Genomic DNA, 144179 nt, shown 5'->3' on the forward strand with positions numbered 1-144179 from the left:
CTTACTCTCATCACATTTGGCTTAAGCAGGGAATAACATACACACTCGATTTGGTATGAAAATCTATCTTGCACTACAGGAAAGTAGGGTAGAAGGGGATAACTGGGGAGTGGGAGAGATGGTAGAAAGAAGGACAAATGGGAAGAGGGAGTAATTAGAAGTAAACACTTTTGGGGAGGGACAAGGACAAAAGAGAATAGAATAAACGGGGGCAGGATAGGATGAAGGGAAATATATTCTTTCAGAATATGACTATTATGGAAGTCTTTTGCAAAACTATATATATGCTATATTGAATTGCTTGCCTTCTCAGTGGAGATGGGTGGGGAGGGAGGAAGGGAGAGAAATTGGAACTCAAAGTTTTAGGAACGAATGTTGAGAATTGTTTTTTCATGCTTATGGGAAATAAGAAATACAAGTAATGGGGTATAGAAATCTATCTTGCCCTACAAGAAAAGAGAGAAGATTGGGATAAGGGAAGGGAGGGGTATGATAGATGGGAGGGCAGATTGGGGGAAGAGGTAATAAGAATGCATGATGTTTTGAGGTGGGGGAGTGGAGAGATGGGCAGAAAATTTGGAACTCAAAATGTTGTGGAAATGAATGTTGAAAACTAAAAATAAATAAATTAGTTTAAAAAATGGAAATACAAATCATACAAGATCCTTTTCTCTTGGTTAGCATTAACCTGTTTCCACTCCTCTGTTTCTTCCTATTAGACTATAGTTACCACAGAAACCACCCTATCAGTTACTCTGCATCCTCCCTAGAAATCTGCTATTTGACTTTGAGTTATTTTGCATATAATACTCATTAACTCACCTGGTGTCCATAATCTGCAGTTCTTTAAAACCCCAACATGCTTTATTATTTTTTCTTTAAAGGAACCATTCCTATTTCCTTGCTCTGATGACTTTTTGAAATTATTTGAACATAAGGAAACAGACAATGAGCACAATTGCATGGTTCATTATTTTGCTGTCTTATTTTCCCTTTTCTTTGCCACAATTCAATTGATTTTTCCACATTCTGACTTTGTTTTCTATAGTCTCCTGACAGCATCTTCTATCCTTTTGCTCATCTGTGCCCTGATGCTGACCTGGAGATCCCAGGAAGCTGGGAACTATTGCTTCAGAAAAAGTAATTTGGAGTGTGTGTGTGTATGTGTGTGTGTGTGTAAGGAGTAAGGGAGGAAGGGTGTATAGAGGATAGAAGTGGGCCTCTTACTCCATTTTAACCATTATTTAAAACAAAGGAAGAACTGATCACCCACATCAGTCCTGGTCTTAATCCCTAGGCTACTCAACACCTATGCGTACTTTGAAGAGCCATATACAGTGCCAGTCATAAAAAAGCCACCTCTGGTAAAGGGAAATGAGACTGAAATTTTGTGTCTTGCTATTTGGCTCCTACCTCTATGCATAATATTCTCCATTTTCTATGACTCCTGCTGTCTATGGGACTTTCAAATGCTCTCTTGGCACCACTACTCTGAAACAATGTATAATTAACCCACAGTGTTCCCCTGTACCTTGTTATAACAGAGGCACTTTCATAAGATTGTAAATGTAGAATTGAATGGGACCATAGAAGATGTCTAATCCAACCTTTTGCAGATGAGGAAACTGAGGACCAGTGAGGAAATATAACTTGCTCAGGGTCACATAGGGAGGGCAGAAATGGGATTTGACTTTAAATCTAGCCCTCTGTCCATTGTTATACCATGCTGTTTTCTCTGCCAGATTTCTATTTGATTTTTCATAGCTATAGTGAGGGTCAAGGGATACCTCGGTTTCCAGCCAGGGATCCTGAGCAAAACAAGACCTACCCTTTTATAGGTTTTGGGGAGTGCTGAACAAAGAACAGAACCATGGAGTTGAGGGAAATATAACTGGTCACATAGCTGAGGCTTGGGGAACAATATGATTGGCTGCAAGTTGGGAATGAAGGTGATTAACAATCCCCCTCTTTCCCTCTTGTGACAAAGAAATGTCCATTGTTTGAGTCCACCCACAAGATATAGTGACCCAGACTTCTATGGTTAGCCAACCAGACATTCTTGAAGATAGCTTGGTGGTGTAAATATATATAAAGGGACCAACTACCTTTTGGCAAAGGTTGGTAAAATTCCTTGAGGCAAAAGCAGAACATTAATTAGCATGAGAGATGGATTTCTGAACTTAACTCATTACAGGACAACTGAATTCTGAACTAAGTTCATGACTTAAGCAATTATTGGACAAAATCAATTACAGGAAAAATCAATTAATTATAAATAGGATCAATAAAAATGATACAAAATCAATTTAAGCTTTTTGTCTTGAATCAGTTTTAAAATAACACTTCAAACTGACTTCTGGAGTGGCAGAGCCACTCACATATATTATAGTGAGACACTCTTGTGGCCCAATATAACTTAGGAGGTAAAAAAGAAAAATCTCTGATATGTAGGTGGAGGCTGGCCAGGAAGCCATGTGGATGGGACACCAGTGGTGGGATTAAGTGGTGGAGACTGAAGAGCAGCAGCTTTGAAGCTCTCAAGCAAGAGATGGTAAGGAATTCTGGTCAGAAATAGATCACGAGATACACCTGTCCTATCACTGCATACAGGACTAGATGCTGTTTGGCAAATGCATTACCTATTCCTACTTCTGAATCATAGTTCAAGGGCATAGTGGAGTACTTTCTGTGAAGAATAAGCAAGAGACCAGAGAAACAGTATTGCTTTTGGTCCCAATGGATCAAGGACCCTGAGGAACAGTTTTGTTTCCTGTCCCAAGGGTGCAAGGTAGGGTGGGACCTGAGGAGCAATATTGATTTTAATCCCAAGAGATTAGGGGCCCTTCCTTGGTAAGGACCAGAGAACACATTAGGAGACCAATGCTCATACTTCTCCCCAGATCACACCACCTTGGAAGCACTGAAAACTTCCAAACCCCCAGAACTAGCTTTGCAAAAAGCAGTGTGAAAAATACTTCCCTTCCCCTTATGCTGGGAACAGAATTCAAACTTAATATTAATGCAAAGTTTTTTTTAAATAGGGTAGAAAAATAAGCAAGCAAGAAGAAGAACCTGACTATAAAATGTTGCTATTGTGACAGGGAAGATGAAAGCAAAAAATAAGAAGACAATACAGTCAAAACAGCTATAAGCAAAGCCTTCAAAAGAAAAAAATATATTTGGACACAAGCACCAAGAATTCCTGTAAGACTTCATTTTTATTTCAAAGTCAAATAAGAGTAGTAGAGGAAAAATTGGGTAAAGAAATGAGAGTAATTCAAGGAAAATATGAAAATAAAATTAAAAGCTTAGTAAAAGAGGCACAAAAATACTGAAGAAAATAGCAGCTTAAAAGACAGAACTGACAAAGTGAAAAAAGATGTATCAAAGCTCACCAAAGAAAACAATTCCTTAAAACTATAATTGGGCAAATAGAAGCTATTGACTCCATGAGATGTCAAAAAACTATAAAACAAAGTCAACAGAACGGAAAATACAGAAGAACATACGAGATATCTCATCAGAAAAACAACTGACCTGGGCAATAGACGGTGGAGAACTAATTAAAAATTATTGGGCTACTTAAAAGCCACATTCAGAGAAAGAGCCTAGACATCATATTTCTTTTTGTTTTTATTGTTTTTTATTTTATTTTATTTTTAACACAGTTTATAGCAGATAAAGCAGTTCAAACTTTTGGTCAGGTGATACATCTTTTTAAAGCATTTACAATATGGACCACAAAAGAAATTTTTTTTTAAACATGAGCCAACTGAGACATAGATAATATTTATGTTGCTAACTTCACAATCTCTTGATCTAATTGTCTCCTCAGTATTACTAAGAATAAAAAGACCCTAACTTCATGTTGTTAGTCTAAAGTCCTATGCCTAATAACTTAGTTTTAGGCAGCCTCGGATGTTCCTCTATCCATAATCTATAAGTGAATAGATCTGGTTATTAAGCTTACAAACCTTTAGACTGTAGGGAATTGCCACCAAGAGTAGGGACATTGCAGGGAAATAATATCTCCCCAACTTCATGTCTATTCCAGGCAGGAATAGATTGTCCACTTGTATTCAGTCAGGCTTAAAGTCTGCCAGGTAGATATCATATTTCAAAGAATTATCAAGGAATACTGCCCAATAGCCTAGAACCAGAGGGTAAAATAGAAATGGAATGAATCCACCAATCACAACCTGCAAGAGATCCCAAAATGAAAATTCCCAATTATATCCTAATTCCAGAGTTCCCAAGTGAAAAAAAAAGAAAATCCTTCAAGTAGACTGAAGGAAACCATTCAAATATCATGAAGCCACAGTTACTGTCACACAAGATTTAACAGTGTCCATTTTAAAGAAGCAGAAGGCTTTGAATATGATTTTCCAGGAGGCAAAAGAGCTAGGATTACAACCAAGAATAACCTACCCAGCAAAACTGAATATAATTTTTCACTGGAAAATGGATAATCACTGAAATAGAGGACTTGCAAGCATTCCTGAGGAAAAGACAAAAGCTGAATAGAAAATTTTATTTTCAAATACAAGACTCAAGAGAGGTATAAAAGGTAAATATAAAAGGGAAATCAGAAGGGTCTCAAGATGAACATGTTTACATTTCTATATGGGAGATGCTATATGTACTTTTGAAGAACTTTATCATTATAAGAGCAGTTAGAAAGATTGTACAGAGAAAGAGGGCATGAGATGAGTCAGCTGTGTTGGGATGATGTAAAAAAAAAAAGAACTGATATGTAAGAAAGAAAGATGCCTTGGGAGAAGGAAAAAGGAAGGGCAGAACACACACACACACACACACACACACACACACACACACACAGACAGACATTCAATTGGCAATAGAAATCTATTTTCCCTTTAGGGAAGTAGGAGAGGAAAGGGGTAAAAGAAAGGAGGGCATGATAAAAGGGATGGTATATAAAAGAAGGCAATGATCAGAAGCAGAATAGACTTCAGCAGAGCAATATAATAAAAAGAGAGAAAGAAGGATAAACAGAAGAAAATAGAATGGAGGGAAATGCACAGTTAATAATCATAACTGTGAATATGAAAGGGATGAACTGACCCATAAAACAGAAGCAGATAACACAATGGATTAGAAACCAGAATCTAACAATATGTGGTTATTATGAAACAACTTTAAACAGAGAAATACAGAGTTAAAATAAGGGGCTTGGGTAAAAAGTATTATGCATCAGCTGAATTAAAAAAGGTAGGCAGGGGTAGCAATCAGACAAAACAAAAGCAAAAATAGACCTAATTAAATACCATAAGCAGAGAAACTACATCATTTTTAATGTTGATTTATTTATTTTCAGTTTTCAACATTCATTTCCACAGAATTTTGAGTTCCAAATTTTCTCCCTATCTCTCCCCTCCACCCACCCCATAATGATTTGCATTCTAATTACCCCCTCCCTCAATATGCCCTCCCTTCTATCACACCCCTCCCTTCCCTTATCCCCATCTCCTTTCTTTTCTTGTAGGGCAAGATAGATTTCTATATCCCATTACCTGTATGTCTTATTTCCCAGGTATATGCAAAAACAATTCTCAACATTTGATCCTAATACTTTGAGTTACAACTTCTCTCCCTTCCTCCCTCCCTACCCATCCCCACTGAGAAGGCAAGCAATTCAATATAGGTTATATATGTGCAGTTTTGCAAAAGACTTCCATGATAGTCATGTTGTATAAGACTAACTATATTTCCCTCCATCCTATCCTGTCCCCCATTTATTCTGTTCTCTCTTTTGATTTTGTCCCTCCCCAAAAGTGTTCTAATTACTCTCTCCTCCCATTTGCTCTCCCTTCTATCATCCTCCCCACCCCACTTGTCCCCTTCTCACCTGCTTTCATGTAGTGTAAGATAGATTTTCATATGAAATTGAGTGTGCATGTTATTCCCTCCTTAATCCAAATGGGATGAGAGTAAGTTTTACTTTTTCCCTCACTCCTCCTCACTTTCCCCCTTCATTAAAAAAAATGTTTTCTTGCCTCTTTTATGAGAGATAATTTGTCCCATTTCATTTCTCCTTTTCTCCTCCAAATATATTCCTCTCTCACCCCTTAATTTTATTTTTGATATACCATCCCTTCTTATTCAACTCACCCTGTGCTCTCTTTCTATATGTGTGTGTGTGTGTGTGTGTGTGTGTGTGCAATCTGTCCAACTACCCACATACTGAAAAAAGTCTCAAGAGTTACAAATATTACGTTACCATGTAGGAATGTAAACAGTTCAATTTAGAAGGTCCCTTATGATTTCTATTTCCTGTTTACCTTTTCCTTTTTTTCTTGATTTTGAAAGTCAAATTTTCTGTTCAGTTCTGATCTTTTCATCAAAAATGCTTGAAAGTCCTTATTTCATTGAATGATCATTTTTCCCCTGAAGTATTATACTCAGTTTTGCTGGGAAAGTAATTCTTGGTTTTATTCCTAATTCCTTTGATTTCTGAAATATCATATTCCAAGCCCTTCAGTCCCTTAATGTAGAAACTGCTAGATCTTGTGTTATCCTGATTGTATTTTCACAATACTTGAATTGTTTCTTTCTATCTGCTTGCAATATTTTCTCCTTGACCTGGGAGGTTTAGAATTTGACTACAATATTCCTAGGAGTTTCCCTTTTTGGATCTCTTTCAGGAGATGATTTGTGGATTTTTTCAATATTTCTTTTACCTCTGGTTCTATAATATCAGGGCAGTTTTCCTTGATAATTTCATGGAAGATGATGTCTAGGCTCTTCTTTTGATCATGGCTTTCAGACAGTCCCATACTTTTTAAATTGTCTCTCCTGGATCTATTTTCCAGGTCAGTTATTTTTCCAATTAAATATTTCACATTATCTTCTATTTTCCATTTTTGGTTTTGTTTTGTAATTTCTTGGTTTTTCATAAAGCCATTAGTTTCCATCTGCTCCCTTTTAATTTTTAAAGAACCATTGCCTTCAGTGAGCTTTTGAACCTCTTTTTCCATGTAGGCAATTCTGCTTTTTCAAGCATTCTTCTCATTGACTTTTTTGGACCTCTTTTTCCAGTTGAGTAGCCTGTTTTTAAAGGTGTTATTTTCCTTGGTATTTTTTGGGTCTCTGTTAGCAAGCTCTTGACTCATTTTTTTTTTAATTTTCTTGCATTGCTCTCATTTCTCTTCCCAATTTTTTCCTCCACTTCTCTTACTTGATTTTCAAAATACTTTCTGAGCTCTTCCATGACCTGAGACCACTGCATATTTATGTTAGAGGTTTTGGATGCAGAAGCCTTGGTTTCCTCTCATGGTATTCATTGTTCTTCCTCCTCTGAAAGGATGGAAGAAAATACTTGTTCACCAAGAAAGTAACCTTCTATAGTTTCATTTTTTCCCCTTTTTTCGGTATTTTCCTAGCCAGCTACTTGACTTTTGAGTCCTTTGTCAAGAGGAGGGTATGGTCCGGGGACCTATAAGTTCTCAGTTCCTCCATGGTAGCACAGGTGACCTACACACTGGTCTGGGAGCAACGAAAAACTTTTCTGCCCAGAATATGAGAGTAGAAGTCCCTCTCCACAACTGCCTGCAGCTCCACCATACCACAACTCCTCCTCACCCCAGCACCACAGTGCTCCTCAAAACTATATCTTGTTAAAAGGCACCTTAGACAATGAAGTAATATCAATACTAAACATATATGCACCAAACAGCATAGCATCCAAATTTTTAGAGGAAACAGTATTATAGGAGGAAATCATAAAACTATACTATTAGAGAACTTTAACTTTTCCCTCTGAGGGCTAAATAAATCTAACCATGAAATAAATAAGAAAGAAGCCAAGAACAGATCAAAGATAAGGGACTCACTAAAGACAGACTGCTTACTTTTTATATGAGGAAATGTCCAACCTATGTTTAAGATTGTTATTAGTAATTTGGCAGTTAGAAAGTAAGATTGGGAGAGAACTGAGTATGATGTGATTCTAAAAAGTAAAATCATTTAGAAAAAGGTAAAAAGAATAATTATCTTATACAAATGAGATGTGAGAGGAAGAACTGACACAGAGAACTTAGATGGGGGAGGAGGGCTGGTTGTTCTGGAACCCTGCTCTCATTGGGAATGGATTAAAATGGGAACAATAATTCTAGAAGGGTATAAAAGTCTTCTAAATTCAGAAAAAAAAAGGCTAAGAAGGAAGGAGGAGCAAATAAGGGAAGCGTTTTTTGAGGGAACCCTACTGACATCAGATCTGGGTTAAAGAGAGAACAATGTTTACATTTAGAAGAGAATAAAAGTCTCCGAAATTTGTGAAGAAATATGAGGGTAAAGGAGCAGGATAAGGTGGATATAGATGGGTGTCTAGATTAATGGTAATGGGACAAAGAGGGAATAACATATATATTTGGAAGAGTATAAATGTCTTCTAAATTCAGGTCAAAACAACAGCATAAGAAAGGGTAGTGGAGAAAGGATAAGGGAGGGATCTTTGGAGTGGATAGATTAAGTAATAGGAGGTTGTGGGAAGAAGTAAAGTAGAAGAATCAGAAGGAATGGGAAATAAGAGATATATAGACACAAGCATAAAATAAAGACCAGAAGTAGAATTTATTAGGGACAAAAAGCAGGAGTAGTAATCATGACCTCAGAAAAAATTAAAGCTAAAATAGATTTAATCAAAAGAGAAAAATAAGGGAACTATACTATATGTCGCCCATATTAATCAATAATGTGTCAGACTATTTAAAATAATTAGATAGTATAAGGTTGGAATATTGCTGTGGCATAGGAAGTGATAGACAGACTTGGATTTATGAAGGAAGATGTTATTCACCCTCACAGAAACAGAGGACAAACAAGTATACTATGGGCTTACACAGATGCATAGGAATGTATATATCTATATATGAGTATGATTATAGATATCTAAGTATGTGTATGTATGTATATATATTTGTGCGTATATTATATATGTATGTATATATGTGTATAGACACACATATATCTCCACGTTTAATTGTAGCCTTCTGAGGGTGGGGAGGGGGAAGGGGGAAACAGAACAAAGTAAAAAGTGCACAGTAGAGAACAAAAGAAAATATACAAGATAGCAAAGATAGAGAGCTCTGAACACAGTGTGTAGTATTTATTATATGGACTTCCTTGAAATGGAAATTTATTGCTGTGTATCTTGAATGCTCTTATGTTATGCTCTACACATGAAAATGCTTTCTTTTCTTATTTTGTATTTAAGTTTAAAAGAAGTTTTTTCTTTTCTTACTGTATATTTAAGTTTTAGCATTTAAGTTTAAAATAAATTAATAAAAAAGAAGTCAAGAAGAATAGAATCTTAGAACAGCCAGGTGTGATATCTCTCTGGAGAAAATTAAATGGTAATAGAAAGAAGCATACCTGTTTTCAGCTACACATCGCACCTTCACAAAAATTGACTATGTATTAAGGAATTAAAACCTCACAAAAAACAGAAATATAAAATGTCTTCCTTTTAGAACACAATTCAATAAAAACTACATTAAATAAAGAACATGGGAAGCATAGAATAAAAATTAGTTAGAAACTAAATAATCTAATCTTAAAGAGTAAGTAGGTCAAAGAACAAATCAGAAACAATAATTAAAAAGAATGACAACAATGAGACAACATTGCAAAATTTGTGGAATGAAGCTAAAGTAATACTTTGTGGAAAACTTATTTATTTAAGTTGTAATAAAAGAGAGAAAAATCAATGAATTAGGCATTCAACTAAAAAAACTACAGAAAGAACAAATTAAAAACCCCAAATTAAACACCAAACTAAAAATTCTGAAAATCAAATGGGAGATTAATAAAATGCAAAGTAAAAACAGAGAAACAAACAAGTAAAATAAGGAGTTGTGTTTTTTTTTGTTAATTTTAAACAAGAAGTTTATTTAAACAACAAGATGTTTTATTTGAAGGGAAAACTATGGTGATTTTATAGTAATTTATCCCTACTGAGAGACAGAGATTACTTGTAAGAGCAACATTAAAAAAAGTTATAAAATCATCCTTAGTTTTACAATGATAAAAGAACAACATTGAAATTATTCAATCAAAAACATTATGCAAGGATTAGTTTTTGTTTTTAAACAGTGAGAGCAAAGTAATTTACTGGAGTATAAAGATAAAAATTGAATGAGCATGCCATTAAAGAAGAAAAGGGATATTTTCACAGAACCAGTTTATTTTTCCCTTCACCGTATCCATTTGATATTGATTGAAACATACCATTGACCGTTTAATTAAAAAAAACAACACATTTTGCCTGTACTTATACATCAGTTACTTTGTGAACAATAAAGGAATAGTAGAAAGGAATCAAAGAAGAGAGAAAACCCTACTGCAGCACTCAGCATGAGGATGAACCAAATCTTGGTTTTCTAATTGTGAATGGATTGTTTTCCTTTTGAACACAGTTCTGTGCCTCCTATATGCTGTTGGAATACATCAATTCTATCTTCACTCCCCCCATACCTCATTTCCAGCTGTGCAGGTCTATCTGTTTCATTGATTGATTCAGAATCTGATCTGTCTCATTGACAAACCCTGTCGTTCACAATAGGCTTTCATTAGTTTACTAAGTGGTGTATGTTTCTTAATCTTAAATTGCACAACAAAACCATCTTACCCTGCTACCTTCAAATTAATGTCATTGTCTTCAGTCTTGACTCCTTCCTTTGTCTTTTCATCAGCCATGATGAGTCCAAGGGTCTCCTCAGCCACTGCTTTACAAAAGAGGCACCAGGATGGTCTGCTCCAAGGGAAGTGGATGGGGGTGGGAGGGAAAGAAGCAGCAGCAGCAGGAATTGGAGCTGGAGGAGGAGGAAGATAATGGTGGTGATGGTGAGGAGAAGGAGAAAAGAGGAAGGAGAAGTAGTAAGAGCTGGTAGTTGTTCTTTTATGAAAAATAAAATTAAAAAATTAAAATCATTTGTCAATTTAGTTTACAAAAAAGATGAAAACCAAATTACCAGTATCAAAATGAAAAAAAAAAAGGGTGAATGCACCTCCAATAAAGATTAATTTAAAGAAATTACTAGGAGTTCTTTTGCCCAATTATATGCCAGTAAAATTGGCAGTCTAAGTGAACTGGATGACTAATTACAAAAAACTATAAACTGCCCAGATTAATAGGAGTAGATTAGAAAAATAAATTGAACAAGCAATAATTGAGCTCTCTAAGAAAAAATCCCCAATACTAGATGGATTTACAAGTAAATTCTCCCAAACATTTATGAAGTAATCAATGCCAATGCTGCAGATAGTATTTGAAAAAAAGGGTTAGAAAAGGAATCCTGCCAAATTTTTTTATGGCACAAATATCGTTTTCATACCTAGACCAAGGAAAGCAAAAAGAAAAACAAGACTATACCAATTTTCTTATTGAATATTGATGCAAAAATTTAAAAGAAAATATCTACAAGAAAATTATAGCATTATATCACAAAGATCATACACTATGAGCAGGTGGAATTTATACTAGGAACACAGAGCTGGTTCAGTATTAGGAAATCTTTCAGCATAATTGATCATCAACAACAAAAAATAAAAATCAATAGCCAAACAGCAAAATCAAGAAAAATAAATGGGAGAATACAACAAATAACAATTAATAACAAAAATCATCGTATCATACTGTATGTCAAGGTAAGATCAAAATAGGTAAATGGCTAACCATAAAGAAGTGATACCATAAGTAAATTAGAGGAGCATGGAAAAATGTACCTCCCAGAACTATGGATAAGGGAAGAATTTATGGCCAAACTGCCTTCAGTGATAGGGAGAATCATGGCAAGTAAAATGGATGACTCTGATTACATGAAATTAAAAAGGTTCTGCACAAACAAAACTAATGTAGTCAAAATTAGAAGGAAAACAGGAAACTGGGAGGAAGTTTTTTTACAGCAAGTTCTCTGATAAAGGTCTCATTTCTCAATTATATAGACTGAGTCATATTTATAAAAATAAGAGCCATTCTCTAGTTGATGGATGGTCAAAGGATATGAACACACAATTTTCAGAAGATGAAATCAAAGTTATCAATAGTCACATAAAATGCTCTAAATCATTATTTATTAAAGAAACACAAATTTAAACAACTCTGAGTCATTACCTTGCACCTATCAGATCTGCTAACATGATAGAAAAGGAAAATGACAAATGCTGGAGTGGATATGGAAAAAATTAGAACACAAATGCATTGGTGGAGTTGTAAACTGGTCCAACTGTTATGGAGAACAATATGGAACTACACCTTTAGAGATATAAAATTTTATGTTCATTTTGACCCTGGAATACCTATAGTTCTATAATTGCAAAAAGAAAAGGGAAAAGGATCTATTTGTACAAAAAATAATTATAGTAGCTCTTTTTGTGATGGCAAAAAAAAATTAGAAATTCAGGGGATTCTCCTCCGTTGGAGAATGCCTGAGGAAGTTGTGGTATATGATTGTGATGGAATACTACTAGAGCATAAGAAATGATGAGGTGGGTGGTTTCAGAAAAACCTGGGAAGACTTATATGAACCCAAGTGAGGTGAACTGAGTAGAACCAGAACACTGTACATAGCAACATCAAGATTGTAAAATGATCAACTGTGAAAGACTTAGTTATTCTAATCAAAACAATCATTCAAGACAATCCCAAAGGACCCATGATGAAAAATGCTATCTCCTTTCAGAGAGAGAACTGATGAACCCTGAATACTGATTGAAATACTGATTTTCTTTTACCATGTGTTATGAAAATAAGTTTAGTATCACTTTGTCTCTATCACCTATATCAAATTTCTTTTTTAAGGATGGGGAGAATGATGGAAGGGAGGGGGAGAATCTGGAACTCAAAATTTAAAAAGATGAATATTAAAGATTTTTACATGTAATTAGAAATATCTAATGAAATAAAAATACAGTATATTAAAAATGGAAAAAAGAATCAATAAGCAAATGGAAGAGAAAAATAGCTATAGTGAATTTGTTCAGTTATTAATTCATTCGCTCATCAAATACTTGGCATGCTAAGTGAGGCACTGTGTTATGTGTTGAGCAGAATCAAAGACTGTAAGATGGAGACTCTGCCCTCAAAGTGTTTATACGCCAGTGGATAGGTTGTTTAGCCTATATTCAGGAAAGCCTCAGAAACTTACTAACTGTGTGACCCTGGGCAAGTTACTTAACCTTAACCTCTGACTGCCTTGTTTGCTCATCTGTGAATAAGGATAATAATAATACTTCCCTCTCAGGGATTGTGTAAAGATAAAAAGAAATATTTGCCAACTGTAAAATGCTATATAAATTCTTGCTATTATTATTATTATTGGTAGTAATAGTAGTAGTGGTAGTAGCAGTAGTGGTTGTGGTGGTAGTAGCAGTAGTAACAGAGATAAAAGAATGAAAAAAATGATCAAGGACCTATGATTTTGTCAACATGAGAAACAAAAACATATTTTAAGAGACAGGATTTGAATCCAGATCTTCCAGACTTTACTAGGCCACATCCTCTCACAGGATCATAAATTTACAGCTAGCAAAGACCTCAAGGGCCATCTAGTTTATCCCTGATTTTATAGATGAGGATGCTGAGGTTGAGGTTTGCATAAAGTCAAACAGTCAACAACAAAACTAGGTTTAGAACAGAGATCCTCTGTGTTCATTCTTTCTACTATTGCTGCACACTCAACTGGATTTCTATTTACTTTTTACTTTAATATCTATATTGAATTTGTTTAATCATTCACTCATTGATCACAGATTGAATGTATCAAGTAAGACACTCTATCAAATGCTCAGCAGAATCAAAGATGTAGTATAAAACCCTTGCCCTCTACGAGATAGGATGGGAATGACTATCTAACCTATGATTTTTGTCAATGTAGCCACAACAAAAGCACTTCATGAGGCAGGATTTGAACCTTTGACTTTCTGACAGACCTGAGAAACCAAAAGCAATGAATGTGGGATTTGAACCCACAACCTTTAAGTGATATGTAGGTAGAAAAGCATGGAACATGATTGAGGGACAGTTATTTATTTAACACAGATTTGGCACATTCCTTCAGAACTAGCCCATGTGCCTGCATACCAAAGAGAAAAGACAGGGCCTCTGCTTTTTTTTTACAACCTATTTCTATGAAGGGCTCTTCTCAAATGAACCCACCCACCAAGTGATATAGGTGCCCGTGAGAGTCTGAATGCTTATAGCCCTTTGGCACTTGGCTTTATGGTCCAGGATGTTGCCATGGCAACCAAAGTCACAAAAGCTCTGTTCACCACAGTTCACTGTGAGGCAGCTCCATAATGGATGATGAGTGAGCTTTGCATCATGAAGGGGAAGCATATTCCCCAATATCTGTTTTCAGGATTCCCAAATCATCAGAAAAGCAAAACCATCACTAGGAACCATTAACCAAATCCAATTTGCAGGGATTCTGTCCTACAGGGGCCAGGATGAGGCAATTCTGGGAGACAACCCTCTCTAGAAGATGCTGGGTAATATTCAAGATTTCCAAATCTGCAAACATTCTATGCCTACTGATGGCTTTCCTTCATTCTTTTGCCCATTTTTATACCAAAGAACCATAGATACAGTTAGTCAATCAAGAAGCAGTTATTGAGTACCTACTCTGTGCCATACCTACTGTGCTAAACCCTGGTGTGCTCTCCAGAAAGGGACAAATGTTTCCTTTATTAATAGAGAATGAACCACCCTTCTCTTCCTGTCCCTCACTCCTTTTCTTTCCAAATCCTTTGCAAGCAGTAGCCCAGGCTCAGTGGCACTTCTGGGACTTTATTCAGCCCCAACATCCTCCCACTGTGTCATCACTATAGGAACCACTCATGCACTATTAAAGAGAGATAATGGACTGTTTAGGGAATTTATGCAATGGACTGAGTTTTTAAGAGACTATAATGAAATTAATTAGGTTAAAATAGCATTGCATATTTCATTTCATGAATTAGTTTAAGTGAACTGCAAAGTGTTACCCAGAATGGAACAGAATATCTCTTTCTAAGGATTAGGTAACCATCTGCAAATAGAACAACAAATTATATACATTTGCTATATATATATATATATATATATATATATATATATATATATATATATATATATATATATATATATATGCATATATGTATAAGCTTTCTCTCTGAAGAATTCAGTTCTTTTGGAAGGTGATGATTTGAACACTGAGTATTTGGAACGATTCACATCCAGAGTCCTCTGGATATGAGGGTAAAACTGATGACCTTTTGCTCATTAAATTCATTCTCCTGTAAAGATTTGCACAGAAAATATGCAAGAGTACCCCTATTCGTGGAAGAAAGCCATCACAAGATGATGAACCAAGAACTGTACTAAGAAGTTACGAGAAATTGGTGATAGTCCAAAGTACCAGTGGCTAAGTTACTTTGTATCTCTGTAAAATGGGAGTGAAGGAGGAGGTTAGAGCAGATGAACTCAGTTGTCTTTTCTAGTTTTAATATTTTGTGATTTTGAGACATATCTTTGGAAAGGAAAGAGGTATTCATAAGAATGACAAAGAGACTTTGGGCCTCTTAGGAGTTCTCATGCTTTTATGGCCTGGGCTTTATTTAAATCTTAAGCTTCTTTAAACATGGATTTGGAATTCTTTTAGAATCCATTACCTCCTCACCCATGCCTCATACAATCCCTAATCTCCTTTATGGCTTAGCTTAGATGCCACATCCTGAACCTTCCTGTTGTTTGGGCTGACCAGCTTTTTGGTGTTTTGTTTTATCTAACATTCATTTTTTGAATTCCAGATCCTCTCTCACCCCTTCAGTCCCTCCCCTACCCGCTGAAAAGGCAAGCAACCATGTTACCCATCAGACACATGAGATGTGTTCTTGAAATTTATCTGTATTTCTTTGTATTTATGTTATGACACTAGCTGGGTGACATTGAGCAGGTCACTTAACTCCCATGAGCTTCAATTTTCTTTTCTGTGAAACGGGCTAGATGGTCCTTAAAGTATCTTCCAGTTTTAGAGCTATGATCTATTATAGAGTCAGCATCTAGCACAGTGTCCTAACATATCAGGAATTTAATAAATATTTATCAAATGAAATTAAATGTCAAATTATGCTGGCAATGTGCAAGGGTCAAATTAATATATACTCATTTAAATCCCAGGGATGGATCAGAGAGTATGGCCTCCTGGGTTTTCTATTTTCCTCTTCTTTTATACATGTCTTGAAAAAAAATTCCTCTGAAGGTCTCTTACCTCTTCTTCTAATGTGTCTTTGAGAACTAACAGAAGGGCATCAATCAAAAGCAAGTAGAGAGGCCAGAGATTCTAGAGCTTCAAGAAGAATGTTAACAAGCATTTATTTAGTTCTTTTTGTATGTCCGATATATGGAGAGAAGAGTATTGACTATTCCACAAAACAATAATGATAGTTGACATTTGTATGATACTTACAAAACACTTAACCTACATTATCTATTTGGACCTCACAACAACCCTGTGGGCAAGGCACTAAAATTATTATCATTTTTACAGCTGAAGAAACTGAGGCTCAGAGGCCACAACTATCTGTGGTGGGATTTGAACTCAGGTTTTCCTGACTTCAAATGACTACATTCCATCCAGTGCAACACTCTGTCTTTCCAGAGCAGTGAGTTGCCTGTCACTAGAAGTGTTTAACTATTAATCATCTGTCAGAGATGTTGTAGAGAAGATCCAGGGATAGGTGGCAGTTCCCTCTCAAAGGTCCCTTCGCTATCAGAGTCTATGAATCTAATTTTCACTTGGACAGTGAATGACTGACACAGGGCCCAGGAGGCAAAATTCCAAAAGTTCACAGCAATCTCACTGTAGGACAGCAGAGAGCAGTGTCACACACTTTTCAGTTACCTGTATGATCTGACTACATCTTTGGCTTATTTGAGCTGGGAGATCTAGAGGAGCTAGCAACTGCTATTGCTGCCCTTTGAAAATTTGACATGTTGATTAACCAGTCTTAATTAGGCAGTACTCTAAATGAATTCCCAATAGAAGGCAGTTTAGTAGCTGACCAAGGTGAATGTTATTCTGATGTGCAGGGAATAAGGGGGGCAGGTAGGTGGTGCAGTAGGCAGAATGATGGACCTGAAGTCAGAAAGATTCATCTTCTTAAATTCAAATCCAACCTAAGACATCTACTACCTGTGTGACCCTGGGCAAGTCGCTTCATCCATTTGCCTCACTTTCCTCATCTGTAAAATGAGAAGAAAATGGCAAATCACTCTGGCATGTTTGTGAAGAAAATTCTGAATGGAGTCACAAAGAGTCAGATACAACTGAAATGACAAGAATAAGCTCACAAACCAGAAGGGCAGGGATGAGACCTGATTAAGGAAGATTGTCAAACCCCTGTAGCCTTAGTCAAAAGGTACCTAACTAGCCACTGTGCTAGGCTTGCCTGTTATTAAGTATTTAATCTTGGTAAACCATTTACTAATGGGCTGACTCAGGCTCGGTTAGTGCAGCAGCTAGACAAAAAGTTGGCCAACTGAGATAGAATGAATCATACTCCTACATAAGAAAGTCTGGTGGGGGAGTGGTCCCATAACACAGTGGTAGTAGGCAGGGGATTGGCCTGACAGCTATCTAGTACATATGATCCTGGCTATTCGCAGAACACCATGCATTCGTTGTTACACACACACATACACATACACACATGCACTGACTTTTCTAGAGTGCAGTAGTTATAGCCAGGGCAACATCATCTCTCAGTCCAGAAGAAACCAGCATTGACTTAAATGGTCAAATATTTGTCCAACCCTTTAATTTCATTTACTCAGATAAGAAAAGAGATGGAAAGGTATTGATGTGAACAGAGTGAGTTGGGAGGCAACACAAAGAACCAAAGGAATGGGGACATTTAGAAAAGCAGAAGAGGTGTCCCGGGGTGGTGTCACAATCAATTAGAATTAGCTAGGCGAGGATCCTGACACTAATCTCTCTCAGTTCTCCTTTTACCTATCTGACTAATGCTTTTCCAAATCCTTTGCTGGCTCGTCATCCATATTACAACATGTTACAACTATGAGTGTTCCCTAAAGTTTTATTTTTGGTTCTCTAGTCTTCTCTCTCTCTCTCTCTCTCTCTCTCTCTCTCTCTCTCTCTCTCTCTCTCTCTCTCTCTCTCCACTGTCTCTCTGTCTCTCTCTCTCTTTTGGTAACTTGAATAATGTCCGTGGGTTTAACGTTTACCACAGCCAATATCACTGGAGACAAAAAAGAAAACAAATTGTGTCTTTACTGGGATGGGGAGTATGTTACTGAATACTTGTGTCAGAAGTGTGTCTGAAGCCAAGAATCAACCACCAGACAGTCACTTAGAGATGAATCCTTCTACCAGTAGAGATAGTGATGGTGAGGAGGGTGGGGATTAGTGTCTGACTTAGCAGGCTGATTCAAATATGCTGAACAGGAGCAAAAGCTGGGTTGTAGGCTCGGAACATTCTAAAGACCTTAGGAAAGGCTGGATGATAAAATCATATTATTCTATAGACTATTTCCTGTGCTCAGGTGCAACATTCCAATGAATTTGCACATGCCAAGCACACTGTGCTTTAATAGAGGCCAAAATGCTGGGGTACATGCTTGGGGATGGTGACAGAACACCTCAGCATCCTGTGGGCTTACAAAAAAAAAATAAGCAACAGCATTTTTAAGCAAGTAGCTTTGAATGAGGGTAATATTTCAATTATATTCCACATTTATTAAGTACCTACTGTGTGCAAAAAAAATTGTGCTTGGTACTGAGTCCTCCTATATGTGTTATCTCCCTGATCAGAACAGGTACTCCTTGAACAGTGACTGTTACCTTTTTCTATTTGTATCCACAGGACTTAGTGCAGAATAAGTACTTACATTCTTATTTATTCCTTCATAAGAAATTAGGAAGGTACTTGGAGTACAAAGACAAAAAATAAAAACAACCCCTGCCCTTGAAGAGTTTTCTTCCATTTTACTGGGAGATTGGTAGAATATTACAAATATAAAAAGAAATAAATGCAAATTAATTGAGAAAAAGGAAATGATTCACAGGGAAGGGGGTGGGGTGAGGTTAGAGAAGACTTCATGGAAAAGGTGGTCTTTGAATTGAGCCCCAAAGGAAAATAAGGATCCTAAGGGGAAGAAATGAGGAGACAGCATATTCTAGGAAATGGGCTGATAGTTTATGCAATCTGATAAAGGTGAGAAATGGATGGTGGAGTTCAGGTAACAGGAGTCCAGTCTGGCTGCAATATAGAATATGTGAAGGGAATTAATGTTAGATAAGACTGGAAAAGTAAGGTAGATTCAGCTTTGATTTTTTTATTATTGTTACTCTTTTTCATTTTTGTGGTTTATATTTTTCCTGGGTCTGCCTACTTCATTTTGCATCAGTTTTTACTCTATCTCATGTTTCTTCATATTCATTGCAGTCATTTTTTATATAACAATTATGGTCCATTGTCATCATATACCACAACACTATAACCATTCTCCAATTCATGAGAGAATCTACTATGTTTATAATTCCCTGTTGCTATAAAAACGTGTGACTACAAATATTTTGGTGAACATGGTGTCTCTTTTCCAGAACTGATTTTTTTTGGTGTATATGCTTAGCCCTGGATCATTGGATCAAAGGGTATAAACATTTTTGTCACTTTCCTTCCATAATTTCAAATTACTTTAGAAATGTCTGAGACAATCATAGTTGTATCAATAGTTTATTTTCTTTCTCTAGTTTCTCAGATACCCACTATTTTCATCTCTGGTAATCTTTGGAATTTTCTTTGGGGTAAAACCTTAGAGTTGTTTTGACTTGCATTTCTCTTATTATTAGTGATTCAGAATTATTCTTTCCGTTAATAGTTTCCAATTCCTCTTTTTCAATTCCAAATTCTTGTTCATATGTTTTGATCACTTAGATATTGAGAAATGACTTTTGCTCAGCAATATTTGTGTTAGTTAACATATAAGAATATAGAGATGTGAAGTCAAAGAAATAGAAGAGCTCATGGTGGATATGGCCAGTTGTCTGAATAAGTAAGAAGTGACAACATCTGGGAGACAGGGAATCAGGGAGGCATTCAGAGCTTGAGGAAGGAGAAAGTTTGAAACAGATTGTTTGGGAAGTATAATTGCTAATCAGGAAAGAATTGTTCTTCAGTAGTAAGGGCCCATTTGAAATTAGATAACATGTATTTATAGTGAACCTAGTCAGCATGGTTGCATAACTTCTAAAAATGTTTAGCGGCATGAGAGTGGAAACAAAAGAAAAGAGAGATGACGGTGGTGATAGAGGCTGAGGATTGTTAGGGTGTGAACAATGTTTGGACATATGGACAAAGAGATTCAAGAGTGGAGGACAGGCATAGCTGAACAGGTAACTAATAGTTTTACCAAGAAGAGACAAAAGCGGGAAAGTAATGGATTGAGAGAACAGAGAAGATTGGGAGATCATGACGATGATGAAGACTATATTTAACTAAGGGAAATGAGGCAGATAGAGCTAGAAGGATAGGAAGTTATTACCAGAAAAATCAGTTTGAGATCATGAAGCAGAGTAACTATAGGTGACCATAAAATACCTCCAGATTCTTGAGATAACTGAACACAACCAATCCCTGGGGATCTGGGAATAAAAACAGCTAGCACTTTCATAATAGTTTATTCTCAAAACACTTGACAAATAATTCATTTTAACCTTGTGTTATTATTATCTCCAGTTTACAGATTAGGAAATAAGCAGAGCTAGAGTTATTTGCCCAGGATAACACAGTTAGTAAGTGGTTGAGGCTGGATCTGAACTCAGGTCTTCCCGAAGTCTCTATCTATGGCACCACTTAGCTGCCCCCAAAAGATAGAAGCAACACTTCAAAGTGTCTGCAACAGCATAAACCTAATGTTAGATCAGTGAGGGTAGGGTTTACCTCACGCTAGTGTTAGCTCTGTAGTCTCATCACAAGATAAAGGGAGTTGACACACATCCAAATATTTTTGCTACTCAAGGTTCTAGATCTCTCATGAATCTATTATGCTTTCTTTGATGGGTGGGAGTCATCCCTTTTGATGCATGAGGTTCCATTCTTATTGTCTTCTCTAATTCTTGTCCTCCCTCTACATTTGTCAGAAATTGTGTTTCTCTCCCTGCCCCTACTTCTCTAATCTCTGCTTTTAATTCTTCCTTCTAGATCTAAACTCAAGGGCCACCTTCTCCATTCCCCATCTTAGCTGGATCCTTCCTTCTTCACATCTCATCTGCTTTTACTTCTCTTAGTTACTTTTTGGGGGGAGGTGGGGTGGAATGGGTTTTATTGGTGCAGGCAATTCCCAGTGATGAAATTCCTTCTATTAATGAAAATCAGCAACTGCTCTGCAATTTCCAGTCTTAGGGAACTGCCTGGGGCCTTGAGAGACTAAGGTGCTTGCTCAATATCTCACAGCCAGATGTTTCAAAGGAGGGGTTAGATCATAGACCTTCCTGACTCTGAGGCCAGCTTTTCCTCTACCACTCCACCGTGCTGCCTTTCAACAATTTGGCAATTGTTATTGCTTATGTTTTCTGTCCTTCCTACTAGATTAGAAGCTCCCTGGAGACAGGGTACACATCAGTGTTCTGAATATAGTAGCTATTTAATGAATTTTTGGTGAACTTAATTAACACAACCCCCCCCCCCCAAAATTATGTCATTAAAAAAAATCCTTATACTAGACCTCCATGACTTGGAATGTTTTTGGGTCTTTGAGTGATTGCCTCTTGGTAGGAGGCCTGCAGTGTAATTCAGATATTATAACAGCTTAATAATGTAAGAAGCCAATCTAATGACAGACTTCACAAACTAGACACATCCAAATCGGAGGTCATAGATGCTCCTACACTGGGGAATTCCTTATGTTTAGCACAGAAAAGCATCTGAAATAACAGCTAAGAGAGATGGGATGTTCCAAGATATTGGAGTGCTTCCTTTTCTGAGGAGGGGGTTGTATGAATGTACAACAAAAATATTTCGACTTGAAAAATACTTCATAATTATATGTCATAAAATAATTAGGTCATGGAAAATTAGCACAAATGTTTACAGCAAAATTGCCATGTAAAACATTATCTGTAATAATATGCTAATTGCTACAGAAGCAAAAGCTGATTATGTTTCAGTAGAATTAAAAGTTGCCAACTTGGCATTTCTTTCCTGTTTTACTTTCTTTCCATGTAGCAGCAAGTCGGTGACAAGTATAGCAAGTGACCACAAGATGCCCCCTGGGTCCTCCTTATAGTCCTACTTGACACCTTGGAAGAGATAGCACTATAGAACTCATCTAAAGAGAGAGAACTCAGCATAAGAGAAAATGGCAAAAACTGGTCTGATTGTCAAGTTAAATCTTTTGCATATGTGATATCGGGTTATCTGTGGTAGTATGATGTAATGGATAGATCATGAGCTGGGAATTGAGAAATTCATAATCCAATCAATCAATCAATCAATCAGCAAATCTATATTAGAAACTTAATATGTGCCAGGAACTTTGTACTAAGCCCTGGAATACAAAAAAGGCAAAAACACTGCCCCTGTTCTCAAGGAGTTCCCATACTAATGGAAGAGAGGACATGTAAATAACTGGATGGATGAATAGATGGATAGATAGGTAGACAGACAGACAGACATTTAGATAGATTGGGTTTTTTTGTTTGTTTTTTTGTGCGTGTCCTTTGTTTTCAAAGAAGATCATGACAGAGAAATGATATCATGACTTGCACTTGACTTTGAGTGAGGGAGGGCTGTGCAAGGTGACCAGTCTCTCTTTCTCCTCCTGAGTCATCTGGATCCAGTGACCATTCATCAAGATGACTGGAGATGACCCAGGATGCCCTGCCCCCTTTAGGCCAAGGTCTATGCAGGTAGTCACTTAGGGTGAGGTCATGCTTATTCCATTGAATAGGCCTGTTTAAGAAGTAGCCAGGGCGTGACCACTTTAATGAGGCAAAGAAAAAGAAAGACACCAGGCTGGGAGGGAAACAGCCACAGTTACTATTGATAATCACTTTTAAGCCAGAAATATCCAGAAAAGAGGCATTAAGCGGAGTTTGGGCAGGGACCTATTGGTGTGCAATCTATAAGTTTCAACGTGCTTTGGGTTTAAGGTTTTGGGAAAGATGGGGAGAAAGAGACAGACAGACAGACTGACAGACAGAAAGGAAGAAAGAAAGAAAGAAAGAAAGAAAGAAAGAAAGAAAGAAAGAAAGAAAGAAAGAAAGAAAGAAAGAAAGAAAAGGAAAGAAAGAAAGAAAGGAGGAAAGTAGGAAGGAAGGAAGGATGGAAGGAAGGAAGGAAAGAAAAAACAAAGACAGAAAGAAAGATCTAGCCAGTAAACCCCAAGTTAACTGGACACCCTATGGCCATTCAAATTTACCTTCCTTTGGAGAGGAAAAGGAAGGGAAGGGGACAGAAGGGAGAGGATGAGCTGAGTTACCCAGCTAGCTGGGTCTCCATTCAGGCAGCTCGGTTTATTCACAGGTTTGTGTTCATCCTTCGTTTTTGAAGAAGACCATGACATCAGACATATGATGACATGACTTGCACTTGACTTTGTTTTCAGTGAAGGAGGGCTGTGCAAGTTCACCAGCCTCACTTTCTTCAATAGAAAGATAGATAGATAGATAGATAGATAGATAGATAGATAGATAGATAGATAGATCTTTAGTCATTTCAGTCATGTCTCTTTGTGACCTCATCTGGGGTTTCCTTGGAAAATATTTTGGAATGGTTTGCCATTTCCTTCTCCAGCTCATTTTACAAATGAGGAAATTCAAGCAAACAGGGTTAAGTCATTTTCCCAGGGTCATATAGCTAGTAAGTGTCTGAGGCTGAATTTGAACTCATGGTGATAAGTCTTCCTGACTCCAGACCTGGTAATCTATCCACTGGGAGATACACACACAAATACACACACACATATATATGTGCATATATATAAATATAAATATGTATATGCATGTGTGTGTTCACATATATATGTATATATATACATACATATAGATAGATAGATAGATACATACATACATACATACATACAAAAACAGGAAGGTAATCTCAAAGGGATGTTGTTAGTGACAAGAGAGACTGAAGAAATCTCTTGCAGAAGATAGGATTTTGAGCTTAGTCATGAAAGAAGCTAGGGAAACTGGGAGGTAAATAGAAAGAACATCCTAGACTGCTCTGGAATGAGAGGCAAAGTCACACGGGTGGGAGATGGTGTTTTGGGGGCAAGTAATAGAAGGTAGGCTGGTATAGTTATATTGTAGAGTAGGTAGAGGGAAGTAAAGTGTAAGAATGCTAGAACAGCAGGAAGGCATCAGGTTGTGAAAAGCTTTAAATGCTAAACATAGAGACTTCATGTCTGATCCCGAGTTCAGTTTTGGCCCTGTCACTATTACGTTGTAACAAGTCATATTCTGTCTATGCCTCAATTTTTTCATCTCGAAATATAAGGATAAGATGTCTTAAAACCACGAAATGCTTTGGAAATAAAAAGTAACCTTATAGATAGAAGGCAATATTATTTCTTGGAGTTCATTTACCTTTTTCACATAGTCTGAAGCTATGGGGGGAAGCAGTACAACCAGGTCTTTCCTCCAAGGTGCTAAATTTATAGAGTGCTGACAGTTTTTACAGTCTTACTAAATTATAGAAAAGAAAAAAAAAACCACAACCCAGAGCTTAGCACCTAGTTAGAAAAAATAATTAGTTAAAATAAGAAACTACCAGATGGTAGACTGGACTGAGCTTCTCCCCTACTGTGTTTTATTCTCCTCCCTCCCTTTGTCACTTACTCTCAAGCTTATGATGGTTCCCAAGAGGTCACCTCTGACTCCCAAATGAAGCTATGATTCATGCCCCTATTCCTGGCATGGTGCTTACTCCAAGTGTAAAAATTTCTTGTTATGTCTTAGACTTCTAATCACCATTGTGTTTCAGCTGCTGAGGTTTTCCCAATGTAGTTCATACTAGGGTTTCTGACTTCCCTTCCTCCCAGTCTATCTGTGGACTATGTTATAATGTTGTTACTCCCCTTGTAAATACTTACTCTTGTAAATAACCAGCATTTATGAACTCTGCAGTCAATAAGCATTTATTAAGTGCCTACTATGTACCACTGTTCTAGTCACTGGGGATACAAAGGCAAAAATGAAGTAGCTTTGAACATTGTTTTCTTATTTGTAATTTAGACAAAATAATTCTAAGCTTTAAAACTCTCCCCCTCCTTCCATTTTTTTGCTCTCTCTACAGCAAAATATATATATTCTCTCTACTTGCTTGTTGAATTTTCTGGGATTTTGGTGGTCTTTAGCAACATTTTGCTCTCCACTGGGAGAATTTCTGTTTTGAAATTCATCATCCCTGCAGTGTCCCTAAGCCATGAGCCATGAAGTCCTGATTCAGTGTAAGCCTGTTGTTTCTAGATGAAGCACATTCCCTGCCCTCTTCCCTCCACAGCAGATGGGGATTTAGCTCATCACTGTCTCTCTCCTTTTGCCCTGTCACTTATTCCTTGGCCTCAGCCACTGTGTCTCATCCTTAGTGTCCACAGCTGTCAAAGTTTGAGCTGTTCCCACTTGCTGCCATTGTTCAACAATTCTCCTTCTTGTTAGGTTTCTTCTTCCTCCAGGGATGTAGAAAAGATATCTGGAAAAGGGCTTATCTTTCAAAGAAAAGAAGTATAGTTTCCAAAGAACTGCTTTCTCTCCCCAGTGAGAGGCTGTCAGTACCTTTCAAAATGGTCATCGGGCTTGTAGAGCAAGTCTCCCAATTACTACCTTCTCTGATTTTTGGGATATAGAACATGGGAATTACAATAGTCAGTCCTACTATTTCAATGTTACTCCCTGCTCAAAATCATAACCCTCTCGATTACATTATTATTTTTTATTATTTATTGTATGCCCTGAGGAATTTTCATTTTAACCAAGACATTGGCTAAATTGCAAAGTTGTACAGGCATGATTTGTGAGAAAATCAGTGTTAGGAGGCTTATTAAAATTGGGTTTGGGGGACGGGAAAGGGAAATCTCTTGGGTTAACAGGAGATGGAGGAGGTGGTATCCAAAGTAGAGAGGAGATCAAAGAAAGTAAAGAGGAGAAGGAAAGCAGATAGAGGGGGAGGAAGAATATTTAGCAAATATGATTAAAAGGAAAGAGAAGGAAGACATGTCAGAAGCAAAACTGGAATGAGATGAAATAAATGTGAAGAACCTGGGGGAGGTGAGACTGAAAAAAAAAGAAACTCTTAGAAGTGAGTGTGAGAGATGGAAATTAATAGGAAACGGGTTAGGTTCCCTTCCTTTCCCTTGACAATTCAGATTGGTTTAATACCTCAAGGGGAGGTCATTTTAATTTTTACTCTGTAAAGGTCCTTATGGAATTAAATAAGGGAGACATCACTCACTCTCATAGGATACTTATTTAGTTTACAGGCTCACAAGACTTTTAAAAGCATTGGAAAGATGTTAGAGGTTATCGAGGTCAAGAGCAATGGTAGAAGGGGGGCGGAGCACCAAGATGGCAAAGTAGAAGGATGGACCAGCTCTAGCTCTACCCCCTTAGCCGACAATATATGTGTAAAAAATGACTCTAAACAGATTCTAGAGCAGCAGAAGACACAAAACAACAGAGTGAAGGAGATTTCTAGCACAGGACAGCCTGAAAGGCTGTCAAGAAAGGGCTATTGCATCAGTCTCACAGTGGAGCACAGTCCAACATTGGCTGTGGCAGGGACAGGCCTGGAGCAGGCTTCAGGGCTTGGAATCATGGGCAGAAGCTGCAGTTCCCAGATTTCTTAACCCCAAAACACCAAAGACAGCTTCAAATGTCAGTGAGAAAATTCTTTCACCTGGGTGAGAAGGGATCAGGGTCCTACCCAAACCCAGCCCCAGGGCAGTGTCAGCCACTGAGGCAGTAGCACCCATTTTTGGAGCCATTGCCTAAAGACCCTGGGGGAATTGAACAACTGCCCTGGGTCACAGTTCTGAGTGGTGGTACTGGAGTGAGGAGTGCTGGCTTGGTGGAGGTGGTGGTGATGGTGGAGAGGGAATCCTACTTACAGATCCTGGGCAGAAAAACTTGTGGTTACCCCCAGACCAGAGTGCAGGCCAGGAGAGGAATAAACTCCTCTGCCTTGATTGCACAATCTTGGAGGAACTTAGAACTTACAGGTCCCTAAAGAATGCCTTCCACTTGAAAAAATGACACAAAAATCATGTAACTAGCTGGAAAAATGCCCCAAAGAGGGGAAAATTAAGGCTATAGAAGGTTACTTTCATGGTGAATAAATATTTCCTTCCATCCTTTCAGATGAGGAAGAACAAAATATGCCATCAGAAGAAGACATAAAAATCAAGGCTTCTACATCCAAAGTCTCCAAAAAAAGATGTTATTGTCTCAGGTCATGGAAGAGCTCAGAAAGGATTTTGAAAATCAAGTAAGATAGGTGAAGGAAAAATTGGGAAGAGAAATGAGATCAATGTAAGAAAATCATGAAAAGCAAGTCAGCAGCTTGCTAAAGGAGACCCCCAAAATGCTGAAGAAAATAGCACCTTTAAAAATACACTAACCCAAATGGCAAAAGAGGTCGAAAAACCAATGACGAGAAGAATGCTTTAAAAAAGTAGAATTAGTCAAATGGAAAAGGAGGTTCAAAAGCTCACTGAAGAAAATAGTTCCTTAAAAATTAGAATGGAGCAGATGAAAGCTAATGACTTTATGAGAAATCAAGAATTAAAAAACAAAATCAAAGGAATGAAAAAAATAGAAGACAATATGAAATTTCTCTTTGGAAAAACAACTGACCTGGAAAATAGATCCAGGAGAGACAATTTAAAAATTATGAGACTACCTGAAAGCCATGATCAAAAAATGAACATTGATATCATCTTTCATGAAATTATCAAAGAAAACTGCCCTGATATTCTAGAACCAGAGGTAAAATAAATGTTGAAAGAAATCACTGATTACCTCCTGAAAGAGATTCAAAAAGAAAAACTCCTAGGAATATTGCAGCCAAATTTCAGAGTTCCCAGATCAAGGAGAAAATATTGCAAGCAGTCAGAAAGAAACAATTTGAATTTTGTGGAAATACAATCAGGATCACACAAGATCTAGAAACTTCTACATTAAAGGATCAAAGGTCTTGGAACAGGATATTCTGGAAGTCAAAGGAACTAGGATTAAAAACAAGAATCACCTACCCAACAAAACAGTATAATACTTCAGGGGGAAAATGGTCATTCAATGAAATAGAGGACTTTCAAGCATTCCTCATGAGAAGACTAGAACTGAGTAGAAAATTGGACTTTCAAACACAAGAATCAAGAGAAGCATGAAAAGGTAAACAGGAAAGAGAAATAATAAGGGACTTTCTAAATTGAACTGTTTACATTCCTACATGGAAAGAAAATGTTTGTAACTCTTGAGACTTTTCCCAGTATTCAGGTAGTTGGAAGGATCATATACATATAGATAGAGGGCACAAGGTGAGTTGAATAGAAAGGGATAATATAAAAAAATAAAATTAAGGGGTGAGAGAGGAGCATATTTGGAGGAGAAAGGAAGAAATAGAATGAGGCAAATTATCTCTCATAAAAGAGGCAAGATAAAGCTTTTCAATGGAGGGGGAAAGTGGGGAGGTGAGAAGGAAGAAGTAAAACATACTCTCATCACATTTGGCTTAAGGAAGGAATAATGTGCACACTCAATTTGGTATGAAAACCTATCTTACACTACAGGAAAATAAGGGAGAAGGGGATATGTGAGGTATGAGGGGATGATGGATGGGAGAGCAAATGGGAGGAGAGAGTAATTAGAAGTAAACACTTTTGGGGAGAGATAAGGTCAAAAGAAAGAATAGAATAAATGGGGGACAGGATAGGATCGAGGGAAATATAGTTAGTCTTTCACAACATGACTATTATGGAAGTCTTTTGCATAACTACACATGTATATCTTATATTGAATTGCTTGCCTTCTCAGTGGAAATGGGTGGGGAGGGAGGAAGGGAGAGAAGTTGGAACTCAAAGTTTTAGGAACAAATGTTGAGATTTATTTTTGAATACAACTGGGGAATAAACAATACAGGCAATGTGGTATAAAAATCTATCTTGCCCTACAAAAAGGAGAGAAGAGGGGCATAAGGGAAGGGAGAGGTGTGATGGAAGGGAGGGCAGATTGGGGGAAGGGGTAATCAGAATTCCTGGTGTCTTAGGGTGGGGGAGGGGAAAGATGGGGAGAAAATTTGAAACTCAAAATCTTGTGGAAATGAATGTTGAAAACTAAAATTAAGTAAATTAATTATTTTAAAAAATGATAAAAAAAAGAATAACGGTAGAGACAAGAATTCATATTCAGGTCTTCTGATTTCAAATTCACTTGATGATAAAAGTAGGGATATAACAAGGCTCATGACATCTGCTTCCCACTTGTTCTGATCTGAGACATGCTGTAGCTTACACAAAATTCATTAAGGGCGTGGTCAGCCCTGCCAAGACTTCAGATTGACCAAGCTGTCTCCTGAATTTGGGGGTTTACACTGTTTTATAGTCAAGAGAACAAAGGAGGCTGGTGCTTTTTCCAAAAAAAACTAACAAACAAGGCACTGTGTTATACACAGGATATACAAGTAAAATGAATAAAATAATCCTTACATAGAAGAAGTTCACATTCTAGTGGGGAAAATGCACATTCATATGTGTATTTAATATGTATAGCATATCATATAAAGTGAATAATTACAACGTAGTTAAATACAAGGTAGTTTATGAAGGAGGACATTAGCAGTTGGGGAAGCAGCAATCAGAAAAGGAAGGCTTCTTGCAGGAGGTGGTCTTTTCATAAAAGGGATTATGAGGCAGAAATGAATGTATCCTAGCAGGAGTCTAGGGTAAACATTCAATTACTGAAGAAGCAATTGTCAAGTACATAATATGTGCTAGGCTCTGGGGGGCCCTGAAAATGTAAAGAAACCTTCTGCTTTCAAAGTGTGTGCATTCTAATGGGGAGGGGAGGACAAGATATAAATAATTAGGTACATAGAAGATCCATAGGGACAGCTAGATGGTACAGTGGATAGAGTGCAGAGCCTTGAATCAGAATGATGTAGGTTCAAATCTGACTTCAGACACTTATTTGTTGTGTGAACCTGGATGAGTCACTTTACCCTGTTTGCTTCAGTGTCCTCATCTTTAAAATGATCTGGAAAGGATCCTTTGCCAAGAAAACCCCAAATGGGGTCACAGAGAGTCAGTCAGACATGATGGAACATGACACAACAACAGCAACAAAATAAAGACTACACAGAATAATAAATGTAATATGAAAGGGAAGGACATTATCAGCTGATGGGGGGGGTGGAGAAGACTGGGAAAGGCTTCTGGTAGAGGGTAATATTTGAGCTTAGTCTTGAAGGAAGCTAGGGAAACTAAGGAACAGAGAGGAGAAGGGAAAGCATTTCATGCATGAGGAATAGCCCATGCAAAACATCTGAAGATTGTGGAGTGTTGTGTTCAAGGAATTTCCAGTAGGACAGTGAAACTGAATCTCAGAGTGCTTGGAGGGGTAATATTTAAGGAGGCTGTAAAAGCAGGAAAGGATTTGAAGAGTTACAAGTGACAAACAAAAGACTTCCTATCCAAACCTGAAAAGAAGAAGAAACCCCTGGAGTTCATTGAATCAAGGGTAGAGGGTTGGGGAGGGAAGACATGTTTAGACTTATGCTTTAGGAAAATCTCCTGGGCAGCAGAGTAAAGGATAAATTGGAGTAGAGACATTCTTGAGGCAGGGAGACCAAAAAGCTATTGCAGTTGTCCAACTGAGAGATGGTGAGGACCTGAAATAGGATCGTGGCTGTCTGATGGGGATATAAAAGAGAGATATTAAGAAAGGAGAAATGAAAAGAGTTTGCAGTGAACTAATGTACAGGGTGAGTGAGAGGATGATATAGGTTGTCAGCCTGGGTGACTGGGAAGATGATGGAAACTTCGACAGTAATAGGAGCATTTTGAAGTGAGGTAGGGTTTAGGAAGAAAGATAATGAGTTCCGTTTTGGACATAAGCACATACTATTTGAGATATTTAAAGGGCAATTGTAGATGAATAGATGTAGCTTAGCAGAGATGAATATATAGAACTGGGAGTCATCTGCATAGAGATGATAATTGAGTTGATGAGGCCACCAAATGAAAAAGTATAGAAAGAAAAGATGATGTGGCTTAGGACTGAGCCTTGGGGACACCCACAATTAGTGGGCATGGCATGAATAATGAAATGTGCTCAGATAAATAAGAAAGAGAATCAGGAGAGAGAACTGTCATTGAAGTTCAGAAAGAAGAGAGCTTCCAAGAGGAAAAATGATCAGCAACTGGTCTTGTCCATGAGACCATCTGGAACTGGAAAAGGCCACATCAGGGTCAAATGTAGGTAGCCACCTTCCTTCACATATTGGGGCAGGAGAAGGCCAGTGAAGCCAGCAAAGTAACAGGGAAAGGGGACACTTAAGACCACCCAGTGTGCTTATGAGCAGATGTTGGAAGTGTCTTTTAATACATGACTGCTCCCCTTTGCTATCTGTGTTATCTTAAGTAACTCACAAACATCCCTGAACTTCATATTCTCCACCCATAAAAAATAATGGATTGAATTGGGTGATCTTTGAGGTCCCTTCAGCTCTAGCTCTCTGATAAATCCCTTCCAACTCTTAATCTATGGTCCTGTGACTAATCATAAGTAAGTCAAACAAGGATTGCTTACTTACGAATTGATTAGTTCCTAGATGTTTCTGTTTATGTGTGTCCCTCTTCTCTCTCTGGGGAGAAAGAACTGAGTCAGAAAAGACTGTCTCTCAGTAAAACAAATGGGACTCACCTTCCTTAGGCAGTTCTCACACCTGATCATAATAATAATAAAAATAGCTAACATTTAAAAATAAATAATTAATTTTTAGTTTTCAACATTCTCTTCCATAAGATTTTCAGTTTTAAATTTTTTCCCCTCTTTCTCCTCCCCAATCCCCAAGATGGCATGTAATCTGATACAGCCTTGACTTATACATTGATATTAAACATATTGTCACATTAGTCATGATGTAAAGAAGAATTAGAACTAATGGGAGGAACCACAAGGAAGCAGAAACAAAACAAAACAACAAAAAGAAAAGGAGAGCAAATTGTATGTCTGCATTTGCATTCAGACTCCAGAGTTCTTTCTCTGGTTGTGGATTGCATTTTCCATCTTTATTCTTTATGTATGTATGTATATATGTTTGTATGTATATATATATATATATATATGCATATATATATGATTTATTTATTTTTCAGTTCTCAACATTCATTTCCACAAGAATTTGAATTCAAAATTTTCTCTCCATCTCTCCCCACTCTATCCACCCCTTTTTCCAGTCTGTCCTCCCTTCTATTACCTCCTTTTCTTCCATCCCTCTTCCCCTGTTTTCCTGTAGGGCAAAATAGATTTCCACACCACAGTGCCTGTATATCTTATTTTCAAATTCCATGTTGAAAAAAATTTTAACCTTCATTAAAGTTTTGAGTTCCATATTCTCTCATTTCCTCCCTCCCCACCCACCTTCATTGAGAAAACAAGCAATTTAATATAGATCAAACATGTGTGACAATGCAAAACGCTTCCATAATAGATATGTTGCAATGAACTAATCACATTTCCCTCTGTCCTATCCTGCCCTCCATTTATTCCATTCTCTCCCTTGACCTGTCCTCCCACAATAGTGTTTGCTTCTGATAATCCCTTTCCCCAATTTGCTGCCCCTTCTATTATCTTCGCTCCCCTATCCCCTTCCTTCTTTCCTTCCTGCAGAGTAATATAGATTTCCATATCCATTTGAGTGTGTTATTCCCTCCTTAAGCCAATCCCATGAGAATAAAGCTCACTTAATTTCTTTTATCTACCCCCTTTTCCTCTCCATTGTAAAAGCTATTTCTTGCCTCTTTTATGTGAGATGATTTGCTACATTCTACCTCTCCCTTTCTGTTACTCCTAGTACCTTCAATAGTAAATTTTATTTTTTAAGTATTCTCCCTTCATATTCAGCTCACACTGTACCTTCTGTCTATGTATATTTATATACATACACACATATACATACATACCTACATATATATATATATATTCATAATACACATATGGTTTTTCCAATGAGATATTTCATATTGTCTTCTAGTTTTTCATTCCTTTGGTTTTGTATTATAATTTCTTGGTTTCTCATAAAGTTGTTAGCTTTCATCTGCTCCATTCTAATTTTTAGAGAACTATTTTTTTCAGTGAGCTTTTGAACCTCCTTTTCCATTTGGCTAATTCTGCTTTTTAAAGCATTCTTCTTCTCACTGGTTTTTTGGACCTCTTTTGCCATTTGGGTAGTCTATTTTTTAAAGGTATTATTTTCTTCAGCATTTTTTGGGTGTTATTTAAGCAAGCTTTTGACTCGCTTTTCATGATTTTCTTGCATTGCTCTCATTTCTCTTCCCAGGTTTTCCTCCTCCTGTCTTGCTTGATATTTAAAGTCCTTTTTGAGCTCTTCCATGGCCTGAGACCACTGCAAATTATTTGGAGGTTTTGGATGCAGAAGCCTTTACCTTACTGTCTTCCTTTGATGGTATGCTTTGCTCTTCCTCATCTGAAGTGATGGGAGAAAATACATTTTCACCAAGGAAGTAACCTTCTATAGTCTTAATTTTTCCCCCTTTTGGGGCATTTTCCCAGTCAGTTACTTGACTTTTTAGTTCTTTTTCAAGTGGAGGGTATACTATTGTAGGCTTCAGGGGTTTTGTGCAGTTGTTCACTGAGATATCTCTAGGGACCTGTAAGTTCTCAGTTCTTCCAAGGTGGCACAATCAAGGGAGAGGAGTGCCATTCAGGACTGAGACCAAGATCAGTCACTCAGTTCCTGCAGATTCTTTAGGCTGAGTGCTCCAAAAGTAGAAATTACTGCTGCAGTGGTTTCCACTGCTTTGGGGCCAGGGCTGGGGTCATGCAAGTCTCCTCTCTCATCCAGGTGAAAGAGCTTTCTTACTGACCTTTGAATATGCCTTTGGCATTCGTGGTTTGAGAAATCTGGGAACCACAGCAACTGCCTGTGATTTGACACCTGAAGCCTGCTCCAGTCTTGTCTGTGCCATGTGGTCCAGGCTGGGCTGTGCTCCACTCCAAGCCCCATGTGATAGAACTTTCCTGTCAGTCTTCTACACTGTCTTGGGCTGAAAATTTGTTTCACTCTATTATTTTGTGACTTTTGCTGCTCTAAAATTTGTTTAGAGTAATTTTTTATAGGTATTGTATGGGCTACGGGGTGAGAGCTAGAGGAGGTCTGTCCTTCTATTCTGCCATCTTGGCTCTGTCCCTTCCCATCTTTATTCCTATGGAGTTGTCTTAGATCCTTGCATTGCTGAGAAGAGCTAAGTATTAAAGTCAGTCATCACACAATGAGGCTGCTACTATGCATAATATTGTCCTCTTTCTGCTCATTTCACTCAGCATCAGTTCATATAAGTTTTTCTAGGTTTTTCTGAAACTAGTCTCATGACAGTATTCCATTGTATTCATATTGCACAACTTGTTGAGCCATTCTCCAATTGATGGACATCCCCTCAATTTCCAATTTTTGGCCACCATAAGAAGAGCTACTATAAATATTTTTGTACATGTAGGTCTTTTTCCCATTTTTATTATCTTTTTGGGATGCAAATCTAGAAGTGGTATTATTGCTGGGGCAAAGGGTATGCATATTTTTGTGGCCCTTTGGGCATAGTTCTAAATTACTCTCCAGAATGGTTGAATCAGTTCACAACTCCACCAACAATGCATTAGTGTTCCAATTTTTCCACATCTTCTCCAATATTTTTTATTTCCCTGTTTTGTCATATGGTACCTCAGAGTAGTTTTGATTTTCTACTCCCATCCTAAGGAAATCAATCCTCTCAGTTTTGAATTCCACCTTGGCACTGCACTCTCCTATGCTTCATCTCACCTTCAATCATCTTCCAGGACTTGAGAGCCTATTTGTCATCTGTCTTGTATTCAGGGCAAGGGCAGCTAGGTGGTGCAGTGGATAGAGCACCAGTGCAGGAGTCAGGAGGATCTGAGTTCAAATTTCACTTCAGACACTTGAAATCACTAACTGTGTGACCTTGGGCAAGTCATTTAACCTCAATTGCCTCATTCTGGGTTATCTCCAGTCATTCTGATGGATATCTGGTCACTGGATTTAGATGGCTCTGGAGGAGAAGTGAGGCTGGTGACCTGCACAGCCCTCCCTCACTCAAAACAAAGTCAAGTGCAAGTCACATCATTATTTCTCTGATGGCATGGTCTTCTTCAGCAATGAAGGATGAACGCACACATCCAGGGCAAGTGCAGATCAACATCACTACTGGTTAATGACAATCTGCTACTCCACAGCTCCATTCAAAATTCCAATGACTAGTATACATCAAAACTCCTTTCCTTGGTCACCTCTCCTTCAGCATAAATTGTACCTCCCAGTTAGAATATAAGCTGCATGAGGGCAGGGACTATCTCCCCTTTTGTTTTTGTCTTCAGGTCCAAGCTTGCACATAGTAATGGCTTAATAAGTGCTTCTTGTTTGACTGGATAACAAAGCACAGAACTCAAGATTAGAAGGCTTGAGTTTGGATATTGGTTCTGAGGCCTCCTAGCTATGTGCATATGGGTGAACCTTGTTCTTAGCTTAAATTTACTTATCTGTCAAATGGGGATAAAAATACTTGAACTGAGAGGCAATATGGGATAGTAGATATAGTGTTCATCTAGGAGTCAGGAAGACAGGTTTAAGTTCATTCATGATATAGTGGTAATGTGACCCTGAGCAATTAACATAACTTTCCAGTATTCTAGGTAACTCTCTTTCCAGAATAAACATTGCAGAAAAAGTGCTAAATTGCATTAGTACAGGGAGCTTCTTACCTTGTTTTCCCTACGTGGATTACATCATGGCTTCCATTAAAAAAGGAAAAAAAAACACTCCAACTATTTCACAGAATTGGAGAATTATGTAGAATACCTTACAAATGTACAATATATGTCTTGATTTCAATGGTTCTATATTCTCATCAATGTGAGTTGTCTCTCTAATGCTAGAGATCCCAACTCATCCACATCTTGTCATCCTGAACATTCTTGTCCCTGTCCTTATCTCTTGCCATAACCCCTACTCCAGGGGTGTCCTAGAACTAGAGATGAAGTGTGCATGTGTGCCTGTATACATGTGCATGTGGGTGCATTCCTCTGTGTGTATGTGCGTGTGTGTGTACATGTGTGTGTGTGTGTGTGTGTGTAATTTTTTTCTGGAAAGCCTGATTGTTAAACATTTACCAGTACACATCTATTGTGTATTCCCCCTGCCTAATTCCCAGTGGAAGATCTATGCAAAGTGCTAGAGGACTTCCACATAGTGACATTACCTAGGGATTGTTTTGAAGATCAAATGAGTTAAGGTATGTAAGAAGGGAATGGGGGGAGTATTACTGATTAGCACAGGAACTCCCATTGTGGGGCCTCCTCAACCAATGCACATTAGAACTGTCTGATGGAGCAGGTATAGGCCAATGGACTTGCCCAGGGTCTCCCAACTAGTGGACTCAGAGGAAAGATTTGAACCTAAGTGATCCTGATTCCAAACCCAGCTCTCTACCCATTATCCCACACTGATTCAGAAATGAGTTCTTTGTAAATCTTAAAATGCCATCTCAATGTCCGCTATTGTCATAGTTATTATTTAGTCTCACCTGCAGGAGTAGGTGGTGTGTGATCTGGTTATAATGGAAAAAAGAGAGAAAATAAATACATGAAGTCTTCGGAGCTCTAGAAGGTATTATGCAAATTCCAGAGGGTCGGTGTTATGCTAATTTTTCCAATGATTCTACTGTCTCTTTTCCAGTACACTTGTGCACTACCTCGAATCCTGTTTCTTTTCCTCTTTGGTAGCTTTCTATAGACCAGTCCCCATTTAATTCAGTTTTCACCTCTCCCCTTAAAACATCCTTGGAAACTAATGGCTTCCTCTGGGAATCTTTATTGCGGTGATGTGGCTTGATTCTTCTTTGGCTTATTCAGATGCTAGCAGTTTAAGCAACTTACCCAAAGTCACAGAAGTAAGTTTGTGACAGGGCTGAGACCAAAACTCTCAGCCTAACCCTCTTCCTACCAAATTTGTTTTCCAAACTGATATTAAGAAGCATGATTTCAAAAAAGGGAGGGGAAGAGCATATTCAAAAATTCTCTGGGCAGTTTCAGGTATAATAAAACAAATACATATTCAGAGGTAGTGTGAAATGAAGTTCTGGGATTGAAGGCAGCCTCATCATCTTGGATGAGGTTAAAATCAGCCATCAAACAGGAGGAGACAGAATGCAATTGGGTTTCTTCAGATTATTGTTTCTGAAATGAGGAAGGCGTAAAATGCTTCAGCTTCGGCAGCACAGAAGTGGTTTGGGGTTTTAGACTGTGCATTTTATTAAGCCATTTGAAGAGAGAGGGGGCCACCAGGACAGTTGACTCCTTTTTTCTAGCTACCCCTGTGGTCTAATACTTTCTGCTCTTACTACCCTCAGCAGTGTGAGCCTCACTCAACATACGCACAAAAACAGAGGGTTATGCCTTCCAACCTGATTTCCATAGCTCTCTTGAATATATCAAAGTTGGGGCAAAGTTTATTTTTTCATTGTTGGCTGAGTTTGCTTTGACTGTCAAGCAGTTAGATGGTATCCCACTCCCACAGTCACATCACACTCATTCCTGTCTAGAATCAGTAGGTAAATGGCTATTTATTTATACAGCTAAATGAAGGGACTCACAGTATGCAAAACAGCAGGAAAATCTATGAGCCTATCACCAATACCAGAAAGTAGGAATTTTAAAGCTAAAAGAGACCTCTTAGAAACCATCTGGTCATTATTTTGTAAATGAAACAAACAAACAAACAAAAACAAAACTTTGAAATCCAAAGAGGTTAAATGATTTTATGAAAGGCATTCAGTCTCAAATAACTCTCTCCTAACTTTTCAGTCTTACATCTTACTACCTGAAACCTACTCTTCAACCCAGTAACACTGACCTCCTGGCTCTTCCACAACAAAGATGCTGCATCTTTTGGCTCTCTGCATTTTCTCTGGCTTTCTCCACATCTATAATGCTCTCCCTCCTCTGCCATACCTACTGATATCCCTGGCTTCCTTTAAGTCACTGCTCTCCCCTTCTATAGGAAGCCTTCCCAAACTTTTGACAATTCCAGTGCCTTCCCTCTATATTTCCTATGTATCCCATATATGTCTTGCTTCACATGTATTTGCTTGCATGTTTTCTCCCTCATTAGATTGTAAAGCTCCTTGAGAACAGGGACTGTTTTTTTGCCTCTTTTTGTGTCCCTGGCCCTTAGACAGTGCTCAGCACATAGTAGGTTTGCTAAATTATTGATTTGTCCAAAGTCACACATTGAAGCAGGCATTAGGTTCATTGATTCCCCTCTGATGTTCTTTCTGGTACACTACCATGTTTGCTAATCAGAAGACTTGAAGGTCGTGCTGGAGTTATTAGAGCCAGGACACTGTTTTCAAGAATTTCTAGAGACAAAAATACATGTGTATTTATGTATGAGAGAGGATGATTAAATATATATAGGATAGAGAAGGATGAAAACGTCTGTTACTGTATTTGAGGTTTTATTTTTCTTTTGTCAGACCTCTAACTTTTAGTGTAGAGAACTTTCAGTGAGGAATCTCCCTTTATCAATGCTAATTGGCAATCATTCTACAACTCATATTTTGAGAGATGCCTGGGCCACAGAGTACCTAAGTGGCTTGCTCAAAGTTGCACAGCCAGGGCCCATTAGAAATGGAACTTGAGTCCAAGTTATCCTAATCCAGAGACCAAACATCTATCCACTAAACCATTTAGCTTCTCTGATCTGAAGTTGCCTACTTAAAAGTCAATAGACACAAACCTCAGTTCAATTCAATTTATTCAATTCAACAGTTATTAAGCACATGCTCTATGCAACACACTATACCAGGTGCTAGCTACAAAACTATCAAGGTATATTATGCATAAGAATAAACTGAAGATGGGATCAGATGCATGTTGATGCTTTCTTATAAATACAACTACCTTATTTTCTCAATTGTAGTAAGTTTGAGCATGGATGCATATAAGTAAAATATGAGGTAGGGAGAAATAATGGCAAAAAATTCTGAAAATAAATGCTCTATGAACTTGATATGAAGAAGATAAGATCATATTAATGTGGGGATGGGGGATCAAGAAAGTCTTCCTAGAGGATGTAGCACATAAGCAGAGCCCTAACAGAAGAGGATTTCAACAGTGCCTAACACTCTCCTAGGAGGTATAAATTCCAAGCATGGACCCCCAATGGATGACAATTCATAAAGGTAAGAATTGGGTCAAGGACTCCAATTACATTGGAATGTAGAACTGTGAAAAGAGTATAGTGAAATAAAATTTCGCAGGCAGTTTAGGAAGCTTTAAATGTCATGCTAAGAATTTCATATTTTATACTAGAGGCAATAGAAAGCCACTGAAGATGTTTTGCCCTGGCTATGTCTTAAACAGGCCTATTCGATGAATGGGCATTACCTCACCCAAAGTTAGTACCTGCATAGACCTTGGCCTAAAGGGGCCAAGGTCTCTCAGTGCATCCTCAGTCATATAGGTTGATAGTTTGATAGGATGGTAGAGTTAAGGAAAAAGGTGTTTTTTCATATCGAATACCTGAGGATAAATAAATGTAAACAGTGGTAAAGAAACATGAGAGAGAGAGAGAGAGAGAGAGAGAGAGAGAGAGAGAGAGAGAGAGAGAGAGAGAGAGAGAGAGAGAGAGAGAGAGAGAGTTGGAGGGTGGGGAAGAAAGAGAGAGAGAGAGGAAAAAAAGGCAGACAGAGAGAGACAGAGAGAGAAAATGTTAGGTAGGATGAAGTTCTAAAAGAGACAGAAGGAGATAGGATCAAATTCATCAATATAGGAATTAGCCTTGAACTACAGAAGGACCACCTTATTTGAAACTGAAGTAAAGGAGAGGATCAGTAAATAATACATAGAGGGCTTGAAGTGTAGAGGAGAAAAGATGGGGAGCTCATAGCAAAGACTTCCCTTTTCTCCATTAATAATTTGGAGGCTAGAGCAGAGATTTGTAATAACTTAGGATAAGTGCAATAGATTCCATTAGAAACGAGTAAAAGAATTGCTATGTAGGAGTGAGGCCATAGCTGAGGTAAGCCTACATGAATTTGAAGTGGGATCCAGTTTCTTGAATTCTGGCAGTGTTCAGCAGCCCAGAAGTTGTAACAGTGGAAAAAAAGAAGTAGGTATGATCCAAGACTGAACATTATAAGGGTATCAAGAGTAGAAGCTTAAAAGATTCAAGTGCAAACGACAATGTTTTATTGAAATGGCTAATTAGGAAGTCAAGATAGGGTAGTGACACTAGAACAGGTATAATGGGAAGGAGCTAAGAGAAGCTGTGAGAGGAAAAAGAAATAAGTTCTGGTGAAATGAGAAACTGGAAAAAGGGTAGAGTATTGTGTTTAGAGAAGGAAGTTCAAGATCTTGAAGGTGAAACAATTTGGGATGACAGTGAAGGCTAAAGTTTGATTGTCCCTATGGATGGTTCAGTTAAACTGGAGATAAAAGCCATAGGACTTAAGGAAATTAATGAGATGGGAAGCCAGGGAATTAGAAAAATGAGCTATCAACTCTTCTTTGGGAGCAAAGTTCAGGTAATTGTTTCCTTCTCCATGCCAGATATTGACAATGCCAAAAAAAGAGGAGCAGCTGTGCACCCAAAGTTGTAGGATCACACTTATGGAGTCACCGAGTTGCCAGGTGTTCTCTCCCTGTTTCAGGACACCAAGAAATAACTTCATTGCTGGTGCTGTCCATTTTGGAGACTAGAATCTTGAGTGTGAATGAAGAATTGTGGATGAGAGCCATTATTTGTCCTGAATTCCTGGGTGTTTATAAATTGGCATGGAACAAGTTTTACATAGGAGTCAGTCTGCAAAGAAAGGAAAAGATTTCAGTGAGTGTATGTGGAAATACTCTGGATTGCATGAGGCAACACAAATGCTAGGACAAGTGTAATGAGTCTGACTCATGACCCAGGGAATGCTGTTAGTGTGACTGAGTATGACTGAGTAAGTGACAGCTTCATGATAGGGTTATGAGCCTTACCATGGAGGTTGCTCTCTTTCCCCTGTCACTTTGGATGGAATGGTGTGGATGGAATAATAGAGTGGCTCCCACAGCTCTAAATATATAGAGCCAAATTCTTGCAGCAAAAATAAATAAATGTTTTTTTAAAAAATAAATATATTTTTATTTATTTTGTGAAATATTTCCCAATTACATGTAATTTTTTAACATTCATTTTTAAAACTTTAAGTTCAAAATGATCTCCCTCCCTCATACCCTTCTCACATTCCTTGAAGATACAAGCAATATGCTATCAAATTATATATGTGTAGTTCTGAAAAACATCTTTTAATATTAGAAATGTTGCAAAAGAAAACATAAACATACAAGCACACATAAACAAGAAAAATAGAGAAAGTGAAAAAAGTATGCTTCAATTGCATTCAGAGTTCATTTTTTCTCTACCTGGAGATGGACAGCATTTTTCATCATGTGTCCTTTGGAATTCTCTTGGATCATTCTCGTAATCACAGTATCTAAGTCTTTCACTCTTGAGCATAGTTACAACATTATTGTTACCGTGCATGACGATCTCCTGGTTCTGTTCCTATCAATCTCCATCAATTCATACAGGTCTGCTCACTTTTTTTTTTATAAAACCTTCCCCTTTATCATTTCTTCTACCACAATAGTATTCCACAATCATATGCTACAACTTATTCAGCCATTCCCTAAATGTTGGGCATCCTCTCAATTTCCATTTTGTTCATCACAAAAAGAGCTCCTATGATAATTTTCATACAAAGAAGTCCTTTTCCTTGTTCTTTGATCTCTTTAGGATGCAGACCTAATACAGTGCTATTGTTGTGTCAAACAGTATGCACCATTTTATAGTCCTTTGGGCATAGTTCCAAATCATTTTCCACAATGGTTGGATCTGTTTTCAACTATACCAACAGTACATTAATGCCTCATTTTTCCCCCATTCCTCTAGCATTTGACATTTTCCTTTTCTGTCATGTTAGTCAGTCTGATAGGTGTGAAATGGTGTCTCAGAGTTGTTTAAATTTGCATTTCTTTAATCAACAGTGATTTAGAGCATTTAAAAAAATGTAACTCTTGAAAGCTTTGATTTCTTTATCTGAAAACTGCGTATTCCTATCCTTTGACCATTTACCAATTGGGGAATGACTCTTATTTTTATAAATTTTGCTCATTTCCCTATAAATTTGATAAATGAGGCCCTTATTAGAAACATTTTCTGTAACATTTTCCTTTGATTTCCTGCTTTCTTCTAATTTTGACTGTATTAGTTTTATTTGTGCAAAATCTTTTAAATTTCATGTTGCTGAAATTATTCATTTTATATCCCATAATCAAAACAAAACAAAATAAAAAAAAACTTTTCCCTTTTCCACAGATCTGACAAGTAAATTTTTCCATACTCCCTGATTTACTTATGGTATCACACTGTACTTCTAAATCAATTATCCAATTTGACCTTGTTTTGGTACATGGTATGACATGCTTGTCTTTGCCTAATTTCTGCCAAACTACTTTCTAGTTTTTCCAGAATTTTTTGTCAAATGATGAGTTCTAGTCCCATATCTTGGATCTGTCAGTTCATCAAACATTAAATTACTATGGTTATTTACTACTGTATATTATGTACCTAAGCTATTCTGCCGATCCTCCACTTTATTTTTTAGCTATTACCAGATTGTTTTGATGATTACACAACTACATATACATACATATATACATACACACACATATATATGTGCATTTCTAACTGCCCTAATACTGAGAAAAGTCTCAGGAGTTACAGAAAACATCTTTCCATGTAGGAATGTAAACAGTTCAACTTTAATAACTTGCTTAAGGCTTCTCTTTCCTGTTTACCTTTTCATGGTTTTCTTGATTCTTATATTTGAAAGTCAAATTTTCTATTCAGCTCTGGTATTTTCAGCAAGAATACTTGAAAGTCCTCTATTTCATTGAAATTCCCTTTTTTCCACTGAATTATTATAGTCAGTTTTGCTGAGTAGGTGATTTTTGGTTTTACTCCTATCTTCTTTGACCTCTGGAATATCATATTCCAAGCCCTTCAGTCCTTTAGAGTAGAACTTGTTAAATCCTGTGTTATCCTGATTGTATTTCCACAATACTTGAATTATTTCTTTCTGGCTGCTTGTAATATTTGTTCCTTGACATGGTAACTCTGGAATTTGGCTGCAAAATTCTTAGGAGTTTTCCTTTTGGGGTCTCTTTCAGGAGGTGATCAGTGAATCTTTCCATGTCTATTTTACCCTCTGATTCTAGAATATCAGAGCAGTTTTCTTTGATAATTCCTTGAAAGATTATGTCCAGGCTCTTTTTTTTGATCATGGTTTTCAGGTAGACCAATAATTTTGAAATTATCTCTCCCGGATCTATTTTCCAGCTTGGTTGTTTTTCCAATGAGATAGTTCACATTATCTTCTATTTTTTCATTCTTTTGGTTTTGTTTTATGATTTCTTGGTTTCTCACAAAGTCATTAGCTTCCATCTGTTCCATTCTAATTTTTGAAGAACCGTTTTCTTCAGTGAGCTTTTCAACCTCCTTTTTCATTTGATCCATTCTGCTTTTTAAAGCATTCTTCTCCTCATTGGCTTTTTGGACCTCTTTTGTCATTGGGTTAGTGTATTTCTGAAACTGTTATTTTCTTCAGCATTTTTTGGGGTCTCCTTTAGCAAGCTGTTGACTTGCTTTTAATGATTTTCTTGCATCACTCTCATTTCTCTTCCCAATTTTTCTTCTGCCTCTCTTACTTGATTTTCAAAATTTTTTGAGCTCTTTCATGGCCTGAGACCATTGCAAATTTTTTTGGAGGTTTTGAATATAGAAGCTTGACTTTAATGTCTTCTTCTGATGCTATGCTTTGCTCTTCCCTCATTCAAAAAGATGGAAGAAAATACCTTTTCACCAAAAATGTAAACTTCATAGCCTTATTTTTCCCTTTAGGCACTTTCCCAGTCAGTTACTTGACTTTTGAGTCTTTATCAAGTGGAGGTTATGCTACCCTAGGCTTCAGAGATTTTGTGCAGCTGTTCACTGAGATATCTCTAGGCTCCTGAAAGTTCTCAGTTCCTCCAAGGTGGCACAATCAAGGGAGAATAGTTTACTCCTCTCCTGGCCTGGGCTCTGGTCTGTGAGCAACCATAAGCACTCTTTTCCTTTTTTTTTTTTATTTAACTTTTAACATTTATTTTCACAAAGTTTTGGGTTACAAATTTTCTCCCCTTTTATCCCCTCCCTCCCCCAAACCCAAGCATTCTAATTGCCCCTGTGACCAATCTGCTCTCTCTTCTATCCTCCCTCTCTGCCCTTGTCTCCATCTTCTCTTTTGTCCTGTAGGGCCAGATAGCTTTCTTTACCCCTTAACCTGTATTTCTTATTTCCTAGTGGCAAGAACATTACTCGACAGTTGATCCTAACACTTTGAGTTCCAACTTCTTTAGCTCCCTCCCTCTCCACGCCTTCCCTTTGGAGGACAAGCAATTCAATATAGGCCAAATCTGTGTAGTTTTGCAAATGATTTCCATACTAGTTGTGTTGTATAGGACTAACTATATTTCCCTCCATCCTATCCTGTCCCCCATTACTTCTATTCTCTTATGATCCTGTCCCTCCCCATGAGTGTCGACCTCGGATTGCATTCTCTTCCCCATGCCCTCCCCTCTATCCTCCCCCCCACCCTGCTTGTGCCCTTGTCCCCCACTCTCCTGTATTGTGAGATAGATTTTCCTATCAAAATGAGTGTGCATTTTGTTCTTTCCTTTAGTGGAATGTGATGAGAGTAGACCTCATGATTTTCTCTTGCCTCCCCTCTTTATCCCTCCACTAATAAGTCTTTGCTTGCCTCTTTTATGAGAGATAATTTGCCCCATTCAATTTCTCCCTTTCTCCTCCCAATATTTCTCTCTCACTGCTTGATTTCATTTTTTTTTTAAGATATGATCCCATCCTCTTCAATTCACTCTGTGCACTCTGTCTCTATGTATGTGTGCGTGTATGTATGTGTGTGTGTGTACTCCCACCCAGTACCCAGATACTGAAATGTTTCAAGAGTTACAAATATTGTCTTTCCATGTAGGAATGTAAACAGTTCAACTTTAGTAAGTCCCTTATGGCTTTTCTTTGCTGTTCACCTTTTCATGGTTCTCTTCATTCTTGTGTTAGAAAGTCAAATTTTCTTTTCAGCTCTGGTCTTTTCATCAAGAAAATTTGAAAATCCTCTACTTCACTGAAAGACCATTTTTTCTCCTGAAGTATTATACTCAGTTTTGGTGGGTAGGTGATTCTTGGTTTTAGTCCTAGTTCCTTGGACTTCTGGAATATCCTATTCCATTCCCTTCGATCCCTTAATGTAGAGGGTGCTAGATCTTGTGTTATCCTGATTGTATTTCCACAATACTTGAATTGTTTCTTTCTAGCTGCTTGCAATATTTTCTCTTTGACCTGGGAATTCTGGAATTTGGCCACAATGTTCCTAGGAGTTTCTCTTTTTGGATCTCTTTCAGGCGGTGTTCTGTGGATTCCTTGAATATTTATTTTGCCCTCTGGTTCTAGAATCTCAGGGCAGTTTTCCTTGATAATTTCATGGAAGACGATGTCTAGGCTCTTCTTTTGATCGTGGTTTTCAGGTAGTCCCAGAATTTTTACATTGTCTCTCATGAATCTATTTTCCAGGTCAGTTGTTTTTCCAATAAGATATTTCACATTATCTTCCATTTTTCTAATCTTCTTGCTATGTTCTGTGATATCTGTCTTTCTCATAAAGTCCTTAGTGTCCATCTGTGCCGTTCTAATTTTGAAAGAACTATTTTTTTCAGTGAGCTTTTGAATCTCCTTTTCCATTTGGCTAATTCTGCTTTTGAAAGCATTCTTCTCCTCATTGGCTTTTTGAACCTCTTTTGCCAATTGAGTTAGGCTAGTTGTCAAGGTGTTAATTTCTTCAACATTTATTTGGTTCTCCTTTAGCAGGGAGCTGATCTGCTTTTCATGCTTCTCTTTCATCCTTCTCATTTCTCTTCCCAGTTTTTCCTCCACCTCTCTAACTTGATTTTCAAAATCCTTTTTGAGCTCTTCCAGGGCCTGAGCCCATTGGGTGGGCTGGGACACAGAATCCTTGATTTCTGTGTCTTTGTCTGATGGTAAGCATTGTTCTTCCTCATCAGAAAGGAAGGGAGGAAATGTCTGTTCTCCCAGAAAGTAGCCATCAATAGTTTTATTTCTTTTCCCTTTTCTGGGCATTCTCCCCCACCAGTGACTTGACCTCTGAATATTCTCCTCACACCCACCTCACCTCCTGGTCCTCCCAGCCAGCGTTTGGGGACTGAGATTCAAATGCTGCTTCCCGCCTTAGGGCTTTTGGCAGGGGCAGGGCTGCTATTCAGTATGAGAATTAAGTTCAGATGGTCAGGTCAGGGCAGGGCCGCCTCTCAGGCTCAGTTTCCTCATGGGGTTTATGCACAGACCTTCCACAATGGATCCAGGCTCCTGCCTGCTTGGGGAGCCCCTGTCTGCAACCGCCTCTCAGCTTCTATCTCCCGGGGGGGCCCGAGCCATGGGGGCACCCCACTCCCCTCTCGACCCGCCAAAGAGACTCTCTCACCGACCCCTGTCACCTGTGGGTGGAGGGGCTTGTGTGGCCGCTGGAGATCCCGTCCCTGAAGCCTGCTCGGATATGTACCTCTTGGTGCCGTGGCCGCGGCAGGTCTGGGCTGGGCTCCGCGTCTGCAGCGCAACGGACCTTTTGCGAGAGGTTTGCAGGTCCCTCTGTGGGTGGAGGGACCTGCGTGGCCGCTGGAGATCCCGTCCCCATAGCCTGCTCGGATCTTTTCCTCACAGTGTCGCAGCCGCTGCAGGGCTGCACTCAGCTCCCAGTCCCGGCACCCAGTCCGCAGTGCGAAGGACCCCCCGCGAGAGGTTTGCAGGTCTCTCCGGAACAGAAATCTCCCTCGCTCCAATATTCCGTGGCCTCTGGGTGCAGAATTCACCGTGAGTTGATCCCCTCTAGCCGTTCTGTGGGTTGTGGGTTCAGAGGTATGTGTATGTGCGTCTTTCTACTCCGCCATCTTGGCTCTGCCCCTCATAAGCACTCTTTTCTGCCCTGGAACTGAGTGTAGGGTTCTCTCTCCATAGTTACCCCCAGCTCTACCTTGCCAGAGTTCCTCTTCACCCCAGGACTCCCACTCAGGACTGAGACCCAGATCAGTTGCTTGATTCCCCTGGAGTCTTTAGGCTGAGGGCTCCAAAAGCGGATGCTGAGTTGCTGCCACAGTGATTGCTGCTGTCCTGGGACCAGAGCTGGAGTTGACCACGCTCCCCTCTCACCCAGGTGAAAGAGCTTTCTTACTGACCTTTGAAGCTGTCTTTGACATTTGTTGGTTGAGAAATCTGGGAACCACAGATGCTACCCATGATTCCATGCCCTGAAGCCTGTTTTGGTCCTGTCCATGCTGCGTGTCCCAGGCTGGGCAGCACTCTACTCTGATCTAGGTGCAATAGACCTTTCCTGTCAGTCTTCCAGGCTGTCTTGGGCTGGAAATATGTTTCACTCTGTCATTTTGGGGCTCCTACTCTTCTATAATTTGTTTAGAGTCATTTTTACAGGTATTTTATAGGCTATGGGGGGAGAGCTAGAGTAGGTCCATCCTTCTACAACACCATCTTGGCTCTACTCCTGATTCTAATTTTTAAGGAATCATTTTCTTCAGCAAGCCTCTGTATCTTTTATCCTCTCATTTGGCCATTTCTGCTTTTTAAGGAGTTGTTTTCTTTAGCATTTTTTTGTGACTCTTTTGCCACTCTGTTAATTATCTTTTTATAATTTTCTTGCATTGCAATATTTCTTTACCCAATTTTCCCTCCAACACTCTTATTTGACTTTGAAAATCACTGTTTAGCTCTTTCAGGAATTTTTGTTGAGCTTGTGTTCAATTCACTTTTTTCTCTTTGAGGCTTTGCTTGTAGCTATTTTGACTGTATTGTCTTTTTCTGAGTTTTTATCTTGATCTTTTATTCTGCTATAGTAGATTTTTATAGTCATGTTCTTTTTATGTTTCTTGCTCCTTCTCCCAGTCTATTTCTTGACCTTAAACTTTACATTACAGTTGAGTTCTGTTCCTGGTATGTGAGTTTGTGTGTATGTGCTTTTGTGTGTGTGTGTTTGTGTGTGTGTACGGACACTGTTCTAGGCTTCGAACATTTTTTGCACTGCTATTTTCAGAGCTAGTACTGAAGATTTGGAAATTTTCAGTACTTCCAAAATGGTGAGATGTAGGGAGAACTATGATCACTGATCATTTGGTCCTTACCCAGGAAGGGCTGAAAGTGATACTGTTCTTCAGGGCTCCTGCTTCCTCAAGGCTGAAAATGCTTCTCTCTACCTTTGAACTGTGACCTAAATGTGGTTATAGACAATGGAATTGACAAATAATGCCCTGTACTGTAGTCAATGCCAGCACAGAGGTCTCCTGTTATCTTTCTCATCATCTATTAAATTACCTTACCATCTCTTATTTAAGAGCTCCAAAAGCTGCTACTGCATCTGTGGTCACCCCAAGCCCCATTACTGGTGTTGTATCTATGTAGACTCTGAGCTAGCCTTCATTCCCATGTCAAAAATCTCTCTTCCCAACTTTCTCAGTTGTCTTAGGATAGAAGAATGTCTCTACCTGACCTTTTGTTGTTTACCACTCCAGAATTTGATTTGAGGTGTTATTTTTAAGTTGTTTGGAAGGAAATATTGGGAGAATGGTTGAGTGCTTCCTCTACCCTGGTGCCCCCAGAAGTCCTCAAAAATAAAAATAAAATTCTAGTTTTAGGTAACATTTCCTGTTTACCCAGTTCCCTAGGCTCTATAGCAACCAATGAACATTCCCTTGTCATCTAAAGAAGTAGGAGAACACACTGATATTTTCAGCACAATGCTAAATAGTATTTAGAATACTTTTTCAAATTAAATGTCAAAGTAGACTACTCATCAGTGACTTGGTTGGGCCTGCATTGGATTTGGTGATTTTTTGACAGAAAAATAAAGTCTTTTACCAGAAAAATAATGACATTTTTGGGGAAAAAAAATGTGGGAGTGTTCAAGTAGTGTCATAGGACATTGGTTGCTGTAGCATCAGAGCTAAAAATAGATGGGAGTAAAGTCCATCTGGTATATATAAATGAATTCAGGTGTCAGAAACATTTGAGAGCTATGAGAATGTTGTACTCAAATACTGAAATGTGTGCTGAGTCACAAACTCTAAGACAGCCTGGTCAGGCATCCTGCCCCCTGACAATCTGTCTGTTCTCATGCACATATTCGTTCACCTGGTTGACAGACAACAGACTACCAAAGACAAAGGTGAGCATATGACCCACAACATGGATGGAGATATCTAAGGACAGGCAACCAAGTATGAAGGCCATGAAGTTAGGGGTTGTCTACCTGGCACTGAGTCCCAGTTCATGAGGTAGGGCTAAGCCTGAGTTCAAATCATGCCTCAGATACTTACTTGCTATGTGACTATGGGTAAGTTACAGACAGTCTTTGTTTGAACATCTATAAAATGAGTCTAATAATTGTATCTACCATACAGAATTGATGTGAAGACTAAATGATATGTATGTATAATACATATGTATATATGTCCATATATACACATACATATGCACATATATACACATATGCATACACATATGTGTATATGTGTGTATATATATGTATATAACTATCTATATAACTTTTCAAACCTTAAAGTGCTATATAAATTTTAGATTTTGTTATTATTTTCATCTTAACAGTATAGGTTTGGGTTTTCAGTCTGAAATCCTTGGTCATCTAATATGTCAATGCTGTAGGTCCTGGGTTCAGCATGGGAAAGGGGAGCCTATGGAAAGCCAGGTCAGGAAACAGCTTCTAGGGGTCAAACAGAATCCTCAAGTTCCTAGGGGGTGACCAGCTAATGTGGGTAGCTACCATCATGTAGTCAGTTAATAATCATTTAAGTACCTTCTCTACGCCTGGCACTCTGTTAATGTTGGGCATAACAAATCGTCTCTGATCTCAAGGAGCTCACAGTGTAATGGGAGGGATAATATGCAAACAACTATATACAAGATGAGCTGGAAATAATCAGCAGAAGGAAGTCATTAGCATTAAGGGGAATTGGGAAAATCTTTCTTGTAGAAGGTGGGATTTTACCTGAAAGTTGAAGGAAGCCAGGGGGTCGAGACAAGGAGGGAGAACATTTCAGACATGGAGGACCAACAGTGAAATTTCAGAATTGGAAGACAGTGTATTTTGTGGGAGTCACGACAAAGATGCCAGTGTCATTGTGTTGTAGAATACATGGGAGGGAGAGTATAAGAAGACTGGAAAGTTAGGAGGGGGCCAGATTATAAAAGGTTTTGAATACAAGAATATTTTATATTTTATCCTGGAGGTGACAGAGAACCAGGAAGAATTATTGCACAGGGTGTGGGGTGACACTAGGAAAATCAATTTGAGAGCTGTTTGGAGAATGGACTGGAGTGGGGAGAAAATAACCAGCAGGCCATTGTAATAGTTCAAGTGTGAGGTGATAAGTGCTGAACCAGGGTTTTGGTAATGAAAGAAGAGAGAAGGGAGTATATATGAGAGATGCTGCAATGTTCAAATTGACAGGACTTGGCAACAGATTAGATATAGAGGGTGGTGAGAGAGAGTGGGGAGTCAAGGATAGCCTGTGAATTGAAAGCCTGGATGACTGGGAGGATGGTGGTATTCTCTACAGTAACAGGAAAGCTAGAAAGAAGAGAGAATTTTGGGTAAAGATAAAGAGTTCAATTTTGGTTCACACTGCCTAAGGGCCCCTGGGCCAAATGTCCATTTGTGCAGGGAAGACTTCCCCAGCCTTGATGAGAGATCTAGATAATGCCCTTCCTACACATTGGGTTCAAAGTAGTGAGGTTGAGATAAATCCCCACTGTGACCTCCCTATAATAATTAAAACCCAGTTCCACAGTCATCACAGGGGAGAGAATGTTAGAGTCCAAAAAGAGGAAACATTGCAGGAAGTAATGTGCCAACATCCTTCTGCTACTGAGGAGTAAAGACAGGGAAAGAATAAGCAATGTTAGATTGAGTAGAATTAGTAAGATATGGCATTTTATTGAATTCTGATTGTGGGAACTGATTGTATATAGTTTTCTACAACCTAGGTTTCCTTTCCCCTTATTCTCTTTACCTCTGCCTCTCCAACGATCCCTATATTGAAGGAGCCAGGTCAGATTATATAATAGCTAGATTTCACATATGTAAGCTCCAAGTTCTGAACTCAGATAATGACTGTGAAATGGATTAAAAATTAGTCTGAGTAGAAGTGACAAGACTTATTCTGGGTAGGGAAGAGAGAAAGAGCAGGTAGAACCAATAGATATAGGCCATAGGACCAGGAAACTGAGGCATAGGCCCATGATGAGGATGATGACAGAAGAAAATCTCTTAGAGAACTGGTTTCCAAATTATGTGCTTGAGATCTTGTGGCCTGGGGGGAATGGAGAAGAGAGGTTTAATAATTGTACAAGAGGGTTGGGATGATGGAGAAGTTTTTTGGTGGAGTGTAGTCAGAGATCATCAGACCAAGTATGGAGGTAGGGTAGTCCAGGGAGGTGAGTACCTGAGTATGCTTTGTGACACCCTAGGTGTGTCCATCCCTCAGGAGTCTTCTTTGCTCTTGTGCTCTGTGACTCTTCCTTTTCTACTGTCCTAGGTTCAATGGTTGGTCATTTTTAAAGCAAATAACCCCTGGATCTATGGGTCCAGTCCTAGGTTGTCTTCTGAGGCCAGTCCCTCATCAAAAAACATTCATGAATTTACAATCAGGCATTGGGTTAGATGCTGTAGATACAAACTAAAAAATGAGTCAACCCCTACCTTAAAGAAACTGATTTTCTACTGGGAGAATACAACATGTTGACAGATAAATAAAAACAGGATATATACAAGGTAAATACATAGTGATTTGGAGTAGGACATAAATAGTTGGAGCAATCAGGAAAGGTCTCTTGAAGGACGTGGTTTGTGAGCTAATTACACCTTACAAGGAGATGAGGTTTACAAGAAATAGAGGTGAGAAGGAAGAAGATTCTAGGCATGAAACTCTGGCCTAGAATATCTGTGGTATGAGTACAGAAAAAGGGACAAAATAGAAAGATATTAAAAAGAGAATCAATGAAACTTGGCAACTGATATAAACTATGAATAAAAGTGAGGAGTCAAGAAGAGTTCCTAGGCTATGAACCTCAGTGACCGGAAGAAATAGTCAGCTAGGTGGTGCAGTGGATAGAGTATGGGACTTGGAGTAAGGAAAACATGTCTCAGACCCTGCCTCAGACACTTCTGAGTCCTTTAATTCTGGACAAATCACTTAATCTATCAATATCTTAAGTTCCTCATTTGTAAAATGGGGATAATAGTACCTGTCTCACAAAAGTGCTTTACAAACCTTATAATTCTATACAAATGCTAGCTATCATTATCATTAGGTATCATTAACTTCCTAATGGATGTTTCCAACTGAATGTCCTATAGGACTCTTAAAATCAAAATGTTCAGAACATAATATATTACTCCTTCCCCCTTGTCCCCAAAACATCCCCTTTTCCTAACTTACCCATTTTTCTTAAGGATACCAACTTCCAGTCATCCACATTTACAATCTTTCAACTAATCCTCAACTCTTCTCTTTTTCTCACCTGCCATATCTCAGGTGACAAGTCTTATCAATTCTACCTCCACAACATCTCTTGTGACTATTGTTTATTTGTTTTTTATCCATTTCACAGCCATTGTCTAGATGCAAGTACAAGTTTCTGAATGCACCTCTACCTCCTTACAGGTCTTCATGACTCATATCCAAGGCATCCTCCATGCAGACAAAATGCAGTTCTTTAAAGTAGAGGTCTGACCATTTTCCAATCCCTTTTGACTCTAATGCCTTCCCCCTGCTAATTATTACCAATTTATTCTGCATAGCTTGCTTTGTAAATACATACACACATATATATGTATACATATACATTTATATGTATATGTATGTATGTGTGTGTGTGTGCTAACATATTGTCTTCCCCATCAGATTGGAAATTCCTTAAGGACAGGGACTGTCTTTTCCCTCTTTTGTATCTCTAGCACTTAGCATAAGTGCCCGACACATAGTAGGCCCTTAATAAATGTTTACTAATGAATTGATTGATCAGACCATGCCCCTGATCAAGAAATTCCAGAGGCTTCCAATTTCCTCTGTACAAAATGAGAATTCCTCAGCTTTGCCATTTAAAACCTTTCACAATCTTGACTCCAGCCTATCTTTCTAGATTTGTTTCACATTACTTTTTGTCATTTACTCTGTGTTCCTACTGAACTAACTTATTTGCTGTTCCAAGAACACAATTTTCCATCCCATGTCTGTATGCCTTTTCATAGGCTGTTCTCAGGTCCCTCTCTCCTTGCCAGTGCTTGGAAGAACCCTCACCTCCTACAAGGCTTATCTCAAGTCTTACCTCTTATATGAGGCTTTTCCTGCTCTCCCCACCCCACTTTGTGGCCTTCATTCCTCCTGTTCTCCACTTACTCTGACAATCACTTTGTATAGATTTTTCATTTACTTATCGGGGTTCATGTTACATGTCCCAAAAGTATGTAAACTCTTTGAGTACTGGGGCTATTCTTGTTTTGCCTTTGTATCTTCAGTCCTAGCACAGTGCTAGTATATAGGAACGGGTCTCCTGGCCCCATTCTTGATTTCCAGATTTCAAACCATGGTGTCTCATCTTAGCACTTCCTTCTGAGTCTGAAATCTCTTTACTCTGGAACATTAACTCACTCCTCCAGTCTTCCCAACCTAGAATGCATTATTCTCCTACTTGAGAGTTCCTTTTAGAGCCTCCATTTTGTAGAGGGGCCCAGACTGGCCCTCATTCCCATCCTCACCCTGTTTTTAACTTCCAGGCTCCAAAACAATGTGTCAGAAATCTTCATCTTCTTCCCTATTCTTTCCTGCTTTTCTGCTCCCTTTTGCATGTTGTCTTCCCCCATTAAATGTAAGTTTCTTCAAGACAGTGACTTTAATTTTTCTTATATTTGTATCCTTGGTGCTTAGCAATGTTCCTGGCATATAATAAGTGCTTAATAAATGCTTGTTTTCTTCCTTCTCCTCCTCCTTCTCTCTCTCCTCCATCCTTCCCTTCTTTTCTTTCTTTTTCCTTCCTCTCTCTCTCCCTCTGTTCCTTTCTTCTCTCCCTCTCTCTGTCTCCCTCCCTTTCTTCCACATGTTGAATGAATGAATGGATGTGTTCTAGAAATATGATAAAAAGAGAACTGAACCAACTCCTGGGTTAGATTAGGTCAGAGGGTCATACGATCATGGAGTTTAGAGCTAGATGATTTATCTCCAATATCTATTTTTTACTCCAAAATTATGTTATTATATGATTTTGTCCTAGGAAAAGAGAGGTACAAATGCTTACTTTGAGAACAAAAGTCTGAGTAACTAAGGGCAAGTGGTAAGTCTTGGTTCTGAGCTAGAAGAGGGTTCTTACTGCCCCAGGGAGAAATAGAATTCATGAAACAAAGGAGTAAAGATCAATGAGAGCCTAAGGTATTATGATTGAATTTTCTATGTATATAGATCTTGCAGTATGATTGGTCATCTCCTTAAGCTTGGCTCGATCTTTTGGCTTTGTCTGCATTTTGTATCACACCCACCACAGTTCTGGGCACATGTAACAATAAGTACCCTAGGACACCCAGGATGGCCTTCAAGCACAAGTCATTTGATCTGCTTTATAAAGGAAAGACAGTTTCAAAGAGTTTAACAATCCTTCTTTAATTAAACATATATAAGTCATGCACTAGTTTAGGGAAAGGGTTAACACCTTGAACATGGAGAATATACAAAGAAAATACAAGCAGAGAAATTAGAACAAAGATCAACACACAGGTCTCCAACTTGTCTGAACAAAGTAATGTAACCACCTACATGCCCCACCAGATGGGGGAACACCAACCACATCTGAGTAGTAGGGTAGGGGATCCTCTTACCAAAGGCTGCTCTGAGTCACATCCAGGGCATCAAAAGGTCCTTCTCACAAGTGAAACCCCCAAAGCAAAATGCTAACCTCCCAGAATATATAACAAAGACTCAACCCCTGATTGGATCAGAGATAGAAGACACAGGAACCTGCTTGACTCTGCACAGCTGTGAATTATCAGGGTGCAAAGGAGATCAACCCCTCAGATGCTCACAATTTAGCCTGAGCTGAGGAAACTGAACTCCAAAAAGAAAACAACAAAAATTCCACCTTGCTTGTGCTTACAGCACACTGCGGATAGCCATTCCTTTAGAGTCCAAAGGTTACAGGGATTTGAGTCTTCATTTAGAGTCCCATCTTTGCCAACAAGTCATTGTTGTAACCTTGAGGAAATCACTTAATGTACTGGTATGACAGTTACCTCATCTGTAAAATGAAGCAGTTAGGAAGATATAATCTCTAAAGATCTTTCTCTCACTAACATCTTGTTATTCTAAATGGCCAATAAATACTTATTGAATTCAATCTTGTTTTTAATGCTGGTTATGATAGAGATATTTACATAGCTCTTTAAATATATTACCTCATTTGATCTTCATAATAACCCCATGAGATACTATTATCCCCATTTTACAGATGAGAAAACTGAAACTCATAGAGTTATAGTGACTTGCCCAGTGTCACACAAATTTCAGATCTGAGGTTTGAAACCAAGTCCTTAATTACCCCAGGGCTAAACCTCTCTCTCCTATGTGGAGCTTCTCCTCTGAAGACAATATAAACACAATGTGTGGAGCCAAGATGGCAAAGTAAAAGCAGGAACTTGTTTGAGTTTTCCCCCAGACCCCTCCAAATACCTTAAAAATGACTTCAAACAAATTCTAGAGCAACAGAACCCAGAAAATGACAGAGTGAAACAGATCTCCAGCCCATGACAACCTGGAAGGTTGACAGGAATGGTATATCACACTGGGCTGGGAACAAAGTGCAGTTCAGAGTGGACTGTGCCAGCACAGATGGGGTCTGAGCAGGTCTCAGGGGACTGAATCACTGGCGGCTTTGACAGTTTCCAGACTTCTCAACCCACAAATCCTGAAGAAAGCATAGAAGATCAGTGGGAAAACTCTGGGACCTGAGTGAAAGAAGAGCCTGGTCTGGCTGTGGTCTGACCCCAGCCTTGGGGCAGGGGGATGATGGTGACTGCAGCAGCAGCAGCAACACTAGTGGCTGCTTTAGCAGCTCTGGGCCCACAGATGGTGGGGGATCATGTGGCTGATACAAAACCCCTGAAGCCTGGGACAGAGCACCCACTTCTACCTCCACCCCCACTAGAAACAGAGTTGAAAAGTGAACCTTGAACCCAGAGTTGTTCAATGAACATTGACAAAGAGTTGAAAAGACAAGCATTTGACTGGAAGTATGAGCAAATGGCATAAAAAACATTCAGACTACAGAATCTTACTTTGGTGACAAAGAAGATCAAAATATACAACTATAAGAAGACATCAATTCAAAGCATCCAAGAAAAATATGAATTGGTCTCAGGCCATGGAAGAGCTCAAAAAGGATTTTGAAAAACAAGTAAGAAAAGTAGAGGAAAAAAATGAGAATAGAAATGAGAGTGATGCAAGAAAATCATGAAAAAGAGTCAACAGCTTGCTAAAAAGGGACCCCCTCCCAAATACTGAAGAAAATGACTCCTTAAAAAATAGACTAACTTGAGGAGGTGGAGTCCAGATGGCAGAGTGGAAGGATGAATCTGTTGTAGCTCTCCCCACAAAGCCCATAAAATACCTGTAAAAATGACTCTAAACAAATTCTAGAGCAGCAGAAGCCATACAATGACAGAGAAAAAGAGATTTCCAAACCAAGGCAGCCTGGCAGGACAACAGGAATGGTCTATCACACCAGGTTCAAAGCAGAGTGCAGCCCAGTCTTGGCTGCACTGCAGACAGAACTGGAGCAGGCTTCAGGATGCAGAGTCACAGGTAGCAGCTGAGGTTCCCAGATCCTTCAACCCACAAACACCAAAGAAAGAATCAAAGAACAGTTAGGAAGCTCTTTCACCTGCATGACAGTTGAGCAGGGTCCTGCCATAACCCCTCACCTTCTCCTCCCAGGCAGCTGGAGCATCCATTTTTGTAGTCCTCAGCCTAAACACCCTGGAGCAATCAAGCTACTGACCTGAATCTCAGTCCTGAGTGGCAAATCTAAGGGGAGGAAAAGCACTGATGTGGTGGAGCTGGAGGCTGTTGTGGAAAGGAAACACTACTTACAGATCCTGGGGAGAAAAGCTTGTGGTTGTTCCTAGGTCAGAGCACAGGCCAGAAGAGGAGCAAACTCCTCTCCCTTGGTTGCACCACTTTGGAGGAACTGAGAACTTATAGGTCCCTAGAGTATATACTTCACTTGACAAAGGACTCAAAAGTCAAGTAACTGACTGGGAAAATGCCCCCAAAAGGGAAAAAGAATAAGACAATAGAAGGTTACTTTCTTGGTGAACAGGTATTTTCCCCTACCTTTTAGGTTAGGAAGAGGAAAACATTAAAGTCAAGGCTTCTTCATCCAAAACCTCCAAAATAAATTTGCAGTGGTCTCAGGCCTTGGAAAATCTCAAAAATATTTTGAAAATCAAGTAAGAGAGGTGGAGGAAAAATTGGGAAAAGAAATGAAAGACATGAAAGAAAATCATGAAAAGCAAGTCAACAGCTTGCTAAAATGCTGAAGAAAGTAACAGCTTTAAAAACAGACTAACCGGGGGGCAGAGCCAAGATGGCGGAGTAGAAAGACACACATATGCTAGCTCCGAACCCACAGCCCATGAAATATCTGTAAAAAAGAACTCCCAACAAATTCTGGAGCAGCAGAAGCCACAGAACAACAAAGCAGATGAGATTTCTGTTCCAGAGAGCCTGAAAACCTCTCGCAAAAGGTTCGTTGCACTGCGGACCCGGAGCCGAACCCAGCCCTGCCTTGGCCGCGTGGCACCGAGAGGAGCTGATCCGAGCGGGCTTCAGGGACAGAATCTCCAGTGGCCACGTGGGTCCCTCCACCCACAGGTGACAAGGGTTGGTGAGAGGGTCTCTTTGGTGGGTCGAGAGGGGAGTGGGGTGCCCATATAACTCAGGCCCCCTTGGGAGGCAGCAGCAGAGGTGGGAGCAGACAGGGGGCTCCCCAAGAAGGCAGGAGCCCAGATCCATTGTTGAAGGTCTCTGCATAAACCCCCTGAGGGAACTGAGCCTGGTGAGGCAGGCCTGACCCCACCTGAGCACCTGAACTTAATCTCACACTGAATAGCAGCTCTGCCCCACCAAAGCCCTGAGGCTGGGGAGCAGCATTTGAATCTCAGCCCCCAAGCTCTGGCTGGACAGATCTGGAGGCAAAGTGGGTGTGAAGAGAATATTCAGAAGTCAAGTCACTGGCTGGGAAAATGCCCAGAAATGGGAAAAAATATAAGACTATAGAAGATTACTTTCTTGGTGAACAGGTATTTCCTCCCTTCCTTTCTGATGAGGAAGAACAAAGCTTACCATCAGGGAAAGACACAGAAGTCAAGGCTTCTGTATCCCAGCCCACCCAATGGGCTCAGGCCATGGAAGAGCTCAAAAAGAATTTTGAAAATCAAGTAAGAGAGGTGGAGGAAAAATTGGGAAGAGAAATGAGAGAGATGCAAGAAAATCATGAAAAGCAAGTCAACAGCTTGCTAAAGGAGACCCAACAAAATGCTGAATAAAATAACACCTTTAAAAATAGGCTAACTCAATTGACAAAAGAGGCCCAGAAAACCAATGAGGGGAAGAATGCTTTAAAAAGCAGAATGGATCAAATGGAAAAGGAGATTCAAAAGCTCACTGAAGAAAATAGTTCTTTAAAAATTAGAATGGAACAGATGGAGGCTAATGACTTCATGAGAAACCAAGAAATCACAAAACAAAACCAAAAGAAAGAAAAATGGAAGATAATGTGGAATATCTCATTGGAAAAACAATTGACCTGGAAAATAGATCTAGGAGAGACAATTTAAACATTGTGGGACTACTTCAAAACCATGAACAAAATAAGAATCTAGACATCATCTTTCATAAAATTATAAAAAAAAAACTGCCCTGATATTCTAGAACCAGAGGGCAAAATAAATATTGAAAGAATCCACTGATCACCTCATGAAAGAGATCCAAAAAGAGAAACTCCTAGGAACGTTGTAGCCAAATTCCAGAGTTCCCAGGTCAAGGAGAAAATATTGCAACCAGCTAGAAAGAAACAATTTGAGTATTGTGGAAATACAAAGAGGATGACAGCTTCTAGCAGCTTCTACATTAAGAGATCAAAGGATGTGAAATGTGATATTCCAGAAGTTAAAGGAACTAGGACTAAAACCAAGAATCACCTACCCAATAAAACTGAATATAATACTTCATGGGAAAAAATGGTCTTTCAATGAAATAGAGGACTTTCAAGAATTCTTTTTTTTTTTAATGTTCTATAATCACTACCGAAAACTTAGATTTTTACCCCCCCTACTCCTATCCACCACCACCCCCCTCCCTCGCCAAGACAGCGTACAATTCTCTATAAGATCTACATGTACTTTCCTATTGAATATGTTTTCACTATAGTCATGCTATGTAGAGGAACTAAAATAAATGGAAGAAATCATATAACATATCAAAACATAATACACACACACACACACACACACACACACACACACACACAAACATGATCTGCTACATTCTGTGAATGAATTCCATAGTTCTTTCTCTGAGTGTGGAAGGCATTTTGTCTTAGAAAACCATTGGGAATTTTTTTTAAAGTTCTTGCGTTGTTACAAAGTTCCAAGTCTACCAGAAAAAACTCACACACATTGTGGTCATTGCTGTGAACAAAGTTCTCCTGGTTCTGCTCCTTTCACTCAGCATCAGATCACATAAATCCTTCCAAGCCTCTCTGAAGTCTTCTTGATCATCATTTCTTATGGCACAATAGTACTCCATTACATTCATATACCATAATTTATTCAGTCATTCCCCAAATGATGGACATCCCCTTGATATCCAGTTTTTGGCAACTACAAAGAATGCTGCTATAAATATTTTTGTACATGTGGGACCCTTTCCCATTTTTATAATCTCTTGGGGATACAGTCCTAGTAGAGATATTGCTGGGTCAAAGGGTATGCACATTTTTGTAGCCCTTTGGACATAGTTCCAAATTGCTCTCTAGAATGGTTGGATGAGCTCACAGCTCCACCAACAATGAATTAGTGTTCCTACTCTCCCACATCCTCTCCAACATTTATCATTTTCTTGTTCTGTCATGTTTGCCAATCTTATAGGTGTGATGTGGTACCTCAGAGTTGTTTTGATTGGCATCTCTCTAATCAAAAGTGATTTAGAGAATTTTTTTTTATGATTATATCTTTAATTTCTTCGTCTGAAAATTGCCTGTTCATATCCTTTGACCATTCATCAATTGGGGAATGACTTGTATAGTTGTACATTTGAGTCAGTTCTCTATATATTCTAGAAATGAGGCCTTTATCCCCAAGATTAGCTGTAAAAATTGTTTCCCAATTTACTACATCCCTCTGGATTTTGGTTGCATTGGGTTTGGTTGTGCAAAAACTTCTCAGTTTAATGTAATCAAAATTACCCATCTTGCATTTCACAATGCTTTCTATCTCTTCTTTAGTAAAAAAATTCTTCCCTTCTCCATAAATCTGATAAATACATTATTCCTTGCTTCTCCAGTTTATTCATGGTATCAATCTTTATACCTAAATCATGTACCCATTTGGACTTTATTCTTGTGTACACTGTCAGGCATGGGTCTATGCCTAGTTTCTGCCTCACTGTATCCAATTTTCCCAGCAATTTTTGTTGAACAGTGAGTTCTTATCCTAGAAGCTGGGGTCTTTGGGTTTACCAAACAGGAGGTTGCTATATTCCTTGCCTACTGTGTCTTGAGTGCCAAGTCTATTCCACTTGTCTACCATCTGTTTGTTAGCCAATATCAAGTAGTTTTGATAATTGCTGCTTCATAGTACAATTTGAGATCTGGTAGTGCTAGGCCACCTTCCCTAGCATGTTTTTTCATTACTCCTTTTGATATTCTGGACCTTTTGTTCTTCCAGATGAATTTTGATATTATTTTATCCAGCTCTAAAAAATAATTATCTGATAGTTTAATTGGTATGGCACTAAACAAATTAATTAATTTCAGTAGAATTGTCATTTTTATTATATTAGCTTGGCCTATCCATGAGCAACTACCCACTTACTTAAATCTGACTTTATTTGTGCAAAAAGTGTCTTGTAATTGTGTTCATATAGTCCCTGGGGTACTTTCAAGCATTCTTGATGAAAAGACCAGAGCTGAAAAGAAAATTTGACTTTCAAACACAAGAGTCAAGAGAAGTATGAAAAGGTAAACAAGAAAGAGAAATCATAAGGGACTTACTAAAGTTGAACTGTATATATTCCTACATGGAAAGACAATATTTGTAACTCTTGAAACTTTTTTCAGTATCTGGGTAGTTGGTGGGAATATAAACATACACACACACACAAAGACACACACACACAGACAGAGAGAGACAGAGAGCACAGTGTGAGTTGAACAGGTAGGGATCATATCTAAAAAAATAAAATTAAGGGATGAAAGAGGAATATATTGAGAGGAGAAAGGGAGAAATGGAATGGGACAAATTATCTCTCATAAAAGAGGCAAGAAAAAGACTTTTTGATGGAGGGGAAAATGGGGGAGATGAGAGGGAAAACATGAAGCTTACTCTCATCACATTTGACTCAAGGAAGAAATAAAATACACATTCATTTTGGTGTGAAAATCTGTGTTACAATACAGGAAAGTGTGAAGAAGGTGATAAGCAGAGTGGTGGGGGATGATGGAATGGAAGGTATTATAAGCAATTATAAGTCAACACTCTTGAGAAGGGACAAGATCAAAAGAGAGAATAGAAGAAATGGGGGGCAGGATAGGATGGAGAGAAATGTAGTCAATCTTACACAACATGACTATTATGGAAGTTATTTGCAAAACTACACATATATAGCCTATATTGGATTGCTTGCATTCCCAATGAGGATGGGTGGGGAGGGAGGAAGGAAGAGAAGTTTGAACTTAAAGTTTTAGGAACAACTGTTGAGTATGTTACTTGCATACAACTGGGAATTAAGAAATATGGGTAATGGTGTATGGAAATTTATCTTGCCCTACAGGACAAAAGAGAAGATGAGGATAAGGGAAGGGATGGATGTTAGAAGAGAGGTTAGAATGGTTGGCATTTTGTGGTGGGGGAGGGGAGAGATGGAGAGAAAAATTGGAACTCAAAATTTTGTGGAAATGAATGATAAACTTAAAATAAATAAATAAATTTAAAATAAAAAAAAATTTTAAAAATTGAAAAAAAAAAAGAATCAACCAATCACCTCCTGAAAGAGGTGCAAAAAGAAAAACTATGAATATCGTAGCCAGATTCCAGTGTTCCCAGGATAAGGATAAAATTTTGCAAGCAACTAGAAAGAAACAATTCCAGGATTGTGGAAATACAATCAGGATGACACAAGACCAAGCAGCTTCTACATTAAGGGATTGAAGGATGTGGAATATGATATTCCAGAAGTCAAAGGAACTGGGATTAAAACCAAAAATCACCTACTCAGCAAAACTGAGTATAATATTTCAGGGGAAGAAATTATATTCAATGAAATAGAGGTCTTTCAAACATTCTTGATGAAAATACCAGAGCTGAATAGAAAATTGGATTTTCAAACATAAGAATCAAGAAAAGCATGAAAAGGTAAACAGAAGAAAATGTCAAATATCTCATTGGAAAAACCACTCCCCTGGAAAATAGAACCAGGGGAGAGGTTAAAAATTATTGGACTACCTGAACGCCATCATCCAAAAAAGAACCTTGACATAATCTTTCAAGAAATTATCAAGGAAAGGGCTCTGACATTCTAGAACTTGAAGATAAAATAGAAATCAAAAGAATTCACCAATCACCTCTTGAGAGACATTCCAAAAGGAAAACTCTGAGGAATATTGTAGCCAAATTCCAGGGTCCTCATATTAGGGGGGAAATATTATAAGCAGGCTGAAAGAAAGAATTTAACTATTGTGGAAATACAATCTAGATAACAACAGGATGTAGCAGCTTCTACATTAAGGGATCATAGGGCGTGGAATATGATATTCCTCTAGTAAGAGGAGCTAGGATTGAAGCCAAGAATCACATACTCAGCAAAACTGAGTACAATAACTCAGGGAGGAAAATTGATATTCACTGTAATAGAGGATTTTCAAACATTCTTGATGAAGAGACTAGAGCTGAATAGAACATTTGACTTTCAAATACAAGAATCAAGGGAAGCATGAGAAGGTAAACAGGAAGAAAAAATCATAAGGGACTTACTAAAGTTCAACTGTTTGCATTCCTAAATGAAAAGATGTTATTTGTAACTCATGAGACCTTTATTACTATTAGGGTAATTGGAGGAAATAGATAGATAGATAGATAGATAGATAGATAGATAGATAGATAGATAGATAGATAGAGAGAGAGATAGATAGGTACATACATACATACATATGTACATATATATACATATACATATATATACATACATGGATATATAGATAGATCGAGGGCACAGGGTGATTTGAATATGAAGGGATGATATCTAAAAATAAAATTTGGGTGAGAGAGGAATACATTGGGAGAAGGAGAAAGGGAGAGATAAAATGGGGCAAATTATCTCATATAAAAGAGGCAAGAAAAAGATTTCAGAATGGAGAGGAAGAGGGGGAGATTAAAAGGAATGAGTGAACCTTACTCTCATCACATTTCACTCAAGGAGGGAATAATGTATACATTCAATTGAGCATCTTACCCTACAGGAAAGTAAGGGGGAAAGGGATGCTGGGTGAGGGGGATGATACAAGGGAGGGAACATTAGGGAAAGGGGCTAGTCAGAAGCGAATACTTTTGCAAAGGGACAGGGTCAAAGCCGAAGCTAGAGTAAGTGGGGGTGGTATAGGATAGAGGGAAAGATGGTCTTCACAACATGACTATTATGGAAGTGTTTCACATATCCACACAGGTATAACATACTTTGAATTGCTTGCCTTCTCAATGAAGGTGGGTGGGGAGGGAAGAAGGGAGAGAATCTGAAACTCAGAGTTTTAAAAAACAAATGTTAAAAATTGTTTTTACATGCAACTAAGAAATAAGATATACAGGCAATGGGGTACAGTATATAAATCTATCTTGCCCTACAGGAAAGTAAGGGAGAAGGGGATGGGGAGGTAATAGAAGGAAGGGCAGATTGGGGGAAGAGGTAATCACCCATGTGGGCTGAAGGGAAGGGGAGAGATGGGGAGAAAATTTGGAACTCAAAATCTTTTGGAAATGAATATTGAAAACTAAAAATAAATTACTTAATAAAAAATAAACACAAAGAAAGAAAGTATAAACATGTAAACTTTTCATGGTCTTAAGTAGTTTGGAAATTATTAAGGGGCCAGATCAGATCCTCAGGAGAGTTCTAGGCTGAACCCAACAGGATGAATAAACCAATATTACCACTAATGATGTCGGTAGGAAAACTTGGAAATTTGGGAAATTCAATGCATTGTTTTCCCAAATACCAGAGATTGATGATGATATTTTTTAAAAAGTCATATATTGAATCTAACAAAGAGTTCCAAAAAATAAGTCTCATCTCTTTGACAAGGGAAAACAAATCAGACTTGTAGGTAACTTCACCAATTTAGATAAACTGCTGTCTCTCCAGGGCATCTGACATTAACACCTTCCCTTTCTCCCCCTACCCCTCTGTTTGTACTTTGGATTCCCTTCTGTTCCTCTGAGTTATGTATGACCCTCTATCATAGACATCCTAGAGACACAGATGATATAAATTCATAGGAAATCCTTCAAAAATCATCTTAACCACTTCAAACCAATGTTTTACAAGCATTTTAATGAAGAGAAAACCAATAATTTCTGATTCAACTGCTCTTCTTGGTTTTGTCCAGGGGTCTGACTGAGAGAGTAACCCAGGAGGAGATATCCCAAAAGCAGGTCAGCAGGAGCAGAGGGAGACGGACTGGGTTATTCAGGCCTGGATAATTCATAGACTGGATCAATACTCCTTGGAAAATTGAGTTAGCTACATGAGGCCTGCAGAATTCTGGGTAACTAAACCTGTAGTACAGTTCCCTTAGGGATGTTATGAGGCTCAAAAGAGATAATGTATGTAAAGTACTTTGCAAATTTAAAAGGGATATGTAAATGGAACTTATTGTCATTATTTTACTCCCTGTGGAGTCTCCATTGAATTCTGTCTGGAGAGGGACTGACTGAGCAGTCCCTGTAGCCAGGTAGCACCTCATGCCAGAGTTTTCTATTATGATGCTAGTCAATGGGAGAGAGTGCAGGGTGAAAATGAAAATGGAATATTTGGTTAGCGCTCTGACAAGCCATGAATCAAAACCAAGTGAAATTGCTCTGGGGTCTCTCGGCCTGTCAGTTTTCACCATCCATTCTGTAAACCCCACGGGGCCATGTAATTCCGTGCACAGCCAACTGCTTGTACAGGAGAACTCCTCCCCCCAGTGGAGTGTTTGGGTGCTTCCTCTATGTGTCATGGTCAACACAAATTACACCCTGGTGTTTTTTAAAGAACATTATTTAATTTAAAAGGGTAAGGGTTAGGGGAGTGGGTTGGTAGATTGGTCAGCTCAGAAAGTATAAACATTAAAGTATGCCTGATGGATGTTTCCCAGACTGTCATATCACCTGGAATTTTTGTTCCATCTCTAGGGACTACCTGATTCCTCCTTCCAAATGAATGCATTGATTCCTCTGTTGAGTGGCTATTCATTCTTATTAGGGGAACTATAGCAGAGAGACTGTTTATAACTTCCACATGCTGGGAAGGGGTAATGAGGAGTGAGTATGTGAAAGGTACAGAGGATAGATAAAGGGAGTTCTGTGCCCCTGAGAACTGGAGGGTACAGCAAAGTGTCATAGAGACTGAGCCTCCATTAGGAAAAGAGACTGACAGTCACCTGCTCCCAACTTCTACCCACCTCAATACTTTACCTTGGACTTAACAATGACCACAGAATGAACAATGTATATCAGGGTAGAAAGAACACTGGATTGCTGCCTGGAAACCTGGGTTTATATCTCAGCTCTGCCACTAATTTGAAAATGTGTGAATTACTTCTTTCTGCATGTCAGTTTCCTTTATCTGTGAAATGAGACTTGAACTGGATGTCAGGCATTATTTATTTAAAGTCTGTTAAGTTTTTTTTAATATTGCATTTTATTATAATTGTTTTCCTTTTTAATACCATGTATTTCATTTTAAACATTTAAAAACGTTTTTCTGAAAAGGCATACTGAGGCTAAGCCAGACTACCAAACAAGGACATGACAGAAAGAAAGATTAAGAGCTCCTACTCTGGATGATCTCTGAAGCCCCTTCTGGGTCTCACACTTCATGGTTCTAGTTGTACTTATTGGACTTTTATCAACTGGCTTTCATAATTATTTTTCTTTTGACTTGAGAGAGGGAGAGAAGGGATGGGGATGGTCCATTCAAAAAGCATTGACATTAAAACATGGTCTGGATAATGTCTCCTCAGTGGTATACTAGTTGGAATTTCCATGTTTATCTAAAGGATTATTCATCCTGAGAACTCCACTGTTTACTTTGGATACATGGAAAGACACAAACCAATAGCACTATTGGGATGCCCTTCAAATGTCAAATGAATCGCTCACTTTGGCTGGATTAGAAGCAGAGCCAAACTGAGGATTTAGGAACCCAGAAAGGAATGCTAATACTAATAACTGGTCACTGAGGAATACAGTAGATGATGCTTACATGGTGTGCTTTAATATCCAATGACCCTGGCAGATTCATTCTTTGAGTCCCATGAGGATCACATACATTGGGTCACTAATTCTAACTCCTATGAATGAGGTTGACAAAAAGAAGTGATGAAAGTAAGAAGTAATAAACATAAGTTTTATATTTTCTGCTTACTAAGACTCAAGTGAAAATAGTTGGAAATTTTTATCAATAGAAGTAGAAATAATGGATTTCTCTGACCATGGCCATGGATGTCTTCTTTTTGTCACATGAGACACTTGTGTTACACGATTCTTAGTTTTGAGTATTCAAGGCACGTTATGCCAATTTATGAGTCACTTCTAACTCTAATATTCTATTTTAAGATCATGAGATTCTCTCAAGACTATATCAGCTTCATTTTTTTACCCATTGATGAACAGAGATGATTGCAAATGAAATCCAATTCAAAAGCATTTATTAAGCACCTGCCCTCAATGATTTTACATTCTGTGGAGTGGAGGATGTAACATTTACTGAGATAAGTATATACAAATATTCAGTTAAATAAGCCCATATTAAGTACCTAGTTCAGGGATGGGGAACCTGTGATCTTGAGGGCACATGTGGTCCTTTAGGTCCTCAAGTGTGACCCTTTGACTGAACCCAAACTTCACAGAACAAATCTCCTTAATCAAAGTAAAACTTGAACTTAGTCAAAAGGCCACACCTGAGATCCTAGAAGGACACATATGGCCTCGAAGATGCAGGTTCCCCAACCCTGACCTAGTCTGTGCCACATATTTTGCTAGGAGGTGGGAGAGACAGAGAACACTAACAATTATACTGGAGTTCTCAGGAAAGGCCTCCTGTAGCAAGTGGTACTTGAGGTGAACCAGGAACGAAGCTAAGGGTCTAAGAGGTGGAGGAAGGAATATATTTTAGGAATCAAGACAGGTGACAGAATGCCAAGTAAAGGGAACAGCATGTACGATAATTGGACTGAAGTGTAGAGTGCATGAAAGGGAGTGATGCAGGTAGGTTGTGCAGTGGTTAGAGTGCTGGGCCTGGATTCAGGTCTGAGTTCAAGTGTAGCCTGGCATTAGATGTGTGACCTTGGGCAAGTCACTTAACATGTTTGTTCAGTTTCCTCAACTATAAAATGGGGATGATAATAGCATCTAATTCCCAGAGTTTTTATGAAGATCAAATAAGTTAATATTTGTAAAGTGTTTTCTTAGCATAATGAACTTTTCTGGGCAACCAAAGTTTGACGTAATTTTCCATAAGCCCTCATGACTAACAGTGTCAAAGGCCTTAGTCAGATCCACAAACATTGTGTACAGACCTCTGTTCTGTTCCTGGCATTTCTCCTGGAGTTGTCAAGCAGCAAACACCATATTGACTATTCTTCAGCCATTTCTGAAGCCACATTGGCTCTCAGGTATATGACCATCTTCCAGGTGAAGGATCAACCTATTAAGGAAGACTCCAGAAAGAATTTTGTATGTCAATTTCATGATGGCATGTTTGCCTGGGTTCTGTATAGTGGACAAAGTTCTCATGTCTTCCCAGTCACCAACGGAGTGAAACAGGGTTGTGTGCTTGCTCCCATGCTTTTTAGCATGATGTTTTCAGCCATGTTGACAAATGCTTTCAATGAGGATGAACATGGCATCAAGGTCAACTACAGTACTGATGGTAAGTTCTTCAATTTGAAAAGGTTACAAGCCAGGACCAAAGTGGAAGGAGTGTTGGTGCATGATTATCTGTTTGCAGATGATTGTGCACTCAGTGCAGCCTCTGAGGCTGAGATGCAACAAAGTATGGATCAATTCTCTGCTGCCTGTGCTAATTTTGGCCTAATAATTAACACCAAAAAAACACAGGTGCTCCATCAACCACCACCACACCATCCATACTTGGAGCCTCAATTACAACAAATAGAGAAGTTTTGAATGCTGTGGATAAGTTCACTTACCTTGGTAGTGTACTTTCCAGAGATGTACACATTGACAATGAGGTTTACACACGCATCGCCAGACCTAGCTCAGTGTTTGGGAGGCTCCGAAGAAAAGTTTGGGAGAGAAGAGGTATTAGACTGACTACCAAACTGAAGGTCTACAGAGCCATTGTGCTGACCTCATTGTTGTATGCCTGTGAAACATGGACAGTCTACCAGTGCCATGCCAGGAAACTGAATTGCTTCCATTTGAATTGTCTTAAGAAGATTCTGAGAATCACCTGGCAGGATAAGGTACCAGAAACTGAAGTCTTTGCTCGAGTTGAGCTGCCAAGTATTCAGACTGTTCTTCAGAGAGCACAACTCTGATGGGCTGGCTACGTTGTTCGAATGCAAAATGTACGATTGCCAAAAAGACTATTTTATAGAGAACTTGCATGGGGCAGGCGATCACATGGTGGTCAGAAGACATGATATAAGGACACTCTCAAGGTCTCTCTGAAGAACTTTGGATTTGACTGTGCAACATGGGAGACACTGGCACAGGACTGCTCAGCATGGTGTGCCCACATCAGAAATAATGCTATGCTCTTTGAGCAAAGCAGAATTGAGACAGCACAAAGTAAATGCAGGATGCACAAATTTGGGATATCCACCCCAAATATTCACACAGACTCTCTGTGCCCAATCTGTGATAGATGTTTCTGAGCTCGTATTGGTCTGATCAGCCACAGTTGGACACACTGAAATTTCATTTTACAATAGTGATTTCATTTTGGTCCTCTTCACAGATGGACAACAACCAACCACCCACCAACCAACTTAGCATAATGCCTGGCACATAGTGGTATTATGTAAATGCTATTATTACTATTATTTTATGTAATAAATCTGGAAACAAAAGCTGGAACAGGATTGTGAAGGGCTTTAGACGCTAAGCTGAGAAGTTTTCATTTTACCATTATATTGAGAGCAATGATTCAGATTTCTGAGCAGGGTTTGACAAGGTTTGGCCCACGTATTACGAAGATTGTTTTGGCAGCTGTGTAGAAAATGAATTGGAGAGCAAGAAACCTAAAAGCTGGAGCACCTAGGAAGAGGTCATTGAGGTAGTCCAAGGGAGAGGTGAAAAGGCCATGAGTTAGGGGTATGATCATACATAATAAAGTAATGAGGCTATTTTTTTTAATGGGCTTCATAAACTGACTCTGAAGATAGTTTGAGTTAAAGAAATGTTTTTGGTTAGTGATTGCATCATTAAAATAAATTTATCGCTTCTTAAAGTGATTACTTTGAAGGACAGTATTCACTTGAATATTCTGATTAGCTTGTTAAAAAACAATCAGTCATTTAGGTTTAGAGTCACAATTTATTTGAGATAATTCAGTCAAATTTCCCATAGACCATTTCAGGCTGTTTCATCAGATGCTAAATGCTGAACAGTTGAGTAGAATGACTGTTCTAAAATTGATTTAGTTGAAATGACTAGTTATTTTGATATTGCACAGTATAGATTAACCCCTTGACAAATTCATGCTCTTATCACCTCTTGCCCAAACTACTGTAAGAGCTTCCTTATTGGTACCTCACCTCCCAGTGTAGACATAGTCATGAAGTTTAGGAGTTAGGAGGGTCATAGATCATAGATCACAGGAATTAGCAAAATATGATTATTTAATGGGGAGAAGAGAAGTGTTACCTAATATTGGTGTTCACTTAAGGACAAGTTTTCTTTTATTTTTTTTATTTAACTTTTAACATTCATTTTCACAAAATTTTGGGTTACAAATTTTCTCCCCTTTTATCCCCTCCCCCCCCCCAACACCAAGCATTCTAATTGCCCCTATGACCAATCTGCTCTCTCTTCTATCATCCCTCTCTGCCCTTGTCTCCGTCTTCTCTTTTGTCCTGTAGGGCCAGATAGCTTTCTATAGCCCTTTACCTGTATTTCTCATTTCTTAGTGGCAAGAACATTACTCGACAGTTGATCCTAACACTTTGAGTTCCAACTTCTTTACCTCCCTCCCTCTCCACCCCTTCCCTTTGGAAGGCAAGCAATTCAATATAGGCCAAATCTGTGTAGTTTTGCAAATGACTTCCATAATAGTTGTGTTGTATAGGACTAACTATATTTCCCTCCATCCTATCCTCTTCCCCCATTACTTCTATTCTCTTTTGATCCTATCCCTCCCCATGAGTGTTGACCTCAAATTGCACTCTCCTCCCCATGCCCTCCCTTCTATCATCCCCCCCACTCTGCTTATCCCCTTATCCCCCACTTTCCTGTATTGTAAGATAGGTTTTCCTACCAAAATGAGTGTTCATTTTATTCTTTCCTTTAGTGGAATGTGATGAGAGTAAACTTCATGTTTTTCTCTCACCTCCCCTCTTTATCCCTCCACTAATAAGTCTTTTGCTTGCCTCTTTTATGAGAGATAATTTGCCCCATTCTATTTCTCCCTTTCTCCTCCCAATATATTTCTCTCTCACTTCTTGATTTCATTTTTTTAAGATATGATCCCATCCTCTTCAATTCACTCTGTGCACTCTGTCTCTATGTGTGTGTGCATGTGTGTGTGTGTAATCCCACCCAGTACCCAGATACTGAAAAGTTTCAAGAGTTACAAATATTGTCTTTCCATGTAGGAATGCAAATAGTTCAACTCTAGTAAGTCCCTTATGACTTCTCTTTGCTGTTCACCTTTTCATGGTTCTCTTCATTCTTGTGTTTGGAAGTCAAATTTTCTTATCAGCTCTGGTCTTTTCATCAAGAATGCTTGAAAATCCTCTATTTCATTGAAAGACCAATTTTTCCCCTGAAATATTATACTCAGTTTTTCTGGGTAGGTGATTCTTGGTTTTAGTCCTAGTTCCTTGGGCTTCTGGAATATCCTATTCCATGCCCTTCGATCCCTTAATGTAGAAGCTGCTAGATCTTGTGTTATCCTGATTGTATTTCCACAATACTTGAATTGTTTCTTTCTAGCTGCTTGCAATATTTTCTCCTTGACCTGGGAACCCTGGAATTTGGCCACAATATTCCTAGGAGTTTCTCTTTTTGGATCTCTTTCAGGTGGTGTTCTGTGGATTCCTTGAATATTTATTTTGCCCTCTGGTTCTAGAATCTCAGGGCAGTTTTCCTTGATAATTTCATGAAAGATGATGTCTAGGCTCTTCTTTTGATCATGGCTTTCAGGTAGGCCCATAATTTTTAAATTGTCTCTCCTGGATCTATTTTCCAGGTCAGTTGTTTTTCCAATGAGATATTTCACATTATCTTCCATTTTTCCATTCTTCTGGCTTTGTTCTGTGTTTCTTGCTTTCTCATAAAGTCCTTAGCCTCCATCTGTGCCATACTAATTTTGAAAGAACTATTTTCTTCAGTGAGCTTTTGAATCTCCTTTTCCATTTGGCTAATTCTGCTTTTGAAAGCATTCTTCTCCTCATTGGCTTTTTGAACCTCTTTTGCCAATTGAGTTAGGCTAGTTTTCAAGGTGTTATTTTCTTCAACATTTTTTTGGGTCTCCTTTAGCAGGGAGCTGATTTGCTGTTCATGCTTTGACTTCATGTCTCTCATTTCTCTTCCCACCTTTTCCTCCACCTCTCTAACTTGATTTTCAAAATTCTTTTTGAGCTCTTCCATGGCCTGAGCCCATTGGGTGGGCTGGGACACAGAATCCTTGATTTCTGTGTCTTTGCCTGATGGTAAGCATTGTTCTTCCTCATCAGAAAGGAAGGGAGGAAATGCCTGTTACCCAAGAAAGTAACCTTCTATAGTCTTATTTCTTTTCCCTTTTCTGGGCATTTTCCCAGCCAATGACTTGATGTCTGAATATTTTCCTCACACCCACCTCGCCTCCTGATCCTCCCAGCCAGCGTTTGGGGTCTGAGATTCAAATGCTGCTTCCAGCCTCAGGGCTTTTGGCGGGGGCAGGGCTGCTATTCAGTGTGAGAATTAAGGTCAGATGGTCAGGTTGGGGCAAGGCTGCCTCACGGGCTCAGTTCCCTCAGGGAGTTTATGCACAGACCTTCAACAATGTATCCAGGCTCCTGCCTGCTTGGGGAGCCCCGGTCTGCCGCCTCCCCTCAGCTCTTGTCTCCCCAGAGGGCCCGAGCCATAGGGGCACCCCACTTCCCCCTCGACCCGCCAAAGAGACTCTCTCACCGACCCCCGTCACCTGTGGGTGGAGGGACCTGTGCAGCCGCTGGAGATCCCGTCCCTGAAGCCTGCTCGAATCTCCTCCTCTCGGTGCCACGACCGTGGCAGGGCTGCACTCAGCTCCCAGTCCCGGCGCCCAGTCCACAGCGTGAAGGACCTTTTGCAAGAGGTCTGTAGGTCTCTCCGGAACAGAAATCTCCCTTGCTCCAATGTTCTGTGGGCTCTGGGTGCAGAATTCGCCATGAGTTACCTCCTTGTAGTTGTTCCATGGGTTGTGGGTTCGGAGCTATGTGTATGTGAGTCTTTCTACTCCGCCATCTTGGCTCCGCCCCTAAGGACAAGTTTTCAACCTATTCAGTCTTGTTACTCTGTTGTATGGATCATCTAGTCTCTTTTCTTCTCTTCTTTTTCTTTTTACCCTGCCCACTCCCCCAAATTGTATTTATTTTGCACTTCTACCCAATGATAGTATAGTAAAAGAAATTCATACAGACTGAAAAGGTCTAGATTAATCCTGTTTTAGAAATATAAGGCAATGTCAGACAATAGAAGGAGCACTGACTTTGAAGTCACAAGATTCCAGAGTTGAGAGTCCATCTCTGTCATTTACTATCTGTCTATCTATCTATCTATCTATCTATCTATCTATCTATCTATCTATCTATCTATCTATCTATCTATCTGTCTGTCTGTCTGTCTGTCTGTCTGTCTGTCTGTCTGTCTGTCTGTCTATCTGTCTATCTGTCTTTCCGTCTGTCCATGTGATTTAGTACGATACTAAGATCAGGCCCATGTGTATATTCATGTTTGAGCATAGAGCACAAAGTGTATGAGACAGAAAATAGAGTGTGGACCAATCAAATGAATTTGGAATAGGATTTGATGAAGAAGGAAGGAATTCCAAGTTCAGACTCACAGAGTTGATTCCATATTCAGAGGCCATGAGATAAGAAAGGTGTTTGAGTGTAGTTCCTTGAAGTTATTCTGGGTTGAGTTTTGGTGAGTGAATTCTAGGGCCAGGAAGAGGTCCTGAACCCTATCTCTATAGTTGACCAAAAAGATTTTGAGCTTTGGATTTTGCGCCACTGAACTTATGGCACAATATCCACCTTATTTTTTAAAATTAATTGGATTATATATTATATTTATCTGCATGCTATGTCATATTCTCCTATTAGATTGTAGATTACTATTAAATTACCATTTAAAAATTTTTTGTTTTCAGTTCCAAATCTTCTCCCTTCCTTCATTCCTTCCCCACCCATTGAGAAGGCGTGAAATATGCATACAGTTATATTAACCATATTTCCATATTAAATCTGATTTTTAAAAAATGACAAGAAAATCAAAGAAAAATATGCCTCATCCTGCACTTCTAGTCCATCAGAATTCTGTCTGAAGGTGTACAGCATTTTTCATCATGAATTCTTTTGAATTATTGTACGTCATTGTATTGATCAGAGTTGTTAAATATTTTGGCTACAATATTGCTGTTAAAATGTTCTAGTGGTTCTGCATTTTTCACCTTGTATCAGTCCTTATAAGTATTCCCAGGTTTTCTGAAACCATTCTCTTTCATCATTTCTTATAGCACAATAATATTCCATCATAATCATACTTTAATTACTTTTATTCACTTTGTGTTTGAGTCAAACTACCCTATCAATGTTCTAACCTTTGCACAGGTAAACTGCCCCCTGACTCTCATCCCTGAAATGTATATTCTGTCCACCTTCACCTTGTAGAATCTCTACTCACTCTCAAATGTTGCCTTCCACGTAAAAACTATCTTGATCACTCAATTAGCAACACCTTCTTCATCTCCCCACCCCATAGATTACTTTCTCTATTTTTTATATTTATTTACCTGTGGTCATGTTGTTTCCTCTTAGTAGAAAGTGAGCTCCTTGAATGCAGAGACAATTTCATTTTTTGAATCTTTTAACCCCTGTACTTGGCATAGTTCCTGGAACACAGCAGATACTGAATTAATGCTTGTTAAAGGGATAAGAAGTCAATCAGTCAGTAACCCTTTATTAAGCACCTACTATGTACCAGTCACTTTGCTAAACACTGGGAATACAAATAGAGGAGAGGAGAGGAGATAAAGGGAGGTGAGTTGAGTTGAGGTAAGGTGAGGTGAGGTAAGGTGAAGCATGGTGAGGGGAGGAGGGGAAAGACAGTCCCTGACCTCAAGAAGTTACAATTTAATGGAGGGACAAATAGGCAAGACAACACAAAAAAGAAGCTGAAAAGTGATGTAGAAGAGCAGTGGGGAATCAGTCTCAGGAACATGGTGAAAAAGACAGAGAAACACCAAAGTAGTACAGCCAGGTAAGAAATGAGGAGAAGAATAGTGGAAGTGGAAGGGGAGCAGAGTAACAAAGGCCTTTGAATATCAGGGAATGTTATATTTGAAATGTTAAGGAGTCATTGGAGTTTATTGAGTAAGGGAATGAAATGGTTAGATCTAGTCTTTAGACAAATCACTTTGATAGCTAAATTAAGGATGGGTATAATGGGAAGAGACCTGAGTCAAGCAGAGCGCCCCCCGCCCCGAAACTATTGCAATAGCCCAGGTGTGTGAGGATGAGGGTCTGCAGGAGAGTGGTGACTGTATCAGAGGAGATAAGAGGGAGTGATGGAGAGAAATTGCAGAGGTAAAATCAGCATGGCTTGGCGAAAGATTGGATATGGGGATGAGAAGTAGTGAGGAAACTAGGATAATTGGTACATGAGTTGTCAGTCTAGGGGACTGTTTTGCTGCATTATCCATCTGTTTACTTACAGATATAACCTGAATTCTCTGAGTGTGAATTAATAGCAAACTACAATAAAAAGACCATGGGACTTACAATCAGAAGAAATGTATCTGAAATCTCAGATCTGTGACCTTGGGTATGTCATGTAACTCTTCTAAGTCTCAGTGTTGTTATCTACAAAATGAAGATCTCTATTGGACCACCTATCTCACAGGATGATTGTGAAGGAAATACTTTGTAAACTATTTTTGTTGTTCCATTGTATCTGACTCTTCCTGACACTATTTAGGGTTTTCTTGGCATAAATACTTGAGCTGTTTGCCATTTCCTTCTCCAGATCATTTTACAGATGGGCAACTGAGACAAACACGATTAAGTGTCTTGCCCAGGATCACACAGCTAGCAAGTGCTGAAGCCATATTTGAACTCAGGAAAATTAGTCTTCCTGACTTCAGACCAAGTGCTCTATTGGCTGTGCCACCTAGGTGCCTTGTAAACTGTATAGTCCTATATAAATGTGATTTGTGGTGATTCTCTATTATTGTGGTATGCCTCTTTCTCTGTTAGAATATTATGAGTTGTACAATAACTTTCAGGAACAATATACTAATCATAGCTAAAATGGTAGAACTTGACATTTACTATATCCATATAGTTTGTGAGTGTTATTTTATTTTATTACTTCGCTAAGAATACACCATTAGTCATTCAGATATCTCTAAATGTTTTATGAAATATATAGAAACAGGATGATCTGGATATATTCGTTTCCTGAGCTTTGATGATCTTGAATGAAGGAGGGAGGTTTTTCCTTTGATTTTATATGCTCCTTTCTTGACCAAAGGAATCTTAATGAATATGTTTCATTCTACATTCTAAATTCACCTATCAGGAGATGGGTTGTATATTTCAACATCATTTCTCTGAGATCATGGATGGTCATTTTATTGATCATAGTTTTTATACCTTTCAAAATTGTCTGCAGTATTGTCATTATATCATTTGTTCTCTTGGTTTTGATCATTTTACTCATCATCTTATAAAACTCTTCAACATTAACTTTTTATAATGATTTCATTTTATTATTTATTACCCTGGTTCTGCTTATTTCACTTTACATCAGTCTACATGTTTTTCCATGTCTGTTTCAAATCATCTATTTCCTCATTTCTTACAACATAATAAATTCTTCAGTTTATTCAGTTCCTAAGCTGATAGGCATACCTTGAATTTCTAGTTATTTTTGTTCTTTATTTTTTTATCAGTAGAAAAAGAGTTGCTGTAAATATTTTATATTTATCAGGAGGGCTTTTTTCCTAGTTCTTAGATCTTTTCAGTATATAGGCCTAGCTATGTAGTATTAGAATAAGAGAGAATTGTAAAAAATAGATAAAATCCAAAAATTACCTCCTGAAGACACCCCCATATGAAAATACCCAGGAAGCTATTGTCAAAATCCAGAGCTACCAAGTAAAAGCAAAAATACTACACGCAACCACAGAAAAAATATTCAAGTATCAAGAAAGCACAATCTGGATTGCCCAAAATTTAGTGAGCAATATTACAAAGGAGTAGTGAACATTGAATAATATATAAAAGGCAACTGATAAAGAGGTCAACAACCAAGAACAATTAATGGAGCAAAATAGAGTATAATGCTACAAGGTAAAAAATTTATCTTCAGTGAAATAGAGGACTTCCAAATATTAAAAATAAACCTGGAAATTAAACAAATATAATCTTAAAGAAGTGGTGGGTTAAAGAACAAATGATAGAAATAATAGAGAATTTCATTAAATATAGTGATAACAATGAGAAACCATACCAAAAATTCTGGAATATAACCAAAATAGTTCTTAGGGGAAAATTTATGTCTCTAAACACTTGTTAACAAAAAAGAGAAAGAACAGTTCATTTGATTGAGAATACAACTACAAATAACCCAAGAAGTATTTTAAAAGATAAATGCCAGAATAAAAAACCTAAATAATCAAAGAAAAGTTTATTACAATTGAAGTAAAATAGATAAATCATTAGCTAATTTGATTAAAAAGAAATAAGAGAAAAAAAATACTAATACCAGAAATGGAAAAGTTTTCACAATAAATGTAGAGGAAATAAAGAACATGATTAGAAATTATTTTGTTCAACTATATGCCTATAAATCTGATAACCTAAAGGAAATAAATGATCATTTACAAAATTGCAAAAATCCACATTAACTAAGTAAGAGATAGAGAATTCAAACAACTCAATTTCAAAGGAAGATTCACATTCCATAATGAATTTTTATGGGTTGTACTGGAAAAATTATTACATAAACTCTCTGCAAAATAGCAAAAGAAGCTATCCTATCAATTTTCTTTTATTATCTAGATGTGATCTTGATACATAAATTAGAGAAGTAAGTACAGAGAAAAATTTAGACTAATATTCTTAATGAAACATTGATAGAAAATTTTAAATAAAATATTACAAAAGAGGATAAAGCAATGATTAATCAGCATGGCCAGGTTGGATTTACACCAGGAATTCAGGCATTGTTTAATATTAAGAAAACTATAAACAACCATATATAAACAAAATCAACAAATATCATAAAATTATACCACTAGGTGAAGAAAACCTTATTTTGGCACTTAGTTTTGTAAAACAAACCAACAAAAAACACAAAACAGACAAACAAACCAAAAGCGAGAAAGCATAGGGAGAGACCTTTCCTTGAAATAATATATGTTATATATTTCTGGCACAGAGTTGCACTATTCAAACGCTTATCTTCTCCCTTTTCCAATTAAAAGTAGCAGAGATAAACTAGAATCCACTCCCATAAAAATACAGATGAAACATGGATATCCATGGCTGACACTTCTATTTAATATGCTACTAATAATGTTGGCTCTAGCAATAAGACAAAAAAAAGAAACTGAGGGAATGAGCATAGTTCAAGGCGGAGCAAAATGATCACTTTTTTTGCTGATGATATAATCATACAGTTTAAAACCCTAAATTACAAACTAAAAAATTAATTGAAATAATTAATAGTTTCAACAAATTTGCAGGATAGAAAAGAAATCCACGCAAATCATTGACATTTCTATATTTTACCAATAAAACTCAGCAGGAAGAGATAGAAAAAGAAATTCCATTGAAAATAGCTATAGAATGTATAAAATACCAGAGTATCTACATGCCAAGATACAGATAAGAACTATATAAATACAATTACCAATCACAGTTTACAAAACAAAAAATAACCTATATAATTGAAAAAAATATTAATTGCTCATAGACAGAATGAGTCAATATAAAAAAGTGAAAATACTACTTAATTTACTTTACTTATTCAATGCCATCTTAACCCAATATGAAAGAATTGCTTTCTAGGACCAGAAGAAACAATAATGAAATTCATATGGAGACATAAAAGGACAAGAATCTCAAGGAAAATAACAAAAAAAAGTGTAAGAATAAAGGGGCATCTAGCAGTACCCCAGTGCAAACTATGCTACGCAGCAGTAACTATTATACAATTTGGTATGGGTTACAAAGATAGACACCTGTGAAATGGATTAGGTGCACAAAAAGCACAGAAGTAAATGTATCTACTACCCTAGTATTCAACAAACACAAAACCCCAGATTCTGGGATGAGGATTCAAGTTTTGACAAAAACTACTTGGGAAAATTAGTAATATGGAAGAAATTTGATTTAGACTAATGCCTTCCATCTTTTTCTTTTCCCTTTCTTTTCCTCCAAAATTTATTAATTTATTTGTTTTCAGTTTTCAACAATCACTTTCATAAATTCCAAATTTTCTCTCCTTCCTTCCCCTCTCCCTCCCCTAGACAACATGCAATCTTATAAGATGCACATGCATGCCTATTAAACACATTTTCACATTAGTCATGTTGCATAGAAGAATTAAAACAAATGAGAGAAACCATGAGAAAAACAAAACAAAATGACGAAGAAAATAGTTGCTTTATTCTGTTTTCCAACTCTATAGTTCCTTCTTTGGATGTGGATGGCATTTTGCATCATGAGTCCTTTGGAAATGGTTTAAGTCCTTCCATTACTGTGAAGGGCCAAGTCTATCAAGGACAGTCCTCACACATTATAACTGTTATCATCTATGATGTTCTCCTGAGTCTGCTCACTTCAGTCAGCATCAGTTCATATAAGTCTTTCCAAGTTCCTTCTGAAGTCTGCCTGTCCTTCATATCTTATAGCAAAATAGTATTGTATTACATCCACATACCACAACTTGTTTAGCCATTCCCCAATTGATCGGCATCCCCTTGATTTCCAGTTCTAGGACACCACAAAAATTGCTGCTATAAATATTTTTGTACATATGGATCCTTTCTCCTTTTTATGATCTCTTTGGGATAGATTCCTAGAATTGGTGTTTCTGGGTCGAAGGGTATGGACATTTTTTTTTTTACTAATTTATTTATTTTTAGTTTTCAACATTCATTTCCGCAAGATTTTGAGTTCCAAATTTTCTCCTCATCTCTCCTCTCCCCGCACCCCAACACACCATGTATTTTGATTATCCCTTCCCCCAATCTGCCCTCCTTTCTATCACACCACTCCTTTCCCTTATCCTTATCTTGTCTCTTTCCTTGTAAGATAAGATAGATTTCTATATCCCATTACCTGTATTTCTTATTTACCAGTTGCGTGCAAAAACAATTCTCAACATTCATTCCTAGAACTTTGAATTCCAACTTCTCTCCCTTCCTCTCTTTCCACCCTTCCCCACTGAGAAGGCAAACAATTCAATATAGGCTATACATGTATAGCAATGCAAAAGACTTCCATAATAGTCATGTTGTGAAAGGCTGAATATATTTCCCTTCATCCTATATTGTCCTCCTATTTATTCTATTATCTCTTTTGTCCTTGTCCCTCCCCAAAAGTGTTTACTTCTAATTGCTCCCTCCTTCCATTTGCCCTCCCTTCTATCATTGCCCTATACCCCACTTATCCCTTTCTCCCCTGCTTTCCTGTAATGTAAGATAGATTATCATACCAAATTGAGTGTGCATGTTATTCCCTCCCTAAGCCAGATGTGATGAGAGTAAGCTTTACTTTTTCCCTCTCACTTCCCCCCTTGTCCCCTCCATGGAAAAAGCTTTTTCTTGCCTGTTTTATGAGAAAATTTGTACCATTCCATTATTTCCTTTCTCTTCCCAATATAGTCCTGTCTCACCCCTTAATTTTATTTTTTAGATATCATCCCTTCCTATTTAACTCACCTTGTGCCCTCTGTTTATATGTATATAATCCCTCCAACTACCCAGTTACTGAGGAAAAGTTTGAAGAGTTACAAATATTATCTTTCCATGTAGGTATGAAAACAGTTCAACTTTAATAAGTTCCTTATGATTTCTCTTTCCTGTTTACCTTTCCATGTTTCTCTTGATTCTTGTGTTTCAAAGTTCAATCTTCTGTTCAGGTCTGGTCTTTCCATCAAGAATGCTTAAAAGTCCTCTATTTCATTGAATGACCATTTTCCCCCTGAAGTATTATACTTAGTTTTTTTGGGTAGGTGATTCTTGGTTTTAATCCTAGTTCCTTTGACTTTTGGAAAATCATATTCCAAGTCCTTTGATCCCTTAATATAGAAGCTTCTAGATCTTGTACTATCCTGATTGTATTTCCACAATATTTGAATTGTTTCTTTCTGACTGCTTGTAATATTTTCTTCTTCACCTGGGAACTCTTGAGTTTGACTTCAATATTCCTAGGCATTTTTCTTTTTAGATCTCTTTCAGGAAATGATCAGTGAATTCTTTCAATATTTATTTTGGCCTCTGGTTCTAGAATATAAGGGCATATTTCCTTGATAATTTCATGATAGATGATGTCTAGGCTCTTGTTTTCATCATAACTTTCAGGTAGCCCTATAATTTTTAAATTGTCTCCCCTGGATCTATTTTCCAGGTCAGTTGTTTTTCCAATGAGATATTCCACATTACCTTCAATTTTTTCATTCTTTTGATTTTGTTTTGTAATTTTTTGGTTTTTCATAAAGTCATTGTCCATCTGCTCCATTCTAATTTTTAAAGAACTATTTTCTTCGGTGAGCTTTTGAACCTCCTCTTCTATGTGGCTAATTCTACTTTTTAAAGTATTCTTTTCCTCATTGGCTTTTTGGACCTATTTGTCATTTAGGTTAGTCTATTTTTACAGGTATTATTTTCTTCAGCATTTTTTTGGGTCTCCTCTGGCAAGTTGTTGACTTGCTTTTCATGATTTTCTTGCATTGCTCTCATTTATCTTCTCAATTTTTCCTCCACCTCTTTTACTTGATTTTCAAAATCCTTTTTGAGGTCTTCCATGGCCTGAGACCATTTCATATTTATTTTGGAGGTTTTGGAAGTAAACACTTTGACTTTTATTGCTTCCTCTGATGGTATGCTTTGTTCTTCCTCTGGTTGGTTGGTTATTGTCCTTTGTCATCGAAGAGGACCAAAGTGACATCACCATGATAAAGTAAAATTTCAGTGTGTCTGACTATGGCTGATCAGACCAATATGAACTCAGAAACCTCTACCACAGGTTGAACACAGATAGTCTGTGTGAATATTTGGGGTGGATATCCCAAATTTGTGCATCCTGCATTTACTTTGTGCAGTCTCAATTTTGCTTTGCTCAAAGAGCATAGCATGCTTTCTGATGTTGGCATACCATTCTGATGTGTCCTGTGCCAGTGTCTCCCATGTTGCATACTCAAGTCCAAAGTTCTCTAGAGACACCTTGAGAGTGCCCTTATATTGCTTCTTTTGACCACTCTGCGATCACCTGCTCCATGCAAGTTCTCCATAAAATAGCCTCTTTGGCATGCATACATTTTGCATTTGTACAACATGGCCAGCCCATCAGAACTGTGCTCTCTGCAGCATAGTTTGAATACTTGTCAGTTCATCTGGAGCAAAGACTTTAGCGTCTGGTACCTTATCCTGCCAGGTTATCCTCATAATTTTCCTAAGACAGTTCAAATGGAAGGGTTTCAATTTTCCGTCACGTCCATGTTTCACAAGTATACAACAATGAGGTCAGCACAACAGTTCTGTCGATTTTCAGTTCGGTAATCTGTCACCTTGTTTCACTCAGGGCTGCTATTTGGATGCAATACCTGTTGAGTTGTCTTGCAACAAGAGTAGTTCTTCTTTCAGGTCTACTGGATTTTAGGTTGTCTATTAGTGTGTTCCATGTGTTGATGGTGAGTGGGATCATCTTTGAAGATGGTTTTGTGCATTTTGTACAATTTTTTTTTTTGCTTGTTTTGACCACATGATGAGATTCCCTACCTGGTGCAATAGTCAGGCCAGGGTTAGGTAAGCAGACAATATTTAGGATACCTTTTCTAGCCCCCTTCCTCATACCAGGAGGTGAGCAGTGTGATCCTTAAAAGGCTGCTCAAACACCCGAGGGCTGCCGAGTCCCACTGCCACTTCCAGTGAGAAATGACCCTATGGCCTCAGCACCTGTTTGCAGGGTTGTGACTACAACTCCTAGTGTCTCCTAACCTGCTGCTTCAGCACTTCCTGTCACCACAGGACTTTGAGGCATAATAGTGCAATGGTATGGGTGATATCTTTTGATTCATGCTTAAAATGGATTTAAGTGAGACAGAGTTACATGAAGTCATCAGCCTTGCTCTCTCCTCCAGAGCCATCCTAGTCCAGTGACAGGACAGGGTCAAGATGACTGATGATGGCTCAAGATGCAGTGGATGACCTTGGCATCTTTGGTGTTCAAAAAAGCTCTAAACGCTCCACATCACCTGCTTCATTTGCCTTCATGGGCAGTGGAACAAATTGTTCTCATCCTCCCATTCCACCAGAGGAAGTCTTCACATACTTGGAGTAGACACCCCCCTAACTCACTAATGGGTCTGAGACACCTTGGTTACCCTCAACCTGGTTTGGCCCATCTGATTGAAATGGTTTACCAGGGTATGACTGCTGTGCATACTGCAGCTTCTTGGTTCCACAGGTGAGAGTTAGGTAGAACAGGTGGACACTAAAGGTGAAGGGCTTGGCAGCTGTCATACCAAAGGTACTGGTCCTCCCTGAATACACCCCACACTGCATATGCTCACCTAGATCAGAACACTTGCCAACACCAAGACTGGTTTGATGAAAATGATAGGGAAATTCAGAAGCTGCTAAATGAAGAATGAGAACTCCACAGGATTTACCAGCAAGGTAGTTAATCCACCTCTAAGAAGTCAGTATTTAATTCCATCAAAAAAACAAAGTACAAGTAAATCTTAGAGAGATGCAGGATTCCTTTCTCAGTAAGAAGGTGGATGAAATTCAGTTTTATGTTGATAATAACAATCCAAAGCACTTTTATGATTCCCTGAAAGCTATTTATGGACTAAAAACCTATGATGCTATCACAACTACTAAGTGCTGATGGAGCTACATTGATTAGTGATAAGGACATGATCCTGGAGAGGTGGGCTGAACACTTCCATAGTGTTCTCAACAGACCATCATCAATCAATGCTGAGGCCATTGGCCATTTACCTCAGGTAGAAGTCAATCCATCCTTAGGTGAACTTCCAACTGAAGAAGAGGTTTTGAGAGCCATTAGACTCCTTTCATGTAGCAAAGCACCTGGTGCTGATTCTATTCCAGCTGAGATTTACAAGGTAGGGGGAGCATTGCTCATACAAAATCTGACTGAAATTTTCCAGGTTATATGGCAAGAGGAGGTTATCACCCAGGAGTTCAAGGATGCCTCCATTGTCCATCTCTATAAAGGTAAAGGGAATAGATTGTCCTGTGACAATCACAGAGGGGTCTCTCTCTTGGTCATTGCTGGCAAAATTCTTATTCTTTCTCTGCTGAAAGGATGGAAGAAAATACATGTTCACCAAGAAAGTAACCTTCTATAGTCTTATTTTTTCTCTTTTCTGGGCATTTTCCCATCCAGTTACTTGACTTTTGAGTCCTTTTTCAAGTGAAGGATATACTCTAGGTAATCTGTAAGTTCTCAGGTCCTCCAAGGTGACACAATCAAGGGAGAAGATTTTCCTCCTCTCCTGGCCACAGCCATAAACTCTCTTTTCCACCTAGTATCTATGAGTAAGTTTCCCTCTTCACAACTGCTTCCAGCTCCTCTACAACAGTGTTCCTCCTCACCCTAGGATCGCCATTCAGGGCTAAGACCTAGGTCAGCCACTTGATTCCCCAGGGTCTTTAGTCCAAGGGCTCCAAAAGAGGATGCTGCCACAGCTGCCCCCACCCTGGAGCTGGGGCTAGGGCCTGACCCTGCTCTCTTCTCACCCAGGTGAAAGAACTTTCTCACTGACCTTTGAAGCTATCTTTGGTGTTTGTGGGTTGAGAAATCTGGGAGCTGCAGCTGCTAGCCATGATTCCACACTCTGAAGCCTGCTTCAGTTCTGTCCATGTAGCATGCCGTGAAGCATGCTGTGCAGCATGGCCAAGTCTGGGCTGCACTCTGCTCCAAGCTGGTGCAATAGACTTTTCCTGTCAGCCTTACAAGCTGCCTTGGGCTGGAAATCTCCTTCACTGTGCGGTTTTGTGGCTTCTGCTGTCCTAGAATTTGTTCATAGTCATTTTTTACAGATATTTTATGGACTTTGGGGGTAGAGCTAGAGCAGATCCATCCTTCTACTCCACCATCTTGGCTCCACTCCTGGTCTGAACAATTTTTTGCTCTTTATGCATAGTTCCAAATTGTTTTTCAGAATGATTGGATAAGCTCACAGCTCCACCAACAATGAATCAGTGTTCCAACTCTCCCATATCTTCTCTAACATTTATCATTTTCCTGATAGGTGTGATGTGGTACCTCAGAGTTGTTTTGACTTGCATATCTCTAATCAATAGTGATTTAGAGCATTTTTCCTCATGACTGTAAATAGTTTTAATTTCTTCCTCTGAAAACTGCCTGTTCATATCCTTTGACAATTTATCATTTGGGGAATGGCTTGTATTTTTGTAAATTTGACTCAGTTCTCTATGTAGTTTAGAAATGATCTAAATGATTAAATGATCTAAATGATCTATCACAGACACTACTTGTAAAAATTCTTCCCCAGTTTTCTGTTTCCCTCCTAATCTTGGTTGCATTGGCTTTGTTCAAAAACTTTTCAATTTAATGTAATCAAAGTTATATATTTTGCATTTCATAATGTTCTATATCTCTTATTTGGTCATAAGTTCCACAATTCTCCAAAAATCTGAGAAATAAACTATTTCTTGCTCCGCTAATTTGTTTGTAATATCAACCTTTTTACCTAGATTGTGTACCCATTTGAATATTATTCTGGTATATGGCAGCACCTTCAATCTTAAAGCAAGATCAACTCCAAATGGGTACTTTAGTTAGATATAAAAAGTCATATCCTGGTAGACTTAGATTTTTGTAATAACACAAGAACTTCTGAAAAAAAAAAAAAATCCCAATGGTGGACCTCAAGGCAAAATGCCTTCCACACTCAGAGAGAGAAATATGGAAGTCACTCACATAATGTAGCAGATCATGTTTGTGTATGTGTATCTGTTTGTGTATCATGTTCTGATTTGTTATACGGATTCTTTCATTTATCTTAGTCTGACTACATAGCATGACTATAGTGAAAATATACTCAATAGGAAAGTATATGTAGAATCTATACAGAATTGTATGCAGTCGTGGGGAGGGAGGGAGGTAGTGGGGGGTGGGTGGGGAGGGAAAAAATCGCAATTGTATGGCAGTGATTGTTAAACATTAAAAAAATTAAAAAAAAGTCATATCATAAACATATTACAGAAATATAGAAAAATATCAGTCAGATCTATGGATAAAAGAAAATTTCATGATGAAACAAGAATAGAGAAAATCACAGAAGATAGATAATTTTTAATACATAAAATTAAAAAGTTTTAGTAAATTCAATAAAGATAAAAAGAGAAATTATAAAATAGGAAAAAATTACATTAAGTTTCTTTGATAAAAGCCTCACTTCCAAAATGAATGAATGAAATTCTTACAAATTTGTAAGACTAAAAACCATTCCCCAATAGATAAATGGTGTGAGATTATGAACAGGCAGTTCTCAAGTGAAGAAAACAGCCCTAACTATTGCCATATTTAAAAAATGCTCCAAGTCAATACTAATTAGAGAAATTAATTAAAACAATTTCTGAGATTCTATCTTACAACTATCAGATTGGAAAAGATGGCAAAAAAGAATAATGATAACTGTTGGAAGGGAACTGTGAGAAAACAGGCAATTTGATGTACTATTGGCAGACCTGTGAAAGGGTGCAATTATTCTGGAAAGTACTTTGGAATTATACACAGAAAATTATTAAAATGTGGATGCCCTTTGACCAAAACATACTACTATAAATTTGCTACTTAGGGTGGTACCAAGAACTAAACACAACATTTAAGAAATGGCATTATCAGGGTATCAAATAACAAAAATCAAGTCAAATCACCAAATATTTATGAAGCTTTTACTATATTCTAGGCACTGTTCCAAGTTCTGTGGATACAAATGCAAGCAAAAATAAAGATAACCTCTGAACTCAGGGAGCTCATATTCTGATAGGGGAAGATAATACATGAAATAGATAAAAAGGAGGGGGAAAAGGGAAAAAGTTCCTGTGTTGGGGCCTGGTGGTGAAGTCCAGAGAGTCAAAAGTAGAACTGGGAGATGAATGGAGGGCTAGAATACGGCATTCAAAATTGATATTCTGACAAATGTGAAAGGGAGATGAAGAGGAATAATTGTTCCCCATGAGAAGGTCACTGGTGAAGAAGAGACTTTCAAGGTGAGAAGACAGCTGAGGCATGGTGATGAATTCCAGAGAGTAAGAAGTCCATCTGAAAGAGGAACATAAATATAATCTCCTTAATTCTGGACATTATTTCTCTCTTAATGCTGGTTAGGATCATTTTACCATTTCTGGTTACTATGTCACTGTCACAATCCACACTGTTGACTCATAATGAGTTTTCTGTACCCTAAAATCTGCAAGCCTTTTTTTCACAAAAAGTACTGTATACTGGTACCTTTACACAATATACTTGTGAAGTTGATTTTTTTGAACCCAAGTGAAGTAAAATATTTATTTCTATTTAATTTTATCTTATTAGATTTGTTCCATTTTTCTTACCCAGTGAGATCCTTTGGGATGCTGACTTAATCATCCAATATGTTGGCTATCATTTCTACTTTGACATCTTTTGCACAAAATCATGCTGTCTATGCATTCATTCAAGTGATTGAGATAGATATTAGATAGCACATGCCCAAAGATACATAACCAGGACACTCCTCTGTAAACCTATTTTCAAGTTGCTATCAACTCATTAATGACTACCTTAAGTTCTGTCCTACCATCTATTTTAAATTTGCCCAAGTATGTTATGCTTTAATCTTCTCTCAATCTCCTCTAAAAGAACAGCATGACACTGTTGGTGGAGTTGTGAACTAGTCCAATCAGTCTGTAGAACAATTTGGAACTATGCCTAAAAGGCTACAAAACTACATACCTTTTAACCCAGCAAAATCACTACTAGATGTTCATCCCAAAGCAATCAAAGAAAAAGGAAAAAGAAAGACCTTTTGTAGAAAAGTATTTATAGCAACTCATTCTGTGGCAGCAAAGAATTGGAGACTGAAGAGATGGCTATCAGTTAGAGGATGACTGATCAAGCTGTGGTATGTGATTTTGAAGGGATACTATTATTCTACAAGAAATGACAACCAGTACAGCTTCAGAAAAATTAGGAAAGATATATCAATTGATGCAAAATGAAGTGAGCATAACCAGTACACAGTAACAGCAATATTTTGTTATGGTCAACTGTCAATGACTTGGCTACTCTGACCGAGAAAATAATCCAAGACCATTCCAAAGGATGATGATAAAAAATGCTATCTACTTCCAAAGAGAGAACTCATGAACTTTGAATACGAATTCAAGCATACTTTTAAAACTTTATTTGTCTTTTTTTGCCTGTTTTCTTTTGCAGCATGATTAATATGGAAATATTTTTGTAGGATTTCACATGTATAATTGATACCAAATTTCTTACCTTCTCAAGGAGGAGAAGGGGTGGAAGGCAGGAAGAGGGTTTGGAACTCAAAATTTGTAAAAAAAAAAGAAAAGAAAAGAAAAGAAAAGAAAAAGAAAACAAAAGAAATGGTAATTTTTTTATGTGTAATTTGAAAATATTTAACAAAATAAAACATATTGAAAAACAATTTTAAAGTTTCAAAAAAAGAATAGCACAAGAGATTTTGGGAAATGCTTGATAGAATCTATGTATAATATGTTGACAGTATTTTTTTGGTCTCCTAGTCTTATCATACTGTCAAGAAAGGACAGGAGGATATTCTGACATGTCAGTATTTTTTGCCCTGTCTGTTCCCTAGCATCTGTGAAGTGTATCAACATTACTTTTTTATTCTCTATTCCAGGCCTCTGAATTTGGATGGGCACCTTCACTTTCTTCCTAATTATGGCTGCCCACCCCCTATCTTTTCCTGGGATATCTGAACTAGATCATTTAACTATCCCATCATTGCTTCATGAAAGATCTCCAAGAAGGAAAAGAGAGGGGATATAGTTGCCTGCTATTAGCAACAGGGAGAAGTAGATATATAGTTCCTGCTAGAATAACAACTGGAATATGACTTGGTGACAGATGTATACTTCAGAGGCAGAGAGGCTGCCAAGTGATGGTGGCAGAGGAACTATCCAGGAGTGGCAATGGAGAACAAGGAGCATGCTGACTTTCTTCCTAGGGCAAAATTTCATATGGGATGAGAGAAGAAATGGTCATATCTGGACAGGATAGTAAAAAAGCAGGTATCATTCATTAAGGAAGGCAAGAACAGTGGAAGATAGAAACTCTGAGAGAAGAAATATTGCATGGAGAGGAGCTTGTTAACAGTAAAGTGGGGTTCCTGGGTGATACAATGGAAGGAAAGAACACCAGAGGACAGGAATGGAAGAAAGGTCATGCTGACTGGGATAGGGATACTAAAAACATCTAGAATTTATGTAGAACATTGCAGTTTCCAAAATCTTTTTCTTATCAATAACCCTATGGAGTTCATACAATAAATCTTTTTTAGAGAACACTGAGACTTGGAACTCATAACTTGTCCATGATCATAAAGCTAGTAAACGACTATGACAAAATCCAAATCTAATTTTTGTGACTCCAAATCCAACTCTCTCTGCACTACTTTCAGTTACTCCTTCAATGAGAACATGGAAGAAATGACAGAGGAAAGGAATTTTCTATTGGAAAATGATAATAATGCATTGCAGTGGTATAAGGTGATTAGATAGGTCTGTGCTAGCCATATAATTAGGGAACTACCAACTACAGAGAAATGTGAAGACTCAACTGTCCAAAGTTCTAATTCTAATTGATCCTTCAGATCCCTTTTTCTTTTTTGTTTTTTCTTTGAATAATGTCCATTCTTTCCAAGAATATTCCATTCTCCCTAATAGCCTGGAAAGTTAAAAGGTATCATTTCCCTTGATTCTTCTTTTTTAGGAGAGAGAACCAATTGTTTATCACACAGACATTGTATGACATGCTTACCATTAGCAGATACCAAACTTGGCTTTGCACTAGAGACTGTGAATGTAATGCCCTGAAATACTTGAGTGGGAAACATCTGTTCCTGGTATGACACGGCACATCTGAACACCTAAGAGATACTGCCTCAATTAAAGAGTGATGTTTTTACAGGTTGTAAATAAATAATCATAATTCATAGGTCCTAGTAGGATAATAGATTCAGAGCTGGAAGGGGATTAGAGGTCATCTAGTCCACCTGGCTTACAATTTTAGATAATGATTGTAAAACATTTTCCACTTCACCATTTCATTTTCTCCTCATAACAGCCCTATGGGAGGTATGATTATTCTTACTTCACACATGAGAAAACTAAGCTCAGTGACTTTCCCAAGATCACACAAGTATTAAGAGGCCAAAGAAGAACTTTAAACATTTTTGTGTTTTTATTTTTCTTTTGTTTTACTCCAAGTCTCACATTCTGTGCACTACATCAAGCTGTCTAAATCATGCCTTATTTTCCCATTGCTTTATATTAACGTTTCAGAAATGCTTTGTCTTAATTTCTGATTCCTCCTATGTTGGCAGTAGTTCCTGATAGATTAGCTTTCTCTACCCCCCAACCTCTCCGTCAAGTAGTTAATGATCTATAAACAAACACCTAAATGCACTAAGGGAATTTAGCATTTGAAAGAATTATTTTGTATAGTGAGTGAAAAATCTTTTTGTAATATAAATAATCACCACCCTGATTGATCTCTGTTGGAAACTTACTCACATTGAGTTTTCATAATGGAGCACATCTCTATGTTTATAGATCATCTGTTTTTAAGACAATTAGACAATTTCCCCTCCAAAGTGTTTGTCACTTGGCTTCCTCCAGCTAATTGCTTGGTTTCCATTCATAATATAAGGATATGTTTCTATGGTCATAGAAATAATAACAGTCCTGAGTAATAGCGTAGCCTACCCCATCATTTTATAGAAGGAGAAACTGGGGCTCAGAAATGAAGCACAGATGAGAGCACTGACCTAGAATTGAAGAAATATGGATTTTAGATCTGGTACTGCCTCAATCTTGTTATGTCATCTTGGGCAAAACACAGTCTCTCTGAACCTCAACTTCCAGATTGATAAAATGAAGAGGTTGAGTTGGATGACCTCTAAAGTCACGTACAATCTTAAAAAATGGAAAGTGACCTTGCAAATTGACCAAAAGTCAAGACTGCATCCCAAGATTTTGGTTCTTAGTCAACTAAACAAGCAGGTATTTAGTATCTTTTATATACTGAACATTGTATTAGGTGCTAGGGATACAAAAACAAAATTGAAACATTATTTATGCTCAAGGAGTTTACATTCTTCTAAGGGAAAACTGTGTGCAAAATAGGTAAAGCAAATGCAAAGTATTTGTGGAGAGGATGTCTATATTGACTACCCTTTTCTTTCTTTTTAAAAAATGCTTTGTTGATGCTCTTTTAAAAAAATTTTTTGCACCACTACACTATTATGCATTGACTCTTTCTCCCTGAAATCGAACTGCATATTTTGATAAATCACTAGTGCTAATTAAAACAAATCAACACATTAGTTATGTTTGAAAATTTATGCTTTATTTTTTAAACTTTTAAAATTAATTTTGTTTATTTTCAGTGTTCTACAATCACTACCATATAACTTAAAAGTTTTCCTCTCCCTCCCTGCTACATTCCCCTTCCTTCCACAACACAACATACAATTTTATATAGGACCTACACATACATTTCTGTCAAATACATTTTCACTATAATCATGCTGTGTGGAAAAATTAAAATGAATGGGAGAAATCATATAACAAACTAAAATGTAATACAAAAGTAAATCATCTACTACATTCTGTGATTGAATTTCATAGTTCTTTCTCTGGCTGTGGAAGGCATTTTGCCTTAAAAGACCATTGGGAATTTTTTTAAGTGCTTGCATTGCAATGAAGTTCCAAGTGTACTACAAAACACTCTCATACACTATGGTCATTGCTATACACAAAGTTCTCCTGGTTCTGCTCCTTTCACTCAGCATCAGATCATAAAAATCTTTCCAGGCCTCTGTGAAGTCTTCCTGTTCATCATTTCTTATAGTGCAATATACATTATATACCATAATTTATTCGGCCATTTCCCAATTGATGGGCATGCCCTTGGTTTCCAGTTTTTGGCCACCACAAAAAGTGCTGATATAAATATTTTTGTACATGTGGGACCCTTTCCCATTTTTATGATCTCTTGGGGATACAGTCCTAGAAGTGATATTGCTGGATCAAAGGGTACGCATATTTTTGTAGCCCTTTGAGCATAGTTCCAAACCACCCTCCAGAATGGTTGGATCAGCTCAAAGCTCCACTAACAAAGAATTAGTGTTCCAACTCTCCTACATCCTTTCCCAGAAGCTGGGGTCCTTGGGTTTATCAAACAGTAGATTGCTATATTCTTTGCCAGCTGTGTCTTGAGTACCTAACATATTCCACTTGTCTACCCTTCTGTTTCTTAGCCAATACCAAGTGGTTTTGATAATTGATGCTTTATAATACAATTTGAGATTTGGTAGCGCTAAACCACTTTCCCTAACATTTCTTTTTATTAGTCTCCTTGATATTCTGGACCTTTTGTTCTTCTAGATGAATTTTGATACTACTTTTTCCAGCTCTAGAAAATAATTATCTGATAGTTTGATTGGTATGGCACTAAATAATTAAATTAATTTAGGCAGAATTGTCATTTTTATTATATTGGCTCTGCCTACCCATGAGCAACTGATTTTTTTCCACTTACTTAGATCTGACTTTATTTGGGCTAAAAGTGTTTTGTAATTTTGTTCATATAGTCCCTGGGTTCATTTTGGCAAGTAAACTCCCAAACATTTTATAGTACCTACGCTAGCATTAAATAGGATTTCTCTTTCTTTCTTCTGCTGTTGGGCTTTGTTATTAATATATAGAAATGCAGAAGGTTTGTGTGGGTTTATTTTGTAACCTGCAACTTTGCCAAAGTTGTTTATTATTTCAAGTAGTTTTTTACTTGAATCTCTGGGATTCTCTAAGTATATCATCATATCATCTGAAAAGAGTGATAACTTAGTTTTTTTTTGCCTATTCTAATACCTTCAATTCCTTTAGCTTCTCTAATTGCTACAGTTATCATTTCTAGTACCATATTGAATAACAGTGGTGATAATGGGCACACTTGTTTCACCCTGCTCTGATTGGAAATGCATCTAACTTATCTACATTGCATATAATGCTTGGTGAAGGTTTTAGGTAGACACTGCTTATTATTTTATGAAAAGTTCCCTTTATTCCTTTGGTCTCCAGTGTTTTTAATAGGAATGAGTGTTGTATTTTGTCAAAAGCTTTTTCTGAATCTATTGAGATAATAATGTGGTTTCTGTTAGTTTTGTTGTTGATATGATCAATAATGCTAATAGTTTTCCTAACACTGAACCAGCCCTTCATTCCTGGCATGAATCCTACCTGATCATAATGTATTATTCTAGTGATAAGTTGCATTCTTTTCGCTAAAATCTTATTCAAAATTTTTTGCATCTATATTCATTAGAGAAACTTGTCTATAATTTTTTCTGTTTTGTCTCTTTCTGGTTTAGGTATCAAAATCATATTTCTACCATAAAAAGAATTTAGGAGGACTCTTTCTTCCCCAATTTCCCAAATAGTCTATATAATATTGGAATTAAATATTGTTTAAGTGTTTGATAGAATTCACTTGTAAGTCCATCTGACCCTGGAGATTTTTTCCTAGGGAGTACATTGATGGCTTGTTCAATTTCTTTTTCTGAGATGGGATGGTTTAAGTATCCAACTTCCTCTTCTGTTGATCTAGGCAATTTATATTTTTTAAAATACTCATCCATCTCATTTAGATTGTAGAATTTATGGGCATGAAGTTGGGCAAAGTAATTTCTAATTATTGTTTTAATTTCCTCCCCATTGGAGTTCACCCTTTTCATTTTTGATATTGGTAATTTGGTTTTCTTCTTTTTTGTTTTAATCAAATTGATCAAAAGTTTATCAATTTTATTAGTTTTTTTCATAAAACAACTATTAGTTTTATTTATTAGTTCAATAGTTTGCTTAATTTAAATTTCATTGCTCTCTCCTTTGGTTTTCAGTATTTCTAATTTGGTATTTACTTGGGGATTTTCAATTTGTTCTTTTTCTAGTTTTTTCAGCTTCATGCCCAAGTCATTGATCTCCTCTTTCTCTGTTTTATTCATGTAGGCATTCAAAGATATAAAACTTCCCCTAACAACTTCTTTTGTAGTATCCCATAAGATTTGGTAGGTTTTCTCATTATTGCCATTCTCTTGAATGAAGTTGTTGACTGTTTCTATGATTTGTTGTTTAACCCACTCTTTCTTTATAATTAGATTATTTAGTTTCCAGTTGACTTTTGGTTTATCTTTCCATGGCTTTTCATTGCATATAATTTTTATTGCACTATGATCTGAGAAGGATGCATTGACTATTTCTGCCTTTCTGCACTGGCCTGTGTGATTTTTATGCCCTAGGACACAGTCAATTTTTGCATATGTGACACATACCACTGAGAAAAAGGTATATTCTTTTCTATTCCCATTCAATTTTCTCCAGAGTTCTATCATATCTACCTTATCTAGAGATTTATTCACCTCCTTAACTTCTTTCTTGTTTATTTTAAGTTTAGATTTATCAAGTTCAGAGAGAAGTTGAGTTCCCCCCACTAGAATAGTTTTGCTATCTATTTCTTCCTGCAACCAACCTCTCCTCTAAGAATTTGGATGCTATACCATTTGGAGCATATGTGTTGAGTAATGATGTCACTTCATTGTGTATGGTGCCTTTTAGCAGGATATAGTTTCCTTCCTTATCTCTTTTGATTAGATCTATTTCTGCTTTTGCTTTTGTCAGAGATTAGGATTGTTACCCCTGCTTTTCTTAGATCAGCTGAAACAAAATATATTTTGCTCCAATCTTTTACTTTACCCTGTGTGTATCCCCCCATTTCAAATGTGTTTCTTGTAAATAACAGATTGTCAGATTATGACTTTTAATCCATTCTGCTATCCATCTCCATTTTATGGGAGAATTCATTCCATTCACATTTGCAGTTATGATTACAATGTGTCTTTCTCTCCATCCTCTTTCCCATCGTTCATACTTTTAGTTCTCTCTTTTCCCTTCTCCTCCTGAATAGAGTTTTCACTTTTGACCACCACCTCCTGTGGTCTTCCCTTCCTTCTTTAACCCCCCTCCCTTCTACTCCCCTTTACCCTTACTACTCTTCCCTGCCTTTTAGCTTCCCCTCCCCTTTCTTCCCCCTTCCTCTCCTACTGCCTATAGAGCTAGTTAGATTTATATACTTAATTACGGTTATTGTTCCCTCCTTGAACAAAATCAGATGAGAGTACCTCTCAAACAATGCTCATCTCCCTCCCTTCTTTCCCTCTTCTATAATATAATTTTGTACTTCTTCCTGTGATGCAATTTACCATTTTCTGCTTCCTCCTTTTCACATCTCCTGTTACTTACTATCCCTTCAAATGCTTGAATTACATTTTTTCATCACATCATTTACTTTATACTCATTCCCTCTATGTACAGCCCTTTTATATTTCATAATAGGTGTACAAATCTCAAGATTAACAAGTATCATCTTCCCTTATAGGGAGGTAAACAGTTTGCCCAAATTGCATAGTAAGTTTTTCTTTTCCCCTGTTTTCTTTTTTATGCCTCTCTTGAGACCTGCGTTTGAAGATGGAATTTTCTATTGAGTTCTGGCCTTTATGTCAGAAAAGTCTGGAAATCCCTTATTTCATTGAATATCCATCTTCTTGCCTGAAATGTTACGCTGAACTTTTTTGGGTAATTGGTCCTTGATTGTAGTCCCAACTCCTTTGCCTTACAGAATATCATATTCCAATTCCTTCTGTCTTTTAATGTAGAAGCTGCAAGACCCTGTGTGATCCTGACTGTAGCTCCTTGATATTTGAATGGTTTCTTTCTGGCTGCCTGTGGTATTTTCTCCTTCACTTGATATTTCTGGAATTTTGTAACAATATTTCTTGGTGTTTTTAGTTTGGGATCCCTTTCTGAAGGCAAATGATGGATTCTTTCGATGACTATTTTGTACCCTGGATCTAATGCTTCTGGGCAGTTTTCCTTGATTATTTCTTGAAAGATATTGTCCAGACTCTTTTTTTTTTTTTCATCATGACTTTCTGGTATGCCATTAATTCTTAGATTTTCTCTCCTGGATCTATTTTCCATGTCATTTGTTTTTCCAATTAGATATTTTACATTTTCTTCTATCTTTTCATTTTTTAGATATTGTTTGACTGATTCTTAATGTCTCATAGTGTCATTGATTTCTACTTGCCTAATTCTAATTTTTATCAAATTATTTTCTTCAGTTAACTTTTGCATCTCCTTTTCCTTATATCCAATTATTCCTTTTAAGAAATTATTTTCTCCTTTAGTTTTTGTACTTCTTTTTCCATTTGTCCAATTTTCCCAGTTAGGTTTTGGGCTTCCTTTTCCATTTGTTCAATTTTCCTTTTTAAAGAACTGTTCTCTTCCTAGAATTCTTTTTTCATACTTTTAAAATCACTGGCCAGTTTTTCTTCTATTTCCTTCTTCAGCTGTTCCAGGAGAGCTTTTTGTCCATGCAAGCAGTTCATAGTCCCTTCTGAAGTTTCAGATGGTATTACAGTCTCAATACTGACCTCTTTGGTGTTCGTGTTTTGGTCCTTGTCCCCATAGAAAGATTCTATGGTCTCTTCCTTCCTCCTTTGCTTCTTGCTCATGATGGTGAGGCTTTGTGTGTTGTAGCCTCTGGTTCTTTCAGCTAGAAACTGGAGAACCTGGTCTTGAGCTGTTGGTGTGAGAAAGCAAAGGGAAGGTCTCATTTTTCCTTTTTGTTCTGTGTTTCTTGGGATTAGTCCTGGGGCTACCTTGTTAAATGTGAGGGATGGGTGGTCTGGTCATGGGAGATCTCCCCAGCTGTGCTAGAGCAAAAGCAAGCTCAGTACTTGGTGATCCTGGCTGCCTTTCCTGTTTCCCCTGGAACACTGAGGCATGCCAGGTCCTAGTGCAAAGCTCCACCTCTTGGAGCTCTGGCTGTCTGGGATTGCTTCATTCCTCCACCACAGTAAGGGGAATATTCTTTGGCAATTTTCCTAGCCTCAGGTGCTACAATAGTGTTTGCCCCTTCTGTTGATCCCATTGATCCAGGATTTTTCTGGGGAAATATTTTATGCTTCTTTTGAAGTTAACAAGGGGAGGGTGAGAGAGCATTTACCAATCACTCTTCCGTTTTGGCTACTGGAAGTTCAAGTAGATTATTTACAGATGTTTAATCTGCGGGCTGAAAGTCTCAGGAGTGGCTGTGGCTGATACCTGGGGCTCAGTGGCTATCAGTCACTTGGCTCTGCTGGTCTCCCTCCCTGGGCTGCCACTCCACCACTCCACCATTGTGCTGTTGCCTCAGGCTGCCCTGGGGCTTTCCCACTTGGCTGGGCCACAGTAGGATGTGCTGTGCTGTATGGTGTGGGCTCTTCCACCCCATAGAACAGATCCTTCCCATCAACCTTTCAGTCTGTCCTGGTCTGTAAGTCTGCCACAGTCTGTCTCCTGTTGGATTCTGCACCTCCAAAGTTTGGTCAGATTTTCTTTTCAAAGGTATCTGAAGGAGTTTGTCTAAGAGCTTATGTGAGTAGTTGCTCTTACCCCACCATCTTGGCTCAGCCTCTCTGTATGCTTTATTTTAAAATAAAATAAAAATACAACTAGATTTGTTTAAAACAACTGTGACATCTAAGTCATTTTGAGTATTATAAATACACAAAATTAATTACAAAGGATCTATGAAAAAAGAAGTCATATACGTTCAGAGAAAGAATTGATAAATAGAAGTATGTATAGAATTATTTTGCACACACACACACAAACACTTGTGTCTAATTGTGTCCATCTCTAGAGTGGGAAGGGGAGGAGGAAAAAAAAGAATAAAATACTTAACTTTATTATATAGATTTGCAGTTTCATGGGCTATCATCTTTTTAAATTCTTCTATGTTATGGAAATGCTTGTATTATTTCATAAATTTTTTATAAAAGGAATTGTGTGCTTTATTTTACGTCTCTGGTCTACCATCTCTCTGCTGATTGACAGAAGCTGTGCCAGTCTTCTGAAACTATGAGCAGTTACTACACTGATCAGAGTTCTGAAGTCTTTCAATATTGTTTTTTACTACATTATGATGATCATCATGTAATTTCTTCTGGTCATACTTCCTCTATTCTTCATTCACTCATATAAGTTTTCCTAAGTTTCTCTGAATTCTTCAGATGTATTTACCATCTTTTTGTTGAGTTAATTGAATGGTTCATTTTGTGCGTACTTCTCCAAGGCTTTATAGAATTCATCTCAAACTGATTCAAGTCTCTACATCAATGATCACGAATCTTGGTTTTGTGATAGCCCAAGAGGTTGCCAATTACCTTAAAAGGTGTCATGAGATTTTCAAAAGTATTTGATTTAATTAAATAAGTGAATGTTAAATAGGCATACACTTCACCTTTTTTCTCCAAGTTCTTCAAAGTCATTGCTTTTGGGATTATGCAAGTGATGACAAAGTGTCAGTCACAATCAGTAGGGGAGTTTAGTACTTAAAGGAATTCTTTTGTTTACTAAGCAAACACTTTTGGAATGTGAATACATAATTTAATAATTACTGGTCTTTCTATATTAGAAAAAAAACAATTGGTAGTATTGAAAGGCAAAGGGGATTGTTTTTTCCCCCTTGAAGCAATGTTTATTTTTTTCTAGAAAAAAATTTTTTTAAAAGCTTTTCAAAAACTGAATTCAACTAGTATTCTTCAATAGATTTTTGTGTGTAGACACACCTTTATCCTGTTGTCTCTCTATGTTAAACATGGTGTGTGTGTGTGTATACATTTAAGAGTATTAGCACTCCCATCATGTTTGACACAGCACAATAGAGTGCCATGCTCCAGAGAACGCTTAATAAATCGAATTTGATGATTTGATGACATAACCTTTAGATCTGAAATTGCAGTTGTGCTTGCCTGTCAGGAAAGCTTCTTCAGTACTTTGGATTTTTCAGTGAAATATGCATTAGTCTTTCATTTCTGAATTCTCTCTGATTGCCATTGGCTTATTTGAGTAATTCCTTCAGCCCCTGTTTTTGAAATCCATTGAATAGACTCCCATTGTCTTATGGAAGCTTGTTTTTCTGTTTTGAAATTGACAGAAAGGTGTTTGATCTCTTGAAGAAGAAATGGATTGAGTTTTTGAGCATTTGGTGCACTGAGTTCATAATTTGTCTTCTTTATAAATTCTTGATCAATCTAGTTCCAAGGTTTGCCAAGTACTTTCAGTAACTATTTGAGCAAAAAGTCTTGTAAAACCCATCGGTTCTTTGTCGAGCCATCATTTAAGCTTTAGTCTTTTTCTTTCATATCTCTGCTCTTATTGGGTACAATTCTACACAACTTTCTACAAGGCTACTTGCTCAAAGCAAGGAATGATACATGCCAGGCACACAGCTGGAATGCTGATTTGGGCTTAGATTTCTAGCTAGGCCTTTTCTAAGTAAAGTGTATATCTGTAATATGCTTTTGAAGGCTATTCTACTTTAGATATTTTAGTCAACAAGTATTTACTAAGGACCTAGTACCTGGGACAAATTAGAATGTACAATTAAGAATCTCTGCCCTAAAGAAGCTTTCATTATCAAGCAAAGTTACTGGATAATCAACAATTTGGCATACTCATTCCAGGCTGATGTAGGACTTATTTGTAGTCCTAAAGTTTGGGGATTTCCTACTTGCTAACTATTTGATTTTGAGTAAGTTGTTTCATCTTTCTGAGTCTCAGGTTCCTTATACATAAGATGAGAATAATAAGATTCAAACTACCCACATCACCAGGTTGTCATAAGAATCACTTTAGATAACATACTTGAAAATACTTTGTGCCTTTAAAGCCTTATATAATTATAAACTATCATTATTATTATTCAAACTGTAATTCACTACACAGTGTAAGATATTTCTATTATTAATGTTCAATAAAGAAGGTAAGATGGATTGAAAAATAATCAATAGAAATGTGACGAGGGGTACAGGAGCTATATGGAACAGAGATATAAGGATTGGTGATTGGAGAATGGGAGGTGTCTGGGCAAAGGAGGGAAGACTGACAGAAGTTCAAATAGAGAGAGAACAATACTTGTACATGAGATAGATGCAGAGAGAGGAAAGAATTTGAGCATGTAGATTGAACTACTAGAGTTTGAGCTTGGATTCCCATTGCATCTGCCAGCTAGATGTTTGGATTCCTGAATATTGCTCTCTGACTGTCCTTTATTGGACAACGATTTTGTTGTGGGCTCTATCTCTCCTTTATTTTTAGGTCTAATGCAGGCTCTCTAAAACAAAGTTGTCAAACTCAAATAGAAAAATGGGCCACTAAACCATTCATAAAAAATTCCTGCTGGCAGCATATTGACTTAAAAATCATATATTATCATCATTTATACTCTATTGTATTTTTATTTTGTTACATATTTCTCAGTTACATTTTAATCTGGCTGTACTTGGGAGTTGGAGTGGGGTGCTCCATGTTTGATATCTGTCTTCTAAAAGACCCCAACCTTGCTTGATTGGGCAACTCCTTCTGAGCATGTGATTAGAGGTTGCCCATTGAGCAATTTCTGCTTAATTAAGCAACCAAGCAACCTTGTAGGGATATATGGCTGTGTTTCTGTTTCTACACAGTCTACACAGGGGTAGTGACTACCTACCCCACAAAGTTCTGAAAAAAGCACTTTGCTAACTCTAAAGCACTCTATAAAATGTGAATGTTTGCCGTTATTGTTCTGTGATTGAGTTGTACTCCAAAGAATCATAGAGCTAGGCATGGTGTGACCTGCTTGCAGTCCCTGATCCTGGAGCAAGCTGAAGCTCACAGGTTCACTTGATCTGGGGAATTGTGAGCTGCCCTGTAGCTAAAGCCATTTGGGTGTCTACACTAAATCCAGCATCAATAGGATAAGGCCACAGGAGTAGTGGAGGTGGTGGGAATTGGCAGAGACACTAGCTTGCCTTAGGAAGAACAAATCAGCCCAGGTTAGAAATGGATCTGGCTATCCACCTTGGAGACCCAGTTGGGTAAAAAAAAAAAAAAGTGCTAGAAAGGAACATACTGATCATTTAGTTCATCTACTTTACTTAGCAACTGGAACCTGGAGAGATGAGGTGATTTACCCCAAATTTACCCCTAAAGATGTGTCAAAGGGTAGGAGAGAGATTTGTCTAGGCCACGTATGTATTAGAAAAACTGAAATGAGTAAAATAAATACCTGCTTTCTTTTATTTCTTGGTTTAGTAATAAATAAACTTAATACTGTGCAAGTATTTTTTTTTCTTGCCTTTCTCCTAATTTTTGTATTCTGCTACACTTGCGCATTTTATACTGAATATTTTACAGCCATTTCCATCTTTGGCAGAAACTTGGTAATAACTGACTTTTCAGGTACTATTTGACCTTTGCAAATAGTAGGATCCTGGACTCAGTCCTCTCTCTGATGGTAGGAGTCCCTTAACTCATGCCTGGGGAACTTGTGACACATCTTGAAGCCTTCTCTGCTAATTCTTTAATTGATGTGCCTCACTCTTCACTGCATCCCCCTCTCTGAGGCTTCCCCAAAGTGGAAAAGTCACCTCCCTCAATTCTGCTCCTAGATGTTACTTTGAGCAACTCCTCGTCTATCCCCCTGCCCTCACCACCCAATCCAAACTGGCTATGTCAGCACTCCCAGTGACTGATGTCAAGGCTTCAGGGAAAGACTTCCAGGGATCAAAGCATTCTTTGAACACTGGCAGTCCGGAGCACATGAAAGCAATGAAGCTTTTTTGGGACTCATGGTCACAGGGTGGGGCCCCAGGCAACTGAATCCCTCTTTTTCTACTCCAGCAAAAACAGTGCAATGATTCCCCAGAAGAAAGTAATCATCAGAGCTCATATACAGTCCACTCTTTTTTGGCAGGGAACTAACTCTGACTTCCCTAACTTGGATGCTGCTGAGGTTGAAGAAGGGTCAGTCCAGGCAGACTTCATTTATTTATTTTTGGCCTCTCTAGTCCTGTTCCATCTAATAGCCACCATCTCGTCCATTTCCAGTTGTTCTGATCCATATAAGGCCACTGGATCCAGATAATTCTGGAGGAAAAAGTGAGACTGGTGACTTTGCACAGCCCTCCTTCACTTAAATCCAATTGACTTGCATACCTTCCTGATGTCATGGCCCTCTTCAAGAACAAAGGACAAAACCACAATATAGCCACCATTGCTCTAACTTTACCGACACACAATGTCCAAGGTTACTTATTATGTCTTTAAACTATTTTCCCTGACACAGGATTATTTTGACAATTGACCCTAACATCCTTTTCTACTTGTTCATTTTTATTCTCAGATGTGTGTATTAGCAGATACATGCATATGTATATATATATGTGTAGGTATATATGTGTATATACATATTAATGAACCTTTCTTTTTGTCCCTAAGCATACACCTGATTAAAAATTTATCTCATCTTGGGCAGGTATACACCTGCTGTGGTTCCCGCAGATACAGGGCAGGAGGAGGATCCATCTCTAGCCTTTGAGGGCTATTTTTTGAATGCTCTATCTTCCAGAGATCAAGCTTAATGGGAAGCCTCTAATCACCTAGGGCATGGACCCCATATTATGTCTAGCTGTTAGCTGACAGCAGGGAGTTGATGGGTTCATTGAAAAAAATACTAAAGAATGCCTCATTACTGCAAGTTAAGGAACCCTGGGTGCTTAAGTGTTTCCCTCCTCAATATGGTCTCTGCTGGAGAAATCATTCTTGAATGAATATATATTGACAAAATAAGATCAAATCTCTAACCTTCTCTATTCAGAAAAGTTATTCAGTAGGGCACCTCTGGGCCTATCAAGTTTGTGATGTTTTTATTAAGGGTATGGATTCTTCTCTGGTAAGGAAAAGCCTCAGTTGCACCTTACTGATGACTTTCTGGTTATGAACAAGAGTAGGGGGCATCTCCCTGTTGACCGCAAATTCTCTTTTGAGAGACAATAGAGAGGAACAAGTTAGTTGAATTCAGTTTAAGAAATCGTTATTAAGCACCTACTCTATGTAGGTGCCATATTTGGATAACTCAATAATTCACCTTAATATGTAGCTCTCTGGAGTTTGCAAAGCATTTTACTTACAAAAACTTTTTAAGATAGGTAGTACTAGCATTATGAGGTCATAAACACATTATGGGGTATATACATACACACAGTACAGCATATATGTATACACTTCTATATAGAAACATGGACATATAAACACACACACACACACACACACACACTCACATATATATATATATATAAAAGTATGGAGGCCTTCATTTTAAAGAATTCATCGATTTAAAGCTAGAAGGGACCCCAGAGACTGTAAAGTTCAACTACTTTATTTTAGAAATGAGGAAACTGAGACTAAGAGATGTTACTTTGATTAGAAGGTGCTATGGTGCACAAAGCACTGGGCCTGGAGTTGGAAAGATTCCTCTTTCTGAGTTCTAAATTCAGATACTTACTAGCTGTGTGATCCTGGGCAAGTCACCTAACCTGTTTGCCTCCATTTCTTCAATTGTGTATTTCTTCAGTAACAGCATCTACCTTCCAAGGATATTGTGAAGATCAAAGAGATATTTGTAAAGAGCTTAATTAATGCAGTGCCTTGCATATAATACGTAGTAAATAAATGCTTATTCCCTTCCTTCCTTCCTTCCTTCCTTCCTTCCTTCCTTCCTTCCTTCCTTCCTTCCTTCCTTCCTTCCTTCCTTCCCCAGGATGTGAATTCCAGTCTTTTGATTACAAAGTCCCCTACATCATACCACCTAAGATACCTCTTTTGGAGTTGGGAAAACTTGAGTTTAAATTCTACTGTAGTAGACTATAGTTCTGTGACCCCGGGCAAGGTCTCAAATCTCTCAAAGACTCAATTGCCACATCTGCAAAATGGAGATAATAATAGCACCTGCCTCATAAGGTTGTTGCAAGAATCAAGTGAAATAACATACACAGAGTATTAGCAACTTTAAAGTCCTAAATGAATGTCTGGTATTATCCTACACCTCCCACCCCATTTTTTCTTCCTTTCTTTCCTTCTTCCTTTCTTTCCTTCTTTCATTTTTCTTTCTTTCATTTTTCTTTCTTTCTTTCTTTCTTTCTTTCTTTCTTTCTTTCTTTCTTTCTTTCTTTCTTTCTTTCTTTCTTTCTTTCTTTCTTTCTTTCTTTCTTTCTTTCTTCCTTCCTTCCTTTCTCTCTCTCTCTCTCTCTCTCTCTCTCTCTCTCTCTCTCTCTCTCTCTCTCTCTCTCTCTCTCTCTCTCTTTCTTTTCCACTTACTTTGCTGTCTGTTTCTTTGATTGCTTGGGAAATGAGACCACTTTTAAGAGTTTTTGAAGTTTTTATGGGACCTGCAGAAAGCACTCTTAACCTCTTCAAAGATTTAATTTTTGTGTGAGTGGGATGAGGGAAGAACAATTTAACAGAGAGCCCTTTTTAGAATTTATAACTAAATTCTAACCCCTAGGCAGGATTCTGAACCCTGAAGGATTAAACTTCTTTCTTCCTGTTTTTCTCTTAAGATACATATCAGGATGGAGTTATGAAACACTCTGATCATTTCTAAAAAATGAGACAAACCTTCTTTTTGCTAGGCAGACATTTTCTCTGCCCTCATTCCCTCCAGAGCAGACCTTACGGCTCTTGTAGTTCAACTTAAAATCTATCTAGGAGAGTGTCTCCAGGGCAAATTATCTGACAGTTTAATTCTTTTGGGATGAATTTTAGTATTTAATTATCACCATTTTGTGTGTTGGGAGGCAGAGGTTTTGTGTTTGCAAGAATACAACACAAAAATCAAGGGCTTTGTTACAGGAAAGTATACATAATGAAGGCAGAAAACGTTGGGCCAGGAGGGAAGAGAGGAGGTCAATGATTTCATCTTCTTTGTTGACCTTTTGCTTTTACTCAGCTTTAATAATAGCAGCTAGATTTTGTACAGCACTTTAAAGGTTTGCAAAGTACTTTCCAAAAATTATCTCATTTGATCCTTACAACTACCTTGGGAGGTAAGGTGCTATTATTACTCCCGTTTTATAGAAGAAGAAACTGAGGCATAGAGAGATTAAATGACTTACCTGAGATGAAAAAGTTAGTAAATGTATGAGACAGGATTTAAACTTCCTGACTCTGGGTCCAGGGCTTTATCCACTTTGCCATCTAGCTGCCTTTACTTATGTCTTAATTAGAGAGCAAAGTTTTAGCAAAAATCAAAGTCGGATTTATACTTCATATGCCCAACTTTTACATAGTTCCTGTTTTTCATTGGAGTAGTGGGGGCAGTGTTCCTGTTTGGGTGTAAGATTGACAAAAAGAGTTAAATGGTAGTAACAAGGAATTTCTAATAAAACTCTGATACTTGTCTGGAATCATGCGCTTTGAATCAACACCACACCCATGCAGTCAAAACAACAGACTTAAATTAAACTTAAACTAAATTAGCCTAGGACACTTTGGCTAGCTTTTGTCTACTGTACTTATCTAGGTATGGTACTCATAGACTTGGCTATGGACTAAACACATATTAGCCTGCCGTTGTCAGGGAGCGGTTTCCCTTCACTAAACCACTAGCAGATAGGAACTGAAAAACTCACCTGGGGACCTGATAGCCCAAAGTACAGAATATGATAGAAGAGATGAGCTTAGTGACCACAAAACATGTGGAGACCTAGCTAAGACAATGTCCAGAAGAGATGCAGGGCCTATTACAAGGAAGTATGATGATATCACTAGAGTACATCAGGAGCCCTAAATATTAGAGGCAGGGCTTGCCCTTGCTGCATTTGGCCCTACTGTGTTTTCCCTCTGCATATGTATGCCCTTCTCTACTACTGCCCTGGCAGCCTGTGAGAGAGTATACACTAGGTGAGTGTGGAGAAACGTTTTATCCTCATTTTTTTTCATATACTATTTGAAATATATTTTATTTTGAACTTATGGGTCCTATTTCACCAACTTACTGATGGAGGCAATCGTATCCTTGGGGCATCTCATGGACTCTGGTTCATGAATGTTGAACCCGTAGAATTCCGGAAAAAGTGGGTTAGATTTTCTGGGGCCCCATATGTGAGAGGGATATGCCCTTACTGATGTGTGTATATTAGTGATGTGTGTATATTAGAGAATATAGCTGACACAGAAGACATAGAAACAGTCGTATAGAAGGAAGTAATTTCTCAACTCAATTAGCCAAAGCTCCACTAGGTTCAGTCATCTAATCATGAGTAATGACAGCAATCGAGGCAGCAGCAGCCATTTCCCTTTTGCCTCGCCCAAATATCTACTTGTCCTACATGGGGGTCTACCCTAAGGCCTTACTTTTATGATTTTATTTTGGATTATCTTAATATTCTTGCATGCTGAAACTGGAAATTGATAGAATGCCAGAAAAGAGAATGGGGGAACTTAACAGGGCAGCCTGGGGACATATGATCTTGGAAGAGAATACATCTCAGGATGAAGAAGCTGTCCTAATATAAAAGTCTCCCCAGGGTGTTTCCCAGGGAGGCAAGATGTTTCACAAGGAGTACCTGGATCTAATTATCTGGTTCCTTCATTATTATCTGAATGGGAAGTTATTATGAAGTAAACTGCAAAAGACTCTTTCCTCTTACTTTCCACTTTCTCTTCTCTTCCCTCCTTCCCCCTCCCTGTATATTTTCATATCTCATTTTAGAAGTATTAAATTGATTAAGAATTAAATGTGGTAGATATTCTAATGCTGAGATTGGAGCTTGCTTTTTGCTCTAAAGACTGAGCAAAAAACAGAGGGATATTGCTAACGGTGTTAGAAGATGTCATAGCCTTTTCACTTGCTTAAAATTCAATAAAACTAGTGATCCATACACACACACACACACACACACACACACACACACACATATATATACACATATGTATGTATATATATACATATATATACATATATATGTGTATATATATATATATATGTATATATATATAAGCTCTTTTCCCACTTTTCCCAATGTCTGGAACCCTGACCCCCACCCAATCTTTATCTGGCACATTTTTACCCATCCTTTACAACTCAACTCAATTGCTACCTTTTCCTGAGGAAGTCTTCTCTCTTCTTCCTTTCTGGTGCTTGTCTTTTTTCATTGGATTGCATTTATTGTACTCTGTTCCCTCCTCTCTTACATGGTTGTGCTATTTTCAGAAAAGAATGCAGTAGACTGCATTGAGGGTCTGACCTTGAAGTCAAGACAGACCTGGCATTTAAGTAGGTGTGGAGTCTTGGGTGAGACAAAATCTCTCTGAGTGAATTTCCTCATCAGTAGAATGGAGATCATAACACCTATAGTGCTTGTTTAGCTCCAAAGAATTCCTATCTACAACATGCTTTACAAATTTGAAAGTAAAGATTCCTAATCTTTTTGGTGACATAGACCTCCTTTGTCAGTCTGATGAAGTGAATGGCCCCCTTCTCTAAATAATGCTTGTAAGTGCAGAATATGAAATACAAAGGAAATCAGTTATTTTGAAAACACAGTTATCAGAACATAACAGTGATGACTCTGAACCCCAATTTTTGGAAACCATATTGTTATATTTCTTTTCTTTCCCTAGGATTCTCCAGTATCCATAAAGTGATTTTGGGATATCTAGTCTCTGCCATTGGCTCAAGCTCCCATTGATTGTATTTTCCCAGATTTGAGAGATTCAAACACCCCAGTTCCATTTAATCATTTATCCCATATATCAAGAACAAATATATAGAAAAGTTTCCCCTAAATCTGTGCAGGCTCTTCAGTCTCTGGGGGAGGAAAAGGGATTAGGTTCAAAGTTTAATTAAGTTCCTATGTCCTCAGGTTCTTCAATTCCATTAAATTCCAAGTCCAAAGTCCCCCAGGGTTGGTGTCCAGCACTCTGGTTTCTCAGGTCTTCCCTGCTGGGGTGGTAGCGACATCTGGCCCAGAATTCTGGTTCTAGGGTACTTAAAGCTCAGGTCCTCAACCTCCTGGATCTGAAAGTATGCTCTCTACACCTAGAACTGAAAAAAGAAGAGAAACAAAAACTCAATATTATTTCTTGGCATTAAGGGGAAGAGGAAGATGGCGGTTCTTCCACCCTGCCGCCAGCTTAGTGCACAATAAGACCTTCACCACTGGATGTCAGTAGAGAGAAAGAGAAAGATTCTCTCAGTCTAGTAATTTAAAAATAAAGCCATATAACTGGATATATAGCCTACCATATGGAATCAGGCTACTCCATTTACATGGTAGAGGGTCAGAAGATTTTCTCCCAGAAGCAAGTCTTTGACATCTTTTACATGAATGCCTCCATTTTAGGTGACTTGGGCATGTGCCAAACCTGGTTACAGATATACTTTTAAAATTTCACAAACGAAAGGCAAGAATTCCTGCTTTAAAGTATTACAGAAATGTCAGTTATCATACATTATTTTGTATTATTTTATCTGCATTCAGGTCATATCCTCCTACTCTGTAGTAAGTTTGCTGAATGCAGGGATTTCTCTTCTTTAAATTTCCATTTTCCTTGACCACTTACTACAATAAATGCTCATTGGACTCAATTGGATCCAGCTGTCTTAATGACTGTTCAATAGTCAGTAAGAGGAAAGATGGTGTAGAAGGGCCATTGATTCCAGGGCCGAGAGGTTAGTGTGCTCCTGAAGACTGCCCTTGGCCCTCTTATATCCTTCAGTATTAGTGTCTAAAGAGAAAGTGAAATAACCAATCAGCAATCCATTTCCAGAGAGGGCTGTTGATTAAAAAGAAACAAAGCAATGAATTATGTCCGAGGTGTCATTTCTAGTGTTAACACTTCTGGGGAGTGGACCCTTTTCCATGAAAACAGTCAGTTAAAAGCTTGGCCCCATTCCCTGAGCATTTTGTGATGTTAAAAGTTGTGTTTTACAGCTCTGGTACACTGGTTGGCACCATCTGCTGCTCCCAGTTCATTATGTGTTCAATCAGTTTCTGGCAGAAAGGAAAGGCTGGTGAGGATTCCTAGAGGGGGATTTGGGAGGGGGATGAGGAAGGGATGAGGAAGGGATGAGGAAGGGTTCTCCACTTTATTCAGCAGTGGGTTGAGCAATGTGCAGGTGAGGGTCAGAGGTGATTTCCCAGCAGGCTCTACTGAGGATTCCAAAACACCCACTTAATTCAGGAAACTCAGCAGGCAGAGTCAGACTAGAGCAATTACAGTCTGTGGATTTCCCTGAGGATGGTTTTAACAATGCAACTCTTAAGGAAGATTACTACAGGAGCTCTTTATTTATATCACTACAGAGGAGGAAGAAGGTATGGGCTTCTTACCTTGCACTGGAGAGATATTCCTTTTCACTGTGTCTCTGGGCTATAAAAATATAATTCTTGGTTGTGAGCCTTTTTTTTTTAATCAAATAATGAGTTAGACAAATTTAAACATCATAAAATCTCTGAGTAAATTTACTGGTAGAACAGCTAACAAATGTCATTTCTATTATAATTCTTCCCTGTTTACTACTTTCCCCAACCCTGTAAGTTTTAGTAGAAATTATAATTGGCCATTATTTGGTACTAAAATCATATTTCATTCAAAACTGCAGCATAGTTAGTGGGAAAGAAAAGGCTGGATTTAGAGTCAGAGGGTATGGATTTGAATCTTGGCTCTATACCAGCTGTGTGACCTTGGACAAATTGCTTCACTGGGAGCCTCAGTTTCCTTATCTATTAAATGAAAGTATTGAATTAGAATATAGGGGTTCTTAACTTGAGGTCCATGAACTTTAAAAATTGGATAACTGTATTTCAATATAATTGATTTCTTTTGTAATCAATATGTTTTATTATATTCATTTAAAATCATGATTCTGAGGGGTCCATAAATTTCATCAGACTGCCAAAGGGGTCTGTGACACAAAAAGAGGGTAAGTACCCTTGGGGTGCTTTTAGTTTATTATTTATCATCAAGGATTTAGTACATTAAAATGCTTTAACAAAGACAAAATCCTTTTAGTCAACGTTCTGAGTCTGGACTGAATATTCTTACCAAAGAGCTTAACTTAATAGAGAAGAAAGACGTAGAAAGTCCATAAGGCTGACAACATTTTGAGAAAACCACCCCATTTTTCTTAGCATCTCCCACTTCTCCCAGTTCAATGATGATTGGTCTTATACCAAAAGAGTATGAAGAAATACTGTTCTTAAATTTTTTCCTGTGCAGCTTTTTTCCCCTTCTCTAGCCATTGGCAGGGGCAGCCTCTAAAAATTATGTAATAGATGTTGTTTTGATGACCTCTTAGAGGATAACTTCCTCTTCTAATATCCCTTCCTACCTTCCAGTGGCCTCTCCCTGGTTCCCCATGCTGCTATCTTGCCTTCTGCATTCAACAATGTAGTTTCCCTCTTTGACCTAGCTTCCTTGGGTGAAGTCCCCAGGCCTTGAATCTCCCTTTGCTTCTCCATGTGCCCCACATTTCTGTCAAAATGTTGCTGCTCAGTAACCCTCCAAATTCTGCTTTCAGAGGTCAGAGATAATAGGAGCTCATTCGCTAAACACTGCGGTCTAGCAGAAAGGGCATTATATTGAGATCTGAATTCAAATCCTATTTCTGCCACTATATGAAGTAATTTTATGGATTTGGGGCTATTTACTCATTTGTAAAATAATGAGTTTGAAATACAGCCAACTCCTGATTAATGCGAACAAAGAATTCCACAAAGTGGTAACCTTGTTTGAATTCACACTTGCACATTTCCATGGGGTTGGAACCAGTGACTGTATTTTTACTTTAAAACTTTTACAAAACCACAATTTTGAATAGTATGAATTTGAATACATGCTAATGTATTCAAATGACCACTAAACATCTACCAAATCTAGCTACAAGATATTTTGTGTGGAGGAAGAAGGGAATATTTTTTTAACCTCTCAGGTCACATTCATAGATGGCTAGCTGTTCTGCCAACTATTTGCAGGACTGGATTCAATGATGCAATTGATCTTCAAAAATCTTTTCTGGCTCTATCTTTTTTTTTTTTTGTTGGCAGGCAGGGGGCATAAGGTTGAGATAGCATGCACAGTGAACTCGACGTAGAAATTCCTTCTGCCAATGCAAATTGGCAACTGGCAGTAACTTAATAGTTTAAGTATTTGCTTTGGGCACTGAGAAGTTAAGTGACTTGTTTGTATTTATACAGCTAGCATATGACAAAAGGCAGGACTTGAACTGAAGTCTTCTTGAACTCAAAGCTATCTCTCTATCTACTATATCCTCTTGCCTATAAATCATCTTTATCTTCATAATATCACACAATGGAAAAAAATTATCTTTTGAGGAATGAAAGGTCAGGGTAGAAAGTGAGTCCACCAAGGGACTTTTTAGAATCATGGCTGCACAAGGAAAGCAATCTGTCACAGAAACAGATTATACCCTTGTTCCCAATTCCTGGTTCCCTGGAGAATGTCCTAAATCCAGTAAGCTAGAGCTGGTTTTGGCAGTCTCTATTATGCTGAGAAGACATCATGTGTCAGCAATGATAAGCACCTTCTAGCCAGAAGGAGAATCCAGTCTCACTAGGGAAAAGCACTCTCCTGGTTCCAGTAGTCCCACATTTAGAGAAATGGACCCAAGTTAGTCTATTACTGTCTGCTGTGATTACTCTAGCAGTAAGCGATTTAATGAGTGAGAGTGATGTGAGAAGAAAGTGACAGCCAGAGGGTAGGGAGACTTCATAGATAAAGTAATATCTTCACAACAAAAAAACAGTCTTCCACATCAGCCTCAGAGGGCCAGGTTAGATGGTAACCTAATTCAATTGGAAGCATTTCAGAGTGAGTTGACCTGACATAGTTCTTGTATAGAAATAGAATGGAGAGTGATTTCTACTCACTGGCAATAATACCCCCTCAATGGAAGCTTCCTATATATAACTTGATTTTTAAGATTAAGTAGCCACAAGGTGGAATGGGCTGATAATAGCATTACTATGATGTTGGAAGGGCTGCTAAGTAGTGCAGTAGAGAGAGTGCTAGGTCTGGAGTCAGGAAGACTCATATTCCTGAGACCAAATCTGGCCTCAGACACTTCCTAGTTATGTGACTGTGGGCAAGTCACTTAATCCTGTTTGACTCAGTTTCCTCATCTGTAAAATGAGCTGGAGAAGGGAATGGCAAAGTACTCCAGCATCTCTGTCAAGAAAACATTAATGTGGTCACAAAGGGTTGCACATGACTGAAATGACTAAAACACAAAGAAACCAACTAGAATATTGAAATCCAATTACAATTTTTTAAAGCTCATGAACCCCAGTTTAAAAACTCCTGCCCTAATATATCATAGTGTGGGAGCTATGTGGGGGAAATATTATTGGAGAATTGAAGGGAGCAAAGAATTCTTAAAACTTTTTTAAAAGAACCTTTTTGATGAATAGAGCAACTGAAAGCCTGGCTATGAACAATAAACCACTAATATTGACTGCTGGATTACTGTACTTTTTTATCTCTTTCCCTTTTCAAACACTATCTTTCTAGTTTCATTTCTAGAACATCACCTGAATGATTAGCCTTTCACTCAGTGATGGCATCAGTCCAGATATTGAAACTAAAAGGGGTTAAGTCCTTATGGAAAACAAAACAAAACAACAATAATAGAGAATGTCTGGAGAACAATCTGGAACTATGCCCAAAGAGCTACAAACATGTGCATACCCTTTGACCCAGCAATATCACTTCTAGGGCTGGATCACAAAGAGATCATAAAAATGGGAAAAGGTCCCATATATATACAAAGATAATTATAGCAGCTCTTTTTTTGTGGTGTCTAAGAACTGGAAATTGAGCGAATGCCCATCAATTGGGGAATGGCTGAACCAGTTGTGCTATATGAATGTAATGAAATACTATTGTGCTATAAGAAATGACAAACAGGAGAGCTTCAGAAAAACCTGGAAAATCTTATATTAACTGATGCTGACTGGAATGAGCAGAACCAGGAGAACATAATACACAGTAACAGCCACAGTGTGAGAACTGTTTCTGATAGACTTTGCCCTTCACAGCAATGCAAGGACCTAAAACACTCCCAAAGGACTCGAGACAAAATGACATCCACATCCAGAGAAAGATGTATGAAATCAGAATGCAGAATGAAGCAGACTAGTTTGTCTTGTGTTGTGTTTTACTTTGTTCTGTTTTTCTTATGGTTTCTCCCATTCAATTTAATTCTTCTATGTAGCATGACTAATGTCAAAATGTGTTTAATAAGAATGTATGTGTAGAGACCATATAAGATTGCATGCTGTCTTGGGGAGGGGGAGAAGGGGAAAAAATTTAAAACTTATAGAAGTGATTGTTGAAAACTGAAAACAAATTAATTAATTAAATTTAAAATAAAAACAAAAAGAAGAATAGAGATTGAAGAAAGGGATGGAGCCAACACTGACAACCTGAGTGTTTAAGGAGAGACCAGAAAGGGAAGAGTTTGCACCTTTGCATGTTTTGTTCATTGCCTCTTTGAGATCTAATTCACTACCTGCCCTCTACCTTGCTTGCCTCCTTAATTCTACCATCACCTAAAATTCTATGGCTAAAATCAGTATGTTGGAGGACTAGAGATGGCATAAGTAACACAGAAACTTTTTTATTGTGGGGTACTATGGATGTGCTGGTTAATATTTAGCAATTGACTCTCTGGGGAAATGCATGCAAAACACACTTTTTAAGCTTAATCTGCATCATTAACATTCTTAAGTCTAGAAAATCAACAAAATACTAAACCAACCCTGATGTATTAGCCCTGAAGTATAAATCTTCAAAATGAAAATTTAACAATCAATTCTTGAATCTCTTCAAGTTCGTTCCAACACACCCCTCAATGTGTTCTAAACAGACTATTGTAGGCCTTGTAAGTGTAGACTATTGTAAAACCTGAAACGTAAATTCACTGGTAAGTATTCTTTACTAATGGAAGCATTTTTTCAAATGTTAAGTATTTGAATAAAATATCAGATATTTAAGAAAAATACTAGGTAAGTTTTTTTTTTTTTTTACTAATAATTTGGAAAGAGTTAAGATTTGAGTGTCAAAAGATCTAGGTTCTAGTCTTACTTCTATCACTGAGTTATTATGATTAAAGTTAAGTTTCTTCATTTTTCTAGACCTTGGTTTCTGTATATATTTAAAATTAGGAAATTGAAATAAATTATAAATTATCTCTGAGGTCTTTTCCATCTCAAACATTTTGTGATTTCTTTCCTGAAGAGATCTTGCAAAGATACCTTACTTTGATACTTTGATGAGGTCAATTTTGTATCATCCTCCATAGATGCAGTTTGCATCCCTTCCACATCTTTTCATCCTGTGTAGTTTATATTTCTTTCTTTCTAGAAATTCTGCATCCATGTCCTATCCACTGTTCTGGAAGTTTTCCTCTTTTATTATCTTGGGGGGAGCAATGAAGGACTTAAGAATTCCATCTGCTGTCTCTCATTCTCAGTACATGATGAGCCCCTTCTTTGCTCCCTCTCAAATCAGGAATGTCTACATGGCACTTCTCATGTGCAAGTCATGGTTGCTAACTTGTGTCCACCATATATTTTCATGGGTTCCCTGTAATTCTGATTCATCTGAGAGCAGATAGCTTCACTGAGAGTATTAGTATTAAAGAGGTGAGTTTTTGTAATGATGAGCAGCAATTTGAAGTCATTGAAATCACTGTGCAGCTTTTCCAATGCTATTCTGTCAAATCTCTACCTTCTACTCAATTCGGTTCCTTGTTCATGTGTAGAAATTGTCCAATATAGAGCATACATCTCAACCAAGTCAACAGAAGATTCATGTAATAAAAGTAGGGAGCTAGGTGATCTCTAAGGTCTCTTTCAGTTTTAACTTTTATTACATGATCCTTTGAATAAGCTGAAGATCAAAGAAGAATCTCCAAATCCAGTGTTCTTTCCATACCATAAAAGACAGGGAAAAGCTAGCTTGAATGTATTTTATATAATATATTCCCTGGTCTGACTACCAGCGAAGGATGCTAGCCAAGCATTTTTTCTTCACCCAGTCTTCCCAAATCTTAATGACTTCCCCCCAACATTAATCCCAATTCATCATCTATGTATTTTGCTTGTACATAGTTGTTGGCATGTTGTCTTCTCCATTAGATTGTGAGATGTTGAGTAGGTCCTTTATTTTTTTTTTTCCTTTCTTTGAATCCCCAGTGCTTAGTACAGTCCCTGAAAAAGCCCAAATCTTTATTAAGTGCTTATTGACTGACTTGTTAAACTTTTTCCTCACCTCTAGAGTTCAGTTACTTATTTGCAGGATACCTCTGATTGTCCCATAGCCATCTCAAACCTAATATTTCCTAAATGGAACTCATTATCTTTTCCCCAAAACTTTTTCCTTCCTCAAATTCTCTTATTTCTGTTGAAGGGACCATAATCCTTACAGATCCCTAGGTCTGTATCCTTGGAGTCATCCTTGACCAGTCTTCTTCAACCCCCATATATAATCATTTGCCAAGTCTTGCTTCTTCCCAATATTTATTGCATCTGACCCCTTCTTTCCATATACCTTCCATCTCAGTTCAACCTTTTATCATTTCTTTTGTATTACAATATCCTCCTATTATAATGGTCTCCTAATTCCCATCTCAATTTCTTCTTCTTTTTAATATGTCCTCACAGTTACCAAATTGATATTTCTAAAATATAAATCTGACCATGAACCATATCAACCTTTCCCCTAATTCAAAAGTCTTTACTGGCTCTCTAATGCCTCTAGCATAAGACAGAAAATCCTTAGTCTGATTTAAAAAACCCTCCACAAGCTACTTCCTATATACCTTTCCAGTCATTTCATATTACTCCCCTTCATGTACTCTTTATTTCATTCTTATTGGACCATTAAGTGTATCTGCATACAACTTTCCAGTACTGAACTCCATGTGTTTGCACAAGTGGTGCCTTTGTAGATGCTTCAGTTTCCTTCACATAAAGCTCAAGGGCTTCTCCTCTAAGAAACCTTTGCTGATCCCTCTGTCTCTGTCTCTGTGTGTCTCTTTCTGTCTGTCTCTCATACATACAATTACTTTATATTTCTCTCAGTAAATTTGGAAAATTCAACATAGACCTGTGTATGTGTTGCATCTCTCTGCTAGAGGTCTAAGACTAGTTCCCTATTACTTTTGTATCCCTAGCACCTCACATATTGCCTTCCATATGGTAGATGTATGATAAATATTTGTTGAATTTAGCTAAAATGAAGTGAAGTGCTGTTCATAGCCTAAGTGCTCAGTAAATGCTTCCTGAATGAATCAATGAATCAGTCAGCTTTAAAAACTGTTATAGACTTAGGATTTTATATCAAGATTGGCTGCTTTCACAGTGTGATACAGGGGGAACACAAGTTCATTTAGTGAGTCCCCAATAGATGATATTAGCTGACTGAATTCTCTTCATCTCAGTTTCTAAAGCAAGTCATTGTGTATGTTCAAAGATTTTACAAGGGTACCTCCCTTTAGCAAGAGATAAATTGCTGAATGAGTATGTATAAAAATATATCCTTTAAATTTGCAAATGGAGTTCCATTTTCCCACTGAATTGTATTATAGTTTTGGAGATTTATTATCATTATTATTAGTAGTATTGTTTTTTGTGGTTTAGGGCACTTAAAAATCATCTCCAATTCTCTCTTACTATGTTGACCTTGGACAGCTCACATAGCCTCCCTGAGCTTTGGTTTCATCATCTGTAAATAAGTGATGATGATGCTTCTTTCATCTGTCATCAACTTCACAGAATTTCTGTGAGGAATGAAAGAGAATATTGCATAGCAATCCTGTATACTATGTAAATACAAGCCATGTAAATGTAAACTACTGTTATTTTTAATTGATTTCCAATGAGCAACGAAAGGCAGACTGATATAGTGAAAGAAGATTTTGACTAAGACTCAAGTTTTTGTGTACTATGGTCCACTCCACCATTTCTCAATCATGTGATCTTCAACAAAATACAGCTCCTCTGAGAATCAGTTTGGGGGATGATGGTACCTCCTTTGTCAACCTTATAGGATTGTGAAACCAAAAGAAATAACTTTTATGAAAATGCTCTATAAATTATAAAATGTCATCTAAAAATAAGGTAATGTAATCATCATTGGTTGTTAGTAATACAGTTTCATTTTCATCTAGTTATTCTGTTAAGTATTTAATGATTGTTCCTTTTTTTTTAAAGAAAAAGATAATTACAAAAGAGACCACTTGGGAAATTCATATTTAAAGAAAACAAGAGGGGCATTTCTATGTAAATAAAACAACCATCCTTTATATTTATCTGATCTAGATGTTTTGATTTTTGTGTTTTGGGTTTTCTTTAAACAGGGTAAGCCTGTGTCATTATTATACCCAAAATGAGCTGTCAAGCAAAGTACTTTCTTTTCTAATTAACATCTGGGAAGAAATACCTTAAGCAAGATGATTTAGCAGGGTATAATTGGGTCCTAATCCAGCTCAGTTAAGAGATTCAGTTTTAAGATTTGAACTTCCCAGCACGAGAGTTGGCTTTTATCTTTTTTCTAGTACACGCCCCTGCAACTGGGGAATTGGTGGTAGGCATAAAGAGCATCTGTAGAACAGTGGTTACATTGACTGTTATCTGAAACTCTTCTAAGACTCTTTAAAGATCTTCTATCTGACAGAACTCTCCTTTAAACAGGTAGGATAAACACATACCACACACACACACACACACACACACACACACACACACACACACACACGCACGTATGCACATGCTGGTGGTCCATAGAGAAGCATAATAGAAAGAGACTTTTTAATATGTTGGGGTGGAGCAGAGTGGTAAAGCCATGAAGAAATCTCCAAAGCGAAATGTTAGGAACTCTGTGGTGTGTCAAGCTGAAGGCCAAACTTGCTGATGTCTGGAGGGACTGCACTCTTCTGATGTGATCTGATCAGGCAATAATTAGGATCAAGATTGGGGAAGCGAAGCTTGATAAGACTGGGGAGAGGGAATTCTTCCTCTTGTTCTACAATGTGAGAGACTGTCAAATTAGATGCCAGTGCATACGAGAAGAAGCGGCAAGCTGTTCTCTCTCTCTGTACTGGTGATACAGCAAGAAGAAATATACTTCAGTTGTCTTCAAGCACATTTCTCCCTGGTCCCCCATGTTCTTCTCCTACTTTTGAAACTCCATGTGGACTTGGGTACAAATCCCCACTCTGATGCTTAATATCAGTATGATCTTGGATAAGTCATTTCATTTCACCTCATCTCTTGAATGAGGGGGTTTGACCTGATGATGTCAGGTTTTTTTCTACCTGTAAATCTAAGACTGCATGATCCTAATTTTCTTCTCCTGGAAGGCTCATTCCCTGACCTGCCACATGTAGTTTAATCACACCATTCACTCCAGCATCCCTGTGACAGTTAAACATGGCAGGGGATGGGGGTGAGGGCATCTTATATTGTGAAGTTTAAATTTACCTTACAGTCACAGGGCTAAGGTTAAACATCTATGTTGACTGCTCCCTCTTCCCTACCTATCCAATGACAGTTGTTCATTACTCAAGTAGTTGCCATCACCCTGAAAATGAGTGAAATGTGTGATGAAATGTGCAGTGATGAATTACCCATATAAATATATATTGATATTCTAGCTCCTTTGGGGTTGCTCAGGGCCCAAGAGAACAAGTGATCCCATTCTCTAGCCCATATAACCTCTCCCCGCCACCTTCTCCCAGGGGTTACATTGGAGCCAGTTTCATCCAGCTAGGTGCAGGTGCTCATTAGATTTTCAGTGTGAACATTTATACTTAAAAAATGAGCTATCACTTTGTTGATTGTTTAGACTTAAGAAAGTGATGCTGAAAATGATCATAATGCAGATTCAATTAAGAAGTGTGTTGTGAAGACTCCCCCTGCCAAAACCAAAGCTGGTTGTTAAACATTTTACCAGCACATCCCTACTTTGACCAGCTTCCTGAATTTGCTACTCAATAGCCATAATGACCCCTATCAATACAATGCACACATGACTACCAGCTTTTACCTCTGACAGTGAATCCATACTTAGAATGTCTTTGAATAAAGTCTGCAGGATTAGCTTCATCTCAGGAGTTATTTGTGTCTGTTTTCCTGCTCCTTTTGTCTTTTACTAAAAACTTTCTTATTAGGAAATAGTAGATATCATTCTATACCTCTTCATGCACTTCAATAACATCCTACCATGGATATAAAACTATTTCTTAAGGTACAAAAATATTTTATCTGCCAATGTTAAGTAGCCTGGTACAGCAAACCAGTTACATTATTCTTTTTGTTTTGTTACTTTTATGGATTTGTGATTTTGTTCATGTAGATATCCCTTCTATGGATATAGATCATAGTCCCACTCATGCCTTCTCATCTTGTGCATGTTTTCCCAGAAATCTTTCATACATGCTCGTACTCATCTAGCGTGCTGGATACCATATGTGTATATGTATATACACATATATACACATACATGCACACACACACATACATGTATTATATTGTATATATACATACACATATATGAATATATATATATATATGTGTTACCTCATTATATGACTGGCCTTTCTCCCATTCAGGTCAAACATCTATCTTCAGTCATGTCTTTTAGGATAGATTTGAGGAGTATCCTACTGACTGACCATATAATAACATTTAATTTTACAGAAGAATGTATGCACCTTGAAATCATGGATTACCTTGCTTTTCTATCTGTATCTCCAATACATAGTACATAGTGCTCTTTTTTAAATTCATTTATTCATTTGATGCTCAGCACAACCCAATGAAGTAGGTATTATGAGCTCTATTAACCCTATTTTACAAATGAGAAAACTGAGGCTCAGAGAGGTTAAATATCTTGCATGGGCAAAACCATATAGTAAATGTCAAGAGGCAGAATCCAAACTCAATCTCTTCTGAAACCAGGTACATGGTATTATTTCATCCTCCCAAGCTGCCTAGCAGGGACAGATACAAATATTTCAGTAAATGTAATACCAAATGATATTTTTTAAGCTAAACAAGAGAGGTGTTAACCAAGTGCTGTGTGGGTCCAAGTGGAAGCATGACTGACTCACCTCAAAAGATTGAGGAAGACTTCATGGAGAAGTTGACCATTGGATGGGTTTTAAAGCATGGACAGGGTTTCAGAAGGCAAGATGAGAAAGGAAGAGAGAGGAAAGCAAGCATAGGCAACAAGGTGAGTAAAAGTACAAAATATAGAATACACCAAGGAATATGTGGAAAGGAATAGAACATAAACTCTATGAGGGCAGACCTTATTTCTTGGTTTGTAATTGTATTAAAAAAAAGCAAACTGATGTGATGTTATTGATAGAGGGAGCACCCAGTGAGAAAACCTCTTAAACAAGTGGTAGGGAACCTGCAGCCAGAACAAAACCTTGGGGATATCTAGAATTCCAATAGCCTCCAGGCCATTTGGTCTATGAAGTTTGGATTCAGTCAAAGGGCCTCACTTGAAGACCTAGAGGTGACCTTGAGGCTGAAGATTTCCCATCCCTGCCTTAAACTAACACAGGTCAGTATGTACTCAGAAAAAATTTTTGAAAGATACTGGGAGGTCCTGGAAGACAGCATTCACTGGTACATAGTTACTCTGAGAGTCAAGAATACCTGAGTTCAAATCCTGCTTCTCTCTCAAATTCACAAGTGATTTTGAGTAAGCCACTAAATTTCATGGTGCCTCAGGTCTTGCACATAAGTGCTTACTTAATGCTGGTGGGATTGACATTTTTCAAATAAGGCTGGATAGGTATCTTGGTGCAAACCCTTGAATAGTCACAAGCTCAAATTTTGTCCAGTAGACGACAGAGAGCCATTTCTGAATAAAGGTTTTCACTAGAGGAGTGAGATGGTCAGGTCTTCCTATAATGGAGAGAACTCTACATTCAATACATTTTCTGCTGTTACAATGGGGAATTTTAAAAGAATTAGCCTTTCTTCAAAGGCTATACACACACACACACACACACATACACACACACATATATAAAATCTTCCTTATATACAAGTGTAAGAAAACCATGCTCAAAGGGCCATCCCTAACTTTAATTTTTCCCTTTATTTAAAATTCATTTGGACTTGAGACTGTCCATAGGATGCAACTGCTTCGTTAAACCATTGTTTCCCCAATGACCCATGGAATATGGGCACCTGGCAGAGAAGGGAGTGAGTATTATTATTATTATTTTACCTATCCCTCCATCAATATTTGATGAGGATATTTTCAAAGACTTGTTTAGTATGATCTGCACATAAGGAGTCCTTCAGAGTATTTATCACGTTCGGGGTATAATTACATTCAAATCCAGAGACACTGTTGCTAGGATACAGTTGCTCCTGGTTCCTGGGGTGGGGGGAAGAGGGAGGAGAAGGGAGGGTTGTGCTCCTTCCTCCCTCCCCCACCTCTGCTCCTTCCACTATCAGGGGCTGGTGACTGACTAGAATTATACTTAAAATTTCTCTTAATGAAGCAGTGAAGGCCATTAGCATGTTTTATAGGATGTGTGTATTGGAGAGGGGGTCACTTTGTACACCTCTCCAGTTGGGGAAGGAGCCTTTTGGTTAGGGAGGATGAGGCGTTAGATAAGGTTGCTGCTCCAGGCAAGATAAAAAGAGGGGGTGGGGTGTGTATGGCTGGGGGTTGGGGGAGAGAAGGATAAAGAGAGGGCATATTGCTGCTGTAAAAGGCTCCAGGGATTCAGAAACTCCACGGGAGGAATAATAACCACATCTTTCCTTCAGCCCTGGAATTCTGACTGAGCCTGTATCATGAATCCTCAAAGATAGGAAAATGAGCAGTCCAGCTTTGTTATCAGGAGGCTGCCCTTGGCCAAGGACATGATCAGCCTCTAAGTCAAAAAGCATCAAAACAAACAAAAGCCAACGCCTTTCCTGCTGGCTAACAATCACCACAACAATTAATTGAAAGAGGGGTGATAAACAAGAAACCTGGGGCTGCTGGGGGTGGGGTACTTCAATTTTCTTTTCCTTCATCTTCCACTCTGTGGACACTCACTCCTTTCCATGTACGTCATAGGATTGTAAAGTCATCAATCTACAGTTGGAAAGGAGCCCTGAGGTAATCTAATCCCCCTCATTTTGCAAATGAGGAAACTAAGATTGAGTGACTTGACCAAGGTCTCAGAGACAGCAAGTATCATATAGACTCAATTTATTTCACTTTATATTTCTTAAAGTGGTAAGGCAGCAGGGAATAATGGATGTCAAGATAATCCTTGGAGTCAGGAAGATCTGCTTTCAAATCCTGCTTCTGACGCACATTGGCCATGTAACCCCGAGCACACAATGCCTAAAGCTCTCAGTGGCTTAGAATCTAGGAGGTGCTGACCCGCATTAATAAAGTGAACATCTCTACCTTGAACCCTCCCTATCCCAGCGAATTCATAGATCTGGTCTCTGTCCCCTATCAGAACAGATGGCATTTGGGGAGTATGCTTCTCTATCTAGAATTCTAAGTTTCAAGTTGGGGCAGAAGCTATAGCTATTGAATTATTTTGATGTGGACCCCAGTTCAGGGCCCCATATAGATGAAGAGTACAGTAGATCAACCCTTCTGCTGTGGCTGCTGCACACTGATTAATGACTGGTAAAGGCTAAATCCACAAATCTGTGTTCAATATACTACTGAGCCAGCTTCACTGGATGTGGGAAAGAGAAAAGAAGAAAAAGTCCCTTTGGGTAAGTTAAGGGTAGAATTTAGCCTTGGGTTTACATTTCCTAACTCTTCTGCAATCCATTTCATGTTGGCCTTCAGAAAAGCAGTAGATTGAATTCTGTTTCCTTTTCAAATTTTAAATAAGTCAGACCATACAGTAAGCATTCCTATCAACAATCCCCCCAAGTATACCTGGAAATAAGCTTTTAAAACACAGAAATATCTTCAATTCATTCTGGAACAATAGTGGCTATATTACATGCTCACAGACAAAAATGCTCTTAGTTCATCAGTGCTGGGTATCGATTGTTGTCTATTTGTAATAGGAAAAATGATTAAAGACTAAGCATCTGGCCAATGAATTTACAGACAGCCTTACTATTAATGTTTATTCTCAGCATCACAAGTAAGGATCTCAAAGTAATTTATACAGACATTAACTCAGTAAACTATATTTTGTTTCCACATCATGGAGTTTATAATTTTTAATATAAGAAGACACAGTCAAAGATAGCTTTTCCCAGTTCTCATAAACACTGACTAAACTTGCAAATGTTGGTTGTATACAAAATGCTGAGCTATCTCTGGATTCTTCTAAGAAATGCTAGGCAAAAATAACCTAAAGATGTCCAGATGCACCTGTAATTTAATATTTTAGAGAACTGATGATCTGGTCACTTAAACAATATTTATCTGTAAGGTTTTTTTTGGTCTTTTATCAAAGACAAAAATAACCACTTCCTGCTTTACTGGATCTTTTGGTTGTAAAAGTAAGCACCCTGACACATGCAGGATGGCCAGTTGTACAGGTTTTTAGACCTGCTTTTCTAAAAGGAAATTAACTTTTGGGATGGGGGGATCATCAACAATCACTTTAATCAAACACATATATCATTCAGTATTCAGGACAAAAAGTCAGCACCCTCACCTTCAGAGAAAATACAGAGAAACAAAGATCAACCAACAGACAGGGCCATAAACAATACATATATCACAGAACAACAGACAGATAACTTCTGACCACACATACATAGTTACCAGAGAAAGAAGTACCAACATCTGAGTTTTCAAAGCCTGGGGGCTTCTTAGGGGCTGCCTAGAGTCTTGTCTGGCCAAACAAACACTTCCAATGAGTAAAACCTCACCTCAGAGTATTTATACATTTTTTCAGGGCTATAGGACACCACAACCCCTGAGAACCCTGTGCATTAGAAATTAAAAAAATGGTGTGGACCTCCCCTAATCAAGGTTCCCTTAATGGGCAGGCCCATTAATGAGTGAGAAAGATCTTTAATCTCATTAGTATTACATTGGTGTCATTAAAAATTTCCTAAACTGACCCACTGACATGAAAGGTAAGAAATAGTCTTTCATTCACAATATTTCTTAAGTGCATGATTAGTGACTGGAGATACTTCACACTCAGAATGTGCTCCCTTTCCCCCCCCAAGCTAACCTAGATTTGGAGTACTCTGTGGATACTGAAAATGATAGCTCAGAAATCCCTACTGATATATTTACCTTTTCTAGTCAGCTAGAAGATACGAAAAAGATTTTGTGGGGGACTCATAAAATTGAATGCAATCAGTGGGAAGAAGGATCATGTCCAGAAAACTTCTGGAGAGGAACATACATAGAAGATGTTTGGCCTGGAAACATAAAGGGAGAAGTAAGTCATACCTATGCAGCCTCAGGGCTGCTCATATTTTCTGTCAATAGCATAATGGTGTTCTCATTGGTCCTGCTCCTTGCTTGGCATTGCTTTCTGTGAGGTCTATTCCTTTATGGAGACCACATCCCAGTGTATCTGAACCGTTCCCCCCACCTTTCTATCTGAGAGTCTTGTCTCTGCTTCTCTCTTCCTCTGTCTCTTAAGTTTTAGCTAGAACTCTTAGGTGCGTTCCTGTAAGAGGAACAAGTGGTGACATTTTTCTTTTAGTTTAGCCTCTAGAACCAAAGATCCAGATCTTTATGAAAGGCAGAGCCCTCACACATAATCACTGAACCGAGGAAGAGAAAAAATCCAATCCTCAGCAACTAATTAGAGTGCTAAGACTTTTAATTTACAATTGAACCTCTTTCTTCCTTCTTTGGAAGATGAATATCTCTGTCCCCAGCCTCTCTTTGACTTTGAATTAGGAAGTTCCCTTTAATTCCTATCAGTTCTTGATCACCAGCTTCTGTCCACCTCAAACAATTTCAGGATCTTCCTTCCAATAAATTGGAAGGGTTTGAAGCACCACAACTTCCTAAGGTCTCCAAATCTTTTGGGTTGTATCAGACAAATGAATGTGAGTTAATATGAAAGTTAAGCTAAAAGGTCAAGATAATTGTTTTCCCCTTGGTTCATGGGCTTGTCTTTATCACATCCCTGTGACTCTACATATATTATAAATGGAAAATGTGCTTAACTTTGAGTGTGACAGAAGACATGGTTCTATTCTATCCCTTCAGGTGTTTAACCAAGTAAAGGAAATAAGCCATAATGAAAATACAAGGTAGTATATGATAAATGACATAAGAGAAGTACAAAGTGTTCTAGCAATTCAGTGGAATAAGAAATCCTTTTTATTGAAAGGTTGAGGGAAGGCTTTGCTGGTTATGTTCCATTAAAACTGAACCTTGGAAGATGAGTAGGATTTTGATAGGCTCTTCCAGGTAGAAGAAGCAGCATAAGCACATTTATAGAGATGAGGAAAGACAAAGGATGTTGGAATCAGGAGTGGTCTCTTTTACCTGGATCCTATCAAAGTAGTATAAAACAAGACAGGGAAAATAGGATAGAGTCAGGCTATGAAAGCCACTGAATACCATAATTAATAGTTTTTAGTTCAAGTTCTTTAAAAAAAGTTTTTGTAGTCATTAAACAGGTATGTGCTTGAGTCAGCTCCAACAGACACTCTGATCAGTAAATGTTCAGTGTGAGCATTTATAGCTCAGAAAGCAGCAACTGTAAAACATCAGGGGTTGACTTATTGGTTGATTGTTTAGATTTATGAAAGTATTACTAACGCAGATTAAACTTTAAAGTGTATGTATACATACATTTTTTACCCCTTTCTGGTTATGAAATGGCTGCGAGGTGGTGCAGGCAGGTTCCAGGCCTGGAGTTAGAAAGACTTATTTTCCTGAGTTCAAACTTGGTCTCAGACACTTAGCTGTGTGACCCTTGACAAGTAAACTAGCCCTGTTTGTCTCAGTTTCCTTATCTGTAAAGTGAGCTGCAGGAGGAAATGGCAAACCACTCCAATACCTTTGCCAAGAAAATCCCAGATGAGGTCATGAAGAGACAGACATAACCGAAATGACTAAACAATGACAGCTTTATTAAACATTTGCCAGAACACCCTTGTATTGCTCTGTAGTTTGAACTCAGTGGAAGTACAGTAGAAGATGTTGCCTTTAGAATGGAAGTCTGGTAACTGAAGACTAACAGTTGTAATAATAACAATAAATAATGAAGAGGAGGATGTCTATAATGATGATAAAAACAACACCAACAATAACAGAAACAACAGTGATAGTTATTGATATTTATATGTCTTTCAAAGTTTGCAAAGTCCTTTAGGTCCTTTATCTCACTTGAGCCTAACAACACACAGGCATTGGAGAACTATTGACGTTTTTTAAGCAAAATGAAGGAATTGGATCAGTTCTATGCTTTCAGATTACTAGCCCCTGGATTACATTTAGATGACTGTATTACTAGCCCCTAGGATGCCAGTTATAGTATAACCAGGTATTTGATAAGTACTTGATTGATTGAGTGAATGATTTGTTGTATAGACTGTACAAGAAGGGAAGAGACTAGAAAAAGAGAGAACAGAAATTTATTGAAGTGATGGGCTCTACCTGGCATGGTAGCCCTGGGAGTGAGAACGAAGGGATGAGTTCAAGGGACTTTCTGGGGAAAGAATCAATGGAATTTGGAGATTTATGGAATAGGAGCAAATAGCATGGGAGGAATCAAAGATCGTGCAATGTCAGAGTTAGAATGGATCCCAGAAGTTATCTAGTACTAATCAAACCGGAATAGGAATTCTTGCTACTACCTCTATGAGAAGAGATTCCTTCTGAAACACCTCAACTGTCTGGGAACTGAGAAAACTCACTCTCTTTCTAGCAAGATAGAGATCTCCTAGGGGCAACACAGTGTATCTTGGGGTAGTACTTATTGGTAAGTTCTTCATATAGAGCTAAAATCTGCCTCTCTGAAGCACTCACTGTGACTTGGTAATCCCTTAGAGTCTGATTAGGGGAAATATGTTTCAACTTCTACACTACACCTCTTCAGATTTGAGGACAGAGTCTCCTCAGTGCCTCTTTTCCTCAGAACTAAGCATTCCTAATTCCTTCCTTTGTATCGGCATAGTTTGATTCTTCTCATCATCCTGGATGCCCTCCTCTTAATAAGTATTCCAGCTTGTCAGTATCATATACAAAATATGGTACTAGCAGCTGAATACAAAGTTTAGACAGTCTCACCAGAGCAGAGTACATATCCTTCTTTCTCAATATGGTATTATACTTGAAGTGGCTTGATTGCATTAGGGTTTTCCCCCCACCATATCACATCATTAGCTCATTTTGTGCCTGAAGTTCACTATGACCAAAAAAGTGTTTTGTTTTCCCTGACATGGACTATTGTGTAGCTAAACCTCTATTATCCTATACTTAGAGAGTTAATTTTTCAAACCCAGAGGTATGGCTCTCCATTTATTCCTATGCAGTACTGTAGAGTGGTTAGAAAGGCAGTCTTGAAGTTAGGAAGGTCTAGGTTCAAATTCTATTTCTGACATATGCTGTCTATGTGGCCTGGAATAAGACACTGAGCTTTTCTATGCCCCAGATCATTCTTTAAGACTATCAGTTGCATAATAACCTGATCTGCATTCATAGAGGTAATTTCCTTATTGGAATTACTTATATAAGTAAAATCACAGGTTCAATTCAATTCAAATTTCATCTTATTACTTTTGGCCCATTGTTTTACTTTGTCAATATCTATCTGGAAACTTATTCTGTCATCTAACCCTCTGAGCTTTATGACATCTGCATATTTGGTAATGATGCCATAAAATGTCTTCATCCAAATCACAAATAAAAAATATTGAACAGAACAAAATTAAAGAGAGAGAGCCATGGGATATTTCACTGATTCTTCTTTCCAGTCTGACATCCATCCATTAATCACTCTCCTTTGGGCCTGTAGTTCAACTAGTTCTGAATTCATCTAACCAAGCTATCATCCAATCTACATTATTTTATCTTGTTCACAAGGGTATTGTGAGCAACTTTGTCAAATACCTTACTGAAATGAAATTACATCATCAATAGATAAAGGAGTTGTCTAAAGAGATTGATGTGGATACACAGGGAACTCAACAATGTGGTGTCAGGAATGACTGCCTAACAATTCAAACAATAGAAAACTTAGATGGATCACCCTAGCAGGCACTAGAGTCTACTTATTAACTAGACATCACCAATTAAAGACTGAATTTACTTCTATGTATCATAAAGGGAATTCTTATTCCAATCAGGCTTGGACTAGAAGGTCTCTGAGTTTGTTACAGCTCTGAGATTCAAAGCACATGATTTTTTGCTTCTGTCATTTACCCTACTAAAAAAGGAAATGTAGTGAGTCGATTGTAACTCATTTTAATTTTAAAAGGTTTTGATGCCTTTTATTTTTATATCCCACTCATTTCCTTATATAGCTAGCCCTACCCAGTAAACTTTCTCTTATAGTGAAGATTTTTAAAAAACTTTCATCAAGGCTAATGAAGACTTTGTTCTATGCAACACCTCACATATTTAGACGTCCACCTCTCCAGTGAAAGCAGAGACGCTTATTTTCTCGTGGGGACTTTATCTGGTCATTGTAATTAAAGAAATTTCAGTTTCATCTAATTCTCTTTATTTATATTGTTGTGGTCTATTATTTATGGTTATATTTACTTCCTTCTGCATCAGTTCATGTGATTCTTCTCATATTTCTTTGAATTTCTGATATTTGTGCTTCCTACAATGAAACAATATTGTCCTACATACAGTGCATTTAGCAATTCCCTGAACAAGGAACACCCACTTGGTTTTCAGTGTTTTGCTATCATAAAAAGCCCTGCATGGTTATTTTAGTGTACATTGGATCCTGCTTTCATCTGCGGCTAATGGTGGGGTCTCCAAGTGAAAAGTTATCATGCTCTGTTTTTAATTAACTCATAACGGCTTGTAGCAATCATTTTTTTCCATTTCTAAATGGGGAAGGGAAGGGAAAATGAAGGGGAGAAGGGAATAAGCATTTATATGTTGTCTACCTTGTGCTAGGCACTTTAAAAATATCTCATTTGATTCTTGCAATAACTCGGAGGTAGATGGTGTTGTTATTCCCATTTTACAGTTGAGAAAACTGAGGAAAATAAAGGTTAAGTGACTTCCCCAGGGTCACACAGTTATAAAGTGTCTGAGGCCAGATTTGAACTTAGTCCTTTCTGACTCCAGGTCTAGCGCTCTAAACACTGTGCCATCTGGTTGTCTATGTTCATGATGTTCATAAACTATCAATATAATAATCCATTTTAGAATTTTAGCAAAATTTCATATCAGCAATTCATTTTAGAGTTTTGCCAGGAATTTACTGGTAGTTTGTAGAATTGACCTCATACCCCTTTTGGGAAAATATTGCTATGCAAAAGAGTGTTGATTTAGAGCTGGAAGAAGCCTCAGAAGTTACCTAGATCAATTACCTTAATTTACACTGGGGAAAAGTGAGGCCCCCAGAGATGAAATGATATGACCAGGGACATATTGTTTATAATCTTTAGGTGCTTCAACGTTTCCCATAGTCTGAATCCCCAAGAATCACCAACAACAGTTTGGAAATTTTATCTGTAAGCTCTTTTGGTGTCCTGGGATAATACATCTCTTTCATTTTCCTCCTATACTACTCATGGACTAGAAGAACATCCTGGTGCTTGGAATTTTCCATGGTGGGAGCTGAGATTTAGGAAGGCTACGTGGCCTGGGCTAGGATCAGTTTTGGTAGGTCCTGGTCAACCTGAGTTACTGAGAGGATGGAGAAGAGTATATTTTGAGCATGAGTCTTACAAATAGAAAGTGATTAGTTAGCAAAATATCCAATACAGAGGCCTGGAAAAGGTGCAAAGGCAAGATAAATATTCTCGTTGTCAAGGATGAGTTCATATGTCCAGGGAGTAGGTAGAAGAAGTAGTACAGGGATAGTAAAGGGTATGTAAAAGTTAGATACTATATCTATTAAAGACCAAAGTTTAAATTTTGAGCAGAATATCTCATAATCCATTGCATTTTGTGATTTGAGTGTCCCTATAGGTTTATAAGGTGAACTATGTGGGAGTCTCACTGTTCTTTTGAATTAGCTAGGCAAAAGATAGTCTGAGATACCTGACCTCATTTAGAGTAACTTATTCTCTTACCATTTTTTCATCTGCCTTGGATTTTAATTCCATTTTAACTTTTTGATTCTTCCATTCTAGTGTACCCATGGGTGTCACAGAGCATGTGCAAAGCTAACCTTTTTGCTTCAGGCTGACTATGTTTGTGACTAAGCACAGTATGGAGTGGGTACTTTGAGATCTGAAAGTAATCCCTTATTGGTCCATGATTAGGGAAAACCAGAGACCATTTAAATGGATGTTTTATTTTTTTAAATAATATTTTCCCCCAGTTACATGTAAAAACAATTTTTAATATTAGAAATTATTGAATTCCAAATTTTGTCCCAGCTTCCTTCACCTTCTCCATCTCTAAAATGGTAAGCAATTTTATATAGATCATATACATGTGATCATGTAAAACATATGTCCATATTAATTATGAAGAAAAAAACACAAAAATAAAATGAAAAGTAGTATGTTTTGATCTGAATTCAGTTGCTACCAGTTTTTCTCTGGATGTGGATGGCATTTTTCATCATGAGTCCTTTGGAATTATCTTACACCGTTGTATTGCCCAAAGGGCTGTAAATTCATGAATATCCTTTGACCAACATCATTGCTAAGTTTGTATCCCAAAGGGATGAAAAACAAAAAGAAGGACTTATACATACAAAAATATTTATAGCAGCTCGTTTTTTTGGTAACGACTAATTGGAAATTGAGAAAATGCCCATGAATTAGGGAATGGCTAAAAAAGTTGTGTCATATGATTGAAATGGAATATCATTGTGCTAGAAGAAATGATGAGCAGGCTGATTTCAGAAAACAAGTGGAAAGACTTACTTGCACTGATGCAAAGTGAAGTGAGCAGAACCAGGAGAGCACTGTACACAGTAATAGCAATATTGTACGATGGTCAAGTGTGAATGAGTCAATCAATAGTGATTTAGAGTATTTTTCATATGACTATAGTTAGCTTTGATTTCTTCATCTGAAAACTGCCTGTTCATATCCTTTGACCATTGTTCAAATGGGAAATAACTTGTATTATTATGATTTTGACTCTGTTCTCTATATATTTGAAAAATGAAGCTATTATCAGAGATATAAAAATTCTTTCTCACCTTTTTCTTTCCTTTCTAATCTTGGTTGCATTTCTCTGATTTGTTAGCTGCATGTTCCTAGGGAAGGAATTTAACTTTTGTCTTCCTCAGTTTCCTCAACTGTAAAATGGGAGTAAACAGCACTATCTACCTCACAGAGTTGTGATGATCAAATGAGAGATTTTTAAAGTGCCTTGCACTTTTAAATTTGATATAACAAAAATTATTCATTGTATATCTTGTAATGTTCTCTGTCTCTTATTTGTTCACAAATTCTTCCCTTTTCCATAGATCTCATAGGCAAACTATTGATTATTCTTTTAAATTGCTTGTGGTATCCTCCTTTATGTCCAAATCATGTACCCATTTTGCCTTATCTTGGTATAATATATATATGTATATATATATATAATATATATGTATGTATATATATACACATACATATATATTATACTAAGATAAGGCAAATATATACATACACACATATATATGTATGTATGTATACATACATATATATGTATATAATGTTGCAACATGTAGGTCCGTACCTAGTTTCTGCTATGCTATTTTCCAGTTTTCCTAGAAATTTTGTCAAATAGGGAGCTCTTGTCACAAAAGCTGGGCTCTTCAGGTTTAGCAAACACTAGATTACCAGTTATTTACTGTGTTTTGTGTACTTAACATATTCCACTGATCGAACACTATATTTCTTAGTCAGTCTCATATAGTTTCGATGATTACCACTTTATAACATAGTTTGAGATCTGGTACAGCTAGGCCATCTCACTTTGCATTTTTCCCATTAATTCTCTTGATATTCTGAACCTTTTTTTAGATGAATTTTGGTATTATTTTTTTCTAGCTCTATAAAATATTTTTGGTAGTTTGATTGTTATGTCACTGAATAAGTAAATTAATTTAGGTTAAATTAGCATTTTTTGTACTTATCCTACCCATTTAAAATTGATAATTTCCAAAGTGTTGAGATCTGATTTTATTTGTGTGAAAAATGTTTTATATTTTTGTTCATAGAGTTCCTAGGCTTGTCTTGGCAGGTAGATTCCAAAGTATTTTATATTGTTAGCAGTTATTTTAAATGGAATGTCTCTTTTCATCTCTCTCTACTTGGCTTTGTTGGAAATATTTAGAAATGGTGATGATTTATGTGGTTTTTTTTTTATATCCTGCAAGTTTGCTAAACTTCTTAGTTATTTCAGCTAATTTTAGTTGATTCTCTAGGAATCTCTCTATATATAGCGTCAAATCATCTACATAAAGTGATAGTTTTGTTTCCTCATTGCCTATTCTAATTCTTTCAATTCTTTTTTTCTTTTCTTATTGCTGTAACTAACATTTTTAGTACAATATTTAAAGATAGTGGTAAGAAGGGGCATCCTTGCTTAATGTCTGATCTTATTGAGAGGGTTTCTTTCTTAACCCAGTTATAGATAATGCCTGTTAATGGGTTTAGATAGATACTACTTAACATTTTAAAGAAAGTTCAATGTATTCCTATGCTCTCTAGTGTTTTTCATTGGAACAGGTGTTGTATTTTGTCAATAGCTTCTTCTGCATTGATTGAGATAATCATATGATTTCTGTGGGTTTTGTTATTGATATGGTCAATTATCCTGATAGTTTTCCTAATATTGAATCAGTCTGGCATTCCTGAGATAATTCCCAACTGGTTGTAAACATTTTGACATCAATATTCATTAGGGAAATTATCTATTGTTTTCTTTCTCTCTTTTGGCTCTACTTTGTTTAAGTATTGTCACCATATTTGTGCCATAAAAGGAATTTGATAGCACTACTCCACCCATTTTTCCAAGTATTTTATATAGAATTTGAATTTATTCTTTAAATGTTTGGTAGAATCCATTTGTGAGTCTATCTGCGCCTGGGGATTTTCCTTAGGGAGTTCATTGATGGCTTGCTCAATTTCTTTTCTGAAAAATGAGATTATTTAAATATTCCATTTACTCTTCTGTTAATCTGGGCAACTTTTATTTATTCATACATTTTCATATAGATTGTCAGATTTGTTGACATATAATTGGGCAAAATGGCTCCTAATAATTACTTTAATATCCTCTTTATTGCTGGTGAATTTCCGCTTTTTCATTTTTGATACTAGTAATTTGGTTTTCTTCTTTCTTTTTTATAAGTCAAATTAACGAATGATTAATCTATTTATTGTGTTTTTTCACAAAACTGGGTCCTAGTTTTATTTATTAGTTCAATATTTTTCTTACCTTCAATTCTATTAATTGTTTCTTTGATTTTTCAGAATTTCCAATCTGGTGTTTAATGGGAATTTATAAAAGTAATATTTTAGTTTTCCTCAATTACATGTGAAAACAATTTAAACATCTAAAAAATGAGTTCCAAATTCTTCCCCTCCTCCCTTTCCTCCTCTACTTCATTAAGAAAGCAAACAATTTGATTTAGGATATACATATGCAGTCATGCAAAAGATGTTTTCATGTTAGACATGCTGTAAAAGAAAAAAGAGACAAAAAACTCAAGAGGATTTTTCATATGACTGTAGATAGCTTTAATCCTTTGTCTGAAAACTTCCTGTTCATATGTGCTTATCATTTATCAATTGAGGAATGGCTCTTATTTATATAAATTTGACTCAGTTCTCTACATATTGGAGTAAATTTTTTTTCACAGTAATAGTTACTATGGATTTCCCTACATTTAATTTTCCTTGTTTATTCTATGCTCTTGACCTGTTCTGGTTTTTTAAGGTATTATTTTCTTCAGTAATTTTTGTGCTTCCTTTACCAAGTTGCTGATTGTTTTTTCATGATTTTCTTGTATCACTCTCATTTCTCATTGAAATTTCTCCTCTGCCTCTCTCATTTGATTTAAAAAAAATCTTTTGTGAGGTCTTTCATGGCCTGAGATCAATTGAAATTTTCAATGTAGCAGTTTTGACTTTGTTGTCTTCTTCTGAGCTTGCATTTTGATCTTCACTTTTTCCTAGTAACTTTCTATTGTCAAGATCTGGTTTTTTTGTTTATTGTTTTTTGTTTTGTTTTGTTTGTTTTCTGCTGTTTGCTCATTTTCCAAGCCTATTTCTTAATTTTAAATTCTGAGCTAAAGTGGGACTCTGTTGCTGGAGCAGAGAGGGCAGTATCCTAATCTTCAGGATTTTGTGCAGCAGTTTGCAAAGATAAATCTGGGAACCTGTACATTTTTGATTCTTCCAAGGTGGTATGATCTAGGGATAGGTATGTTTACAACTCTTATAACCTGTGCTCTGGTCTGTGAGTGACCATGAAGGTTCTTTTCCACCATGGAACTTAGGGTCCCAGTTGCACTGTTGCTGCAAGCTGCATGTGCTAGTGCTCCTCCTTGCCCTGGGACTGAGACTCATGATCCAAACGTGGGCAATGCAACAGAGTCCTGCACCTATTGCTAGCAAAGGGACCCTGTGATCTCCTTCTGACCAGTAGTCTGACTTGTTTACCATATGTCTGCTGAGAGGTCCAGAGACTGATGCTGCAACTAGTAATTTACTTGCTCCCAGGGTCTACTGCTGTTTTGTTGGGGCCTGGCTGTGCTGGACTATGCTTCTGTCTCACCCTGGTGCAACAGACCTTTCTTACCAATCTAAATTGTCCTGATCTAGAAAATTGTTTCACTCCATCTTTTTGTGGATTCTGCCATTCCAGAATTTGTTTTGAAGTATTATTTAAAGTTTTTTGGAGTGGTTTGGGGGAAAGTTCAGGCAAATCCCATCCTTTTCTCTGCTATCTTGGCTCTGCTCCCTAATTGAGAATTTTAATTATTTTTAATTTTATTTGCATGTCCAATTCATTGATCTATATTTTCTTTCTTTTATTGATTAAGTGTTTAGTGATACAAAATTTTCCCAAAGTACTGCTTTGACTGCATCTCAGAAATTTTGGTATGTTGTCTCATTGTTGTCACTCTCTTTAATGAAATTATTATTTCTCTGATTTGTTCTTTGACTCACACATTCTTTAGGATTAAACTATTTGGTTTCCAATTAATTTTAGTCTGTTTTTCCACTCTCTTTTATTTAATTTAATTTTATTGCATTATCACCTAAAAAGGATGCATTTCAAGATTTTCTCTTTCTTCATTTAATTGTAAGGTATTGATGCCCTAATCTATGGTCAATTTTTGTGTAGGTGCCATGTACCACTGAGAAAAATGCCAGAGGTCTGTCATATCTAACTTTTCTAAAATTCTATCCACCTTCTTAATTTTTTTCTTGCTTATTTTGGGTGAAGATTTATCTAATTCTGAAAGGGAAAATTTAGGTCCTCCACTAGTATAGTCTTACTGTCTATTTCCTCCTGCAACCCCTTTAACTTCTTTAAGAAGTTGAATAGTATATGCATTTGATGCATATATATTTATCATTGATATTGTTCGATATTATTGCTGTTGCTTTATTGTCTGTGATGCCTTTTCAATATATAGTTTCTTTTCTTATCTCTTTTAGTTAGATATATTTTTGCTTTTCTTTGTCTGAAATCATGATCGCTACCCCTGCTTTTTTGGTTAACTTCAGCTGAAACTTTGGTTCCAGTCTTTTACCTTTACTCTGCATGTGTCTCCCTGCTTCAAATGTGTTTCTTGTAAATGACATTGTAGGATTCTGATTTTAATCCACTCTGCTATATGCTTCTTTTTTATGGATGAGTTCATCCCATTCACATTCAGAGTTATGATTACTAATTGTGTATTTCCCTCCTCCTTATTTCCCTCCTGTTTAAACCTCTCTGTCTCCATCTGAGTCTGTCTCTCTGTCCATCTGTATCTCTCCCATTTCACCCTGTTCTCCATACCAGTTTGTTGTTTCTGACTACCACCTCCCTCAATCTGCCCTCCTTTCTATCATTCCCCTCCCTTTCTTGTTCCTTTCTCCTCCTACATTCTTATAAAGTCAGATAGATTTATATAACCAAATGAGAGTGTATATTATCCCCTATTTGAGCCAAATCCAATGAGAGTAAGGTTCAAGCAATGCTCATCTCCCTCCTTTCTTCCCCTCCAATGTAATAGGTCCTTTGTGCCTCTCTATGTGAGATAATTTAGCCCATTCTACCTCTTCCTTCCCTGTTCTCCCGGTGCAATCCTTTTTCTTACCACTTAATTTTTCTATATCATCCCATCAAAATCATCTGAATCCTGCATCTTCCGACTATATATACTTCTTTTAACTTCCCTAGTAGTGATACAGTTCCAAAGGATGGCAAGTATCATCTTTCCATGTAGGAATGTAAACACCTTATTCTCATTGAATAACTTATGATTTCTCTTTCCTGTTTACCTTTTTGACCTTCTCTTAAGTCTTGTATTTGCAAATCAGGTTTTCTGTTTAGCTCCAGTCTTTTCATCAGGAATGTTTGAAAGTCCTCTGTTTCATTAAATATTCATTTCCTTTCTAAAGGACTATGCTCAGTTTTGCTGGTTAGATGATTCTTGGTTGTAATCCAAGCTCCTTTGCCTTCTAGAATGTCATGTGCCAAGACTTACAGTCCCTTCATGTAGAAGTTGCTAAAGCTGGTGTAATGCTGACTATGGTGCCTCAATATTCTCCTAAAGAAAATAGCAAGAAATGGGAACAAGAAAAGGAGAGAGCTACTAGAAGGGAGGGAGGATTGAGGATGATGGTGGTTAGAATCAGAACAAAACACTGGTGAAGAGGGACAAAGTGAAAGGAGAGAGAGAGACAGAGAGATAGAGAGACAAAGAGACAGACAGAGACAGAGAGACAGAGGTATAAACAAGGGAAAAATAAGGTGGAGGAAAGTACACAATTAGTAATCATAACTATGAATGTGAATGGGATGAACTCATCCACAAAGCAGAAGTAGATAGTAGAGTGGATTAAAACCAGAATCCTATAATATGTTATTTACCAGAAACACATTTGAAACAGGGAGACACACAGAGAATAAGGGTAAAAGACTGGAGCAGAATATATTATGCTTCCATTGAATTTAAAAAAAAAAAAAGTAGGGGTAGCAACCATGATCTCACACAGAGCAAACTTGAGAGTTTTGGAATATGACTATAGTATTCCTGGTAATTTTCATTTTGGGATCTCTTTCAGGAGGTGTTCAGTGGATTCTTTTAGATATTAGGGCAATTTTCCTCGATAATTTCTTGAAGGATGCTGTCCAGGATGTTATTTTTTTATCATGGGTTTTAGGTAGTCCAATAATTTTCAAATTCTCTCCCTTGGATCTGGTTTTTCAGGTCATTTGTTTTTCCCTTGAGATATTTGACATTTTCTTCTATTTTTCCATTCCAAACAATGTTTGATTCTTGATGCCTAATTCTGATTTTTAAGGAATTGGTTTCTTCAGTTACTTTTGTACCTTTTTTCCCTTTTGGCCAATTCTACTTTTTTAAGAAGTTATTTTCTCCATTGAATTTCTGTTCATCTTTTCCCCATTTCTTGGTGCTTCCTTTACCAAATTTTTGACTCTTTTGACACCACTAAAACTTGTGTGATCCTTACTTTGTGATATTTGCATTGTTTATTTCTGGCTGCTTGCTGCATTTTCATCTTGAGCAGAGAGTTCTGGAATTTGCCTATAGTACTCCAGGGGGCTTTTATTTTATGATCTCTTTCAGCATGTGATTGGTGGATTCTTTCAATTTCTATTTTACTCTTTGTATCTAAGATATCCAAGTTTTCCTTGATAGTTTCTTTAATACGATGTCCAGGTTCTATTTTTTAAATCATGACTTTGAGGTAGTCCAACAATTCTTAAATGATCCTTCGTGGATATATTTTACAGGTCAGTTGTTTATTCAAATAAGATATCTCATATATTCCATTTTTTCATTCTTTTGATTTTGTTGATTAGTTCTTAGTGTCTTGTGGAATTATTAGATTCCCCTTGACAAATTCTAATTTTTAAGGATTTCTTTTCTTCAGTTACCTTTTTACCTCTTTTTTCCACCAGTCAATTATACTTTTAAGTGTTGTTTCCTTCAGTGACTATTTGTACATGTTTTTCCATTTTTTTGTACCTCCTTTACTCTTTTGGCCTTTTTTCATGTTTCTCTTGCATAACTCTGGTTTTGTTTTCCCATTTTTCTTCTACTTTTCTTATTTGATTTTAAAAATCTTTTAAAAACTCATACAGGAATTATTTTGGGGCCTGAAACCAATTCACATTTTTCTTTGAGGCTTCACATGTAGGTGTTTGGACATTGATGCCTTCTGAGTTTATTTACCCGTTGCCATAGTAACGTCTATGGTCAGGTTCTTTTTTAATTTGTTTTATTTTCTTCTCATTTTTCTAGTCTATGTTGTGACTTTTAAAGTTAAGCTTTGCTTCTGGTGGTGGGGTCACCAATTAAATAGGTGTTGAGTGGTATCTCAGAGTTGTTTTAATTTGCATTTCTCTAATCAATAGTTATTTAGAGTACAAAATAAATATGCTTGATAGAGAAGGCTGAAACAAAATACAAATAAATTATTTCACTTTCTCTTTGACACCAGTACTGTCCCATGTACCTCAGTTACTGAGTTTATCTTTTGCCTTCTCTTGTCTTATTGTCCCCCAATCCTATCCTAAATATGTCTAAGGAAATGAGATGCTACTCTATATTCAGTTTTAACATGTCAAGTACTTTAATGACAATATATAACTATATTGTTGTGAAAATATATTTGGATTTCAGAAATCCATTTTCATTCTGTGGCTTCCATAAAATTCTTTCCAGGGGGACGGAACCAAGATGGCAGAGTAGAAAGACACAGATATGGAGGCTCTCCCCGCACAACACATAAAATACCTGTAGAGAGGGACTCTCAACAAATTCTGGAGCAGCAGAAGTGGAGAACAACAGAGTGGAGGAGATTTCCAGCCCAGGGTGACCTGAAAGGCCCAAGGGAACTAGACATGGAGTGGAGCCCAGACCAGTCTTGGTCGCAGTGGGTGGCTCACAAACAGCCCTTGGGGGCAGAAGCTTCAGTTGCAGCAGCAGCGGGTTGGCAGATCCCTCAACCCCAGGTGCCAAAGGAAAGTGACTGGGTTTTTTTCAGTTGGCTGGGAAGGGAGAAGGACCTTCCCGTAGCTCCGGCTTCAGGCAGCCACCACAGAGGCCACATTAGCAGGTGCAGCAGCCACATCTATTGTTGGAGAGTAAAAACCCTGGGGGCCCTGAGGAGCTCATTCTTGCCTTGGCCCTGTGTGGAGGCCCTGTGTGAGCTGGTCTTTGTCTCACACTGAATGGTGGCCCTGCCCATCCAGCTTATCTGAAAATCAGCCCCTAGTGCTGACTTGGCGGAACTGGAGGCCAGGTAGCTGTGGAGAGGTAACTGCTAAGATTCTGGGCACAAAAATCCCTCCCTGAGCCCAGACCAGTACATGCTTGATTGTGCCACCTTGCAGAAACTGAGATCTCACAGATTTCCAGAGTATATCCTACTCTTGACAAAGGACCCAAAAGTCAAGGAACTGGTTGGGAAAATGCCCAAAAAGGGGAAAAAAAATAAGACTATAGAATGTTACTTTCTTGGTGAACAGATATCTTCTCCCATCCTTTTGGATGAGGAAGAACAATGCTTACCATCAGGGAAACACATAAAAGTCAAGGCTTCTGTATCCCAAACATCTGAAATAAATATTCAATGGTCTCAGGCCATGGAAGACCTCAAAAAGGATTTTGAAAATCAAGTAAGAGAGGTGGAGGAAAAACTGGGAAGAGAAATGAGAGAGATGCAAGAAAATCATGAAAAGCAAGTCAACACCTTGCTAAAGGAGACCCAAAAAAATGCTGAAGAAAATGACATCTTTAAAAGTAGGCTAACTCAATTGGCAAAAGAGGTCCAAAAAGCCAATGAGGAGAAGAATGGTTTAAAAGGCAGAATTAGCCAAATGGAAAGGGAGGTTCAAAATCTCACTGAAGAAAATAGTTCTTTCAAAATTAGAATGGAACAGATGGAGGCTAATGACTTTATGAGAAACCAAGAAATCACAAAACAAAACCAAAAGAATGAAAAAAATGGAAGATAATGTGAAATATCTCATTGGAAAAGCAACTGACCTGGAAAATAGATCCAGGAGAGACAATTTAAAAATTATGGGACTACCTGAAAGCCATGATCAAAAAAGAGCCTAGACATCATCTTTCATGAAATTATCCAGGACAACTGCCCTGATATTCTAGAACCAGGGGACAAAATAAATATTGAAAGAATCCACTGATCACCTCCTGAAAGAGATCCAAAAAGAAAAACTCCTAGGAACATTGTGGCCAAATTCCAGAGTTCCTTGGTCAAGGAGAAAATATTGCAAGCAGCTAGAAAGAAACAATTCAAGTACTGTGAAAATAAAATCAGGATAACACAAGATCTAGCAGCTTGTACATTAAGGGATCGAAAGGCATGGAATATGATATTCCAGAAGTCAAAGGAATGAGGACTAAAACAAAGAATCACCTACCCATCAAAACTGATTGTAATACTTCAGGGGAAAAATGGTCTTTCAGTGAAACAGAGGACTTTCAAACATTCTTAATGAAAAGACCAGAGCTGAAAAGAAAATTTGACTTTCAAACACAAGAATGAAGAGAAGCATGAAAAAGTAAACAGCAAAGAGAAGTCATAAGGGACTTACTAAAATTGAACTATTTACATTCCTACATGGAAAGACAATATTTGTAACTCTTGAAACTTTTTTCAGAATCTGGGTAGTTGATGGGATTACACACACACACACACACACACACACACAGAGAGAGAGCACAGGGTGAATTGAAGAGGATGGGATCATATCTTAAAAAGACGAAATTAAGAGGTGAGAGGGAAATATATTGGGAGGAGAAAGGGAGAAATGGAATGGGACAAATTATCTCTCATAAAAGAGGCAAGTAAAAGACTTTTCAGTGGAGGGAAAAAGAGAGGAGGTGAGAGAAAAAACATGAAGCTTACTCTCATCACATTCGACTAAAGGAAGGAATAAAATGCACATTCATTTTGGTATGAAAACCTATCTTACAGTATAGGAAAGTGGGGGAGAAGGGGATAAGCAGTGTGGGGTGGATAATGGAAGGGAGAGTAGTGGGAGGGGGGAACAATTAGAAGTCAACACTCTTGGGGAGGGATAGGATCAAAAGAGAGAATAGAAGAAACGGGGGACAGGATAGGATGGAGGGAAATATAGTTAGTCTCACACTACATGACTATCATGGAAGTCATTTGCAAAACTATGCAGATACGGCCTATATTGAATTGCTTGCCTTCCCAAAGGGAATGGGTGGGGAGGGAGAGATGAAGAGAAGTTGGAACTCAAAGTTTTAGGAACAACTGTTGAGTATTGTTCTTGCAACTAGGAAATAAGAAATACAGGTAATGGAGTATAGAAATTTATCTTACCCTATAGGACAAAAGAGAAGATGGGGATAAGGGAAGGGAGGGATGTTAGAAGGGAGGACAGATTAGTGATAGGGGTAATTAAAATGCTCAGTATTTAAGGGTGGGGGGAGGGGAGAAATGGGGAGAAAATTTGGAACCCAAAATTTTGTGGAAATGAATGTTGAAAACTTAAATAAATAAATTTAAATACAAAAAAAAATTCCTTTCCAAACTGAGCTCATTGGAGAACTTTATGCATGCTTATAGATGTCATTTTAAAGACATTCCACCCTTTTTCTTATTCTGACAATCCATTATCATAATATATTCTTGAAAGTCCTCTATTCCTCTTGAGCCTACTTCCCTTTTAAAATTGATCTCCACTGTGAATCTCACGGGATCATAACTATCTTTTCACTAAACTTTGAAATTCATTTCTTTAAAACTTTCTGTACACGTTAGACTATTTCTAGTGTTCTCTGTTCTTATCTATTATAAACTCTAATATGACAAGCTTATTACTTCCCAACATTCCCATTGCTTTTAATTTTCTAACTAGCTTCTCATTTTGAATCAGTCAGTTTCAAAATAGTTGCTCCCTTCATATCTCTACCTTCTGAAAAGATAAAGTTATCAACATAAAGCAAGAACTTTTTAAGTCCTCTGCTTTTACCTAAGATCTTTTTATGTGCTTCTATTAGTGTAGTGACCATTGTAGCAAAATTTGTGAATTCAGTGGGGAAATGGGAGTGGAGAGTATTAAAGGAGAAAAAATGTCTAAAGTGTTAGTAGGCACTGAAAGGTCAGATTTTTAGAGTTTATTGAACTACTTGAGTAGTCTAGGGTACATGTAGTTTTGTGTAAAAAAGAAGAAAGAGTGTTCTAGATATTTTGAGGTGTTTCTAGAATTACAATTCATCCAAACAACTTGGAGGAAAAACAAACGAGAACAATTTGCTCAATCAGACCACAAAATTTATTGGATATTCTTGAAAGCTGAATTCTGCAGGAAATAATTTCCCCATCAAGTGATCTCCTGAGGACATGTGGCTGAACTTTCATTTTTGTCAGGGCAACATTTAGTGGTTTTCCAGTTCAAAAATAACATGGTCAATGATGATGATGATTATTCCTTGTCCCAGAACTCTTTCTACATGAAGGTCATTTAAATGATGAGACCCAGGTAACAATAATAACAATTACCATAATATTATTTCTAGCTTCTGAAGAGATAATACTTCTTGGAAAAGCATCTCACATACATGCACTATCCGCATGAAACGAAGTTATATCTATTCTCAAAAACCTCTCTTATGTTTGCTGTCTCATAGATTCTATTTTGATGTGATTTGTATCAGTGAGAAAGTGTTTTTAAAGACACTTTGTTGACCCAATCTGTTATTTAGAAAGGGATTATGGTTAAAGAAAGCTACACCTATCTAGCAGCTGCTATGGAGAGAAGGAAATTGCAAAAGCAGGAGCCTTTCTAGCCCATTGTACATTCTACTTCTAAAAAGAATGATAAGAAAAGTTCCAACCTTTTGTTTTAGCAAAAGTAGTCATGACAGTTTCTGCTGTTGGCCTTGAGACATAGTCCAATTTGTTCCTT

Source organism: Notamacropus eugenii, chromosome 5, assembly GCF_028372415.1.
Source record: "Notamacropus eugenii isolate mMacEug1 chromosome 5, mMacEug1.pri_v2, whole genome shotgun sequence".
In the NCBI taxonomy this organism is placed as follows: domain Eukaryota; kingdom Metazoa; phylum Chordata; class Mammalia; order Diprotodontia; family Macropodidae; genus Notamacropus; species Notamacropus eugenii.